General features: G+C 40.9%; 1 protein-coding gene across 2 annotated transcripts; it reads right to left on the bottom strand.

Annotated features, from left to right (window-relative positions):
• Positions 1 to 2,681: 2,681 nt before the first annotated feature.
• jakmip2 (janus kinase and microtubule interacting protein 2) lies at positions 2,682 to 102,965 on the bottom strand. Of its 2 annotated transcripts, XM_026941104.3 has the most exons (23): positions 102,811 to 102,964; positions 92,604 to 92,717; positions 90,746 to 90,990; positions 89,680 to 90,177; positions 63,894 to 64,103; positions 62,349 to 62,447; positions 61,980 to 62,126; positions 60,577 to 60,717; positions 56,988 to 57,041; positions 56,437 to 56,559; positions 54,540 to 54,668; positions 50,918 to 51,001; positions 38,671 to 38,733; positions 33,565 to 33,663; positions 26,750 to 26,848; positions 26,603 to 26,656; positions 26,447 to 26,512; positions 26,219 to 26,287; positions 25,882 to 25,959; positions 18,524 to 18,727; positions 6,648 to 6,713; positions 5,472 to 5,545; positions 2,682 to 5,072 (listed from the first exon to the last, which is right to left on the bottom strand). In XM_026941104.3, the coding sequence occupies exons 3-22, from the start codon at positions 90,872 to 90,874 to the stop codon at positions 5,495 to 5,497; spliced, it is 2,463 nt and encodes an 820-aa protein (XP_026796905.1). In that variant the 5' UTR covers positions 90,875 to 90,990; positions 92,604 to 92,717; positions 102,811 to 102,964; the 3' UTR covers positions 2,682 to 5,072; positions 5,472 to 5,494. The 2 variants fall into 2 exon arrangements, with proteins under 2 accessions (XP_026796905.1, XP_034167064.1); XM_034311173.2 differs by lacking the exons at positions 2,682 to 5,072; positions 5,472 to 5,545; positions 6,648 to 6,713; positions 18,524 to 18,727 and adding an exon at positions 18,737 to 24,409 and having other exon boundaries at positions 102,811 to 102,965.
• Positions 102,966 to 117,509: the final 14,544 nt, after the last annotated feature.

Genomic DNA, 117,509 nt, shown 5'->3' with positions numbered 1-117,509 from the left:
CAATCTTATTGTCTTAATGTCCATCAATGCATTGTTTGGAAGGGTCACAAAGAATCCATACTCTCCCATGGTTTAATGATCATAGATTTCAGTTCATTCTGTTCAGTTTCAGATTTGTTCATGATGATCCTTTTTAAGATCTAATGTTATGTTAACTACTTCTTCGGCCAGAACCCAGGAATTAAATTTATCGGCCACCCCACCCGTTTCACCAGATAAACTTTTTTTTCCAGATTTGGGTCTTTTCAGACAAGATTTTCTCTATTTTGAATGCCTTGTCCTTCTCAATAATAATCTTTTGTACCTCAGGTTCATAAAATGTTCCCTCAATTTTTTCACCGTCATAATTTTGCAATTTATATATCGGGGATCTCTTGGTATCTGCTCAGAAATTGGAATTCCAGATTTCCAGCTAAATTTTGGGGGAAACTACAAAACTGGTATATTACTCACACTGGAAATTTTTACAATTGAATTTTTTTAAAATGTTTTGTTGGGGGATTTGAAGGATCAATGCCAAGTTCTGTCCAACACAATGATTCTTCTGAGAAAAAAAAATTCAATATTTTTTCAATATTTGTGTACATTAAATTTCAATGGTTTTCTCTCTTTTACGTTTGTAAATTGGAAGAAATCACTGCAAAAAGAAAAGACAAATATGATAAGCATTTGGGGAAGTGGGGGTGTTACAATCTTTACCATAAAAGCTACCTTGCCTGTAGTTTTAATCTAGTTGTCAGTCATACTGTGAGTATACAAAACTTGTAAATATTTACAGGTTATGATTTATTTATGCAAAATCTTTTTATTTGTCATGCAATAACATTTTGTATTTACGTTGTTCTTGTCTGAAAAAAAAACCAAAACTATTGGACGCCACCTTCATAACAAGCTGTCCCACACTGCACTAAAGGAGTCCCCATAAATTAATGTACCCAAACAGAATGTTTGGCAAAAAGGTGACTGCAGAAATCACCTGATATCCACTGTAAAATATGGTGGTAGATTATTAATGCTTTGGACCTATTTTGTGTCTACCTGTCTGCCTGTACAAAGATTGAGAGCATCATGATTTCCACAAAGTGCCTGGATATTTGAGGACAAAACTTGATTTCTATCTGCCAAGAGGTTCAGTCTTAAGTGTTGATCGAGCTTTCAGCAATATAACTAATTTTGAACCCAAAGGTTTGCAGAAAATCGTGAAATAATTAGAAAATTATAAATCTGTACAAAATCTCTATACACTCCTGAACAAAATCTTAAGACCAGGGAAATCGTAACCAGGTTGTAAGTACTTCTTCAAAATGCCAAAAGAAGAAACAAGAGCAAGAGACAAAAAAATAGAGAGTAGGCAATTTATTGAAAACTGCATTTAAACTCAAACAGGCTGGTCATCAGCTGATCAAAAGTCAAAAGACCATAGCCTTTAAAAGTTAAAATCTGTGCAAAAAGATGGCTTTAATGTCATTGTCCTTCAGACAGTCACACTGTCATGATCTCCTGATGGCAAAAGCAAAAAGGCTTTCTGTTTTTGAACGTGGCAGGATTGTTGAGCTGCACAAGCAAGGGCTCTTGCAACGCACCATTGCTGCCGAGGTTGGACGCAGTAAGACAGCCATTTTAAATTTCTTAAAAGATCCTGAGAGGTATGGGACAAAAAAAATCAAGTGGTACACCCAAAAAAATTTCACCTGCACTGAGCCGGAGGATCCAACGGGCTGTCCGTGAAGACACAGGCTGATCCTCGACCCAAATTAAGGCCCTTACTGATGCTGACTGCAGCCCAATAACCATAAGACGGCATCTGCAAGAGAAGGGCCACGTCTCCTCCCACGCCACAAACTTGCCCGTTTGCAATTTGCAAGGGAGCACCAAACATGGGACGTTGAAAGATGGAGGAAAGTTTTATTCTCGGACGAGAAAAAATTTAACCTGGATGGTCTTGATGGCTTCCAACGATACTGGCATGACAAGGAGATCCCACTGGAGATGTTTTCTACGCAGCACAGTGGAGGAGGCTCCATCATGATCTGGGGTGCTTTTTCCTTCAATGGGAAAATGGAGCTTCAGGTTGTGCAGGGGCGTCAAACGGCGGCTGGCTATGTGGACATGTTGCAGCAGGCATCCCTTTTGACTGACGGCCCTCTTCTGTGTGGTAATGACTGGGTCTTTCAACAGGACAACGCTGCAGTTCACAACGCCCACCTGACGAAGGACTTCTTCCAGGACAATAACATTGCACTTCTGGACCATCCTGCGTGTTCTCCTGATCTAAATCCCCTTGAGAATGTTTGGGGATGGATGGCAAGGGAAGTTTACAAAAACGGACGTCAGTTCCAGACTATGGATGCCCTTCGTGAAGCCATCTTCACCACATGGAGCAATGTTCCCACCAGCCTCCTGGAAACAGTTGCATCAAGCATGCCGAAATGAGTGTTTGAAGTTATCACCAAGAATACTTGGAATGTTTCCCCCGGTCTGAAGATTTTGTTCAGGAGTGTATATATATTTGGCTTTTTGCTTTGATTAAACATGTTGAAATTTGTATCTAGCCTGACTGTTGCTTATATGCCCATCCTGTGTAGAAAGTGTTAAATATTATATTTAAAGATGAAAGGACACAATACAGTTGCACCCTCAGAAAGCCAAAAGTCAAGGAAAAAGTTTAACAGGCTCAGAAGTTTAACATGTCTTTTTCTTAATGTACAACCTTGTTACACACATGATATGGTACATCATTCTTCCTGATACATCTGATTCATTCCTTTAATCATTTGCAGTCAGAGAAAACTGTCACCAGTTGGACCAGAGGTTTTATGTGAATGTGTTGAGTGGGGACAAATTTGGACAAGCTGGAATTTTCCTCCTAAATGTAAGCATTTGTTTAGAAGAGTTAGAAAGTCACATTGTGTTGCATGGCACTCTTTTGGAAGTTAGCATTCTTTGACACCTAAGACTGCATCACTGAATTCTGACAACTGGTTAATGATTTACGAGCACTTTTAACACTTTAGAGTAGAATTTGCCTAGAATTTGACTCTCCATTCTTCCAACATCTGCCTCACTTGTTTCATTGGTGTCATTTTCAATAAAGGTATCTGCTAAATAATAATGTAAATATAATTTAACTTGTATACATTATACAAGTGAGATTTTTGCATAATTTTTATTTATAATTTAAAGTGATTGGCCAGTTGCTTTTTTCCTGGAAATGAAAAAATCTGCACAGGGTAAAAGAGCCTCAGCCAATAAATTCAATGACTTTCCTACATTTACACAATTTCTCTGTAAAAGAGCTGGGGATTAAATTTGTTTATGTTGAAGACACAACCTTACATGGGATAAAATTCACTAAACTCATTTTGCTCATTAATGCTCAGTATTATTTCCTGTAAGACAGTCTGCAGCATATTATTAATTGATTCATTTAAATTGGTAAATTAGCAGACACGTTCAAATTCATTTAATCTGGGAAATTAGCAGACATGTTCAATGTTCAAGGCAATTCTCCTAAATTACCAAGATGAGGGGTGTTCCAAAAGACATCATGGGCATGTTAAACTATGTTTGATGAAAATGTTAACATATCAAAAGATTTTGGCAAAATGACTGAGAGGCCACAATTATTGCAAAATGAAGACGCATTTAACAGAATGCAACCTTATTCCATGGCACATAAAGGGCCTAAGAAGTATATTATAACATGATGCATATCTTAATGTCAAGAGCAAAAGAATTGCTGATAGTTTTGCATTATAAATGGCCTCTATCTTGAGTCTTTAGGCAGACTTATTAGTGTTTTAGAGACAAAGTTCTATTATTCTAATTTAAAAAGGGAACCGAAAAAGGAAAAGAGATGCTGCATCACTGCTGAAGAGGTATTTAGATTTTAATTAATCCCAGTACAGGTGTCCAATGGTCAGAAACATATTTACAAGCACATCAGAATTAACTTCAATGGTAGCTGAAACAGGTCATTCCATACAAATCAGAAATAGAAGCTTCTGCCTGTAGGCTAATGTTATTCCCCTCTAAAAGAGTAAAAAAAAGATGGCTTCCCATTACAGGTGGGGAGGAAGAAAAACCTCTGCCGAGGTAGCAGATCTAGGAAAAATTAAGCGAAGTGAAATGTCTTTGCATTTCATTTGCAGCTGTCATTACAACAATCAATTGATAATTTATAAATTGCTGAGAGATGCTACGGCTCAAGCTGTAGAGAAAGGGGTGTATTCATAGTGGGAGGGAGGAGAGTTTCTCTCCTTAGAAGAAGTTATTCTAACATAACATGTACATATCAACAAATTATACCAAGTGATAAATAATGATAATTTTTTAATAATACATCTTTGATTATTGACAGGGAAATAGTGATATATATGGGCTTGTGGGCACAATAAACATACAGTATTCTTAGTTGTAATTTCACTCAGTTTCGCCAATATTTTGAAGTGAACTAGTTTCTAAGGAACTGGACTGTTTGGACTATGTACTATGCTTGCAGTGAATGCAGTTTTTGATCTCTTTCTTTTTGCCATTCCCTTTTCAGGCAGCGTGAGACAAATCTGTTCTTAGGAGTCCAGACAACAAAGACCTCAGTCAGGTGTCATAACTCCTGGGTGTGCATGAGTGTAAATAACAGTGTCCATTGCACGTTAGGCTGTCTTACCTATGTTTGTGTGGGTGAGAAGAAAAAAGTACATGAAAGAGTTGACAGGTTCTAACTGAGAGTCTGATGAAGGATGGCATTTCTAGTGTGAAAGATGCAATACGCAGGTGGAATGGCAAATCCCCTGCATGGCAGAGATAAACAGTATAACCCTCCTCTTCTTGGTTTGGTTTACCTGCAATTTGTTGACACAGTGTTTGTGTTATTTCAGGTTTTGTTATTTTGCCATGTAATCCAAAGCTTCCTTACTTTGGAGGGCAAGTCCACTGCAGCTAGTATAAACAAGCAAACTACATTTCCAACACCCACCCACCCACAACAACAATAAAGAAAAATGGCCAGTAGTACAGTTCTTGTCTTCACAAGTGGAAAACTGCAGTTGCAGATTTCTAGGTTGCCGCAGTTCCTGCAAAAAAACAATAACCAAAAAAAAAAAAGCAGAAATTGAGACTACTGACATATTTGTAGGAAACAGTTAATTTACTGCAATAGAACATGCAGTACTGTCTACCAACAATACATCTCTATGTTAAACTGACAGCTGAGACAAAACCATTAAACAGATGAACATTTGATGATGTGTGGTATGTGGTGTACAAACACTCTTATTAAAGTAAATGAAATTCTAATATATACTGTATTTTTTTTAAGTTTTCACAGTACATACACAGCTACAGCATCTTCTCTAATTTTAACTTAATTTGACTAAAATGCTGAAAAGAACTAGGGAACTCTGAGTAATAATTGCAAAGAGTATCATATGCTGGGGGAGACCTCAGAGGAAAAGCTGTGTGCTTCAACTCACCTCTGCAGCAGATGTCATAGACACTATGGCCAAAGAATAAAGGCAAGAGAAAAGAAAAGAAACAGAAATAAAAACTGCAGAGGACCAACAGAACAGAATGGAACAGGGAGAGAAACAAGACACAGAAAGACTATTAGTCAACTTGAGAAGATCTGTTTAAAAGTGTAACTGCAAGCTCACAAACAAACAACTCATGGGTTTTAGTTTAACTACAACATCTATTCTGACAACTTTTCAAATTTCAGACTTACTTATTCAGAACATGACAATCACACAATTTAAACTACTGACTGGCAAATATTATTCACGTTTCTCTTAATATTGCAACCTATTCTTTAAAAAATTTCTGGATTTCAGGTTTCGTCTTGCAGTAAATTGAATTCTCAGAGTAGGTGTGAAGTCAAACTCTAGACAGCTTCTATGATCATTTCTTTAAGCATCACTTAGTTTATCACTTGCATGAACTGTCTGCCACATGTAGGCTTTTAAACAGGAGGGAATATTAAGGCCTCAAATAATCCTTACCAACCTCTTCAATGACGATACTGCTATGATACTCTATAGGAGGGTGAGCAACACAAGTCAGATACCTTGGCGCTGATACATCTAGTCTAGTCAAATGGTATTAAATGTAACCTAAAATGTCATTCCTTACCCATACATTTATGAAATTAAATTTATTGTCAAAAAAGTTATTTTTTTGTCTATGTTTCTTCCATTAATTAGCATGTTAATTATGGGTTCGTCCATTGTAATGTGGGAGCATGAAGAGCCACTGGCAGTTTTGCTTAAGTAACACAAGCTCCTTAGCTGCTGTTATTGTTATGATATAGTTTCACATACATACATGTAAGACTGGTCACACACAGCTACATTAGTTGTAACTTTCCACTCCTCAGCCATACTGAAAATTAGCCCATACTATTCCTATTCTTCAGTGGCTACATTGGCTTCTACATACAGTTTAAAATGGAAATTTTCATTAATAAATATTCCATGGTCTTGCACTTATGTACTTGACTCAATAATACTGCCACCACTAACATAATCTCACCAGCATATAGGTAACAGACAACTTCTAGTTTTCATTAATTACTGGCAATGTTAGAATTGATAGGTGAAGTATTCCTTTAACCAGTGGTACTGGACACATGTATTCTTTGTATATCATATTACCTTTTCCTCCAGATCCTTAATTTGCCTTCTCTGAATATCTGTCTTATCCTCCAAGTCTCTGATTCTCTGTGATGAGAGAAAAAATGAAAAACAAATCATATTTTACTGGTAGAAGTGACATGTATACAATTTATACAATTTAAAGGTCTTTACCTGCATTGTGATGTCAGTGATGCTTCATATTTAAGAATAGGCAAACATTAATAGGCAAACAGTAATGCATGACAAGTCAACTAGAGCAACATTATTTTTTTCAATTATCTCAATTTCAAAACTAAACTGGTCAGCTCAGAGCGAAAAATAAACCACAGGAGGTAAAACAGTAGTGACACGGAGAAAAGGAGAGTGTGAGATAGCCAGCTACATGGTTCAACAACCGACCTTGACTCGGAGAGGAACTAAAGAGAGAAAAAGTGAGTGTGAGATGGCCAGCTACTCTGTCTACCAACTGATCTTGACTCAGAAAGGAATTTCTCTTCCCACCCCATTTACCGGCTTCATCTAATCAGAAGACTCAGCGTGTGAGTGCAGATGTGTAGTTGTTTGTGCAATATATGCTGTGCTACATCAGGCTAAGGTAGTGGGTGTTGTGCAAACAAGTCCAAGCTCTAGTCCTATGTGTTGTCCTTGTTGAGGGCCCAAATAGCCTGTGGGAAGAAGCTCCTCCTCATTCTCTCTGTGTTGGCCTTCAGGGAGCAGAAGCACTTCCCTGACTGCAACAGAGAGAAGAGTCCATTGTTCAGATGGCTGAACCCTAGGTCCTTCATTAACTTCCTGGCCTTGGTCCAGCACTGCTTGCTGTAGACAGACTGCAGGTCAGGGAGCTCAGTGTGGATATTATGCTGATTGCTGATTGCACCACACACTGGAGAGCCTGCCTATCCTGCTTGGTGCTGATCCCAAACCAGGCTGTGATGCTTGCCTAGTTACTGACATTTTCTTCACTCATGTCTACATACTGTACCTTTCCTCTTAGTTTCCTGGAGTCTCTGAATGATTAGTGGATACAAAGACTTTTAGTGGATTAGGCTTTAAGGTAATAAAGATTTTGTTTCACTCAACTCAGAAGTCTAAGGACCCTAAGGACTAAGACTTCTTTGTTATTATAAATAAACTAGCTGAGCACAGTATAACCCTTATGGTTTTACACCTATGTCATGCACTATGGCTCAGAATGTTGGCATCATATTTGAAAGTGACTTATTTAAACCCAGTACTAGTATTATTGCTATAACATCATCCATCTTATTCCATCTCCTGAATACTGCCAAATTTAGAAAAATGCTTTCCACATATGACATTGAATTTTTTTAATTTCTAAAATCTAGGTTACATTACAGTAAGGCATTTCTAGCTAGATACCCTGTTGTATCCATCAACAAGCTCCAGTTAGTCCAAAATGTAACAGCCCGTGTTCTTATAAGAACATTGAAAATTGAAGATGATCATCAGATTATTACTACCACAGGCTGTGCCTCTGTCAGCACTAGATGACAATTTCATAGATTTGCTGTCAGTGTGGCCTTCCAGAGCTTGCCCAGGATGTGCTTGAGATGGTGGAGGTGGTTTGACCAGGTGGCGGAGTGGATTATGACATCGTCCAGGTAGGTTGTGGCACACTGCTGGTGGGGCCACACAACGATGTCCATGAGTCACTGGAATGTTGCAGGGGCACCATGGAGCCTGAAAGGGAGAACCTTTTACTGCCAGTGGCTGCTGGCCATGCTGAACACTGTTTTGGGCTTTGCATTGGGAGCTAGGGCTACCTGGCAGTATCCCTTTGTGAGGTCCAGGGTGGAAATGAAGCGTGCCCTTCCCAGACGCTCTACGAGGTTGTCCACTCAGAGAAGGGGATAGCTGTCAAAGTTCTACACCTGGTTGAGTTTCCAGAAGTTGTTACAAAGCCTGAGGCTCCCGTCGGGCTTCGGGGCCACCACAATGGGGCTGGACTAGGGGCTGGTGAATTCCTCAATGATGCCATCCCTTAGCATCTGGCTAACTTTCTCTTCAATTGCTTTGCAGAGGGTCTCAGGGACATGGTGGGGCCGCTGTCAGATCATGACTCCTGGTGGGGTTTCTATCTCATGCTGGACTAGGTGGGTCATGCTTGGGGTCGCCAAGAACATATCAGCGAACTGATCTACAAGCTCTGACAGGTCTTGAGGTCACTGAAAGGGAGTCAGCTCTTCTCCCTTCTGGACCAAGGTATGCTCCGGTGGCTCTGGGGACACAGCAGCATAGGCATACAGCACTGGGACAGGTTCTATCCATCTCTTTAGCAGATTATCATGGTACAGCCGAGTGTCTAGGCACTTACTGGGCTGTTGCAGGTGGTAGTTCACCGGGCACACCCTCTTGAGGACTGAATACACAGATCAGGCATAACATTATGACCACCTGCCTAATATTGTGTTGGTCCCACTTTTGCTGCCAAAACAGCCCAGACCCATCGAGGCATGGACTCCACTAGATCCCTGAAGGTGTGCTGTGGTATCTGGCACAAAGATGTTAACAGCAGATCCTTTAAGTCCTGTAAATTGCGGGGTGGGGCCTCCATGGACTTGATGGCCAGCACACCCCACAGATGTTCTACTGGATTGAGATCTTGGGAATTTGGAGGCCAAGTCAACACCTTGAACTCTTTGTCATGTTCCTCGAACCATTCCTGAACAATTTTTACAGTGTGGCAGGGCGCATTATCCCGCCAAAAGAGGTCACTTCCATTAGGGAATACCGTTGCCATGAAGGGGTGTACCTTGTCTGCAACAATGTTAAGGTAGGTGGTATGTGTCAAAATAGCATCCACATGAATGCCAGGACCCAGAACATTGCCCAGAGCATCACACTGCCTCCGCCAGCTTGCATTCTTCCCATAGTGCATGCTGGTGCCATCTCTTCCCCAGGTAAATGCACATGCACCCGGCCTTCCTAATATACAGTCAGGTACATAAATATTGGGACAGTGACACAGTTTTAGTAATTTTGCCTCTGTACACCACCACAGTGGATTTGAAATGAAGCAGTCAAGATGTGACTTAAGTGTAGACTTTCAGCTTTAATTCAAGGGGTTTAACAAAAATATTGCATTAACCGTTTAGGAATTACAGCCATTTTTTACAGAGTTCCTCCATTTTCACAGGCTCAAAAGTAATGGGACAAACTAATATAATCATAAATATTAGTATTATTTTTATTACTTGGAGGTAAATCCTTTGCAGTCAAAGACTACCTGAAGTCTGGACCCCATGGACATCACCAAATGCTGAGTTTCCTCCCTTGAGATGATTTGCCAGGTCTTTACTGCAGCCATCTTCAGTTGCTGCTTGTTTGTGGGGCATTCTGCCTTCAGATTTGTCTTCAGTAAGTGAAAAGCAGCTCAGTTGGGTTGAGGTCAGGTGACTGACTCAGAACATTTAATTTCCAAGCTCTTGGGCTGCTTTCACAGTATGTTTTGGGTTGTTATCCATCTGTACTGTGAAGTGCTGTCCTATCAGTTTTGCAGCATTTGACTGAATCTGAGCAGAAAGTATAGCTCTGTACACTTCAGAATTCATCCTGCTACTTCTATCAACAGTCACATTATCAATAAACCCCAGTGACCCAGTTCCATTGGCAGCCAAACATGCCCATGCCATAACACTGCCTCCACATGTTTGACGGATGATGTGGTATGCTTTGGATCATGAGCCCTTCCTTTCCTTCTCCATACTTTTCTCTTCCCATCATTCTGGTACAAGTTAATCTTGCATCAGAACTGGTCAGGCTTTTTTTAGAGTTTTTTTTTAGCGAAGTCTAATCTGGCCTTTGTGTTCTTGAGTGTTACCAGCGGTTTGCATCTTGAGGTAAACCGTCTGTATTTACATTCATGAAGGTGGCTCTTGATTGTAGACTTTGACAATGATAGGCCTACCTCCTCCAGAGTGTTCCTGACTTGGCTAGATGTTGTGAAGGGGTTGTTCTTCAATAAGAAAAGAATTCTGCAATCATCCACTTTAGTTGTTTTCTGTGGTCTCCCAGGCCTTTTGGTGTTGCTGAGCTCACCAGTACATTCCTTCTTTTTAAGAATGTACCAAATTGTTGATTTGGCCCTCCTAAAGTTTCTGCTATCTCTCTGATAGGTCTGTTTTGGTTTTTCAGCCTAATGATGGCCTCCTTCACTTGCATCAACACCTCTTTGGACGGCATATTGAGAGTTCCCATGAACAGCTACCAAATGCAAATTCAACACTTGGAATCACCTCCAGACCTTTTATCTCCTTAATTTATCATGATATAAGGAGGAAACAGGCCACAGCTGGCTATGAAACTGCATCAGTCAATTGTCCCATTACTTTCAAGCCTGTGAAAATGGAGGAACTGGCTGTGATAATGGCTGTAATTCCTAAACAGTTAATGCAGTATTTTTTGTTAAACCCCTTGAATTAAAGCTGAAAGTCTACGCTTCAGTCACATCTTGACTGCTTCATTTCAAATCCACTGTGGTGGCGTACAGAGGCAAAATTACCAAAACTGTGTCACTGTCCCAATATTTATGGACCTGACTGTATCTCAACCCTTGACAGGTGCTATTGTAATGAGATAATCAATATTATTCACTTCACCTGTCAGTGGTCATAATGCTATGGCTGATCGGTGTATGGGCCCTGCCAGAGGGCCAGGAACTTGCAGGTGGTCGATGGAAGCAGGAGGAACACTCGATCACCAGGCTAGAACCCCCGTGGTTGAGCTGGGCAGTTGTAAACCCTGACCTGCTTGGCCTGTGCTTCCTCCATGTGTTTTTGGACAATGGGAGTCATGCAGTTGATCTGTTCCTGCATTTCATTTACATTTACATTTATGGCATTTGGCAGACACTCTTATCCAGAGCAACTTACAAAAGTGCTTTGAAGACTCTATAAATAAATACATTCTGATACTGGTTCACTAGGTCACAAACTAAAAATAATATCAGTCCAAAAACTCTGAGGTAATACAGGAACAAGTGCTCAGACAATACAAATTTTTTTTTCATGCTAATTTAAGTACTTTAGGAAGAGATAAGTCTTTACATGTCATTTGAAGACTGACAGTGACTCAGCTGTTTGGACATCTTGGGGAAGTTCATTCCACCACCTAGGTGCCAGAACAGAGAAGAGTCTCAATGCATGCCTTCCTTGTACCCTGGGAGATGGTAGGACAAGTCAAGCAGTGCTAGAAGATTGGAGGGAGCATGGTGCAGTGTGGGATGTGATAAGTCCTTTAAGATAAGTGGGTGCTGGTCCATTTTTGGCTTTGTTGGCAAGCATCAATTTAAATCTGATGCGGGCAGTTACAGGAAGCCAGTGGAGGCAGCGTAGCAATAGGGTGGTGTGGGAGAACTTAGGAAGGTTGGAAACCAGTCATGCAGCTGCATTCTGGATCAGTTGCAGAGGTCGAATGGCGCTCAGAGGCAGATCTGCCAGGAGCGAGTTACAGTAGTCCAGTCTCAAAATGGCAAGGGACTGAACAAGCACCTGAGTGGCCTGTATGGGATGAAATGGACGAATCCTTCTAATGTTATAAAGGAGAAATTGGCATGAGCGTGTCAGATTAGCAATGTGAGAGGAAAAGGATTGTCCATGTTTACCCCAAGGTTGCGTGCAGTAATCAAAGGCAAGATCAGAGAGTTGTCCAGGGAGATAGCAAGATCCTGACATGGGGATGAACCACGTGGGATAAACAGCAGGTCAGTTTTGCTGCTAATACGTTTCAGCTGATGAGCTGCCATCCATGATGAGATGTCTGCCAGACATGCTGAGATCTGAGCAGAAACATGAGTGTCTGAGGGAGGGAAGGACAGGATGAGTTGAGTGTCATCCGCATAGCAGTGGTATGAAAAACCATGTGAGTATATGACCGGACCAAGAGATCGAGTATAGAGGGAGGACAGAAGAGGACCAGGTACTGAGCCTTGTGGGACACCAGTGGAGAGTCTGCGGGGAGTGGATGTGGATCCATTCCATGTCACCTGATATGACTGACCTTCCAGATAGGACGCAAACATTCCTGGACATAGGTGAGAGTATGGTACGGGGAGGGCTGTTCTTCCCAGGCTTCTTTTGCCACATCAGGCAGTCTTTAAGGCCTCCAACCAAAGAGGAGCTCGAACAGGGTAAAGCCTGTGGATGCCTGAAATGTCTCAGATGGTGAAAAGGACATAAGGTAAGAGCAGGTCCCAGTTTCTACTTTCCTCATCCTTGACCCACTGTAGCATCTTCTTGTGCATCTGTTTAAGATGCTCCACCAGACTATAACTGGTCCTTGAGCGCCTAAGGGGTTTGAGTAGGCCACGTGCATTAGTATGTTGATCTTGGAGCGGGGGTCTACTAGGAAGTTGCAGGTAGTAGAGGAGGCCACCTTGGATCAGGAAGTAGGATGTTGGCAGTGTCAGATCAGGCAGATGGTTTTCCCACTCTACCAGAAGCACCTGGCTCCAGCAACGTTTCAGGCGTTTGTCCTCCTTCTGCTTGTGCCCGAAGGTGCCCTCACAAATTACTTCCCACATCGGGATCATCCTATTTATGGGTGAGGTAAGCAGCCCGGGCCAGGGGAGTCATCGTCCCCGACAGCTGGGCCTGGTTGTTCAGGGGTGCATGAGTGGGACTGCTTGAAACAATGGCCAGTCCCTCCCCAAGAGAAGAGGCATGGGGAGTTCTGGCACAACCCCTACCCCTACCCGGGTCAGTCGGCATGGGCTTGTCCCGGTGAGGTGTGGGGGGGCGGCGCTTGGGAGTGGGGAGTCGCAGAAAGTCGTACTGTTGTTGACTGGTGAAAGGTTCCCTCCTCTCACCTTGGCCAATTGTCAATGTGGCCAGGGCATAACATTAAGTGAAGTGACGCTGTTCCTTCAGTACCTCGGCTGCAGTCACACAAGGAGCTTGCAGCATTTTGTATTCTAGGGCTAGAGGCCCACTGCCACACTGCCACACTATGAAGACATTTGGATTTGAGATCAAAAGACAAATATGACACGATAGATCAGAATTTCGGCTTTAATTTCTTGATATTTACATCGAGATGTGTTAAACAACTTAGAACATGGTGGCAGAACAACTTTCAGAGCAACCTTTGGTGGCAGAACACTCAATTTTTAGGTGAGCAACAGTATTAGAACAGATAGTCAAAGTAAATAACACTTAATATTTGGTTGCATATCCCTTGCTTGCAATAACTGCAGCAAGCCAGTGACCCACTGACATCAGCATTTGGCTCTTCCAAGCTTGTGCTGCAGCTTATTTAAGTTGTTTGTTCTGGGGGGTTTCTCCCTTCCATCTCTTCTTCAGGAGGTGAAATGCATGCTCAATTGGGTTAAGGTTTGGTGATTGACTTATAAAGTTGTTTGGCGAGCAATTCCCCTATATTTCTCCTAATCTTGGGTATATCCTTCTTACCAATATTTGGAAATCTGACAGACTGTCTCAGTGTATGTCTAGATAAAGCCTTACCTGTTCAGGCAAACCCACAGTTTACAGGATTTTACAGGATTACAGGTAGTGAATAATGGTTATAGATGTTTGTGAAGAGTTGTTGGTCTCTCAGGCATTTTTCAGGCAGACTGCTTAAGGCTGCTAGAGCACTAATAATGGTGCACTCAGATAATTTTAATAAAGTTATTTAATAAAGTTAAGTTGTATGCATATATCACTTCATTATACTAAACATTTTCTTCTCTCCCGGTCACAGAGTGCTTGAGTCTACAAGCTCCTTGCCCTGCCATCCTCAAGAATGCACTATTTGGGTCTCAGCCATTTTGTAGTGTTGTCTGAATTCTCAGTGGGCAATTTTTTTCCCAGGATAATTCTACTCTATTCTATTTTTCAACACATAGGTGATACTTTGGTGATGCAAAAGGGAAGAGGAAGGGAAGAGCTGCAGCAATGTAAATTAATGAGAGAGTTAATTACCCTGAGAGTTTGACTGCTAGTTAGTAAATGCCAAACTGTGCTGCATCTGCATTATTAGTCAGCTTGTCTAAATTCATGGTATAGCTAAGCTATCAGAGGATAATATTCACATAATTATTTTATATGCATTTATGGATATATAGGAGCAGGGGCAGATCTAGGATCAGACCTTTAAGGGTGCTCAGCCGCTAATGAGTGTAGCGTAATCATGCAAAGCATTAGCTGGTTTTCCTTACAGTATTTGATTGATTTCTTTTACTTTCCCCAAAACTGATTTTTAAAATTAACAAACCAACAAATAAACAAAAAATGAGTTTTAAAATGAGTATGTAAGTGCCACAGTACCATGGACAAAGTTTGTCTCTTTTTTCTTTTACCTATTTGGTTTGCAAATCATGGTCTTTTCAAATTTACTGATAAATGTTGTGTTTGTGTTTGTTTGTGTGTGTGTGTGTAAAAGTCATGCATTTCATGCTATAAACCAACAAAAGAAATCATTTTAATTAACTGTTGTCAAAGTTTTCAGGGACTCTCTGTTGACCTTTTTAGCATTGTAAATAAAATCTTGATTCCCCTTATATGTCAAGTATTCAATTTTTTGTCTAGAAATACACCCAAATTCTGTGAAAACATGTTACTGTGAAAGCCATTACTTGGTTGACAAAGTTATTATGCAAAATAATTTTAATACATGAAAAATAAAAATGACACTCTTCATGAACTACACATATCAAATTACGTTTCACTTCGGTGTTTAAATTTTGGTTGAACTTACCCCCATCCCCCTTCTTACAAGCAATGATTTCACCAAAAATATGACAGAGAAAAAACAAACAAAACCAGACCTCATGTATGACAACTTCCAGTTTGCTTCCACACTTGCTTTTAAATGTAGTACAGTAACCGAAGTACTGTGTGCTCTTGTTGCTATTTGTTATGATGATGCTGTTATTATTATTATTATTATTATTATTATTGTAAATGTTTTTTCTGTTAAGGAGTCTTCTGTGAGGGAAGGCATGAACAGCTAACTCATGTCTGCAGTCACTCAAGTTTCCTTAATAAAACTGTTCATCAAATGCAATAACTCATAGTATTTTAAAATTTGATAGCTAAGGACATTTCCTCATAGTTTTCACTGGAGCACTGGAGCCCAAACACTTCTCTTGATACAAATGTTCCTCCACAGGGCTTCTTTCCACAAAGTAAAAAGAACAAATGTAAAATTGGTGGTTTCTTTAGATTCAAAGCTTTTAACCAAAGCGGAAGAGCTTCTTCATGTTTACAAGGCAGATGGAGATCCTATGGCCTCTCACATCCACATTCAGCTCTGGTGCACACTTTGTCAAAACACAACCGCACTAAGAAAACCTTTTGTTCATGCCAGTTGTTATGGCAACCCCTAACTGCACATACAATACCAATTTTCTGCGAATCCATAATTATTAACATTAAGGAGACGTTATATGGCAATGTCGAAAGATGCTGTAATGAATAGAAGCTAGCCAGCTAAAATAACTGGAAACTGCCAACCGGAAGTCTTAGAAAAAACCTATGAACACACCCATCTGACTTGGTGTGCTCATTGGACACTTCTGTGTTAACGTGTATTTGCATCTTTGCATCACAAAGAGGGAGATTGAAGTGGCATGCAGGGATGTGCTAGGATGCAGTCCTCCCACAAGGGAGCTTATCCTTGGTCATCTTATCCTTCAAACCAAGGACATGTTTTCTTTGCATCGAATTAACCAAAACTTTGGAATTATTTTATTAATTCAACAATTCAAAATGGCTAAGTTAAAAGCATGATAAATCAGCCTACATCCTGTGAACACATTACAATTTCATTACCTTGATTTAGTATCTTATGGCTTTATTAAGTTGTGTGCACAATGAATTGTTGGCAAAAGACAATATGCTAAATATTAGGATGTGCTGGAGCAAGTGCTATTTTATACTTACTATACTACTACATCATACTATTTTTACACTTCCAAATAATAAGGGTGGAAGCTCTAATTAATGTGATGATCAGTACTAGAACTATTCATGCAGCAATATATTGGCAATTTACTAGAATCCTATTAGACATTCATATATAAAAATTTGCCATCTGCTCATTGTAGTAGTCTTTTTTCTTTTTCTTTTTTAATTTGGCTCTTGCTTTCATGTTAGATTGTGTCACATTTGCAAAAAAAAAAAAAAAAAAATCACACTATTTCCACTATTTCCTAAACATTATTTCCTTTTTCAGTCCACATTTCCTGTTCCTGATTTTTTGGGGCTTAAAAACAAGTGCTTTTTAAAGGTGGTGGTCTAGACAACATTGTAAACAAAGTTAGTTTATTATTAATTGTTCATTGATTAACAATTGTTTATTTTTGTTTTCACCATCATCAGTGACATTTAAATGTCTGTCTACAGTGGTAACCTCTGGAAAGCTCCAGGATTACTTCAAACTTTCTCAAAATATTAGCCAGCACAAATGTGAAAACTAAATGTTATTCATAGTTTAGCTAATTAGGTTGGAATTGTGCTGACTGAATTGAAACTAGATTCCATTTCAAATATAAACATATATTATATTATATTATATTATAGTATAGTATAGTATAGTATAGTATAGTATAGTATAGTATAGGATAGTACATGAGTTTCTTTCTTCTCTGCCCAGTAAAAGTGAAGCACATCTGGCTGTCGTGTTCTCAAATTTGCTCCACTTAAGCTGTATTCTGATCTGACTAAAATCAAAGGGAAGCATTCATAAACCGTTCCAGACAGTTTTTGTTGCATAATGCAGGGTGCAAAACTCCTGCCATATCATACTATGAAGAATATACCAAATTTCCTGAGAGATAAAATACACATGAAACATTTCTCATATTAAGTAGCTAAAATCAGGTTATCTTGCAAATAAAGACTAAAGACCCTTATCTTCATACTTATTGTAAAATTAAAAAACAGGGAAGAATATTGTGTTTTTTCCCTAGACAGTGACATGGTTTCTTTAAATGGGCTGTGAATGGGGATTTAAGATTGAATATGCTTGTACATGGTGAGAGTACAGATTACTTGAAACAACCCACCAAAACCCAGGAATTCAAGCCCAGGAATTCAAGTAAACTCTTATTTTAATAGTTGTGCAGGATGACCAATAAGATAAGCACCAGCATTTTAAGATCACCCAGAGGTCCCAAATAAATCATCAACCTGTATGCTGGTAATGCAGTGTATGCAGATAATTCTGTTACACTAAAAGTATAAAAATTAGAGTCAGATATTTACTTAACGAAATTAACACAGATATTTAACCTTTGCTTGAGCTGATTTCCATTTTTTAAGGTTAGGTTTAGGTTTTAGTTAAACACAGGGGGAAACATAATTTGTATAACAGCAAAGCCTATATGGCCAATGTGAAATGAATGAGTCAGTGGATCCAATTAAAGTCTCTGGATCCATTTCTTAATTTTCATTGTTTGGCACTGAACTTTGTTTGACATTAAATGTATTTTAAAGAGTTTTACTCAATATTCAATGCTGAAACATACTTCGGGGTTGTCCACACCACATTCAGGAAAACAAAATAAAGCTATAGAAAACTATGAAAGAAAAAAAAAATTAATAAAAGCAGCCTTAAGGTGTGCATGTGCACACCTTAAGTTATATCTTAAGACAAATGAATCAGTTGCCTTTGTTTTGTTTTTTACTACCATGAAAAGGATCCCAAAATCTCCGGTGTTTCTATGGTTTCTCATTTATAGCCTACTGATAAGTCAGTAAGCCTCCTGCCACTACCTGACCAAAAAAACTTTGTGAATGAAATCCCTAGAAACTGGATGAGCTGACCTAATGGACCTTCACTTATGTTAAAGGCCAACCCCTACTATCTATGTTTTTGTTACATTTTTCATGAAATTCACTGGAGTTTAATTCTTTAATATAGTGGCAGATTACCTGGTGGGCTTGATGGAGGAGCTCCATTCTCTCCTGCAGCACCTGGCAGTCATACTCGCGGCTCTTTCTCAGCATCTGGCGTCGTAACTTCTCCACCGCTGTGCGCAGCTCATCCCTCTGCAGCTCACTCAGTGGCTCACCGTATTTGATCACCTTATCTTGTTGCAGTGCATTATATAGGGTTGCCTCCAGCTCCTGGATTTGCTGTTTAGAAATACCCACACATGTTCATGCCAACAACTATGCATGAAGTCCAGTGAGAGCTGGTTGTGACATTGCTAAAAATTGTACTACCTATTATTAAATCGCCATTACTATTATGAAGCCATAGGTTGCCTTTTTAGCACATGGTCTCATAGTCACAAAACTATTAATATAAAGGAACACACACACACGCATTGAAAAACAGGTACCACGATTCTTGCTTCCTATTTTTTAAAGCTACTGTGAGTAGGATTTGTTAAAAAAAAACATGGTTATTAAGTCTAGTAACCTCTGCATGATATGTGCTGTTTACTATTCTTCAGAATGTCACTGTTGAATGGATACTGCTGCTTGATCAGGCCATCACAGTAAGGGCTAGCTGGCTGACAAGAACAAAAGACAAGCTTTCATCTGATACTCGGTGACAGTAACACTGATATCCATGAAGTTATTTTATTCTGTAATTTAAGATTGAATGTTTTTGTATAACAGAATGGCTTGCACAGTAGTTCTAGCTCCAACATGAGCGATAGGTTTATATTAATGCGCTCTTTCTACTATGTCATTGTTTCTGTAGTAACAGATCATACACAGGGACTTGTATGACAGATGCTCCACATAATCTAAGACTAAAATGTGTCATTGTTTAACAAAGTAAAACATATAAACATTGATGTGTTTTTTTTTTTTTTGTTATGAGACATTGTGATCTTGGTCACCTGGTTGATTTGGATGGTTTCCTTTTTCAGGTTAATGAGGGAGGTGTGCCATTTACTGGCATTTCCTGGAAATGGGTTACACTGCCATGCAGACGTGCCCTATTAGCAGTATTTTAGAAGTGTTTAAGAGGGAGAAATCTCTGTCTGTCTGTCTCCACTCATTCAGTCACTCACTCGCATGCTGGGAGCTGGTGGGTGAGAGTGGTGCTTGGAGTGAGAGCTGTGTGAGACTGTACACACTCTTTTCTCTTTAGATTCATATGACTTGAGTTATTTGTACTGTTTAAAGTGTTTTCATAAGGTGTGGGAGAGATGGCATCTCTCCCAGATGTCTTTGTCGCTCCATCATGGGTCTAGGTGTGTACCTGAAGAGACTGTTACGGTGGAGGCTGTCCTCCTGAAAGTCAGTGAAAAAGTTAAATATGAACTGAATGAATAAAGCAGTAATGGTCTTCCTGGAAGAATAAAACCTTGCTAATCAATTGATAGAAACTGGAATTGTTATGAATGACACGCTAGTAAGTGTTTCACCATTGTTTGCCCCTTCAGTAAGGATAATCATTTCAAACTATGCACCTTTTTGCCAAAAGAAGCATTAGAGCACGAACTTCTAGGGTTTGGACAAATCGCTAGCTCTTTTAAAATGGTTTCACTAGGCTGCAAACAACTGTCACTAAAGCATTTCATGTCTTTTAGGAGACATATTTTTATGTTTCTTGACTCACTCGAAAATACATTTGATATCTCTTTTCACGTGAAACATGAAGAGAGAACATACATGGTTTATGCAAGCCTGAGCACGTGCTTTGAATGTGGTGACATCAGTCACATGCGGCTCACATGACCGCATAGGAGGCAGGAGGAATGAGATGCCAATGGCGGTTTGGCGGAATGAGATGCCAATGGCAGTTTAACCAACATTGACTTTGGAAGAGGCATTTTTGATGATGTAGCTGGCTGTCAAGAAAATACCAATGAAAATAATACTGAAATGTCACAGGAGCAGCCCTGTTTCTTAGGGCGCTTCTCAGGTAGATCAAACCGTGAACACCGACTTTTGGTAAACAAGTTAAAGATTTCTTTCTGGATGAAGAAATGTTTGAAAGGTCTGTTGCAATGTTTCAGAAAAAAAGTAGGATTTGACTTGCTGAGTGAAAAGAAGCACTTTCATTTAAGTAAGCAGGCTTCCTTAATTGGCTTGAGTGCATTGCTTTTTTTCCACCAAACTGAGCAGAGATTTAAGGCAGTGTAGAAATGATGATTGTGTTGTTATTGGTGGGGACTGAACCTGCACAGCGGACTTACTGTAGGTCACACCACTAAGGAGCCACACTTGCATTCCTCCATATGTGGAGAGTTAAGAATCCTACAGAAAGACAGTACACCTGGGTCAATGTTTCTGACAATAGAATTAGTGCTGCTTGGCTACACCAAATTTATCTGTCCAAACACTTTAACAACAGAATTATGGAAAGTTTGATCTCTCCAGTTGGGTTTTCTGACCATCATTTGGTTTTCTTTGCAGTAAACATGTCTCAGTTTTCTAGCAGATCCTCATATTGGTATTTTTATGTTAAACTATTGCGGGATACAGAATTTTGGCTGATGTTTTATGCAAAAAAAAATAACTTTGTGAACTTCGAGTAATGGGAAAAAGAAAGTACACCCTCATTCAATTCTATGTTCTTAGATATTCAATTCTAAATATCCCTCAAACCTAAATAACCCTGTGTGGTCCTCACCAACATCTGTAAATAAGCAAATAACTTCAGATGACACCAAAAACACAACAGATTACAATATATAGTCATTTTTTTCAGAAAAAGTAAACCAACATTCAGAAACCAGGTGAGAAAAAATAAGTAAACCTTTCCTACTTACACAATCATTAAGAGAGGAATTAGCAGCCAGGTGTTACTAATGAAATGCACAAGATTAGTTAATCATCAAGAAGTATGAATACCCCTATATAAGCAGAACCTTTGGACGTTTGGTGTTATGGAGCACTCAGATATGTGTCTATATCATGCCAAGAAGACAGGACATCAACCATGATATCCGAGACGCAATTGCTTCTGCTCATCAATCTGGAAAGGGTTATAAGGGTTATATAAGGGTCTCCAAACTATTTCAGATTCATCATCCATTCTACAGTGAGAAGGATTGTTTACAAATGGAATCCCTTCAAGACAGTTGCAAGATTCTCAGGAGTGGGCATCCCAGCAAATTCCCAGGCCTCTGTAAGCACATTAAATGTTTATGTTCATGCAAGCACAATCATAAAAAGACTGAACAAGTATGGCATTCATGGAAGGGTGGCTAGGAGAAAGCCCCCTCCCTCAAAAAAGAATATTGCAGCATGAACTAGGTTTCTAGCTGTCAAGCATGGTGGTGATGGGGTGATGCTTATTTTGCAGCCACGGGACTTGGGAAACCTGCAGTCATTGCAATTATGAACTCCACTTTATACCAGAGTATTCTTGAGACAAATATGAGGCCATCTGTCCAGCAGTTTAAGCTGGGCTGAAATTGGGTCATGCAACAGGACAATGATCCCAAGCACACCAGCAAATTGACATCTGAATGGCTAAAGAAAAAAAAATAAATCAAGGTTTTGGAATGGCCAAGTCAAAGTCCAAACCTCAACTCCAATGAGATGCTGTGGTGGGATCAAAAGAGATCTGTGCATAAACAAATGTCCTTAAACATCAATGAACTGAAGCAAGGTAGTAAAGAAGAGTGGGCCAAAATTTCCCCAAAATGATGTGAGAGACTGATAAACACCTACAGATTATGTTTACTTCAAGTTATTGTTGCTAAATGTGGTTTTACATGTTACTGAATTATAGGGTGTACTTATGTTTTCCCACCTGGTTCTGCATGTTGGTTTACATTTTGGGGGGAAAAATGACTACATATTGAAATCTGTTGTTTTCTTATGTGTCACTTGAGGTTATTTGTTTGTAAATAGAAGTCGGTGATGACCACAGAATTGTTATTTAGGCCCTGATAAATAAAAATATACAGTAGAATTGAAGGATGCTGTACCTTCTTTTTCCCATGATGTAAGACAGTGGTGGGATGTTGGGAAGGTTCCAATAAGAATGTTTTGTCAACAGTACACTGCAAATTTGAGTGTAAAAACTAATTTTTCAAGTCTTGGAAAAAGACATAAATGGCATTGAGATGCAGCTGATTAAGAAACATGACCCTGTGTTGTCAAAGGCCTTGCAAATGAAAAAGAGGGGCTTGGGTCCTATATGAATGAAAGAGCAAAGGAGCCCTAGTGAGATCCCAATTTGCATTAAGTCAGAACACTGCAATTCAGTTTGTATTGAGCTAATTTTTCCTGAACTTTGTCAGCTGGAATCTAAAACTGGAGCTGCTCTGGACTCAAAGATAACCCCAGAGGAACTTGAGGATGCTTGTCAAGCATTGATGGCCTGCCATCGGACTTCTATAAGCATTTCTGGTGTCATGTAGGGGGTGATTTCTATGGTGTTCTTTTGTAAAAAAAAAAAAAAAAAAACAGAGATAGCCTCCTACCACTATCATGTGAACGTGCAATGTTGTCCTTGTTACCCATAAAGGGGGATTTGTCACTGTTAAAGAATTGGAGATCAGTTGTTCTTCTGACTACTAATTATAAAATTATCTCTAAAAGTTTAGATAATAGGCTTAAAAACTAAAAATACCTGACACCTGCTGGGATGTGGCTACTAGAGGAACCTTTATTTTTTAAGTCTCCTATCATCAAAGCTTCTGCTGTTGGCCAGCCTGCGTTCCTGTCTTTTGATCGTGGGATACACAAAGATGGGCCACCTTGTTAAAACTGGCATGTCGGCTGTGGGTGAAAGGACTGGGATCAGGTCAGAGCATTTTCTAAACCAGCTTCTAAACCAGACCATTAAGCTTTCATAAAGGACCCATCTATCTGTGCAAAGTGGACAGATTGAAACTCTTATGACTTTCCTGCTCTGAATGTCACTGCTGCCGTGAGAGAATGGAATGAGTTTGAGTTCTACCTACTGGGCTTTACTACTCCAGAACTGGGTCCTGCGTGAAGGTGGGCACACCTTTTGAAGGAAGTTCCATCAACCAGGTGGCTTGAGTTTTTTTGGGACTGAATCTTCCCCAAAAGGCTGCTAGCAGTCCCTGTATATGCAGCTTATTGACAAACTGACAGCTGACCTCCAGTGGAGAACAGTACACAGGGCAATAGCCACAAGCAGACATCAAGCAGTCTTTTTGTCCCAAAATGGAGTCCTTGTTTCTTTTTTTTGTGCAATGTCGTCAGTTACATAACCTGCATCTAACGTTAGACAGATGGTTTTCATCTTTAGATGAGGTCTTCTCCATTCCGTTGTTCATCTTTGGACCAAAGTATTCAGAAAAAGTAATTTGGTCTTTTTGAATTTCTTATCTGGAATAGCAAAACTAGCTACATGAAAAACATTGAAGAACCAAATGTTAGGGCAGCAGATGTAGGAGTCACACTCAAGAGTTTAGAGGTGGCAGCTCTCAGAGTTGAAGATGCATACTACACTTTGGTGGGGAAGCTACCAGTGTTTATGGGCATTTGGGGGATGAATGGACTGCTCTGTAAGGTCAATGAGGAAAAAGATGACTTACTTTTGAATTTCCAATTGTTATACTTTTTTATAAGTTTGTTAAGGATTTTTCTTTTTGTATTTTTCTCTTCTTTCCGCTTTTGACATGCAATTGGTTAATTTGGTTGGTTAAATTGGTTTATTTTTATTTTAAACTCCAAAAACAATGTGGGCTTTATTGATAACTGGAGTAGTTTTGAGAGCAAAGTGCTGCTCTCATTTCTTGCAGCATAGCCGACAGTCTTAGAACAGGCCTAGTTAATCAGTGACAATCCAGCACCAAGGATTGTCTGCTGGATGCCTTGAGTCGTCACTCAGGTTCCACCGTGTTGAGACTGTGTCTGTTCCCTGAGCTAAACAAAAATACAAAAACACTCAAAAAAAATTTATAATGATATTCTAGGCATCAAACAAAAACAAGGACAGGAATTTGACTAATTTTAAGTTCTGTACACTAAAATAACATATGTAACCACAAAAAACAAGTCAACCCATTTAATTCCACTAATTATTATTTACAAACCCCCAGGGCCATATTCTGAATTTTTTGTGAATTTTCTGATTTTATCTCAATCCTGCTTGACTTTAATATTCATTTCGATAATCCACAAGACCCTCTGAGAACAGCGTTTGTGTCCATTCTAATTTCAGTAGGGGTTAATCAGAATGTAACAGGACCCACTCATAATGGTGGTCACACTATTGATTTAATACTAACATTCAGATTAATTATAGAAAATATAGTCACGCTTCCACAGTCTGATGCTATCTGAGATCATTACCTCATCTCATTTAAAAGGTGTCTTACTCATAATATATGCACTTCGCTACAGTACCACATCAAACATACACTAACATAAACTATTACACACAGTTTAATCAATAATTTTCCAGAGTTATCAACTATGACTGGATCATCATCTGACCCCACAGAACTTGACTCGGCAACTGAATACTTCTGCTACACTATAGATAATCTAGCTCCATTTAAAAGAAAAATAATTAGAGAGAAAAAACTAGCACCCTGGTATAACGATCACTCACACACACACACACACACACACACCGGTTTCAATATGATCCCAGTTAGTAGCCAGTTGTTTGCTAAGGAAACTCAGTTGGATGCTAGGGTGTTGCTAGGCGGCTGTTATGGGGTCCCAGGTGGTTGCTGTGCTGTTTCTAGGAGGTGACTACTTATTACCATTACAATTACTATTATTATTATTATTATTATTATTCCCCAAAATGAGATGGGCAGCCCAAACCATAAGTCTTAGAAACACTAAACTTTGTCACACGGTGCAGAATTCCGACCCCTAAAGGGACAAGCATCGCCCTGATGGTGGCATTTTGTATATTTTGTCCTATATCTCAAGACTTCACCCACTTATCTGCCATGATGAATTTTTTTTGCTAATGTATAATTTGCAAAGACATGAAAGACATGTTAAGGACCAGGTTCTGAGGATGTCTGTAAAGGCTGGGGCTTGGTCTTTGAAAGGGGGTTGAGTTAGGTTCAATTAGCTGTTTCTCAAAAACCAAAGGTCCTTTAGAACTAAAATTTGGTGTGCTGCATATTTCTGCTAATCTCTAACTGAATTTTTAATCATCACTTAATTACTTCAAAAACATGGCCACTTCAGCCAATAAGATTTCAGCAGGCACTTCACACAACTAGCACTGAGCTATCATCACAAAACTTGATAAGTATGTTAATCTGTGGTCTCTTTATTGTTCTTTATCTTCCCCACAGATTATGATTATTATCATGGTTGTTGTTGTTGTTGTTGTTATTATTATTATTACTATTACTATTATAACCTACCATATAAGCCTGATCAAGGGCCTGCTTTCTGTAGTCAAGCTCCTCCTCCAGATAGCCTTTTTGCTTGCAGAACATCTCCTATAAGATGACAGCATTTTCTAAACTATACCTTTAATGCACAACAAAATGGTTTTAAAAATTCAAAGTATAGAACACAACCTTCTCAAATGATTCACAAGTATGTCCATGATTAACTAAAATACCAACACATATTTCAGCATATAAGTACTGCAAACCCAAAGAATTATCTGAATCATAAGTTCTAATTTCAGGTATAAGAACAAAATATATGAGGCATTTATGATATTGACTCTAAGGAATATCAGGTTGACCATACCATCTCCAGCTCTAAGTCCATCATCTTCTGATGGAGTGCTGCCTCTGTGCCCTCAATCTGCTGGATCCACTAAGGAGTGCATACACACAGACAATAATCTCATTTTTAAACAATCTATCTAAATATGCTGAATAATTATGGTTTTAGTCTCCTAAAGATTGTGCTGTAGTTTGTATCACTTTATGAAGTATAAAGTTCAAACATAAAATAGTGATTGATTATATTAACCTTCTCAGCCAGAGACAGGACAGTACTTGCTTGGATAATGGCCACTTGTTCTTCATTCCTTAAATTCTGTTGAAAGTGTGGAAAGCAACTGGATTAGATATATTCCACATTCAGATACTATATCAAAGAAAAGCAAATATTAAAAGTCAAGCTCACCCCATTATCTCCTAGAATATCTAACAATTTGATGAGATCAGGTATACACACATCCTGTGGGGGAGAAATTAGAAGTACTTACAATGCCATGCATAATCAATCAAGTAATCCACATATCCCATATTATGGCCCCAATTGTTTGCTTACCTTTACTCCTTCCTTTATACAGTAGATCTGAAGGGCACTTACTCCCTCCGAGAAGGGGTGAATTGAAAGAGTGAAGGGTGGGGATCTCCTCTCTCTCTCCTATTAAATAAATTAAAAAAACAGTCAATCACACCAACCAAAACATTACTTTAATTAGGTGCTTTTTACTATTATACATGGACACTCAGAGCATAGGCTTATAATTGATAACACCTCTGAAAACAGTGACTGTGTTGCCCCAATAGATAGTTATCCCAATAGATAGAGCCTGCCATGTATTCCTTCTTTGTTCTGGTACAAAGAGGATGATTAATTAACATTTTCGCTCATAAAATTAGATCATTTCAAATGCGAAGCTAGCCCTCCCAGATGCAGTTATAAACAATGCTTTAATCTAAATGGCAGAGGAGGAGTTGTCACAATTATTTATAATAATACTCTAGGTGTTACACATAAATCTGGATATGAATTTAACTCATTTGAAGTACTTTTTACTAAAAAATAACAAACACAGCCAAAAAAATAAGTCTACTCTTTCGTTTCCACTAATTAGTATTTACAGGCTACCAGGGCTGTTTTCTGAATTTCTACAGGAATTTGCAGACTTTATCTCGATCACTATCTCATTTCATTTGTATGTGCCTTAGTCATAACTTCACCAATATACAATTACCTCAGCTACTGCATAGTGTTATTGAAAGTTTACTGCTCTAAATGAGTTTTTTTTTTAATGTAAAAACCTTATTTACATATTTCCTTCAGTGAGAGTGTTGCAAGGTGAAACCCACTGCTAACCAAGCAGAAATACATTGATACCCCTAGGCCTTTTAGGATTATGGTCTGTGGACTGATGAGTCAAAAGTTGAACCTATTGGAAGACATGGGTCCCAATAGATCAGGTGTAATGCTAACACAGCATTTGACAATCATCAGACCAAGAGTCAAACATGGTGATGGTAGTTTAATGGTGTAGAGATGCCTTGCTGCTTCAAGGCCTGGGCAACTTGTCATAACTTGACAAAATCCATCTACAGCAATGTCAAAGACATTATCCTCCAGTTATCGGAGGAGTTTGCTTGCAGTTGCTGCTGCTAAAGCTGGTACAACCAGTTATTATGTTTAGGGGGCAATTATGTTTTCACATGGTGTTGGTGTTGCATAATATTTTCCTTCAATAAATACAATGATCTCTTAAAAACAGTGTGTTCCCTCATGCTCTCCTTGTTTCCTCGTTTCTCCTTGAAACCATTTAGTGTGACAAATATGCAAAAATAGAGGAAATCAGGAGGGAGCAAATACTTTTTCATAGCACTTAACAAATTCTTTGCCAGGAGAAATCATCTTTGTAGATTATGATATTAAATGAAGTACACAGCATATATAGTACCTATATAGTGTGTATAAAGTGTGTATTTTGTGATTTTCTATGAAGTTTACACTTCACTCCCAAGTGAAAAAACAACCCTGATGAGTAAAATGAGGGCAGCACTTTGGCTGCCCTCAGTGTGGATTGAAACGCTTTTTAAAATGGAATTGAATGAGGTCTTTACACTACACGTTTGGTGTGAATTGGCCTTTAGTATTAATCAATTAGGGACATCCCAGAACATTTTATTTAGCTCTGTTTCCGTTTCCCCTGTTTACACAGTAGTCATGAAAAGTGTACATGCACATAGGCTACTAGGCTTGTTCTTTATAAAATGGTAGCTAGATCAAGTAGGGTTGCAGTGGAGTAGACTGGATTTTTTTTCACTTCAGAAAAGCCTTTGTACAGCTGTAAAGTAGGTTTCTGTTTTCAGTGCGATGAAATCACTCTTTGATAGTGATTGATCATCAGGATCAATATACTGGGTAAGAGCTATTATTTTCATTTACCTAGCATTGTAGATATTTTTTCTCACCTAGCCACCATTTGCTGTTGGTTGCTGCTGTGTGCTGCTAGCAACAAAGTTCTCATGCTGAGTTTTATGTTTTATAGGATTACCTGTATTGTAGGAAGATGCTGTAGTTTCTCCTGATATTTTCATGGAGCAAAGTTTGCCGTTTACTTGGCTTTTTTGCCATCATTAATCTTGAAATACGTCCCGATCTCTGTCATTCTGTGTTATCAGGATCAGTATGTGGTTATCAGTGGTGTCAGTCAAAACACTGACATTGAATTAATCCAAAGAGTGTTTTTTTTTTCCTATACATTGAAACTCTTGAAATTCATTCAATTCTCAAGCTACAACCACCTAAATTCACATGCTCAAACCTGGGTACACCAAATTACAGACATATTGCACTCATCCTTCTCTTTTATCTATCCTTCTTTCTTCCCCCATTCATTTTAATGGGGGAAAGCCAGAGTGGGTGATGTTATTGCTATTCTGGCTTTGAGAGTAAATTGTCTGAAACCACTGTTTCAACACAACATTTTCATCTAAAATACTTATACTTTCATCTAGAAAGTCCATTCAAGGTTTAAATTGTTAAGGTACTTCCTCTATCACAAACCTATAAATTACGTGGGATCTCCTGAGTCGTGCAACAGAAAAGCCTTCGCCCAGAGAACATGAGTTCGAATCCTGATGATCCATCAGTAGCAAAATTGACAGAAAGAGAGCAAAAGAGAGCAAAATTGACCATGCTCTCAGGACGCTGTGCAATCACAGTGACACTAGCCAATCATGGGTGCCTGTGAGCTCATGTATGTGGGAGTGGCCGGATAGCGCTTTCCTCCGAATGTGTGTTATGCCATTGATGTTGCAGAGGGGCAGCATAAAGAAAAGATGCAGTCACAAGATAGGGGAGAGGTGCCTGATGGGTGGGAATTGGCCATGACTAGATAGGGGAGAAAACTGGAGAAGAATAATTTTACAAAACCCTCTAAATATTTAATTGTTTCAAAATATATTTTTGAAGGTATGAGTATTTGTCACTTGGACAAGTCAATTCTCTCATTACCTCCCAGTCAAAATTTGGCACCATCAGCTTTTGGTTTTACTAAATTTTCATGTCTCTTTAAAAAGTCAAACATGGCATCAACCTCATGAGCAAAGCCTTCTGAACCGAACCATGTCATTAGCTAAGCAATTTCTTGAAGATTTTCAGAGTTTGAGCATTTGTTTGAGGCCAACAAACTCAGCTTGCTGTTCAAATTTTGTAACAGAAACTCATTAATAGTACACAAACAGACTGTTTGTCAGTTAAGAGTTACGGAATGTCACAAAGGGCCAGTCTCACACACACCACTCAGGTGTGTGGGCCTGCACTTTGACACAGACATCCATTTGAAGTCCATAAATTCAGCAGGTTTTCCTTCCTGTTAGTCCTGATGAGCATTTTTTCCCTCTCACAGGAAATATTATTATTATATAATGCTAATAATAAAGTTTGAACAAGAAATTGGTAGAATTGAGAGTGTAGAGGAGCATATGTGAATTTCATTTTTTCAACTCTATTATTGTAGCATTATTATTATGTAGCACTTGGGGAATCTAGCAATATCTTAGCAACCAACTGGAATGTCATAGTAACCACCTAGCAGCACTCTACCAACCAAGTGGGTTAGCCTAGCAACCACTTAGCAACCCCCTAGCAGCCAACTGTGTCTAGCAAAAGCCTGGCAACCAACTGGGTTAGCCTAGCAACCACTTAGCAACCCCCTAGCAGCCAACTGTGTCTAGCAAAACCCTGGCAACCAACTGGGTTAGCCGAGCAACCAGTTAGCAACACCCTAGCAACAAACTGGGTTAGCATAGCAACAACCTGCCAACCAACTTGAATACACTAACATTTTAATGTTTTAACGTAGTATGGTGGAGGGGTGTGGTCGAGCGTCAGCTGCGGACGGAGAGGAGTCAGGTTGAACGCGGCAGGTAAAGAGTGATGATTCTCAGCTGTGCCTTATTACCGCAGTCTACTTGTGTGTTTCTTTGTGCTTTCAGTGATTGCTGTACTTGAAGGAGAGAAAGCCACGAGCTAGTGACGGCTCCTTTTCTGTTGGTTTGTCTTTTTTGATTGCATTTTTGAAAGTTGAAAAAGCAAGGTGCAAATAAACACGACCCTGGAGCTCTGCTAAAAATTCTGCTTGCTTCCCGAGTCTTCCTCCGCACCCTTACACACTGGGTTCTATAGCCTTTAGCCTTTTAACCTTCACATGCTTAACTATTCACAGTAACCAAGTAGCAACACCCTAGCAACCAACTCGGTTATCATAACAGCCACCTAGAAACACTACCAACCATCTAGAATATCAGCATTTTGACATTTACAGTGAGTATAGAAAGAATCACATTTTGTTGCTTTGCAGCCTGAAATGAAGACGGACACAATTTTTGTTTTATCCAGCTGTATTTACTCAGTGCAACTTATAAAATCCAAGAGAAAGATATAACAGCAACAGGTCAGAAAAAAAAAATAATAAAAAAACAGAATCACCGAGTTGGATAAAGGATCACCCCCCTCCTAAAATGACTTATAAACTTAATCAGGTGTAGCTAAATGGCCGTCTCAATGGCACACCAAGCCATTTGACTTCTACCTGTGGTCAACTGTGGTCATTTTCATCAGCTCAGCATAAAAGAGCTATTCCTGGAGCATTTCGGTCCTTGGTAGTGAAACTGAAGCAAACAATCAACTTTGGGTGGCAAGGCACTGTCAAAAGATCTCCAGGATAAAGTTGTAGACAGGCACAAGTCAAGAGATGGATACAAAATAATTTCAAAGGCTTTATCAATCCCTAGAAGCACAGTGAAGTCTATTATTAAGAAGTGGAAGGTGTTTAGTACAACTGAGACCCTCCCTGGATCAGGACATCGCTCCAAACTGGATGGAAGAGCAAGGAGGCAACTGGTCAGAGAGGCTACCAAGAGGCCTACAGCCACTTTGAAACAGTTGCAGGAATTTATGACAAAGAGTGGTCATTGTGTGCATGTGACAACAATATCACAAATTCTCCACAAATATGGCTTATATAGCAGGGTTGCAAGAAAAAAGCCACTCCTCAAGAAAGGCCACATGCAGTCATGACTGAGCTTTACCAAAACGCACCTTGAAGATTCTGAGGCCACATGGAAAAGGGTGTTATGGTCAGATGAGACTAAAATCTAATTATTTGGCCTCAACACCAAAAGATATGTCTGGCGGAAAGCCAATACAGCTCACCATCCAAATAACACCATTCCTACAGTAAAGCAGGAGGTGGTAATGCCCTGTTGTGGCGGTGTTTCTCTGCAGCAGGGACTTCGTCAAATTCTTGAGGAAAACCTGTTGCCTTCTGCCAGAAAGTTGTCAATGGGAAGAAGGTTCACCTTCCAACATGACAATGACCCAAAGAACACAGCAAAATTGACCACGCAGTGGTTGAAGGAGAAAAAGGTGAATGTCCTTGCATGGCCTAGTCAGAGCCCAGACTTAAACCCCACTGAAAATCTGTGGAATGACTTGAAGACTGCAGTCTACCAACGGTCAACAAAAAGTTGGTAGAGATGTATCCCAAGTTGGTAGAGATGTATCCCAGCAGACTAAAGGCTGTAATTAAAGCAAAAGGTGGTTCATCAAAATATTGACACAAGGGGGTGATCCTTTATCCAACTCAGTGATTCTATTTTTTTTTTTTTTTTTACTTTTTTTCTGACCTGTTGCTGTTATATCTTTCACTTGGATGTTATAAGTTGCACTGAGTAAATACGGCTGGATAAAACAAAAATTGTGTCTGTCTTCATTTCAGGCTGGGTGATTCTTTTGTATACCCACTGTATACCCTTGAAACATGTTTCAGCATTTTTAAACATTTTACCCTTTACATATAAAGTTTTAGCATTTAACCTTTACATGCTTAGCTGTTCAATGACAACAAAACACTGTAATATCATTTTACTCCTTTAGCATGTTAAGTGGGCTCTTTCAAGCCAACATTAAAGTTCATTCACAAACTTTAGCCTTCTAGTTATGATTCTTGTTACTACTTTGTTTGTGTTTCATTCAGTAAATCACCTGCACTTGCTCCACCTCTGTTTCCCGGCGGGCAAATTATAATTCCGTGAATTTGATTGTTGTGAGCACAATTAACTTTCATCACACAATATAAATAAAAAATAAAATGTAAAATAACAGGATGTGCTAGAAAAAGTCCTGTGTTACAAGCTGTCTGCTTAATGAGTATGAAACCAACACGGTTAAAGTAAACCAAATTTGCAGTGATTAAATGGGATAATTACAACTAGGACTATTATTCTTCACATTTATATACCATTGTATCAGTCTTTTTTATTTTTTATTTTAAATTGTCTTTTGGTTTTATATCATATTACATTTAACAGCAAAGAAAACAGTCTTTGCTCTGCTTCTCCTTTCACATTTTCTAGCAAACAATTTTTTTCTGGCTTTTTTCCCTTGATTTTTTTCTGGCTTAAAGGCAAGTTCTTGTATTTAATTGTGGTGGTCTAGATGATATTGATTTAAAAAAAAAAAAAAAAAAAAAAGTCTCAGATACCTCTACTCAACCTCTACCTAAGAAAAATCTGGCAACTTCAGAGGTGTGAACTACATGCAGGTGATTTCAGTAATCTGAATGGGCTTACAAGAAAATGAACTTAAGCAGCTCCATAAGCCAGCACTGAATACAAGTAAATATTAATATAACTTTTGAACTTAAGTCACCATCTCTGAATATGGCCTTATGCGCTCAAGCATAAAAACCCTCTAGGTACGACCTTGCTGCCCACTCTAAGGTGACTTAAGGTGCTATAACAATAAAATCATAGAATCAGTCTTGGAGTCTTGTAAGCAGTAAAATTTCTTTAGGAATTGGAGGAGCAAATGGACACCACCTCTAGTTCAAGTATGCGAAACTCGAGCAGCTCGTTCTGGTCTTTAGAGTCCTGGAGCTCTTGCTGCAGTCGGGCATTTTCATTATCCATCTTTTCCATCTGGCAAAGAGCAACATTAAATGGTAGAGAACAGTGAACTAAAATATTTAAAACATCCTTGTAAGCTTCACTCTGATATGAGTTAACTTGAGCCAAAACATTATGACCTCCTGCCTAATATGCTTTTGGTCCTTCACATGATAACAAAACAGCTCAGACTCACCCGGGAATGGACTCTACAAGACCTCCGAAAGTGCCATGAGGTATCTTGCACCAAGATGTTAGCAGCTGATCCTTTAAGATGAACAATGGGCCTCATTCATGTGTGTAAATGTTTGTGCAAGCCAAACCAAACTGAAAAGTTTATGCCAGATATAAAGTTTCGTAAAGTCATTAGTTTCATAAACTGATTTTCTGTCTGAAACATGCTGGCTTAGTGGTCAGCACTGTTGCCTTGCACATCCAGGGCTGGGGGTTTGATTCTCGCCTCCGCCCTGTGTGTGTGGAGTTTCCATACTTTCCCTGTGCTTCAGAAACTGCTCCTGGGATTTTCACACACAACAGTCTCTTAAGTTTACACAGAATGGTGTGAAAAACAAAAAACATCCTGTGAGCAGAGGATCTGCAAGCTGAAACACCTTGCTGATCAGAGAGGATGACCAGACTGGTCTGAGCTGACAAGAAGTCTATAGTAACTCAAATAAGCATTCTTTACAACCAATCTGGCCATTTTCACCTGACTTCTCAAGGCGTTTCAACTGTCACCCACTCACACATTTTCTTCATTCTGTTGTTTGATGTGAACGCTACCCAAAGCTCTTGACCTGTATCTGCATGATTTTTGTACTGCACTGCTGCCACATGATTGGTCGATTACATACAGTCAGGTCCATAAATATTGGGACAGTGACACAGTTTTGGTAATTTTGCCTCTGTACACCACCACAATGGATTTGAAATGAAGCAATCAAGATGTGACTAAAGTGTAGACTTTCAGCTTTAATTCAATGGCTTCAAGAAAAATACTGCATTAGCCGTTTAGGATTTACAGCCATTTTTTACAGAGTTCCTCCATTTTCACAGGCTCAAAAGTAATGGGACAATTGACTGATAAGCAGTTTCATGGCCAGCTGTGGCCTGTTTCCTCCTTATATCATGATAAATTAAGGAGATAAAAGGTCTGGAGGTGATTCCAAGTGTTGAATTTGCATTTGGTAGCTGTTCATGGGAACTCTCAATATGCCGTCCAAAGAGGTGTTGATGCAAGTGAAGGAGGCCATCATCAGGCTGAAAAACCAAAACAGACATATCAGAGAGATAGCAGAAACTTTAGGAGGGCCAAATCAACAATTTGTTTCATTCTTAAAAAGAAGGAATGCACTGGCGAGCTCAGCAACACCAAAAGGCCTGGGAGACCACAGAAAACAACTAAAGTGGATGATTGCAGAATTCTTTTCTTATTGAAGAACAACCCCTTCACAACATCTAGCCAAGTCAGGAACACTCTGGAGGAGGTAGGCCTATCATTGTCAAAGTCTACAATCAAGAGCCACCTTCATAAATGTAAATACAGACGGTTTACCTCAAGATGCAAACCTCTGGTAACACTCAAGAACACAAAGGCCAGATTAGACTTTGCTAAAAAAACTCCAAAAAAAGCCTGACCAGTTCTGATGCAAGATTAACTTGTACCAGAATGATGGGAAGAGAAAAGTATGGAGAAGGAAAGGAAGGGCTCATGATCCAAAGCATACCACATCATCCGTCAAACATGTGGAGGCAGTGTTATGGCATGGGCATGTTTGGCTGCCAATGGAACTGGGTCACTGGGGTTTATTGATAATGTGACTGTTGATAGAAGTAGCAGGATAAATTCTGAAGTGTACAGAGCTATACTTTCTGCTCAGATTCAGTCAAATGCTGCAAAACTGATAGGACAGCACTTCACAGTACAGATGGATAACAACCCAAAACATACTGTGAAAGCAGCCCAAGAGCTTGGAAATTAAATGTTCTTAAATGGCCGAGTCAGTCACTTGACCTCAACCCAACTGAGCTGCTTTTCACTTACTGAAGACAAATCTGAAGGCAGAATGACCCACAAACAAGCAGCAACTGAAGATGGCTGCAGTAAAGACCTGGCAAATCATCTCAAGAGAGGAAACTCAGCATTTGGTGATGTCCATGGGGTCCAGACTTCAGGTAGTCATTGACTGCAAAGGATTTACCTCCAAGTAATAAAAATAATACTAATATTTATGATTATATTAGTTTGTCCCATTACTTTTGAGCCTGTGAAAATGGAGGAACTCTGTAAAAAATGGCTGTAATTCCTAAACGGTTAATGCAATATTTTTGTTAAACCCTTTGAATTAAAGCTGAAAGTCTACGCTTAAGTCACATCTTGACTGCTTCATTTCAAATCCACTGTGGTGGTGTACAATGGCAAAATTACCAAAACTGTGTCACTGTCCCAATATTTATGGACCTGACTGTATATATATATATATATATATATATATATATATACATATATATATATATATGTATGTATGTATGTATGTATACACACACACACACACACACACATACACCGATCAGCCATAACATTAAAATCACCTGCCTAATATTGTGTAGGTCCCACTTGTGCCACCAAAACAGCCCTGACCCATCGAGGCATGGACTCCACAAGACCTCTGAAGGTGTGCTGTTGTATCTGGCACCAGGATGATAGCAGCAGGTCCTTTAAATCCTATATGGTGCGAGATGTGGCCTCCATGGATCGGACTTGTTTGTAGTGTGGCAGGGCGTATTATTCTGCTGAAAGAGGCCAACGCCATTAGGGAATACCGTTGCCATGAAGAGGTGTACTTGGTCTGAAACAATGTTTAGGTAGGTGGTACATGTCAAAGTAACATCCACATGAATGCCAGGACCCAAGGTATCCCAGCAGATCATTGCCCAGAGCATCCCACTTCCTCTTCTGGCTTGCCTTCTTCCCATAGTGCATCCTGGTCCCATCTCTTTCCCAGGTAAGTGATGCACACGCACCTGGCTATCCAAATGATGCAAAAGAAAATGTGATTCATCAGACCAGACCACCTTCTTCCATTGCCATGGTCCAGTTCTGATGCTCATGTGCCCATTGTAGGTGCTTTCGGCAGTGGACAGGGGTCAGCAAGGGCACTCTGTCCGGTCTGTGGCTGCAATGCACCGTGTGTTCTGACACCTTTCTATCATAGCCAGCTCCTTTCTATCATAACCAACTTTTTCAGCAATTTATACTACAGTAGCTGTTCTATGGGATTGGCACAGACGGGCTAGCCTTTGCTCCCCATGTGCATCAACGAGTCTTGGGTGCCCATGACCCTGTCGCCGGTTCACCATTGTGAACCATGGTTCAAACATTTATGTTCATATTAAAATTCCAACTTGGATAGTAAAGGGACAAAAAGTGGAAAGGAATGGAATGGAAAGAGTTTTTTTTGTAATCTTGTATTGAACATATGAGCTGGAAAAGAACAATTTATAACAAATTACCATGTGTGCAAACAAGTGAGCACTACAGGCACTAAAAACGCTATAGAGAGAGTTTCACGGTGCCAGGAGCTTTGGACCACTTTGGTAGGTACTAACCACTGCATACTGGGAACACCCCACAAGACCTGCTGTTTTGGAGATGCTCTGACCCAGTCGTCTAGCCATCACAATTTGGCCCTTGTCAAAGTTGCTCAGAACCTTACAATTGCCCATATTTCCTGCGTCCAACACATCAAGTTCTAGAACTGACTGTTCACTTGCTGCCTAATTTATCTCACTGTATGTGCCATTGTAATGAGATAATCAATGTTATTCACGTCACCTGTCAGTGGTTTTAATGTTATGGCTGATCAGTGTATACACACACACACACACATACACACGTTATACGTGTATTTATATATATATATATATATATATATATATATATATATATATATATATATATATATATATATATACATATATAATATATATATATTTTATATATATGTATGTACATACATAGATAGAGTAGGAAACATAAAGCACCTTTTAGGCCTATATGAAACATTGGGTCTGTATTTAAAATAAATAAGCAATTTGAACTTGACAGTGTAATCTGTATATAAGAATGCAGTAATCACCACATATAATGTATAATGCATAAATTTATGCAAGTATAATGCATAAATTTACACACATTCAGGAGCAGGGGTAGGATACAAAGGTTTTTCCGAATTTATGGGATTTCAATGAATACCAAATTTCTTGTGTTAACACTCATATGAATAATTAACAAATAAATTCATTTGTATCCAGCTTGATAAGCAACACCCAATGTGTACAGTGTGGCAGGGTGCACTGTCCTGCTTAAAGAGGCCACTGCCATCGGGGAATACCATTGCCATGAAGGGAGGTACCTGGTCCACAACAATGTTTAGGTAGGTGTCATGTCAAATTGATGTCCATGTGATGCCGATGGGGTTACCACAGGCAATCTGACTGGTATGCGGTTACGCAGCCCCATCCACGCCTTGGTGCAATGCACTGTATGTTGTGACATTATAATTTTCTCTGCCACAGTCAGTTCAGACCAGAGGGGATAGCTTTTGCTACCCTCACTCATCGATGAGCCTTGGGTGCCCAACACCATTTTGCCGGTTTGTGGTTTTTCCCTCCCCAGACCACTGTCAGAAGGTTGTCACCACTGCTGACTGGGAACACCCCACAAGTCTTGCCGTTTCGGAGATATGCTGACCCAGTCATTTGGCGATAGCGATTTGGCCCCTGGCAAAGTCCCTCAGGTCTTCAATCCTGCCCATTTCTCCTGCATCCAACATGTCGATTAAGAGAACCAACAGTTCGCTTACCATCTAATATATGCCAGACCCTAATATGCGTCAATGTTATGAGATAATCAACATTATTTGGTCATAATGTTTTGACTCATCTGTGTATATAGAATACTAGCCAGCATTCAAATAAAACAATATAACTGGCCCTCTAGCACTTTGGGAACTTGCTAAAACAGTGTGCATGTCAAACCTTCTCCAGGAACTCTTGATTGCGCCTGAGGAACAGCTGTTTCTCCTCTACCCATCTGGAATCCTAAAACCAGTGAAAGCATGAATTAGGTGCTGTAACCATTTTGCCATGCTTCACAACCAAATGTTATTACAGATTCATGATAGTAAGTACAATTTCAGCACACATCAATGAGATTTGTTTGATAACATGATGTATATGTGGCCACAGGCCTACTTTAAACAGTTTATAGAACTGTAAATAATGTAATGTGGAAAAATGGTAAATGCACCATTGTGTAGATAGGGTTTATTGAAGGAGAAATGCATTTGGTTAAAAATGAATAAATGTGACTAAATTTCAAGTAAGTCTATATAATATTTGCATTTGGATATCCCCAATCCCCTTGTTAAACCAACTTTAATACTGATTTTGTCTATTAGATGAATTTCACACTTACAAAAATATACAGAATGCAAAATATTGGTGTGTATTATTTAATGGCTAAACCTTTTAGTATTTTATGATTAGATACATGCATTTTTCAGTACTGAGGTAATTTTCAAAACTCTTCACACAGTTCTCTTTACCAACATGTAGCTCATTACAGTAGTAAACCTCACATCAAAAATGTACTAAAAGACTAGTTACACACAGTTGAGGCCAAAAATATCCATACATATAGGCTAAATATACTCAAACAAACAGGATGCACTTTCCACTGCGTCCATCTCCATCTATCCGGTGCGCTTCACAAAAATGAACTGAAACTCAGCGTATAATTATCACAGAGACATGAGAAATATGTCTATAGAAACTTTGAAATGTCTAAATGAACCAATTCAAATCCAAAACAAATATTATTTGATTATGTAATGTTCATGAAACTAATGATATGTACAGTTTTTCTGTCTCAGCTTATTAGCGCTGATCTAGACACACCCACCTGCAGCGCGCGTTATTCATACGGTAATGACCTGGGCGAGTCATACAAACATGATAAACGCCCCCCAGCAATGTGATAAACATGGCATCAAACCTCATCAGATTCATTGACTTTTCATCGCTTTTGGATGATGGTACCCTACACACGTGAGGAAGCTCTCCAGATGGTCCTGGACAGTGAGGAAGAGTTCACCTTTTCCTCAGAAGAAGAGCACAACTCTGATAAGGACCAGTTGCATTTTGAAGAGTGAGTTGATCCAGCAGATCATAATTTGTGATGAGTAAGTCATTTATTCTTGCTTACTTTAGTTAATATGTTATTTTTAGACATGTACATATTTTACTAGTTGGGCTATTTCCCAACTATATTGCCAGATCGAAAAATCGGGCAGTATTTCGAGTGAAATATGTTGTAATGTATATGTATGGCACTACAAAAATCGTGTTGTTTTTTGTTATGAGTGGGCAATATTAGTGAGAGTGATTAGTGATAATATAGTCTCTTTGATCCTATTAATTTATAATTATATATATATATATATATATATATATATATATATATATATATATATATATATATATATATAAAACCAGGAACTGTTCCCAGGAATGGCACAAAGGTGTGTGAGGTGTGTGCTCGTAAATGTGCCTTTGACCCTCATTTTATATATTTTGATTTTATTGCGCACTATGTTGTAAATAAACTACAAACAAAAACATTCTTTCTTTCAGTCTCCTCAAATTCTTTCTTTTAGTTTCCACAGTGGCATTCCACCTTGATAGACTCATTAGGGAGTGGGTCATTATCTCCCCAGGTGTGAAAGACATCAATATTCATGGCCATTGACACTCCCTTGCATATAGTCCTTCTAAAACAAAAAGTGTCACACAATTTAAATCAATGCATTGTTTTATGTGAATAAGTATACAGGATGGTTTTCACAACATACTAAAACAAAGACTCTGGTCTACATAATCCAGTACTCAAAAGTCTTGTGCAAATATATTTAGTATGCGTTTCATGGTCCTATCTCTGTGTCCTTTTTTTTTTTTTTTTTTACTAACCAGGTTTAAACTTGATTTTCTCAAAAGTACAAACATGTACATACATGTTGCTCACACATTATTGTAACAGAAATTCTGCTGAATATAGTGTAATGAGAGTTTTGCCATTAATATTCTATAAGTAACTGAAATAAGAACAAATGTCAGGGCATGTCAAAACATCTCCAGGGTCCAAAAAAATGCCTCAGACTCCTAAGGGTTAAAGACAACAAAGTGAAGGTATTAGAGAAGCCATCACAAAGCCATGATCTGAATCCCATAGAAAATTTGCGGACTGAACTGAGAAAGTATGTCTGAGCTGGGGCAGTCGTGGCCTAATGGATAGAGAGTCGGACTTGCAACCCAAAGGTGAACCTGAAGGTTGTGGGTTTGAGTCTCATGTCCGGCAGGGATTGTGGGTGGGGGGGTAGGGCGCTCTCTCCCACCCTCAATACCACGACTGAGGTGAGACCCTTGAGCAAGGCACCGAACCCCCAACTGCTCCCCAGGCGCCGCAGCAAAAAAGGCTGCCCACTGCTGTGTGTGTGTGTGTGTGTGTGTGTGTACAAATTCCTAGTATGGGTCACCATACTTGGCCACAAGTCACTTCACTTCACTTTAGCAAGGCCCACAAACCTGACTGAGTTACACCAGTCGTTCATGGCATAAATTTCAGCAAAGTATTGACTGGGTCTAGCCAAGGGCCCACAAAGAAAAGGACTATTGCCTTTCTCTAAGAGCGGTGAAATGGCAGCCTAAAGGAGGTCAAGCCAGTGAGTCCACCCATGAGGGGTCCAGCTTGAAATAAGGGACTACTGCCATTCCTGGAAGGAGTGTTTTTAAATGCGCTTTACTGTGACTTGCTGTGAGCTACTGTGACTTTAACCAGAATCATCAACTTAACCTGAACTGACAGTAATAAACTGCAATGGGAGGAAAGTCTAGCAAAGCAAGTCCCTTTGTGGTGATAATTGGAAAGACTCCTTGCATGCTAACTCACCTGAACTTAATAAGAGCAAACATAGTAGATCTACAAAACAAACACCCAGCAAATCCAGCTTATGCAGCTGTAAAGTTGTGGGCTTGTAAACAGATAAACCTACCTGTGATATATTACATTGTATATTGCTAGAAGGAGGACGCAGCCTAGGTAAACATGTGAGGGTGTGTCTGCTACTGCAGTCTTGCCCTTTTATTCAAAATTAACTACCCTACCCTCTACACCTTCCGCATAAATTTTATATATTTTAAATAATTTTTGTATTATTATAAATTATATATAGCCACTCCTGTGAGCCTGCTTTCCAAAATCCAAACAGATGTCCAAAATCTGATAACACAATAATTTGCTCAGACATTAACAAAGGTCAATCTGTCTGTTGCCTCTGCATTGTTAACTCATGAAATGCTGTATTGGTTACACTGTACTCTTTCTTATGTTTCACTTCCACTTGATTCTGTGTATGAGCAAAAAACTAGAGTTGAAACTACATGTACTGCTTAGACAGCACATCACTGACATTTACATTGCCCTGGAAGGCTGCACTTTTAAAGTTAATTAAAAGTGCAGGTGAGCTCAGGGAAATTTTTGAGGATGAAAACTCAAACCTACCTGTCTCTCTCTTTGAAACCCGGATGTTGTGGGCAAAGTTGGGGTCCTATGATTTTGGCAATGACAAATGAAAAGTTAATCTAAGTTTGTAGCTAATATAGGCATAGTGAGAGACACTTCTTATTGCATTTGAGACAACCGCCGCCCCCTGTCAAACTCAGTATAACCTCCCCTACCTGATATTGACATTTCCCTGCCATCTGCACTATCTGTGGTTAATTCTAACTTTTTAGCAAAACACAAGAAACATATGGGCCTTGATTCATCTGCCAAACCACATGCTGTCAAACTTAAGCCTCGAGTCCCACTGCCATGTAAGAAGTGATGCCTTGCCCCAGAAGCTGTTGAAAGTGATACAGCCAGTTATTTCTTTACTATTACAACAAAGTGTTATAATTGAGACAAAATGTCCATGTAATCACACTATTAGTCAAGCGGTCATTCCCGTTACACTCTTCGTGCCAGACTCTAACATGATCTTAATATCCATTCCAGTAACGTGCTAGACTCTAACATGATCTTAATATCCATTCCAGTAATGCTACGCATTTTATAGTAGTAGTTTGTGTTCTGCCTTTTTCTCAATTCGATTGCATCCAGATAGTCAGTACCTGTTTGCTTTTACATATGATAGTAATTAATACACATGGGCAAGACTGCCACAGGGCTATACAGAGAGTCCAGGCATTTATGCAGCCACTGTAAAAAAGGGACTTGGAGGACTTGGACATGTCTGAAGCAATAATTCTGATCCAGTTTGTAGATAACCTACCTTGAGCAGCTACAAGCAACAATGCATGTGTCTCAGACTCATTGAAACTCTGTTCCACATTAGCTGACAAAGGTCATTACACCTCTTTGGCCAAGCTGCAGTTGAGGAACAGCCTCAGGTGCAATACTTATTCCACATCCTGTCAAAGGGTTAGAGATCAATCCCCTCAGAGTGAAAAGAGGCACTACAAAGACTTACTGTGCCCAAAACCAAGAAAGACATGATGTCTTTTCTGGGTATGGCAAATTACTGCCGTCACTGGATTCCTGATCCGTTGCTGTCCATGATCATGCTCTGAATCCAAACACTCAAAGACCAAGCTGCAGTGGACAGATGCTATGCACCTTCACATCTATGAACAATAAGCCTGTCCCACAGAGGCTCTCACTCAGAAACATGGCACTCACATGATACCCATAGCTTACTACTTTCTGAAACTAAGCCTCACTATGCAGGGTATTCTGTGTTGTTCTGTGTTCTGTGTTGTTCTGTGTTTCTTATGTAGCACCTTGGTCCTGGAGAAACGTCGTTTCATTTCACTACGTACTTGTATATGGCTGAAATGACAATAAACTTCACTTGACTTGACTTGTATGCCTTCCTGTCTCCGTGTTATTGCTGCTGTCTCTAATTTAATTGGCAAATTTTCTAGGTTACCCCTAGGTTATCACTGTACAGCATATACTACACATGCAGTGGTAGCGCTTCTAAAACACATGGCAACACAGCACGTCTATTCAGAGACATACTTGATATGAGGTGAAAATTCTTTCTTCTCCTTATATTACTCAATCTTGCAAATCTCTTCCAATTCTGATGGAGATGACTCACTATGGAATGACTGTTTGACTGAATGTCTTCATATGGCCGGACTTCAACAAACCTTTGGGTAATCTGGATTTGATTTTTTTTATGCTATATTGACAGATCATGATCTTGTTTAAATCTATGGATTACCACAAGGCATTTCATTAGCTAAGAAGCTGATCTCTTTGCTCTCACATGTGCAGGTATTCTGGCAGCGAAACAAACTATTAACATTTATACAGACTCTTGCTACGTTTTATGTGTAGTACATAATTTTGGTTAAATTTGGAAGCAGTGTGTCTTTCTCACTTCAGCTGACAAAGTCATCTTGCATGGACAGCTGATCTCCAGCTGATAGGTTGGATGGCTGGACAGCTGATTGGCCCAACAGCTTCTGGTTGCAAACCTGCTGGAGTATCCGGACTCTGCGAAAGAGTCATCGTCATTGTGGTACTGGAGTAGTTCATCGCCTGACTACCAGAGGGGATGGTGGAATGGGTCCAGTGCCACCAACCGGTGTCGCTGGGTGACGAGGTCCAGCTGGCTGAGGACTACCTGGCAGCGTATCCGGGGGCAGACGAGCCCCTCCCTTCTCCTTCTCCCTTTCTCTCGCTCTCGCGCACCCTCCCCTCCCCCTGTCTCTGCACTACGAAAATGGGGGCCAATTTCCCCAAAACCAGTACCCTGATCCTGTGTTTTCCCACCCCCTCTCTCTCCTTCTGTGTCTGTCTTTTCTTCCGCTCAGGTTGGTGACCCAGGACACTCACACACAGGAAGAAACGACCCAACTGTTGGTCCCGAAGAGCTGTTGAGAAATGTTATTTCAGACGGCTCACCATAATCCGATGGCGGGGCACTTAGGACAGGAAAAAACACTAAACCATCTCACGGCCCATTTCAATTGGCCGGAAAGAGATTCTGACTGACCAAGGCACTATGTTTATGTCACAGACACTAAGCAAACTTTACGAATTTTTGGGGATTAAATTGATTCGCACCAGTGTTTACCATCCGCAGACAGATGGGCTGGTTGAGTGGTTTAATCAAAGACTTAAAAATATGATTCGTAAGTTTGTTCACGATGATGCGGGGAATTGGGATAACTGGCTCAAGCCCCTGATTTTTGCAATATGAGAGTTCCCGCAAGCCTCCATGTGGTTTTCCCCATTCAAATTGTTGTACAGGCACAAGCTTGGCTTCTTAGACATCAGTAGGGAAAATTGGGAGGAGGGACCTTCTAACAGCAAAAATAAAAATCAATATGTTCTTGACCTGAGAGCAAAACTCCACACCTTAAGTCACATAACTCAGGAGAATTTGCGTCAGATGGAAGAACATCATTACCGGCTGTATAACAGGGGTACTTGCTATGGGAGTTTGCACCAGGAGATCAAGTGCTACCCATTTTACTACCCATGTCGAGCTCTAAATTACTCGCCAAGTGGCAAAGGCCCTTTGAGGTCACACGGCAAGTTGGGGACATCGACTATGAGGTAAGGTAAATGAATAGAGACAGAGTGTGGCAGATATACCACCTCAATCGTGGCAGATATACCACCTCAAACCATGGAGACAGGGTGGTCCCTGTGGCTTTGGCGAAAGTTGTTCCTGAGAGATCCCCTTGAGTCTAATATCTGGTGAAAAAACAAGATGGAACCATGCCAGCAGGCTTTCACTAAGGTAAAAGCTGAACTCTGTGGTGGACCACTTTTACATTCTCCTGAGTTCTCTCTCCCTTTTGTCTTGCAGACGGATGAGTCGGGCAGAAGGTTGGGGGCCGTGTTTTCCCAGGTGGCGGAGGCGGAGGAGCATGCGTGCTGTACATCAGCCACAAGTACAGCACAATTGAGAAGGAGTGTCTGGCCATCAAATGGGCGGTTTTCATCCTTTGTTACTATCTGTTGGGATGAGCCTTCACCCTCTGTTTGGACCATGCCCTGCTCCAGTTGGTCCACCACATGAAAGATGCCAATGCGTGGATCACTCGTTGGTATCTGGCACTTCAGCCGTTTGAGCTCGAGCTGGTCCACAGGCTGGGCGCATAGATGGTTGTGGCAGATTTCCTCTCCCAGCCAGGCATGGGTTGGAATGGCAGGTTGAGTCGGCGGTAGGTAGTAGGAGTCAGGCAGTGATGTAGGTGTGGTCGAGCCCTGGTATGACCCCAACTGTATGGTGTAAGTGAAATACCTCAGTGTGATTACTGACACAAGTCTCCCATTTGCAGCTCATGTAATCATGGTAATATTATTTGGATAGCCTTTTTTACACCTCAGAAATATCAAAAAGAAATATTGTCACTATCTGATGTAGAACAAATAGTTCATGATTTTGTTACTTCTAGGTGGGGTTATTATAACACCAGTAGGTGCATAAACAAGCTCCATTTAGTCCAGAATGCAGCAGACAAAGTCCTTACTCAAACTAGCAAGTTTGATCATATCACCAATATCTTATCCAGTAAAATTTCACACTGATTTTAAAATATTACCAAAAGTCTACAAATCACTGAATGATCTTGCCACACATTACCAGAGGGAACTTTTAGTCTTTTATGATCTGTCACACTTGGTTCGATCAAAATGTGCTGGCTCTTTATTACTAATGAAGACTACAGGAGGGGACAGAGATTTTTCCTAAAAAAGGCTAAGAAACAGCCTTCCATTAAATTTCAGGACTCAATCTTTAAGTCTAGGTTGAAAACCTGTTTGTTTAAACATAGCTTTTTTCTTAGGTAAAGTAATCTGGGAGTTCAGTGGTGTATATATATATATATATATATATATGTATATATATATATATATATATATATATATATATATATATATATATATAGAGAGAGAGAGAGAGAGAGAGAGAGAGTTTTGGTAAACTGGGGTGTTTTGATGCTGTCTCCACCTTAACCTGATCACAGTGCACAACCTTTTAAACCACTACAGGATAAGAGCATACCTAATATTCTGTTCTCTCTTGCTCTCTCCCACTCTCTCTCTCTGTTGAGCTACACATTACTCCTGCTGCCTGATTGTGATGCTGGTGCCTGACCCTGTCTCCCTCTGCCCTCTCCAGAACTGCACGTTGAGGGTAACCACTTTAATCACTTTGCAGCACACTGGGTCCAATTGACAAGGCAACTGATGACAGTTTCCACATGAAAGGCCCTCAGATTAGATTTCTACAATTCAGCAACATTTCTCCACCATCTACCCACTGTTCTAAGCCACCAAACCCATGGGTGCTGTTATCTTGGGCAGGGGTGCCATCTCTCCATTCATCTGTGACAATAAGTCTGCCCTAAGCATCCCAGCCACTAGAATGAGCAACAGTGGAAACAATGGTGTAAGGTTAAAAGAACACTTTGCTGGTCATTTCGAAGACCTCAAGGAGAACTCTGTGGGTTGTGGTTGCTGAATTCTATGATGTGTGAACAGAATCCATGAAGGAAGTAGGAGCATATACAGTAGACTACAAAGTCAGTCAAGAGCTAACTGTATCTTGTCCCAGAGGGCTGTTCAGCTCCCCTAGGTAGACCCATATTTGACAGTGGCTTCGGCAAAGAGGTTCATTTGTGCCTGGCCAAATTTCTCAGATCTGCTGCACCACCTCTGCTTTAATGGGCAGACGCCAGGTGTATGTGCTGCAGTGTCTCCAAACAGGTATGAAGAACCTGAGGGCCAGGCAGGCCCCTCAATTCTAACAGGTTGATGTTCCTTTTTCTAGAGAAAAGCCTTGTGCCTCCAGAGCTGGAGCTTATTCAATTCAATTAAATTTTATTTGTATAGCACTTTTAACAATGGACATTTTCACAAAGCTGCTTTATAGAAATAAATACATTCCAATTAATTTAAATCAAAATAAATTGTAAATATGTGAATTTATCGCTAATGAGCAAGCCAGAGGCAACAGTGGGACATACTTTCACTGAGCTTTATCAGAACGATGGTCAATGAAAAGGAAAATGGCTCAGTGGAGAAAAAATAGGAATTGAAGAGAGCTCGGCTCCAATCTCAGTCCGCTGCTAGTAATGCGGCTGATGAACTGGGTGAGCTATGAGTAGCTTAGGCATAGACCCAAAACAAGACAGGGAACCAGGTAGAAACACCCAACTTTGACCCTTGTATGTCCCCACTAACTTCACAAGCTCAGCCGTGTGAGCGCAGCATGGCGAGAGAAAGCCACTCAACCATGTTAGCAACAGGTATCATGTCAAGTCAAATGCTGAACTGAAGTCTATGAACAGCATTCGAACGTACGAGCCCTTTTTGTCCAGATGGGTGAGGGCCAGATGGAGGGTGTTGGTGATGGCGTCATCTGTTGAGCGGATGGAACGATATGCCAATGGCAGTGAGGGTGGGCGCAGGGTCTTGATGTGCCTCATGACAAGCCTCTCGAAGCACTGCATGATAATGGGTGTGAGTGCAACAGGATGGCAGTCGTTGAGGCAGGACACTGAAGATTTCTTCAGCGCGGGGACGATGGTGGTGGCCTTGAAGCACGTTGGAATGATGGCGCTGCTCAGGGAGATGTTGAAGATGTCAGTGAGAATATCCGCCAGCTGGTCTGCACATCCTCTGAGCACTCTGCCAAGAATGTTGTCTGGTCCAGCAGCCTTCCGTGGGTTAACTCTGTGTAGAGTTTTGTTCACATCAGCCATGGTTAGACACAGCACCCAGTCATTGGGAGGAAGGGTGGTCTTCCATACCCATTACGCCATTCTGTGCCTCAAACCGAGCATAGAAGTTGTTCAGTGCATCTGGAAGGGAGGCATCATTATCATAGGCAGATAATGTTGTCCTGTAGTTGGTGATGGCCTGGATGCCCTGCCACATGTGCCACATGCACTGTTCTTGAAGCGGCTGTGGATACTCTGGGCATATGCGTGCTTTGTCTCTCTGATGGCCTGGGACAGTTTGGCCCTCGCTGTTCTTAGGGCCGTCTTGTCACCTGCTCTGAAGGCGGATTCTTCAGTAGCACACACACCTCTGCGGTCATCCAGGGCTTCTGGTTGGAGTGTGTGGTGATGGTCTTGGAGACAGTGACGTCATCAATGCACTTACTGATGTAGCTGGTCACTGATGCCGTGTATTCCTCCAAGTTGGTGAACTCACCATTGGTTGTAGCTTCCCTGAACACATGCCAGTCAGTGTGCTGGGATTAACATAACAGAGATGTGGTCTGAGAAGCCAAGGTGGGGGTGGGGCTCCATCCGGTACGCGCCGGGGATGTTTGTGTAAACAAGATCCAGCGTGTTCTCCCCTCTAATTGCAAAGTCCACATGGGAGCACTGACTTGAGATTTGCATGGTTGAAATCTCTGGCAACAATAAACAGTCCGTCAGGGTGTGCATTCTGGTAATTTAAATGGTCTGCATCTAACAGTCACAAACTCCACCAGCGATGAGCAGTAACTAGAAACTAGCTTTGAGTTCTTGCACTATTCTGTGTTGATGTAAACACACAAGCCACCACCGCAAGCCTTACCGCACAGAGCTGCATATCTGTTGGCACGAAACGAAGTGAGCCTGTCTAGCTGAATGGTGGTCTCTGGAACTCTGTCTCTGAGCCACACCTCCATGAAAACAAAGATGTAGCAGTCTCTAAACTCATGCCACGTAGTTTGCTGGAGTCAGATGTAGTCCAATTTATTGTCCAGGGAGCAGACATTGGAAAGCAGGATGGAAGGGAGAACCAGCCGGCTAGGGTTTGTTTTTAGCCTAGCACAGACCCCTACCCTCTTGCCGCTCTTCCGATTCCATGCACACCGCTTATGATGACCCCTCCCCCAGCCACCAGCTTCGGGTTATGCCGAGGGCTTGAGGCCTGTTCCCCGCAGCAAACTGAGTTTGTGTAGCTTCTCCAACAGATCATCATGCAGGTAGGTTGTTGCATGATTTCTGTACTTTAGTAGTGTCTGGCGATGGGAGACACAAACACCGGTTGCTCCAATGTTCATGTACCATCAAAAAGTTGGGCTAAGAACAAAAATAGCACCATTTTCAATCCGGAGTGGCCGCTGTGTGCTATTGCCACCCCACCATCTTGGATCACAAGCCAACTGTTTGTCAGATGGTGGGAGATGCAAAGATAAACTCAGGTGAGTGCAACACAAAGCCACAAAACAGTTCATATTTAAATTAAAGAAAAAGACAAATTGATAGGAGTGTATCTCAAGCTTTGGAGGATAGGTTACCTGGTGCTCTGACTGCAGACACTAGCTGTTATGCAGATGCCTCCAAGATATACAAAAAGGTCTGGCCTGGGTACGTGCACAAGAAGCCAACCAGGTGTTAAAGACTACGTGATGGAGGTTAGAAATTCTGAAACAGTATGGAAACGTGAAAAATATGCGGTAGATGAACAGTTTAGCTGGAGGTTATGTTTGCGTAAGACAAAATGAAAACTGATCCACAGTTCAGTCCACATAGACCTGTGTTGTGTTAACTGTGTGAACAATTCTGGAAAAAGTGAATTCATAAAAAATTTACAAAAGCATGTAACTTAAGGATTTTTTAAACTACAAAAAACCTTTACTATGTAACACAGTATTCATTTTGATAATTAATTTGTGCTTGCAACAAATATAGTACATATATATGTACAGTGTATGTGTCAAACAAGAAGCCACCAAGAATAAGAAAAACCAAATATCAAATCTGAAACAGAATGGCTCTAATAAATCATTGGGGAATAAATATCAGCTCTAGATCATGTCTGTCCAAGCTCCACTTGCAATAATTGTGAGCTAATAAACCTAACATCTCAACCACAGAGACAAAACAGTCACAGAAACCTTTTTCATGTTTGATTGAGATATTGTGTGTGTGGTGGTGGTGGTGGTGGTGTGTGTGTGTGTGTGTGTGTGTTTCCTTTTGGTTACTGAAGTTAAGGTTAGGTTTAGATGTTGGCATAGCATTAATTAACTGCATTAATAATATTCAGTGGTAGGTTCTCACAAGGATAGTAAAACAAATATGTGTATGTGTGTGTGTGTGTGTGTGTGTGTGTAAATTGAACAACATGCACAATGTGAATTAATTAATTAGTCAATTATTAGTTGACTAGTAAAGTTGGTAGTAGACAAACTTTACTCACTTGTCCTTTGGAAGAGAGCTCTTTCTCTAGGTCTTCAATTTTTGCTTTATACCTCTGCACATCAGCTTGGAGCTGCTCATGAGCCTGTAAAAATACATAAATTCTTCTTCATAAAAAAAATCCTCTAAACGTTTTCAGCTGACCCAGCCTCATAGAGTTGTTCTGAATGCAACGTCTGAGACTTCCAACAGTGGTCACAGTAATTGCTGAATATGGCGCTTAAAATAAGGTGCAGACAGGAGACAGAGATAAAATGTTAAGTGAAATCATATAAAAGGCACAAAAAATTGACTGGGAGGATATAGACAATGGCTAACCTTGCTTTGCTTGCAAAGATATGGCACACACAGCTTTGTGCAAGGAACATGTTTTAAGGACCACAACACTCAAATCCTTTCTACTCTAGGGTTATCCATAGGCACATTTCAGTGAGTAATTGGAGACAAGTCTGGCATTTCCCAACCAACTATGAGCCAAATAATGGAATGTCTTGCATGCATTCTTATTTTTCATGTGGTAATATTCCAAATACAGCAGCAGAAAAGGCAACAATTTTCACGCCATCACAGATTGTACAAATGTAATTGGAGCAATGGATTTCACACAGGCATAAAATCATCCTTTAAAGGGAAGTTGCCATACATATGGAAATTTGGAGACATTTCTTTGTGTAAATGTGTGAGGCCATGCATGAGCAAAACACTCCGATAAACAAAATCTGTAGACTTGCATTCTTCACCAGTGTCCATTGCGCTTGAGTTTTGCTCCAGCAATCTTGCGGTGATATCACATTTGAATTTGAATTGAGCATTTATTTACATGTCTGTCTGTGGCAGAGGGTGTGTGGTCAAACGCCAGCTGCGGACACAGAGGGGGTGGGTTGGACCGGCAGTTAACGCATGATGATTCTCATCTCTGTCTTATTACCGCCAATCTACTGTACTTATTTGTGTTTCTCTGTGCTTTCAGTGCACTGCTGTAACCAGAGAAAAAGTGAGCTATCTAGCTGGCAGAGTTGATTGAATGGTTTAATGCTTAAAAATATAATTTGTAAGTTTGTTCACGATGACACTCAGAATTGAGATACATGCCTCGAACCTTTGTTGTTAGCAGTATGAGAGGTCCCACAAGCATCCAAGGGGTTTTCTTATTCGAGTTATTGTAAGGGTGCAAGTCTCGTGTCATCTTAAAGGTCATTAGTGAAAACTGGGAGGAGGGACCTTCTAACAGCAAAAACAAAATTCAATACGTCCTGTAGTCACCTAATACAGGAGAATTTGCATCAGGCCCAAGAACGGCAATCCCGAATATACGCCAGGGGTACTCAGCTACAGGAATTTGCACTGGGAGATAAGGTACTCTTTTTACACGTCAAGCTCTAAATTACTCACAAAGTGGCAAGAGGCCTTTGAGGTCACTGCGAGTGGGAGAAGTCAATAATGAGGTCAGATGAATGAACAGAAGTGATGCACATCAAAAATACCACCTCAATCTCCTGATACCACGGAGAGAGGCAGTTCCTGTGGCTCTGGTGACGATGGTTCCCGAAAGGGAGGAGTTGGGACTGGTGGTAAGCCTAAAAAGTGTGGCCCTTTTGAAGACACAGAGAGCACAGGTTGCCAGGTTGCAAGGTGAATTTTCCGATTTGTTTTTGCCTGAACCTGGTCACACGGACCTCATAGAACACCACATCGAGACTCCTCCAGGTGTGGCTGTATACAGCCGCCCATACCGGTTACCTGAACACAAAAAAAATGTGGTTTGGGATGAACTCAAGTTTATGCTAGACATGGGAGAAATTGAGGAGTTCCACAGTGATTGGAGCAGACTTTAAAAAAGTCAACGCAGTGTCTAAATTTGATGCATACCCAACGAACTGCTCAAGTGGTTAGGCGCGGCTCTCTTTTATTTGATGCTGGACTTAACCAAGGGGTATTGGCAGATTCTCTTGATTCCAATGTTTCGAAAAAACTGCCTTTTCCACTCTGTTCGGGTTACACCAATTTGTCACCCTTCTGTTTGGTTTGTTTGGAGCCCCAGTAACATTCAACGTCTCACAGACAGAATACTTAGATGACATTATCATGTACAGTAATGACTTGCAGTGGCATTTACAACATCTGAAAGCTGTCCTGAGATCCTTGAGTTGGGTGGGATACACAGCAAATCCAAAAAATTGTGCAATTGGATGGACGGAAGTACAGTATCTGGGATTCCACTTGGGCCATGGGCAGGTGCATCCGCAAATTGATAAGATACCAGCGACTGCGGCCTGCCTGAGACCCAAGACCAAAAAGGGGGTAAGGCAGTTCCTGGAGCTTGATGTTTGTTCCTAATTTTTTTGGATGTCACCAGCCCGCTGACTGACCTCACTAAAAAGGAAGTGCCAGATCTGGTCCAGTGGATGGGGCTGTGAGAAGGGGCTTTTTGCCAGGTAAAAGCGGTTTTGTGTGGGGGCCTGCTGTTGCATTCTCCTGACTTTTCTCTCCCTTTTGTTCTGCAGACTGATGCGTTAGGTGGATGTTTTGTCACAGATAGTGGAAGGGGAGGGTAACTCCCCATGCTATATATCAGTTGCAAGCTCTCGGTAAGAGAGAGTAAGTAAAGCAAGATCAAAAAGGAGTGCCTGGCCATCAAGTGGATGGTCCTCACCCTCTGATTTTACCTACTGGGGCATCCTTTTACCCTGTGCAAGGGTCCAATGGTTCCACTGTATGAAGCATACCAACATGCAGATCACTCGTTGGTATCTGGCACTTCAGCCATTTAAATCTGAGGTGGTCCACAGGCCTTGGATGCAGATGGTGGTGGCAAATGATCTCTCTGTCCACTGTTATGGGTGGGAGGGGATGAGTCAGCTCCCTGGCCTGAGTCAGGTGGTGGGGGTATGTGGAAGAGGGGGCATGGTTGAGTGTCAGCTGCGGAAGGAGAGGAGGTGGGTTGAACCAGCAGGTAACGTGTGATGATTCTCAGCCTTTTCTATTGATTTGTCCCTTTTTGTTGAGTGCGCCAAAAAGCGTGGTGTAAATAAATACGAGCCCAGCACTCGGATAAAATCTCGCCTGCCTCCTGACTCTGCCGCCGCACCCTTATACACCGGGTTCTACACTGTATTCTGGATTAACCCTTGTCTGTCGTCTGGTATTGCCTATAGTGGTGTGTGCAACAACTGCCCAACCCATTGCACGTTCACTGGTTTTTAACACTGCCCTCTAGCTCTTTTTGCCAGGTATTTTTTAATGAAGCAGTCTGCATTTGCATCCTTCTGTCTGTGCACATAATGGATGAGTACTACAAATTTCTACCATTCATACAATGCACAGTGAACTCACTTCTTCCTCAGAACTAGTCAGCCTTTAGTTGTGTAACCTGATAAATGTGATAAAACCCAAATAACTGTAAGGTTTATTAGCACAATGTTTATTGTCACTGGCTCTGCCCCTAGTCTATACCAAATACCACTGTGTAGATACTAATCTTTTGTGTCCAGTAAGTAAGTTTTTACTGAAGAGACAACTTGGGAACAAATTGTATTATGTTAATTAATCAATGATTGTTAGAGCATCTTTCTACTATGCACTTGTGAGGTGGTAAAGTGTTCATCTATTAAGATAAAGATTACCTTGGCTTCCATCTCAGCATCAAAAACTCCACCTTTCTGCTCCTGCAGCAGGGCATAGGCTCTCTGAAGGGCCTGGTACTCCCGTGTCAGCTGCCTGAAGCGCAGCTCAGACTCCTCAGTGGCCAGACCCTGCAAAAAACACTAATTCAGTCAAGGAGACTTGGGGGTTTGTGAAGTAACAATGTAAAGGCAGAATGAAATGGTGTCATTTTAACAGTATAATGACAGAATGTCATTTTAAAGAAAAAATAAAGGCATAGCACAAAACATACATGAACAATGAGAAACAGAAATTTAGAATAAGAGCAAAGACAGTGAAAAAGTAAAATTGATAGGTTTACTATTTCAGTAAGAATTGAGAAGAGCTGAGAAGAAAGAAAATGTACCACAATGTGCACAGGAAATGTATAGTAGTACTACACTCACTGTCCACTTCATTAGGAGCACCTGTACAACTGCACATTCTGGCAGTTATCTAATCAGCCAATCATGTGGCAACAGCATAATGTAAAAAATCATGCAGATGCAGATCAAGAGCTTCAGTTAATGTTCACAGCAAACATCAGAATGAAGAAAGATTGTGATCTCTCTGACTTTGATCGTGGCATGGATGCTGGTACCAGAAGGGCTGGTTTGAGTATTTCAGAAACTGTCAATCTCCTAGGATTTTCACACACAATAGTCCCTAGAGTTTACACAGAATGGTGTGAAAAACATGGAGTGAGTGAGAGTTTTGTGGCAAAAACGCCTTGTTGACAAGAGAGATCAGAAGAAAATGGCCAGATTGGTTCAAGCTGCCAGGAAGGACATAGTATAATCATAGAAGGACATAGAAAACTCATATAATCACTCTTTACAATCGTGGTGAGCTGAAAAGCATCTCAGCATGCACAGAACATCGAACAGTGAGGTGGATGGGCTACAACAGCAGAAGACCACACTGGGTTCCATTCCTGTCAGCCAAGAACAGGAATCTGAGGCTATCATTGGCACAGGCTCACCCAAACTAGACAGTTGAAGATTTGAAAAAAAATCACCTGGTCTTTTTCCAGTCTACAACTATCCAGTTTCGGTGAGTCTGTGCCCATAATAGCCTCAGACACTTGTTCTTGGCTGATGTGGACTTCTGCTGTTGTAGCCCATCCACCTCAAGGTTTGATGTGTTGTGTGTTCTGAGTTCTATGTGTGTTCTATGTTTTTCTGCTCACCACAGTTGTAAAGAGTTCTTATTTGAATTACAAGATTTCCTTAGATCGGTCTGGTAATTCTCCTGTGATCTCTCTCATCAACAAGGTGTTTCAGCCTGCAGACCGTCTGCACACCGGATATTTTTTGTTTTTCACACCATTCTGTGTAAACCCTAGAGACTGTTGTGTGTGAAAATCCCAGGAGATCAGCAGTTTCTGAAATACTCAAACCAGCCCATCTGGCACCAACAACCATGCCACGGTTAAAGTCACAGAGATCACATTTCTTCTTCATTCTAATGTTTGATGTGAACATTAACTGAAGGTCTTGATCTGTATCTGCATGAATTTTTGCATTTCAGTGCTGCCATATAACTGATTAGATAACTGTGTTAACATGTGTTCCTAATTAAGTGGACGGTGAGTGTATGTCAACGCAACTACTGTGGTAGTAACTGTGGTCTTTAAGACATTCTACCATTCATCTGAGCGGCTACATCAGTTCAGTTGATGATAATCTCAAATCTAATGCAGCTCTTTGGATGAGTGGTGATATATCTATCACAACTACAGTCATTTTGGCTTACAAGACATTTCAAACTGATCTGGATGAATCAAAGTCTCCATGAGAGAGCATTTCTATGGAACATCTAATGCCATACTGTTACTTATCTAAAATAATGTTAAAGCATACATTGTTTTATTCTCACCTCATCCAGTTCTTCATCTGGTGTGGCTGGAGTACGATCCATACGTAAAGAGGCCACAGAGGAGGTCTCGGAGTCTACTGACTCTTCGTCATAGCCATAGAATGTGTCCACAACAATATGCCTCTGAACAGGAGGCACACATTTTTAGTAAACATGGAGAGGTCAATCTTTATTATCTCAGTTACTTATGGAGTAAGTTATACAAATGGAAACAGACAAATTAAACCCGTTCCCATGCGTGTACATCCTTATGATTGCGTTGGTGTCAGTGCAATAAGAAATGAAGTGTATCTATTTCCTCTCTATAAAGATCAGTCATTTTAGACACTTTCATTTTGTCAGGTGGAAATATAGTTTCCAGAACATAATGTCTATATTATTCTGTCTATAATGTCTTTAACAAATTCTGCTATTCATTAGAGAAATTAAGCTAGATATTACGTTTTTGAAAAAATACTTTTAGTATTGCTCTATTTTTAGTAAAAAATTAAATTTACCATTATGACACAACCAGAAAAACAGTTACAAAAACAAACATGATGTCATCATACCTTAATAGGCCTGCTTCGTTTATGCCGCTTCTTCCTAAGAAGTTTTTCTCTATCCTAAAACAAGGACAGTTAGTCACACCAGTTACACAAACAAAGGAGTAAAGTATTTTATAAAAACAAAGGTGGCAACATCGTTAACATAAAATCCTAGCAGGTAGATAGAGAAAACAGAATGTACCACAAAAACACTAGCTTAAGTTGGTGGACAGGACAGCTCGGTGATAACAGCATAATTGATAAACCATGGTTTAAATGATATTTAACTGCAATCACAGAAATGTTTGGATTTATAAGCACTTAGGTGAGTGTATAAACTTGTGTAATAAATTTGTGCACTTGTTACAAAATGAATATCCAGTAATATAGTAAAATATATGTATGGTTTATTAACCAACTTTTTTTGTAGATCTGGGCATCAGACTAAAAAACATTGACTAAAAAACACATTTTGTACTAATATGAAAGGAAAACATCAAACAAATCAAATTGTCTGTCCAAATGGGAACACAAACATTCACGCAGCTCACCAATTAGAGTGATGTTTCAGCACTGTTTCAGCACCCAAATGGCTAACTGCCATTTTTTTCTAAACTGGAAAGTTTGCGATATTTTGATGAGTGATTGTTCTTCTTTAATAAAGTACCATTACTTTACATTTTATAAAATATATTATAAAATATATTGTATTTGTTAGCCTAAATCAGCAAAGCACTACAAATGCATTGACAAAAACAGTAAGTATACCCACATTATCACTGTGCCCTGTTGTGACAGCGCTTATTTCCATTAATCCTGATCATCTTCGACAAAACACTTCACTACATACACACAGCTGTGAGTTAAACACACGTCTCACCATTCATGCAACATTTCACAGAAGCATTTAAGTGGTTACTGTAGATTAATTAATGAGTAATGGCATTACCGACATCTACAAAAAAAGAAAGAGAAAATGATTCACAGTTCTCAACAGTTCAAGTCAGCTCTCATCACTCACTTAATTCATTCACAAAAGATAAATCATTTCAAAGTAATAAATGAAGGATGTTTGCGTCCTTTCTCCATCTGTGAACTCCTTTTACTACTGGGTAATGGGTGGGAATTCTCCAACATTCCCCTTTTTGCCTCTACCTGGTCACATGGACCTCATAGAGCACCACACTGAGACTCCTCCAGGTGTGGTGGTATGCAGCCACCCCTTCATGTGGTTCAGGATGAATTCAAAGCTATGCTCTACATGTCAGTAATCGAGAAGTCCCACAGTGATTGGAGCAGTCCGGTGGTTTTGGTGCCCAAGGCCAACGGGTTGGTCCGTTTTTGTGTGGACTTTAATAAAGTCAATGTGGTGTCTAAATTTGACGCATACCCAATGCCACGCATTGATGAACTAATTGAATAGTTAGGCGTGGCTGGCTTTTATTCGATACTGGATTTGACCAAGGGGTATTGCCAAATATCCCAAGAAAAAAAATGGCTTTTAACCTCCATTTGGGTTACACCAATATTGTCACCCTTCTGTTTGGATTGTTTGGGGCCCCAGCGATGTTTCAATGTCTCATTGACAGAATATTCTGCCCACACAATGCATATGCTGCTGCTTCAGATGATCATTTACAGCAGTGATTGGCAGCAGCATTTACGACATCTAAGGGCTGTTCTGAGATCCTTGAGATGGGCGAGACTCACAGTGAACCCAAAACCCAAAGAAATATGCAATTGGGTGGGTGGAAGTATGGTATCTGGGATTCCACTTGGGCCACAGGCAGGTGCAACCCCAAATTGATAAGACAGCAGTGATTGGAGCCTGCCCGAGTCCCAAGACCAAAAAGTGGGTAAGGCAGTTCCTGGGACTGGCTGGCTATTATTGTTTTGGGGTTTTTTTGCCTAATTTTTTGGACATCACCAGACCTCACTAAAAAGGGAGCACCAGATCCGGTCCAGTGGACGGAGCCATGCGAGTGGGTGCCAGGTAAAAGCTCCAGGCTGGACAGCTCCCCGGCCTGAGTCCGGCGGTAGGGGTATGTGGCAGCGGGGGTGCGGTTAAGCGTCAGCTGTGGACGGAGATGAGGCGAGTTGAACCGGCAGGTAACGCGTGATGATTCTCATCTGTGTCTTCTTCTTCTTATTATTATTGTTATGTGTGTTTCTTTGTGCTTTCAGTAACTGCCATAACCAGACAGAGAGTGGCATAGCTGGCAAAGCAGGCAACACACAAACACCCACACGAAGATCGTGAACTTGATCTTTGAATTTGAACGTGGCAGAAGCTGCGAGCTAGTGATGGCCGCTTTTCTGCTGGTTTATATTCTTTGCTTTAGTTTTGAAAGTGCACTAGATTATTGGTGTTAACTGATAAAGTATATTAAATTAGGTTAAAAAATAATAGCCTCAGATTATGGCCCTTTGGGGTCTCAGAAAATTATTAAAAGTCATAATATTATGTTCATGTAAAGAATTTCATTTGTTTAGGCCTAGTACTACATATTTGAAGGAGCCAAGCGACACACCACAAGAGCACAATGTGGGTTACCTGGTATGCATAATATTTCACAGCACAAAATGCTTCAACAGACCCCTCTTAGCACCTCTAATGGCCAACACTGCCCCGCAAAAATCAACTCTATGGTCAAGTGACAATGCAGTTGTATCCTGGTCTGGAGGACCGTGCTGTTATTTGAGTTAGGGGGCCCTAACAGACAAATCAGGGAGGGAAAAACTTGAGGGTTCCACATGAATCACTCCCTTAGGTAACTACCACATTTATTTTTGTTTATTGTTTTATCTCTTCACAGATTTGCAAAGTCCATACTGAATGCATCGATAACAGAGTGTTCAACTCCCAATGTCCTACAGAAAACTAAAGTGATAAACACTTACTTCGTAATGATGGTTTCTTTCTTGGTACATATTCAAAGTTACTGTGTAGGCTATTTCTTCATCTTTCCACAGCCAAATACAGCCCGCTGCCATTTTTGCAAAAAATGATATTGAACCAGCCAGTAGCACCTACTACTCAACATTTTCACATTATTTAGAATTCATTCTAGACCCATAGCACCACTGCATTCCACACCTGCAACTGTATACTGCACATCTTACAGGGCTGAAATGCTGGTTAAAATCAACTCTTATCTGCTGTGTTTGAAGCAAACCTGACCCAAGTGTAAAAATGCATTGGGTGTTGGATAATGTGTGATTCACTGATTTAATTACTCCAAATCCTGAAATGTATCACCCAGTGTATCGGCCTTTGTGTATTTATATACACACTATTGAGAGCATTTAAAGGGCCAAAAACTAAAGCTATTACATTTTAACACTTTACTGTCCACTGTCTTCTATCAATTAACACTAGTCTCGGAAAGTAGAGTAGAATGAGTCTAGGAAGAAGAAGGACTAACCGAAACTATTTGACTGTATGCATTCTTAGGTGATGTGATGTATAAAAGAAGTATAAAAAAGCCACAGTATTCGTGACAACATAAAGGTAGATCTTTCAAGCATGTGAATGCCTTTTTCAGCATACATCACACACATGACCTGCATGTGAAATAAAATTACCAACAATCTGATACAGTTTCTCACTCACTCTAGTCAGCTCATCGATCATGCTCTGCTGCTCAAGAACCTGCAACTTAAGGAATTCAATCTCTTGTTCATCCTGAGCCTGGTCCAAGTCGTTCAAAGATTTCAGCTTCTTTAGTGGTGGATGAGAAGTAATTTTCTCTCTCTGAACAAAAAGATAAAGTAAATTAGATTTAACTATCACAGTAAAAAATATTAACATTTAATTTTATTCAGTCATTTATTACATGTCCACATTTATAATTAAATAGGACCATAACATCACAGTATCCCTACCTATGCTGTGTAACAAAAAAATTGCTGCTTCAATAAACTTTATAATTGCCTTGGACCAAATAGGTTGCAAGCCAACATCAAACAGAAGATGGCTGTTGACCTGAACAAGACCAGAAACTGATATAATACATACTGTATATAAAGTACAATAAAAATTTATTTGTAAAAAAACAAAATGCCAGGAAGAGGAAGCATAAGCAATATTTTGCATGGAATGTAAGTGCATAATGGCTGTCACACAAACCTAATTTCTCACTGCAGTTTTTAATTTATTTATGAATTTTTCCTGGTCAGATAATGAAAGCTGCACGCTAGGGCATTATTCTGCTAATGTACTCATTCATTATCTATGCTATTTTTATTAATTATTATATTATAAAAAAAATTAAGTATTATATATTGTTAATAATATTCAACACAGTCTCTATTTTTGTGACTTTTTGGCTTTGGTCCAATAAAGGGTTTGCAAATATTTATTTTAATTGATGTATAGGGATATATGTGTAAACTTTAAATGGGCTGTGTGCAGCATCCATACATCCCTAACACCAATCAAGTTTCAGGCCATGTGAAGTGATTCTAACATGTCTGACTTTGCTCCCTATTCACCGCACTGTTTGGGGGGAAGCCATTTTGTAACATTGTCTGAAATCTCAGTGGACAAATTATATTCAGTGGATAGTGAACTATTAAGACCCAATTAACTGTCTTTAGTCTTTTTTCCCATTATACGATGTCTCCCTTTAAAGTGTTCTATACAGTAGTGGAGTGACTTTAGACAGTATTTAGTATTGTATGCTGGTCAAAAACAGGATATGTCCTGTCTATAGGCAATGAATAATAAGAATGTGGAAAAAGGAAGTAGGTAAGTAAATAGATAAATGAAAATAGTAGACAGGCTTCGTTCTATTTGCTTATGTCAGCACACAACAATCACATTTGACCAGACTAATTAAAATTGTCTTTAAAGGGCTTATATGGCTTTATTAGACAAATTAGACTAGTCAAACAACTCACTGACTAGTGGACTTTGAAATTGTGTACTTTCACGCATCCTTAATATGGAATGCGAAAGTCGTTCATCTGTGTATGCAGATCTATACAGACTTGTGAGTGTGTGAAGGAATGTACCATCTCCAGATTCTCTTTAGTCAAGCTCTTAAGCTTCTCTTCCATGTGCTGGAGAGACTGAGTCAGTTCATCGTTCTTCTTACTCAATAGTTTGTTCTTATCCAGCAGCGGCTTACATTGTTTCTCTGCTTCCCGCACTCGCTTTAGCTGAAAGAGAGTGAGCAAAAAACAAAGTACAGCAAAGCGTAAAAGTTGAAAGATGGATAAAAAAAACCAAATTAAATAATAAATCCCACCTTTAAACTTAAAAAAAAAGTTTTCTTTAATCTTATTTATTGTCTTCATATTTCTAATTCTAATTAATTACCCATTTTTTGGTTAATGCCTTGCGTCCTTGTTCACAAAATATTTTTTAGGAATTTGACATACTAGCTCATTTCTTTCATCCACTAGAAGTGTGTTACGGTCCTCCAGTTTTCGGATAGTAGAGTTCAGCTCAGCAACACGTCTTTGATTCCTCCTCATTTCCTATGCATACAAGACAGCAAACATACAGTAAAATAATTACATAAAGTCATAAAATAAAATAATACATAAAATACATAAATACATAAAATAATTAAAAAGTCCACAAAAACTGTCAACAAAAGTTATTTTTAAAAATGTGCTATATAAATAAATTTGATTGACTTTACGTGTAACGTGTTTGCCCAAAAATGAGATTTGTCTTAGTTATCAACTATTCTTAGATGCTTGTTTTGTGCAATGTCTACTTTGTATTCCACTGCCACCATCTGGAATTTGGTTGTATTCACAATATGTCATGCTCAAGTCTTTATGCATTGTGGAATGGCATTTAAGGTCATAATACAAATTAAGCTATGAAATAAATATTCACATAAGTACACATATTTGTAATTTAAAAACATTTGTGCAATACTTCAATATTTAATAAAATATCAGAATAAAAATTCTGACTATATAACAGTATAATTCATTTAAAATCGACAATCAAAGCTAATATGTGCTTATGAGTCTTAACGGCTCTACAAGTCAAGAATATGATTGTCTCTACATTTGAAAAAGCTGCACTGCCCTAAATTTGTTTACTGATTAAGTCACTTCATTAAGTGACTAGGAATCGGGCATAAATGAACCTGTCCACCAGCAGCTCATTCAAAATGTGTCCAGCCTCTCATATTCTGTTTTACTTCAGTAAAAGGATGCTTACATAAGAGGGAAAACTGTTTTCAGACCTTGAATGCATGTGCCTCTAATGCATCTTCAGTGTGTAAACAGATTTTGATTTGACAAACAAACAATCCCTGATCTGTGACAGATACAGAATTACAAAAATCAACATCTCCTATTTGTTCTCTGTGCTCTACCAAGTAATTCAGCTTGGCATTCTGGAATCTGACTCATTTCCAGGGAGTCTGGGACTATTCTCAGTCTTTTAAAAGGTATCAGTGCCCCAGTGCTTTAGTGCCTTCATTCATGCAATGCAATAACAAGACACACAGAAGTCTTCATTATGCTCCCTACCATGAAGATTGATCTCAAATTGCTACATTAAGACAAATTGCAGAGATAGCAAAATATCATGAGCATCATGACTAGATCTATTCATGACAAATAGCCTCCACTTACCAATGTATCAGTCCACATTTTCTATTTCTCAGCTTGTTTTTTATAGGTGTGGCCTAGACTCCAAGTGAAAAACTGAAGCAAATGCTCTACACAAGAAAAGTCAGATTTTTTTCTGATTTGATTGGGGCACATAGAAAATCCAGTTACACACTTTTTCTATGTATCTATCTCATGAAAATTGCTTTTGAGAACACAAAACCAAAATCTTTCTTTTTTTACGATATCAGATTATTCATTATTATGTGTTTTATCAGTTACCATTTTTATTCACTGGGGATCCTATAGCTTGTAAAATTTATTAGAAGAGGGTGAGCATTTCCTTACCGGGCTCCCACAGTGCTCTGCTCCATCGCCAGCCCTTCCAGGGATCTCTCTTTTTGGACTTCCAAGGTTACATTCTGCTTCCTTTACAAGGAAAAGCTGCTCATCCAGTGCATCTTTCTGAAGCTGCAACTTCTGCAGGAAACATGTAGTGGTCTCCAGCTCTTTCTCCAAAGAGAAGATTGTTCTGTCTTTCGCTTTGATTTCATCTACCTGGAAGATTGCACACAGTTCACTCTGAGCCCTTTATTTAATTGAAGTCATTTATATACATACAAGGGTGGCACAGAGGGTAACATTTCCTCCCACTGAGGGGCACAGTTTTGGGGGGGGGGGGAGAAGCGCTGCCCAGTAGACTATTTTGCATTTATGGTCAGAGAGAAACAGTAAAAAAAAAAAAAAAAAAAAAAAATGAAGGGGGCATAATAATATGGTGTAATCTACTTAACAACATTCCACATATGTTGTACCTAGCAAGCTAATTCAATGCGATTTAGCCATAACTATCAATATACCAAATTAGCAAAAAACAGCCTTGTGTTATGTTAGCTAAAATTTATTTTAATAGTTCTCATTATTAGCAACAACAAGGTTGTTCACACTGGACGGTGCGTCGCACCGTTTTCTGTTGACAGATGGCCCAGTTTTATTTTAGATTGTTCTGTTGTCGGGTATCTGAACATTCGGAGGTGACGTGAAGCTTCGATGGAATCAACGCATCCAATGTGAACATCCTCAAATCGATGCTAGGCAACTCGCCCCCCTACATTTCCATTCTTTTTACTTAGTTTCCACCTTTTTTTAGGGGTCCAAACATGAAGTGCTGGAACCCTATTGTATTTGTACTGGTTTTCATCTTCTTCTTATTATTATTCTTTTTCTCCCCTGAGGGTCAGAGACTATAAGTTGTAGAGACACCAAATTTTGTGGGATGGTCAGAAATCCCACCCACTACTCAGGCACATTGACTTTTGCATTTTTTTTAGTTCATAACTCTGGAACCTTGAGTCATGCCCTACAAAATGTATGTATCTCCATCATGAAAATTTTTCCACCATTTTGAATTTTTTTTGAAAAAAGGAGTTCTTTTTCAAACTCCTCTTAGGCCATTCATCCAATTTGCATGAAACTTGATTTGCACCTTGACCCTTGTGACAAAAAGTTATTAAAAGAATTTTGATTTGTCAAAGCAGGCAACTGCCACTTTTAATGAATTGACCTGTATCTGATGAACGCAATGTCCAAACTTAATGAAGCCACTGGAAGCTGGACACAAAGCGTCTTGGCTTTGTGTCCAGCTTCCAGTAGCTTCATTAACACACCAAGTTTTAGCAAATTCCACCCATGGGGGGTGCTACAATTGAAAAATCACTGTACCTCCACAACTGTATGATCGATGAAAATTGGTATGCATCTTCTTTGGTGGACATCCTAACATATCCTCTAATATGACTCAGAAACAAAAAAACATGGCTGCCAGCACCCAATTAAATTTCAGCAGCTAATAACATCAAATCTGAATGGTTTATTGTTACAAAAATGGATATCTTGATTGGACAAATCAACAAACACGGCCACCAGCAACCAACCAGCAGCTAATAAAGTCAAATCACAATGTCCGACTGTTACGAAAATTGACATGTTCGTACAGTGTCTAAACGAGGCTGTGTACCAAATCTATTGACAATCGGCCCCAAGGTGCCACTATAATAAGCAAATTTGCATTTTTGCTATTAACTCTGCATCCATGCATGCTAGAATATAATTGTTGCTTCTTATGAATCCTTGCATCAGGCACTACAAAATGTGTATCTCATTTTTATTTTTAAATATATATAATGTATTTGAAATTCTAATTTTCCTAAAAACCTACTTTTTTTAACTCATCGTAGGCTGTTTGTCTGATTCACACAAAATTAGGTATGCACCATCTCAAGATAGTCCAGAGAGAAAGTTACAATGTTTGTGGAGACATAGGCCCATATATTTCTGGGTGTGGCAAATAATAACTAATTGGTTTATCTTGTGAACGCAATGTCCAAACTTCATGAAACTTGGTACACATGGACAACAGGACAGTCCGAGAAAACACACCAACAGCAAATTCTAAATGAGCAGCCATTTATCGCAATGTGACAGATGATGGCTGTAATACTTATGTTGCCCACAAGAGGGAGGCACAGGATAATAAAGCTTTTTAAGTCTAATCTTTTTCCATCAGTTTCCATCAATTTGAAAGGCAGAATAGCTCAAAATGCAATTAAAAAGCAATTAAAAAAATACATAAAATTATATTAAATGCATAGAATCATGGCACCCTAACAATATCTCCTTAATCCTAATCCTCAAAGATGATTAAATGTTATCTTAATTTTTATATTTATTATTATTCTGCTTCTTCTGCTGGCAATTTCTTAAGCCATTCCACATATTCATTAAAAAGTACAGACTAAAAACAGTGATACATTTCCAACACAGACATTAATGATTAATATGATGATGGCACCAGGATGCACTATGTGAAGAAGGCAAGCCAGCAGAGGCAGTGTTATACTCTGGGCAATACTCGGCCGGGAATCCTTGGCTCCTGGTATTCATGTGGATGGTATGCTACGTTGACGTTACTTCATGGCAACAGTATTCCCTAATGGCAGTGGCCTCTTTCAGCAGGATAATGTGCCCTGTGACACTGCAAAAATTGTTCAGGAATGGTTTGAGTAACGTGACTTGGCCTCCAAATTCCCCAGATCTCCATCCTATCGAGCATCTGTGTGACGTGCTGGACAAACAAGTCCAATCCATGGAGGCCCCACCTCGCAACTTACAGAACTTAAAGGATCTGCCTTGGTGTCAGATACCACAGCACACCTTCAGAGGTCAGGTGGAATCCACGCCTCGACGGTTCAGTGTTGTTTTTGTGGCACAAAGGGGACTTACACAATATTAGGTAGGTGATTTTAATGTTATGGCTGATCAGTGTATACGTTAAAGTGAACAACAGGGTGACGATAGCAACAAGGCAGCCATTTTAGATGAGCAGGTAAGAATTAAACATCCCCTTCAAACCTTCCCTTTAACTCCAAGATCTTAGAAAATCTTGTAGCACAGCAGCTATACTCACACATACAGTCAGGTCCATAAATATTGGGACAGTGACACAGTTTTAGTAATTTTGCCTCTGTACACCACCACAGTGGATTTGAAATGAAGCAGTCAAGATGTGACTGAAGCGTAGACTTTCAGCTTTAATTCAAAGGGTTTAACAAAAATATTGCATTAACCGTTTAGGAATTACAGCCATTTTTTTACAGAGTTCCTCCATTTTCACAGGCTCAAAAGTAATGGGACAAACTAATATAATCATAAATATTAGTATTATTTTTATTACTTGGAGGTAAATCCTTTGCAGTCAAAGACTACCTGAAGTCTGGACCCCATGGACATCACCAAATGCTGAGTTTCCTCCCTTGAGATGATTTGCCAGGTCTTTACTGCAGCCATCTTCAGTTGCTGCTTGTTTGTGGGTCATTCTGCCTTCAGATTTGTCTTCAGTAAGTGAAAAGCAGCTCAGTTGGGTTGAGGTCAGGTGACTGACTCGGAACATTTAATTTCCAAGCTCTTGGGCTGCTTTCACAGTATGTTTTGGGTTGTTATCCATCTGTACTGTGAAGCGCTGTCCTATCAGTTTTGCAGCATTTGACTGAATCTGAGCAGAAAGTATAGCTCTGTACACTTCAGAATTCATCCTGCTACTTCTATCAACAGTCACATTATCAATAAACCCCAGTGACCCAGTTCCATTGGCAGCCAAACATGCCCATGCCATAACACTGCCTCCACATGTTTGACGGATGATGTGGTATGCTTTGGATCATGAGCCCTTCCTTTCCTTCTCCATACTTTTCTCTTCCCATCATTCTGGTACAAGTTAATCTTGCATCAGAACTGGTCAGGCTTTTTTTAGAGTTTTTTTTTTTAGCAAAGTCTAATCTGGCCTTTGTGTTCTTGAGTGTTACCAGCGGTTTGCATCTTGAGGTAAACCGTCTGTATTTACATTCATGAAGGTGGCTCTTGATTGTAGACTTTGACAATGATAGGCCTACCTCCTCCAGAGTGTTCCTGACTTGGCTAGATGTTGTGAAGGGGTTGTTCTTCAATAAGAAAAGAATTCTGCAATCATCCACTTTAGTTGTTTTCTGCGGTCTCCCAGGCCTTTTGGTGTTGCTGAGCTCGCCAGTGCATTCCTTCTTTTTTAAGAATGTACCAAATTGTTGATTTGGTCCTCCTAAAGTTTCTGCTATCTCTCTGATAGGTCTGTTTTGGTTTTTCAGCCTAATGATGGCCTCCTTCACTTGCATCAACACCTCTTTGGACGGCATATTGAGAGTTCCCATGAACAGCTACCAAATGCAAATTCAACACTTGGAATCACCTCCAGACCTTTTATCTCCTTAATTTATCATGATATAAGGAGGAAACAGGCCACAGCTGGCTATGAAACTGCTTATCAGTCAATTGTCCCATTACTTTTGAGCCTGTGAAAATGGAGGAACTGGCTGTAATAATGGCTGTAATTCCTAAACGGTTAATGCAGTATTTTTTGTTAAACCCCTTGAATTAAAGCTGAAAGTCTACGCTTCAGTCACATCTTGACTGCTTCATTTCAAATCCACTGTGGTGCTGTACAGAGGCAAAATTACCAAAACTGTGTCACTGTCCCAATATTTATGGACCTGACTGTATATAGGAATAACATTCATGAAATGTATCAGTCAGTATTTAGGCCTCATCATAGCACAGAGACAGCACTGGTTAAATGACCTACTACTAGCCTCTGATCAGGGTTGTGTCTCCTTCTTGTGCTACCTGACCTTAGTGCAGTTTTTGATACCACTAATCATGCTATTCTCCTTGATAGACTAGAAAATGCTGCTGGCATTATGGGAACAGCCCTCACCTGGCTCAGGTCTTACTTGACTGATCATTATCAGTTTGTAGATGTAAATGGTCACTTCTCTATTCATGGTATTAGCTTCCACTGTTATGCTACATAGTTGTATGTTTCAGCAAAGCCAGATGACAGACACCAGCTTAAAAAAAGCTGAGGAATGTGTAAAGGACATTAGACACTAGACGCTTATTAACCTCCTTTTACTTAATTCTGACAAGATAGAAATACTTGTACTAGGACCTGCTAGAAGTAAGCTTTCTGATTACATAGTAAATGGCCTTTCTGTTTCATCATGTGCATCAGTAAAAGATCTTGGGGTGATTATTGACTCCAGTCTTTCACATGAAGCTCATTTAGATAATATTACTAGGATAGCCTTCTTTCATCTCAGAAATAATTCTAAGATAAGAAATATAATGTCATACAATGCAGAAGAATAGATTAATCTTTTTGTTACTTCTAGTTTGGATTATTGCAATGCCTTACTGTCTGGCTGTTCCAGTAGGAGCATTAACAAGCTCCATTAGTCCAGAATGCAGCTGCAAGAGTCCTTACTAGAACCAGAAGATATGACCACATCACTCCACACTGCATTGGCTCCCAATCAAATTTCGCATTGATTATAAAATATTACTACTGACCTATAAAGCATTGAATGGTCTCGTGCCACAGGACCTGAGCGAACTTTTGGTCTTTTATGATCCACCATGCCTACTTCGATCAAAAGGTGCAGGCTATTTGTTGGTACCTCAAATAGTGAAGGCTAAAGCAGAGGGTAGAGCTTTCTCTTACAAAGTGAGTGTTCCAATTAGTGCTCAGTGTTTAAGTCTAGGCGGAACACTTATTTATTTAGTCAAGCGTTTTGTGAATAGTTTTTTCTTAGGTAAAGGAGCAGATCTGGAGGGTTCATGGGCATTCAGTGTTGTAGTGAACTGAGATGTTTGGATGCTGGCCACAGTGTGATAAACAGTAAACAAAGTGAATTTTTTTATTTTTAATTATTTAGTAGGTAACAGTATTTCTTGTTATGTCAGTTTCAGGGTGAACCTAATGTTAGGGACTAGCTGAGCTCAGGTGACAGGGACAGAGAAGGATATAATGATTCAGAAACCACCACCTGTTTAAAGCCTGCACATCCTGATCCCAAGTTTATAGCAATACAGACTAGAGCTCACTATGCTTTATACTTTCAGCAAAAATGGCTTTAAATGTTCCCCTGGCTGCACTACAGTGCCACTTTAAAAGGAGTTTTATGCTTTTATTGCGTGAAAGTCCTCTCAAAGAAAACGTCTCCAGGTTACGTATGCACACACGCTCGCACTGGACACGTACAATTGAGCTTCCGATGGTCAGGCTCCCTGAAGGGAGGAGGACAGAAAGCCTGCAGCACAACTGGCCGTGGAGCCGAGGAGGGGACTTTCGGTACGTACCCCGCTCGGGGGTACAAGAATGCTTTGGCCAAACCAGGCGCAAAATCTAAATAGGAAGGGGCCACAGAGAGGGCCTGAAGATCCCCCACTCTCCTAAGAGAGGAAATTGCCAAGAGAAAGGCAGTTTTTATCGTCAGAAGACGGTCCGAAATCTCCTCTATGGGCTCGAAGGGGGGTTTGCAGAGAGCCTCTAAAACCACGGCCAGGTCCCACAAGGGGACCCGAAATCGAGCTGGAGGTCTGATCCTCAGCGTCTAGGAGGGAAATCAGGTCCGAGAACCATACTCGGCCCGGCCAGAACGGGGCTACTAACAGTAGACGAATTCTGTCCCGGCGCACTCTCTCCAGAACTCCTGGGAGCAGAGCGACCGGAGGAAAAGCATACAGACGCAGCCTCGGCCACGGCTGTACCATGGCATCCAGTCCAAGAGGAGCTGGATGAGTCAGAGAGAACCAAAGGGGACAGTGCGACGTCTCCTGTGTCGCAAACAGATCCACCTGGGCTCTGCCGAACCTCGGGGTGGAGTCTCCATTCCCCGGGTACCAGCCCCTGCCTCGACAGGGCGTCCGCTCCCACGTTGAGATGACCAGGGATGTAGGCCGCTCTCAATGAGAGGAGGTTCCCTTGGGACCACACAAGGATCTGGAGCGCCAGCCTGTAAAGGGCGCGCGAACGCAGACCTCCCTGGCGGTTGATGTAAGAGACCACCGTCGTGTTGTCAGTGCGCACCAACACGTGGCGGCCTCTTAGGTCTGGGAGAAAGTGTTTCAGAGCTAGAAACACGGCCAGCATCTCCAGGCGGTTGATGTGCCAAGTGAGATGGCGGCCGCTCCACAGACCACGGGCAGGATGGCCACTCATGACCGCTCCCCACCCGGTGAGGGACGCATCCGTCGCTAGCACTACGCAGCGACCAGGAGCTCTCAGGACCGGGCCCTGAGACAAGAACCCAGGTTCTCTCCACACAGCTAAGGCACGCGTGACCTTGATCATGCGGAGCGGGTTTCCTCTGTTTCGGAAAAAACCCCTGGTCTTGAGCCACCACTGTAGGGGTCTCATGTGCAGCAGGCCAAACGGTATCACGTTGGACGCAGCTGCCAATAGGCCCAGCAGTCTCTGAAACTGCTTTACAGTGAGAGACCGGCCTACTTTCACTCTCGCGACCGCTGTGAGGACTGACTCGATCCGAGCAGGAGACAAACGTGCCTGCATCGTGGTCAAATCCCACACGACGCCTAGATAAGCGGTTCTCTGAGCTGGAGAAAGCACGCTTTTCTCGTCGTTTAGTCTTAACCCCAGTTCCTTCATATGGGCGAGAACGACATCTCAATGCCGAGCCGCCATCTGCTCTGAATGAGCTAAAATCAACCAGTCGTCGATATAATTCAGTATGCAGATGCCCTGTAGTCGCATAGGAGCCAGGGCAGCATCCACACACTTCGTGAAGGTGCGGGGTGAGAGTGCTAGGCCGAAGGGAAGAACCCAATACTGGTAAGCTTCGCCCCCAAAAGCGAACCTCAGGAACTTCCTGTGTGGGGGAAGGATGGAGATGTGGAAATATGCATCTTTTAGGTCGATCGTGACGAACCAGTCCTCGGACCTGATCTGAGACACGACCTGAGTGACCGTAAGCATCCTGAACTTCAGTCATGCGACTGAGAGGTTTAATTGCCGCAAGTCCAAAATGGGACGCAGCCCTCCCCCCTTCTTGGGAACAATGAAGTACCGGCTGTAGAACCCAGACTATCTGGCGTGAGGAGGGACCACCTCGATGGCCTCCTTCCTCAGGAGAGTGTGTATTTCCTGCTCCAATACCAGAGCCTGCTCGGGACCCACCACAGTGGGAAGAACCCCAGAAAAACGAGGCGGAGGCGAGCCAAACTGAATTCGATAGCCTCTCTCTACAGTACGCAGGACCCAATGAGACACATTCGGCAGAAGTTTCCACGCTGCCAGAAAGCTCACTAAGGGAATCAGTCTCTCGAGACTGACCTCTGGTGTAATAGAAGCGGTCAGCTGGGTGCCCTGAGGCGGCGAACCGACATGGGGAAATAAGCTAACCGCTGCGAAGGCCTCAGAAGAGGCCGCGAGCCTCCCAGACCCGCTACGTTGCTGGGCGAGAACTGGGAGAGGCGCTCGCTGGAGACCGCTATGCCCTGAAGCACCATAGGTGGCAGGGTTGGCAGACCGACCTCCTGAGGGCACTGGGGGGACCGCCGCCGCCTGAGATGGGGCCTGCTCGTATCTCTCGACGACGGGGTCTACAGCGTCGCCAAACAGGCCCGAGGGAGTAAGCGGGGCGTCCATGAGCACGACCCTGTCCTTCTCTTTCATATCAGACAGGGTCAGCCAGAGATGCCTCTCCGCTGCCACCAGGACTGCCATAGACCGACCGATAGCACGGGTGGTCTCCTTGGTGGCACGGAGGGACAGATCAGCGGCCCGCCTGAGCTCCGCTACCTGCTCAGACGTCCTCTCCCCCTGCTCATCCAGCTCTTTAAGCAGGTCGGCCTGGTACGCCTGTAACACTGCCATGGTGTGCAGACACGCACCGGCCTGACCTGCTGCCGTGTACGCCTTGCCTACCAGCACTGAGGTGGTCCGCAGCGGCTTGGTAGGCAACGCCGGAGCCTTCAGGGACAATGCAGCAGCAGGGGACAGATAGCTGGCTAGCGTCTGTTCAACCCTGGGCATCGCCCTGTAACCGGAATAGTCCAGCCCCGCCACATTAGCGTGGGGCTGAACAACCGGGCTGAAAATGGCCTATTCCAGGACCTCGACACCTCAGTGTGGAGGTCCGGAAAAAAGGGCAGGCTCCAGGGCGGAGGTGGCGGCGGAGAAAACGCTCATCCAGTCTAGAGCCCTGAGGCTCAGGCCGTGACTCAGCGGGCCAGTCAATGTTGAGCTTGGCGACTGCCTGCGTAACCACCTCGAGCAGCTCCCCGTATTGAGGACGATAGGTGGAGCGCCAAGTCCGCTCCCCGGGGGGAAGAAACCGCAGAGCGTGCTTCCGAACCCAGGGAGGGGACAGTGGACCTGGAGGGTGAGGAAGGAGAAAGGGAGGCACGCTAGTGAGGGCTCCATCCTCAAAGAGAGCCCAGCGGGAGCGGAGAGTGCGCAGCGGTAAACGCTCGCAATGTGCGCAGCCGGCTCCCTCGAGAGCCGACTGAGCGTGCTCCGCTCCCAAACAGGCAACGCACAGACGCTCTCGCCCTTAGTTTTATCTTTGGCCTTTGGCATGCCGCCGATAAAACACAAAATAGATGGAACAAAGACAGACAATAAACATAGAGCGCTTGCTGAAAACAGGAAGCTAACGCGGGGCTCGCCGCTCGGGCTTTTATGTTTCCGGGTCGCTACGTCACCCCGCCCATGACATCTCGCCCATCCATTGGACGGATTAGACACGTGATTCAGAGCGCGGTCACGCGGGGGCGTTCCCATAGCGTTGCGTGACGCAGCTCGAGTTCCTGAAGGGGAACAACGTTTGCTTCTAAGTTAGATCCTGTCTTTTTGAGTACTGGCTTCAGGAATTGGAAAAAGGCAGTCGAGAAGTTCACAGCCCATGCTAAATCTCACTCGCCATGCAGCAACTGTGTATGCTCAAGAAAAAACAGCATAGCTTCACAACTGTACTCAGTTGTTTCTAGACAACAGGAGGAAGCAAGAAATGCATTGCTAAAGATTTAAGGGTGTATTCCGAATTTGGCTCGCCAAGGTGTTGCATTGAGAGGTCATACTGAAGAGAGGGAAATTTTTTCCAACTTCTAAAATGCAAGGCAGCAGATGATCCAATTCTTCACAAGTGGCTAGGACAAAAGCATAATTACTCAAATCCTCAAATTCAAAACAACATACTCGGCATAATAAGCCATGACATCATCAGAGAAATAGCTGATACCATTTGATGCTTTCCTGTCACTCAGTTTGCCTTAATTGTTGATGGAACACAAGCTGTCTCAGGCACAAAGCAAATGTCTGTTTGTCTTCGGTATGTTGACCATGACTTGATTCCTCATGAGGAATTCATTGGCTTTTACTCAGTGACAAAAACTACAGGAGAGTGTCTTGCAAACATGGCAACAGTTGTACTCTCTGGATTATATTTGCCATTACCTGCATTGCATGGCCAGACTTATGATGGTGCAGCCAATATATCTGTTAAATACTCTGGAGCACAGGCTATAATTAGAAAGAAACAGCCTTCATCTTTATATTTGCACTGTGGAGCAAATTGTGTGAACCTAGTTACTCAAAACACATGCACAGCTTCAAAACTGCTGAGAGATTCTCTTGACTGGGTACATCAGTTATGAAATCTGTGTAGCCTGTCTGTTAAATTCAAATAAACATTTAGGCAGATTGATACAGCAGATCATGGTATCTCAAGCATTCTAAAGCTTCTCTGCCAAATGCAACGGGCAGTACGACACCAACAAATAACACCTGTTCTCAAGCAGTATGATTCTGTACTCACTTCCTTAGAGGAAATGGCAAACAGCAATGCTCCTAGTGCAGCCACCACCAATGGCCTGCACCAACGGTTTCTCAATGGCAAGACTGTGCTGGGTCTTGTGTTGGCAGGGTCTGTAATTGGAGAGTTGGAATATCTGAATATTTCCCTCTAAAGAAAAATACAAATTATCTCTGGCATGAAAGCTGCTGTTTCTTGCATTCAGTCTGTTTTGAAAGAGAAAAGAAATGAAAATGCCTTTCAAACTCTTTTTGAGCAGGTAACTGTGATTGTGAATTCTCTAATCTTAGAGCCCATCAAAGTTCCAGAACTAAGACAACTGCCTAAGCGTTTTAGTGGAGAAGCAAGCACATGCCATGATCAAAGTCACAGAGATCACACTTCTCTTCATTCTGATGTTTGATGTGAACATTAACCAAAGCTCTTGAAAGCAATTTTTTGCATTGCGCTGCTGCCACATGATTGGCTGATTAAAAAACAGCATGAATGTGCAGGTCTACATGTGTTCCCAATAACATGGACATGGAGTGTATATAAAAAAAGACAGAAAGTCAACCCAAATCATTTTATGGTAAATAAGGCTAGATGTTCAATTAAGCAGAAATGCAAGCAGGCTGGACTGGTCTGTGCATATGGTAGCCATAAGCAGAGGTGGTGAAAATAGCAGAATTGATATTATTGTAAGAGTTACCACTTGATGCCCTTAGGAAGCAACAGATATTTAGAGACCCATATGATTTTCTTTTAGAGGATGAAAGCTGACTTATAAATTGGTTATGTTTGCCAAATTTAAAAAGCTGTTATGGTTTGACCTCCCTGGGTAGCAGAGAAACACTGCTGCCGATTAGCAGTAATACTTTTTTTTTTTTAAACTCAGATTTGCGTCAAACCGTTTTCTTTTGACCTTAGAAAATGGTGCTTGATGAACAACACCGAACTCACCTCCATAATTTCTCTCCATATTTTGGTCTTTTCAGGTGCTGTGACTCCACTGGATATTCTAAATAATATTTTTTTTATTCTTGTACTTCCACTCCCTCAGATAAATTGTTCTTTTTGTGCTTTCCGCTTTGTGAATTTGGCCTTTTTATGGAGTCTTCTGGGCATATACAAATACCAAATGCAAATCACCTGTGGCATGCATGCGCCCCATAATTTATGGATGATTGGTATTGATCAACATACAGATACAAATACAATGAAAATCAGTATTTACAAAACTTTAGTAAATCCACCATACCTTTTTATTTCAGTTTGGCTTGCGCAAACGTTTGTACACAAATTTAAGATTGATGAATGAAGCACACTGTTTGATAAGACAAATATTTTAGCTGTGAAAAGAATGAAGAATGAATGTTCTCAGGAGCCAGGGATTGATGAAAGCAATGTTTTCAACACTTGGCCCACAGCCTATTCGAGGATTTCCAGGAAATATGAAAAGTCTTTAACAAATGTAGGTAACGCCAGAACTAGAAAATATCATCCAGAAACTGTATGTTTCTCCTGAAATTGTACTAGTAATAGCAAACTGTAACTGGGGAGTGATTGTGTATCCAGCTGTAATCAGAAAGTTGTCTCTCTGCTTCTTTAATGTAAAGGTCTTTTCTCCAAACAACAACTGCTCCATGTTTACCAGCTGGCTTAGTGACAATGTCATTTCATTTGCTGAGATCTTTCAGTGCTGCGTATTCCTCCTTTGTTCGATTATGGCTTTTGGTGGGTTTCTTGAACTTTTTTTTTTTTTTTATTTCTCTTTGACATAAATAAGCAGATTGAACTTGACAGCAAAGTCTCCTCATCGCAAATTATATGCACATTCAGGAGCATGCATGGAATAGAATTTACACAAATACTTTTCAGAATTTATGGGTGTGGCAGTGGGGGTGTGGTCAAGCGTCAGCTGGGGACAGAGAGGAGGCGGGTCAAACCGGCAGGTGATGATTCTCACTTGTGTCTTATTACTGCCAGTTTACATATTTGTGACTATCTGTGCTTTCAGTAACCCATGTAACCCGCACAAGAGAGAGACAGAGTGTGATACCACTCAGTAGAGCCTGCAAGACACACAGTCCACGCACACGCACGCCAGGAAGCATGAACTTGAACCTGATGGAGCGAAAGCTGTGAGTCCAGAATGGACCCACTTCCTGTTGTTGCATTGTTCTTCATTGAATTTTGAAAGTGCACTGAAAAGCGCAGACTGAATAAACGCGAGATCAGAGCTTCTTCCACACCCTCACGTGCTGGGATTCTATGACAGGATTTTCATGAATACATTTTTTTTTTGTGTAAACGCTCATACGAATGATTTACGCATAAATCCATTCATATTCATCTTGATTAATGAGTAACATTGTTGGCAATAAAGATTTCTGTACATTTCCTTAAAAGGTAAAGTTTAACTTGCAGTTTATAGAGGTAACATGTCAGGACACCTATATAGAGAGATCCAATGAGAGCTTGTCCATAACATGTTTATCTCTCTAATTTCCAAGAAATGCAAAAGCAGAAGGATCGGTATGAAATGTCATGTACAAATTCTTCTAAACATGTCTGTTTTCACAATACCCATCTTCTTCTGACAGGTGAAGTGAATAACACTGATTATCTCATTACAATGGCACATGTCAAGGGGTGGGCTATATTAAGCAGCAAGTGAACAGTCAGTCCTCGAAGTTGATGTGTTGGAAGCAGGAAAAATCAGCAAGCATAAAGATCTGAGCAACTTTGACAAGGGCCAAATTGTGATCGCTAGAATATAGAGTTAGTTCATCTCCAAAACAGCAGGTCTTGTGGGGTGTGCATTACATTACTGCATACCAAGTACATTACTGCATACCAAGTACACCCCTTCATGGCAACGGTCTCTTTCAGCAGGATAATGATAAGATAAGATAATCCTTTATTCGTCCCCCAATGGAGAAATTTGCATTGTTACAGCAGCAGATATAAAGATTTATTAAAAAAATATATATATATATAAGTATAAAAATATAAAAGAGAGACACACCTAGAATGCACAAAAACATTATTAAACACACAACAGTATTAAAGTGACCAAACTGCATTATTGCACTGTTCCCATGAGATGGGTGTTACCAAAGATTTATTGTCCAATTTAGTACCAAAGATTTATTGTCCAGTTATGTGGTGGGGTCTGCTGGAAGCAGTGCTGGTTGTACAGTCTCACAGCAGCAGGGAGGAAGGACCTGTGATACCACTCCTTCACACACTTGGGGTGGAGCAGCCTGTCATTAAAGGAGCTGCCCAGTGCCACCAGAGTCTCATGCATGAGGTGGGAGTCGTTCTCCAGCATACGTGATAGCTTGTTGATAGCATCCTCCTGTCTGCAGTAGAGATGCCACTGCCCCAACAGACAACCCCATAAAAGATAGCAGATGCCACCACAGAGTAAAAAAAAAAGTCTTGAGAAGTGCTCCCTGCACTAAGACCTAAGTCTCCTCAGCAGGTACAGTCTGCTCTGTCCTTTGTTGTACAATGCAGTGGAGTTGTCCATCCAGTCCATTTTAGTGTTGAGGTGAATACCAGGTACTTATATGAGTCCACTATCTCAATGTCCATTCCCTGGATGTTCACCGGTGTCGGGGGGAAGTGTCTGTGTCTGCGAAAATCGACCACCAGCTCTTTGGTCTTTGGGCTGCCATTGATCTGGAGGCAGTTCTGCTGGCACCAGACAACAAAGTCCTGGATCAGTTGTCTGTACTCTGCGTCATCCTCCCCAGTGATGAGGCCAACGATTGCAGAGTCATCAGAGAACTTCTGCAGGTGACAGCCCACTGTGTTGTATCTGAAGTCTGCAGTATAGAGTGTGAAGCTGTATGGAGCCAGGACTGTTCCATGAGGGGCCCCTGCACTGCAGACTACCATGGCAGACACACAGTTCTGAGTCCTCACATACTGTGGACGGTTGGTAAGGTAGTCCAGGATCCTGGATGCAAGGTGCTGGTCCACCCCTCTGTGTTCCAGCTTGTCTCTCAGAAGCACAGGCTGTATAGTGTTGAAAGTACTGGAAAAATAAAAAAAAATCATTCTCACAGTGCTACCTGGCTTGTCCAGGTGAGAGCAAGCCCTATGCAGGAGGAAGATGGCTGCATCGTCCACTCCAATGCCAGGCTGGTATGCAAACTTGAGTGGGTCCATCGATGGGCTCACCAGATGGCGGAGAAAGACCAGCCTCTCCAGAGTCTTCATCAGGTGGGATGTCAGAGCCACTGGCCTGTAGCTGTTGAATTCCTTGGGGTGTGGTGTCTTCGAGACTGGAACCACGCAGGATGTTTTCCACAGCTGTGGCACTCTCCCTAGTTTCAGGCTCATAATGAAGATGAACTCCACTATCCCACATAGCTGGTCTGCATAGGACTTGAGGAGCCTAGCACTGATGCCATCAGGACCAGCAGCCTTCCTTGCCTTTATTTTCCTTAGTGCAGCTCTCATCTGGTCTGTAGTGAGGGACATGCTAGAGCAGGGGGACTGTGTGCTGGAGAATGTGGGTGTGGGGGTCATACCTGTCAACCCTCCCGTTTTTCCTGGGATTCTCCCGTATTTTACCATTCTATCCCGCTATCATCCCATTTAAATATTTTCCCGTATTTCTCCCATATTTTTAATCTTTCTATAAAAAAAAAATCCCATTGGGTGTAATTGATATGTTTGCTACATTCACCTTCGGTAAAGCAGGTGACAGTATACAGAACATTAGCTGTAACAGCTACAGAACTCACTCAAACGGCACCTGCCAATAAAACAAGTAGAAGAAGAATAGCGGTCAAAGAAGAAGAATGGAGGAACATGAGAGAGATGGCGTTGGAGTACCTGCAAAAAAGGCGAAAACTTTGCGCAAGTATCTTGATGTGTGTGGAAAATAAGGGAAATTTTCCCTTATTTTCCACACACATCAAGATACTTGCGCAAAGTTTTCGCCTTTTTTGCAGGTACTCCAATTTTCAAATCCCTTATTTTCAAATCCCAATGTTGACAGGTATGGTGGGGGTGGAGTTTTGACAGAAGGTGTGGAGGATGGGGTTATGGTGGAAGTGACTGAGGGAGGTGGCTGTGAGCTAGAAGTCCGGGAGAGGCTAGGGGTGGGGGTGGGGCAGACTGCTGGGAGTACAGAGACGGTGGGGCACAGCTGAGATGGCTGGGTGGGGGGGAGCATATGACTGGTCAAACCTATTGAAGAGAAGGTTAAGATCATTCACCCACTTCCTATCCCTCATGCCCTGGGAGTCAGTTTTCTTGTGGCCTGAGATAGTTTTCAGTCCTTTCCAGACTCCGCTGACATTATTCAGTTGCAGCTTATCCTCCATCTTCCTCCTGTAGCAGTCTTTGCCCTCCCTGATCTTACTCCTCAGTTCCTTCTGTACAGCCCTCAGTTCTTCTTTGTTTCCTGCTTTAAAGGCCCTGTTTTTCTCCTTGAGTAGTGTCTTTACAGCAGGAGTAATCCAGGGTTTGTTATTGGAGAAACACCGTACAGTCCTGGTGGGTACAGTGTTCTCCACACAGAAATTTATATAGTCTGTTATACAGTGTGTAAGACTGTCAATGTCCTCCCCATAAGGGTCACAAAGTACTTCCCATACAGTAGATTCATTTGTATACAGGCAGGAGATGAACCAGGTTGTGATCCGATCTTCCAAGAGGGGGGAGGGGTGAAGAGTTGTATGCCTCATTGGTGTTGGCATATAATAAGTCCAGTATTTTATTGTCTCTGGTAGGGCAGGTGACATACTGACTAAAAGTGGGCAGCATGTGGGAAGGAGAGGCATGATTGAAGTCCCCAGAGATAAGAAAGAGGGCCTGTGGGTGCTGTGTCTGTAGCCTGCTTATGACAGAGTGGAGGACATCACTGGACACATCAGCATTAGGAGAGGGGGGAAAATACGCAGCCACTGCGATAACATGCGAGAATTCCCTCGGTAGATAGTATGGCCTCAAGCTAACGGCTAACAGCTCAATGTCCTTACAGCAGATTTGTTCTTTCACAGTGATCTGCCTAGCATTACACCATTGGACATTTACAAATACTGCCAGCCCTCCTCCTTTCCTCTTACCGCTTTCCTTCGTCCTGTCTGCCCTCACCAGGTGGAATCCATCCAAAGTTGCATTCGTGTCCGGAGTTAGCTTGGTTAGCCACGTCTCCGTAAACAGCATGATGCTACACTGCCGGTATTCCCTTTGGTCCCGGGACGCCGCTAACTCGTCCATCTTATTGGGGAGAGATCTTACAACCCCATAATGATCGACGGGAGGACGGGTCTGTATCGTCTCCTCTTGGCTCCAGCTCAGCTTCCCCCTTTTCCTCCTCCTCAGCTCATGAGGGATGTCCGGTCTCTCCTGGGGCAACGCCGCTTGGTTACGGAGTGCTAGCAGCTAATGCTTACTGTAAACAATGGAGCCGTGACTGCACGATGATACAGTTCCAAACAGTGCAAAAAAATATAAGTATTACCAAGATAGACAACACTACCTTCGTCCCCATAGTGCAAAGTTACATAAAAGAGAAGATAAAAAGTGACAAAAAAAGATAAACTCAAGAGAGAAACTCAAGAATATATGAAAAAAACTCAAGTAAGTGGGAGCCCCTGTAACAGGCAGCCACTCGTGCGGCGCCACCAGAAGATGCATGATCCCACACGGTAAAAATTGTTCAGGAATGGTTTGAGGAATATGACAAAGAGCCTAAGGTGTTGACTAGGCCTCCAAATTCCCCAAATCTCAATCCAATCGAGCATCTGTGGGATGTGCTGGACAAAAAATCCGGTCCATGGAGGCCCCAACTCATAACTTACAGGACTTAAAGGATCTGCCGCTACCGTCTTGGTGCCAGACACCACAGCACACCTTCAGAGGTCTTGTGGAGTCCATGCCTCAACAGGTCAGAGCTGTTTTGGCAGTTCAAGGGGGATCTACACAATATTAGATAGGTGGTTTTAATGTTATGGCTGATCAGTGTATATACGTACATACATACACGGTATATATGGTCTGCACCCCTGTTGTAGATGGCCAGGATGCATGTGGATATGAGGCTGAGCATGCTGATGCAGCACAGCTAGGAAGAACTAATCATCACAACTGCTTTCTCTCTCTGATTCACTCCACATTGTGCACAGAGATGCGAGCAGTTGTTGGTGTGCCTCCAACTGTGCATCTCTGTCTTTTTTTCATCAGACAATGATGACGATGTCTCCACTCACCGCCGCCTCCCAAACCTGCACCATCCTCACTTTCAGCCTACCACTTCTCACTCCTTTCCCCCCCTCCTGTTTAATGACTAAAAATAAAGGCCCCCTAAGGGGATTCTGTTCACCCGATCTAGGTGTCAGCGTGTCTGTGTTCTGTCCTTTCTGCCTTGAGTATCTTACAATATACATACAGTATCTTACAATATACACACAGTCCCCTCCAAAAGTATTGTAACAGCAAGGCCAATTCTTTTGTTTTTGCTATACACTGAAAACATTTGGTTTGAGATTTAAAGATGAATATGAGACAATACATCACAATTTCAGCTTTCCTGATATTTACTGCCCGATGTCTTAAATAACCTAGAACATGGCACCCTTGGTGGCAGACCACCCAATTTTTTGGTGTAGTGGAACAGATAGTCTTAAAGTAAATTAAAATAAATAATGCTGAATATTTGGTTGCATATCCCTTGCTTGCAATTACTACATCAAGCTGGTGACCCACTGACATCACCAAACTGTTGCATTTTTCTTTTGTGATGCGTTTAAAGGCTTGTGCTGCAGCCGTTCTTTCAGTTGCTGTTTGTTTTGGGGGTTTCTCCCCTCAGTCTCCTCTTCACAAGGTGAAATGCATGCTCAATTGGGTTTATGTCTGGTGACTGACTTGGCCAGTCTGAATGGTAAAGCAATTCACTACGGCTCTTTGGGACAACTGGGTCACCTCCTCTTACATTTGAGTGTCCTGTCACTCAACATCTATCGTTAATAATCAAAAATAGGGATAGGAACATTGTAACATTGGGCTGAACCTGTTGACCATCAATTACTTTCACTTGGTGGTAGGTGTGTCTTAGGGTTTCGTCTCAGGACTGCTCCAAGGGGAAATCTCTGAAGAAAATTCCCCTGAAGGGTGAGGGGGTGGGGCCCCATGTCTTCCTAACATGGAGCTGACGTCGACAACTCAGGCAACGCCTCCCCCACCAACACTGCACACATCCCACACCGTGTTGCGCTACTGCAGGACCCATACACACCTTGCCCTTAACAATGCCTGAAATGCTGGCCAATTTGTTCCCAAAATTAGTGAATGGGTGAGGTGAGGACTAACCACTGCCTCTGTTGGTGGATATTCATGCACATCCCCATGCACACACCTCACCTTCATCAAACGTGCTGTATCCAGTATCTCACTCTGAACCAGGCTTTGGTGAACTGAGGTTTGATTACAGCCCGAATCCACTAATGCATGGCGTATATACTCCTTTGAATACTCAGAGGTACGTGGTATGTCCCAGCTTGATCGAGGGAAGTCTGTGGTGCATCAGGGACCTGGACCAATTCCCCCACCTCAATCACGTGGCATTGGTCCAGGAAATGCCCGGGCTCCCCGCAACGCCAGCACACTTGCCCAGGTCTTACGCCCACACCTGTGGCTCCACAGGCACCGACCTGAGGACGGGGAGAGACAGAAACAGAAGTGGAAGGGGTAGAGAAAAACCGGGTTTGGGGAATTGGTCTCGGGGGAACAGGGGCCTGTTTCTGAACCTCCAGGACAGGGGTTAGTGGAACGTGAGGAGGAGGGGACAGAAAGAGAGAGAGGGAGAATGCGAGTGGCTGCCTGTTCCCAGATCCGCCACCAAGTGCTCAGTGAACTGCTCCAGTACCACTTGGTTGACTATGTTCTCTGTGCCACGCTCCTCTGCCAGAAATCAGCTTCAACAGGTGTCTCGAATCTGTTTGGCAAATGCGAATGGTCGGCCGAGCTCATTGAGCATCAGCAAGCTGTGTTCGGGGGAGTTCGGTGTTCGGGGGAGTGGCATACTTGTTGCAATTTAGCCTGCTTTGGGTCCAGGTACTCCAGCAGGCTCGTTACTGGAAGCTGCTGGGCTGTGAGCTGGGCTTCCCCCAACAGCAGCAGCAGCAGGCGAACTGTCCGCTGTGTCTCTGGCCATCCCCACGTGTCCGTGGCATGTTCGAATAGCTCCACGAATGCTTCCGGGTCATCCTGCAGTCCCATCTTGTGGAGCGTGATGAGGGACATGGCCGTAGCCACCGCGGCCGCTGCACCTGCCAGCTGGACCAGACTCTGCAGCACCTGCCAGTCCTCTGCCTGGGCTTGGAGAAGGGCATGGAAGTACTGCTCCTGCTCCGTGTGCAGCTCGAGGAGGGCCTGATGTTGTGTCTGGTGGGTGCCGGTGAGAGTCTTGATGATCTCAGCGAGGGGAGAGGGCTCCATGATGATCTTCCTCACTCCTAGGTTTCTGCACCAGTGTAACACTCCCTATGTTACCAGAAGAATGAGGACATGGGTGACAGGCATGCCACAACTCTTCTTTAATGTAACAGTAGATTGCTTTTCTACCTTCTTTATCAAAATCACACACATGCACATAGTTCTGAATGTCTCATCCTCTCTCGTGGCTCCTCTCTCTCCCCACTTTATCTCCTCACTGCTGCTCACTGAAACAGAGAAAAGTCATTAGAAGAATCACACACAGGTGCAGCCTCAACGTTACCACTCACTATCCCGACTCCGCCTTCCATTTACAAACTGCTGCCACAACTCTATTTCTGGTGAAAGCTTCTTTTGATTGTACACTTTGACACAGATACGTCTACCTCCTGGAGGGTGTTCTTAATCTGGCCAACATGATGTCTCTGATGATTTGTTTCACTGGCAGTGACAGCCTTTTGGACTTCATGAGAGTTATATAGACAGCAACAGATTCCAAATGCAAATGCCACACTTGAAATGTAGACCTTTTATCTCTTTCTTGTAAGTTACATAATTAAGGACTCACATCTGGCCATGGAAAAGCTGAGCAGCCGATTGTCCAATTACTTTTGGTCCCTTAAAAATGGGGTGGGGGGGGTGGGGGGGTGGGGGGGGTTAACAATAACACTGTTAATGTCCAAATATTTATGGACTCAAATGTAAGTACAGTAGCTATAAAATGTCTACATGCCCCCTTTTAAAATCGCAGGTTATTGTGATGTACAAAATGAAAACAAGATAAATCATGCCAGATTGTTTTCCACCTTTAATGTAATATAGCCACCAAAAAAATTAAGTGAAAAACAAATAACATTTTAAGGGAAAAAAGAAAAACAATTTTTACAATAAATTGCAAGTATGCACACCCTTTTATAATGTGGCATGTGGTCATGTGTACTGTGCTCAGAATTAACCTATCACAAAATCATGTTCAAAAGTAATTATTATATATTTGTCATCAATGAATTGATTCTGATTAACCACAAATAAATAGCTTTTTCTGTAAGATGTCTTCTTGGGTTGATCTGATTGCAGAAGCCATGGTCTGCAAAGAGCTGACAAAGTATGTACAGGATCTCAATGTCAAAAGTTATCAACCAAGAGAGGGGTACAAAAGAATTTCCAAAACATTAGATGTACCATTGAACACTGTGAAGGTGATCATCAATAAGGTGAGAAAATGGGGTATCACAGTCACATTAGGAACAAGATGTTCCTCTTAAAAAGTGAAAAAAGGATAAGCCAAAATCTTATCAGCCAGGCTGCCAAGAGACCTACAGCAACATGAAAGGAACTATAGAAATATCTGGCAAGTACTAGTCACTCCATGCATGTGACAACAATCTCTCATTCTTTACATATCTGAGCTATTGAGTAGGGTGAAAACAAATCATCCAATCTCACCTATATTTTTGCCAAAACATACAATCATCCCAAACCATGTGGCAAATTGTGTTATACTCTGATGAGACCAAAGTAGAAAGTTTTGGGCATAATTCTAAAAGATTTACAAAGCCCTGACTTCAACCCCAATAAACCTCTGAAATGATGGGAATGGAAACTGAGCTCCAGGCCTTTCACCTTCCAGCAGGACAATGACCCAAAGCACAAATCCAAGTCAACAAAGGAACTTCAGAAGAAGTTGTTCAACATTCTGTAGTAGGGACTGCACTTCAGTCAACATAGCCAATTGGCGTGGGTCGTGTACCTTTGTGGAGCAGATCCCTACATTTTTTGGTGGTCAATGATAAAATTGTAACATTTATTGTAACATTTATTTATAGTTATATTTATACATTTATATTTAGGGCATTTGGCAGACATCCTTATCCAGAGCGACTTTGAAGTGATTCTTTGATGTGACTTTGAATAGATTCCATCATTCCTACATCTATGTAAACACTAAAATTACTGTCACCCAAGGTGCATGCCAAAGCACACTCATTTTACATTGTAAATTCAATAATAAGAAAATGAGCAAGAAACCAAAGATTTGTAGGCTGTAGATTTTCATAGGTTGAAAATGTGGAGTCACTGTCATGAGGTGACAACTTTGCTATTAGCACTTGGGAGGAGAAAAAAGCAAACAGGAAAATTCCACTCATTCCACCCTGAAGAGGAAACTGGCTTGGTGGCTTAGAATGAAAGGAAATTGAAAAACCTTGTTGTAAGTTGTTAAATGCTCAAATGTACTCTGACCAGACATGAGTTTCAGATGAGAGCTGAGATTGCATTTTAATCACATGCTGCACCTGATAAATAATGGTCTGGTGGGCTACCATTAAGCAATATGGTGTTTGTTTGTTTTTTTAAATAATATACACATTAACCTCATTTAATTGCCCTACACAGGTTCCCCCTCAGGAACTCGAGCTGCATCACGAAACGCTATGGGAACGCCCCCACGTGACCGCGCTCTGAATCACGTGTCTAATCTGTCCAATGGATGGGCGAGACGTCACGGGCGGGGTGATGTAGCGACCCGGAAGCATAAAAGCCCGAGCGGCGAGCCCCGCGTTAGCTTCCTGTTTTCAGCAAGCACTCTATGTCTATCGTTTGTCTATTGTCTGTCTATTTTGTGTTTTGTCGGCGGCATGCCAAAAGCCAAAAACAAGTCTAAGGGCGAGAGCGGGCAGCGCTTCAGGCTGTCTGTGCGTTGCCTGTTTGGGAACGGAGCACGCTCAGTCGGCTCTCGAGGGAGCCAGCTGCGCACATTGTGAGCGTTTACCGCTGCGTACTCTCCGCTCCCGTTGGGCTCTTTTTGAGGAGGGAGCCCTCACTAGCGTGCCTCGCGGTGCCGGCCCCACTTCTGCCGAGGCAGAGCGGCGGTTGCGCTCGTGGGGCTCACAGATGGACCTGGCGGAGGGAATGGAGACGGGCCCGTCCCTTTCTCCTTCCTCACCCTCCAGGTCAGTCCACTGTCCCCTCCCTGGGTTCGGAAGCACGCTCTGCTCCACACTGAGGTGTCGAGGTCCTGGAATAGGCCATTTTCAGCCCGGTTGTTCAGCCCCACTTCCTCCCATTATGCTAATGTGGTGGGGCTGGACTACTCCGGTTACAGAGCGATGCCCAGGGTTGAACAGACACTAGCCAGCTATCTGTCCCCTGCTGCTGCATCGTCCCTGAAGGCTCCAGCGTTGCCTACCAAGCCGCTGCAGGCCACCTCAGCACTGGTAGGCAAGGCGTACACGGCAGCAGGTCAGGCTGGTGCGTGTCTGCACACCATGGCAGTGTTACAGGCGTACCAGGCCGACCTGCTTAAAGAGCTGGATGAGCACGGGGAGATGACGTCTGAGCAGGTAGCGGAGCTCAGGCGGGCCGCTGATCTGTCCCTCCGCGCCACCAAGGAGACCGCCCGTGCTATCGGTCGGTCTATGGCAGTCCTGGTGGCAGCGGAGAGGCATCTCTGGCTGACCCTGTCCGATATGAAAGAGAAGGACAGGGTCGTGGTCATGGACGCCCCGCTTACTCCCTCAGGCCTGTTTGGCGACGCTGTAGACCCCGTCGTCGAGAGATACGAGCAGGCCCCAGCTCAGGCGGCGGCGTTCCAGCGGTTCCTCCCCCGTCGCTCTCTAGCTCGTGGGGCTGCTGGGCGGGGGCAGCCCCCTCCGTGTACGGCCCCCTCCTACAGGGAGGCCCAAAAACAGAGCGTCACCTCCCGTGCTCCCCCGAGGCGGGAGCAGGAGTTGCGACGACGCTCTGGGCCCGGCCCTTCAGGCGCTAAGGCGGATCTGGGGACCGTCCTCATGTCCAGAAGGGCCGCAGCTAAGAAGCCCTGACGGTTTTGGCCCCTGGACGCGTACGTCCACAGAACTGCCCTGTGGAGAAAGGCGGACCAATTGCTTGTGTGCTTTGGTCCCCCTAAGAGGGGTTTTCCTGCTTCTAAGCAGACCCTGAGCCAGTGGATTGTAGAATCCATTTCTCTGGCTTTCGAGTCCTCTGGTCTCCCCAGTCCCCTGGGGGTCAAGGCTCACTCTACCCGAACGGGGGCAGCCTCTAAGGCCTTTCTGGCAGGTGTGTCCTTACAGGACATCTGCAATGCGGCGGGATGGTCCACGCCCCTGACCTTTGCCAGGTTTTATGACCTGGATACGCGAGCCACTCCCGGCTCCTCTGTCCTTGTGCCTTAGGCTTGCCTCCTCCTGGAGGCAGGGACTTGTAAGTCTGGCGGCGTGGGTATACTCGTTCCCATAGCGTTCCGGGTCGCTACGTCACCCCGCCCGTGACGTCTCGCCCATCCATTGGACGGATTAGACACGTGATTCAGAGCGCGGTCACGCGGGGGCGTTCCCATAGCGTTTCGTGACGCAGCGTCTCGTTCCCTCGGGGAACCATGGTTACATACGTAACCTGGAGACGTTCTCAACCCCAAGTAGGTTGCCCAATATGCAAAAGGGGTTGCAGGAGTACTTCTATGCATATAAACTTAATATGATTAATGGAATATTTAATAATAATTAAAGATTATTATTAGTCAAATTTCTTTGGCCTTCATTGAATTTGGGGGTCCTCTTAAGCTCTTTTTTTTTTTACAGGTGTTGAGCTACAGTATCTTTTTCCATGCACCACCTGGTGGATATTGTGTGAAGCACAACAAATGAATTTTTAATTCTAAGAAACATGCCTGCAGGGTGCGAAAACCACAGGAAAAAACATGCATTCTTAAAGGCCACAACTGTACAATTTCTGGATAGCCCATCTTTCCTTCATCTTCAGGCTACTTTCAGTTTAGTGTTTAGTAATTTTAGTGTCAATTTTTAAAGCATTTCTGGGAGATCTATTTGTTAGTTTCAAAATTATGTGGCCATCTAAGTGTGAAAAATAGTTGATATTTTTGTAGTCTCTGAGAAGCGCTATTCATATTTGCAATACTAGTGGACTACTGTGTATGTTTAACAATACAGTAGCAAATTTCAAGACAGTTCGGCTGAAAGAAAATAGGGTGGAATTAAAGTAAGAGTGCCGGTTTAAGCATAAAAATTTAACTCGGAATTGTCTATATTTTTGATATTGTGTTCATTTAAAATTAGCTATAGCCTTTAATATTTATTTTAGGTCTGTTAATTTTTTTGTTTGCATATATTTATTTAATTTATGTTGTAGTTGGTGCCTGCTATGAAATAATCTTTGAAAATAGTCAAAAGAGTTTAAACTCTGGATTTTGTCAATTTGGACATCCCAAGTGTGTGTGTGCCACTCAGATGACTTCCCCGGGCTGAAAAACAGTCCCACTCCAGCCCAGACTGGCTGTAGTGGCGCTGAATCCATCATGCTGTCATGGTAATCAAAATGGCCTTTACATCACACATTATTTTCTGTTGTTGCTCATGAGTTATTACTAAAATATATTTTAAAATGTATATAACCATTATAATGAAACCTCCACTATGATGGGACCTTTGTCATGTTTGCAAAAAAGAATGTAATAAATAAATTAAATGGCCACTCACCAACCGCCGAATGTCACGCTCGCAGTCCCACTTGATCTTAGTGATCTGTTCCTGATGTGCCTGGTGCTCAGAGCGCAGGTCAACCGCCTTTGTCTTATCAGCCTGGATGGCAGCATTGAGCGCCTCATCTGTGTGACGCTTTGCAGCCTTCAGTTCAGCGATCTCGCCTAGCAACTTTGCACGTTCCTGCTCAAAGAAACGCCGTGCCTCATCACGTGCCTCCAGTGCCAGTGCTGTGCGAACCTTCTCACCAGTTCCATCACGCAATGCGGCCAGTGCAGACCTTAGCCTCTGGATCTCACCATCCTTGATCTTGGCAGTTCTTCCTAGCTCCTGTTCATGCTGTCGTGTCAGTGACTCACGCAGTGCTGCCAGCTCCTTCAGCTTCTCCTCATGCCAGCGTGCCCGCTGTTCAGTAAGAGCTGCAGTGTGCCGGTGCTGCTCCTGCTCACGGATGCGCTTGGCCTCCTGTGTCTTATCACGTTCCAACTTGCTGACCTGTTGGAGATAGCAATGCATTTGGGTGGAAGACCATGTGTGATTTATGTTTTGTACTTCCAGTTTCATTTTAGTCATTCACTTACTCACTTACATACAATGCTTACTCATATGATTGTACTTGCCAGCTTTATATAATCGTACCCTTGTATCTCATGGTAAACCTGATAAAACCTGATCCTGTTCCAGTCCATGTCTCATTCCCTGTCCCTATCTCAGCAGTCTCATTCCATGTATAAAGTGCCTTACACAGACTGTATACCATATACCGTACAGCCAAACCTCACGACCATTGTTTCTAGTTTGTCTCATCTATATCTTACTCTTAAATACGAGCTGACCTTTGTTTGACCTATGTTAAAATCTTTCCAAAGTGTTGCATGTCTTAAAGACACATTACATGGCTCATGTGTGATACACAACTTAAAAAATTATGAACAGGTGAGTACATGGATCTACAAATACAAATGTAAAAATCTGAAGACCAGAATTATGAAAAAACAAAAGTTTAATATATAAGTGCAAATTTGCGAATATTAAAATGGCATTTATTTTATTGTACACCTACCTTGCATTTTTCTTGGTGCAGTTCAATTTGAATGTCAGTTAGTTTGGACCTGAGATCTTCATTGGCTGCCTGTAAGGCAGCGATGATGGCTTCAGGTTTTTCACCCTTGGAACGCCCTTTTTTTGCCATTGAGTCAGATCTTACTACACGTTCGCAAACTCAACTCTCAATTATCCAGTGCATAAACAGACGAAACTGAGGTTTCCAATGCCGTCTCTTCCTCATTATTCTGGCAGACAGAATACCTGTGGGAGAGCGTTGATAAGAGGAATTTACATACAAGGGAATATACAAAAACCCAGCAACTTCTCTTCCACTTTCCTAGCATCTACTCTTAGCTACTTCAGACCCACATGTTGCTTTTGTGGATCAAAATAGTAATGCCTTGAATGCTATTTAATATGGCTAATGATTTTGACTAATGATTTGACTAAATTTGGCCTTTTTACAAAAAATAACTTTATTGCATTGACTAGACCTCTAGAAATCTTAAATAGACTTAGAATTAAATAGACGTATTCAATTAATTAGATGACTTCCGATTTGTCTTTTGAATATTTATACAATCACAACTTTCAACTTTTTCCAAGTGTTTTCCAAATATACTCTGGAAGGTCTAAAACATTTGCTCAGAGGTTAGAGAGTACACACACAAAAGCTGTGTGAGTAGCATGACTGAATTTGGTTTTCACTGCCCTGTAGTGTTGCCAGTTTATTTGTTTTTAACATTACACAAATTACAGTTGCTTCTTCACAGTCACAGTTGAACCTCTTGTTTGTAAATGGGCCCATCTATGTTGAACACAGTCCTAACAGAGCTGTGTCATTGGCAAATTGGCAAGTACACTGTAACAGTGAGGTAATTCAGGGATTGATTAAATATGTGTGCAAACTAGGCAGTTCTGCACAGTGTTTCGTTAGGAAAGAGACAAGATCTGGGCTAGCAGCTTTTCTTGCCATTTTGCTTCTTGAAGCAAGTTACCTTGCCAAATCTAATGAGTTACTTGCTAGTTTCTTTTCAATTTCAGGGTCATCATTGGTAATCCTAGAATAAAAAAACAGATAGTGGAATATCATTTAAAAGTTCTCCTTATAGGAGAGAACTGGTTGGTGTGTGGGAATTGGCAGGTGACCAAATCGGGGAAAAAAAGGATTTGTATAAACTATTACATTAAATTATAAAGCTTCCTGAACAACACAGCCTCCCAAATGGAATGTAGGGCCTAGTAAAGATGTTGTGTCCATAATAACAAAAGTTTGCAAAGGTTACATCAGGCATCCTCCAGCTTGTGCATTTGTATTTGTTTGCCTCTATAAACTTACAAAATCTCATTATGTGCATAGCTGTTCCTAAAGAAGCTAGAGACAACTGTTGTTCATGAGTGTTCTTGTTTATGCAAAAATAAAACCTTTTATAAAGCTTTGGCTTTATAAAATAAAGTTCAAATACATTTAAATGGCCCCTACTTTAGACCCCTGTAAAGAAGCACCCTTCAGAGTTCTCTTTGTGAAGGGTGTCACCTTCATAGGTAGTATGGCATATGATCCTTTCAGAATGGACCTCACTGAACATAGCCCACTTAAATTCTTTTCCTCTAGAGTCCCCTAGTGTTTAAATAACGTATTATAAAGTGTCATGAGTATAATACACTATAAAATTCTATAAAATGCCATGAATTTATTGTACATTAAAAACTTTAAATTTCAGCTTTTAATGTTGTCCTGACACCTACTGCAATACCCAGAATCCTTGTCTACTCCCAGCCAATCAGAAATGAGGAGAACCAACCAGTCATCACAGTCTTCATGAATACAGTTATGTTCAAAATACAGACACTTCTGAGGCTGTGTAACCTACCAGAGTTTTTGGGGTAGAGGAGTACATCAGGACTGGGCTCCAGCAAGACCCAACAAAAATGTACTGTAGAGGGGTCGGGCAGTATTTACTTTCATGCAAGCAGGAGCAGACCAACTATTAAGGCAGGACAAAGAAAAGTCACACTGATTAACATTGGGACAATGCATTGGTTGCTTGTGTGATGCTACAGGACACATTTACTGTTCATTCATTCATTTTCAGCAAATGCTTTTCCTAGTCAAGGTTGCAGTGATTTAAATTACTTGTTTGGGGTTTTTTTTGGATACAGAACCAGCTAAATTTATACAAAAAAAAACTGCTGGCGCAGGCAAGACTGGTCAAACTTTTGTGGGCAGGATTGAGTGTCTGTGGGAGCAGGTGGGATTGGTCAAAGTTTCTGTGACCAGTCCATTGCATGGCACCATGCTCACATATGGGTGATTTGGAGTAGACAATAAACCTATTGGCATATTTTTGTATTTTGTATTTTGAACAAACCAGTGAACTCAGTGGAAACTCACACAGACACAGGAAGAACATGCAAAACTATACACAATCAGTACTTGGAGCTTTATTATTATTATTATTATTATTATTATTACTATTATTATTGTTGTTGTTGTTGTTGTCACATTTCTAAAAGCTGCAGCTACAGAGGATACATTCTTCAAGAAATGAAGACCCATGAATAACCATAGCAATATTTAAAGGTAGGTAGCTTTTAGTTTTTGCTAAAGAGTGACAGCATTAGGTGTCACGTATTTTCTGTTGAATTAATGCGATTACTGGGATTAAAGTAACTTTTTCAATGGAGATACCTCAGGTATGATTTACCCATGTCATATTCAAACTTTTTCCCCATGAGCCCCATTTCCCAGCTTTTTGAGAATACACCAACCCCATACACCCCACCCCCCCACTCCCTCCCTCCCCTCAACCAAAAAAATACCCTTGTCAAATAACTGTCTATTATTAACTGGAAAATAAGATTCAATAAAACAAAACTGCAGTCTTATATTACAGCAGAAGAGAGTGGTAAACGCATTGAACAGTAAGAAATGTAATAGTACATTTTCAATATAATCCTCTTACAAATCATTCTCTAATATCCCTCCTGAAACCTGAATGGTCCCTTGACTGTTGCAGGAGAGCAAAACAAACAAAGAGCATTTTAAATTACCGTCCAATTATAATTACCATCAAAATAATTTATAAAGTGTTAGATTTGACACTTCCTTGTAGGCCAGTTTCATGTTTTTTTCCTTGTCAAAATTTTCAGCCTTGTGTCTGTTTCTGCTAAAAACCGAAAGTGCCATTTTGGGCTGAAATATTCCAGTGGCATCTAAAATAAATACTACACTGGTCCTATATACTAGTTTAATAATAGTTAAGTTGGCCACACACTGACAGACTTTATTTCACGTTAATTTGAATTAATTCTATTTACTGTGACAGAAAGTGAGGGTGCCACATCAGCGCATTGTGGATTCACATGTCGACTGCCTGATCTGCAGTTTTTATTAGGGGAAAAAAAGAAGACTACTCTTTTGACATATTTTTGTTGTTAAAATGCAGAGCCCCTACACAAAATGTGTAAAGGTTGGCAGGTCTGAAATGGTTTTTTAGAAATTTATTTTTGATATTTTTGATCTCACCTGTGTCCCACCTGAAGTTCATTCTTGCCCTGCTTGCCCTCACAGTTTGATTGCTAACATCGGCCAACCCCCTAATAGCTAACATCAGCCAATGTGGAACAAGAAACAATAAAGCAGCTGCACAATAAAATGACAAAGTAGTTTCAGTTATAGTTAGGTATTTTTTCTTACTAGTTTGTAATATAGCTAGCTACTTTATCGAAACTATAGCTTGACTGTAGCTTAGCTATTTTAAATTATGAGTAGCTTGAAGCTTGACAATTTACAGCTGCTGTTTACATGAGCCCCATGAGCCCCATTTTATTTAATTATTTAATTTTATTCAGCCACTGAATACATTTTTTGCCATTATAAATGCTCCTATAAAGTGTGATTTATGATGCAAAATATAAGAAAACATGCTGTGCCAACATAGAGATGTGTGACAAAAGGAGAAACCAGTGGCCATGTGATGCTGTGGGAGGCTGGCATGGTTTTGGTCCAGCTGTCCCTAAGGGTCACTGCCAAGAAAGGGTCACTCAAGAAAAATCTGACAACTACTGAGGTGTCAATTACATGCAGGTGATAATTATAATAATTTAAATTACTATAATCTGCCTAGATTTTAATGATTTGGCTGTTTTTAGTAATTTTAATAATTCTGTCTGCCCAAAAAATCAACTTAAGAACCTCTGTAACCTAACTCTTTAATATGAGGAATTTTCCCTGCATATATACACTGATCAGCCGTAACATTAAAACCACCTGCCTAACATTGTGTAGGTCCACCTTGTGCAGCCAAAACAGCTCTGATCTGTCAAGGCATGGACTCCACAAGACCTCTGAAGGTGTGCTGTGGTGTCTGGCACCAAGACGGTAGTGGCAAATCCTTTAAGTCCTGTAAGTTGTGATTGGGGCCTCCATGGATCGGACTTGTTTGTCTAGCACATCCCACAGATGCTTGATCAGATTGAGATCTGGGGAATTTGGAGGCCAAATCAACACCTTGTACACTTTGCCATATTCCTCAAACCATTCCTAAACAATTTTTGCAGTGTAGCGTGGCGCATTATTATTACTGAAAGAGGCCACTGCCATTAGGGAATACTGTTGCCATGAAGGGGTGTACTTGGTCTGCAACAATGTTTAAGTAACTCATACGTGTCAAAGTAACATCCACATGAATGCCAGGACCCAAGGTTTCCCAGCGGAACACTGCCCAGAGCATCACACTGCCTCCGCCGACTTGCCTTCTTCCCATAGTGCATCTTGGTGCCATCTCTCCCCCAGGTAAGTGACGCACACACAACTGGCCATCCACATGATGTAAAAGAAAAAGTGATTCATCAGACCAGGCCACCTTCTTCCATTGCTCCATGATCCAGTTCTCATGCTCACATACCCACAAGACATGTCGTTTTGGAGATGCTCTGAGCCAGTTGTCTAGCCATCACAATTTGGTCCTTTTCAAAGTCACTCAGATCCTTATGCGTGCCAATTTTTCCTGCTTCCAACACATCAACTTCAAGAACTGACTGTTCACTTGCTGCCTAATATATCCCATCCCTTGGCAGATGCCATCGTACCGAGATAGTCAGTGTTAGGCCACGACTGCCCAATGCATAGAGTATACATGGTCCAGAGTTTTGTGTCCTCTAGTGAAGCAGGCGACATTCTGTTGAAACTTTGGCAGTGATTAAAATCCCTAGCGTCAGGGTGCACTGTCTGCAGACAGGCCTAATGGGGGCAGTCGTGGCCTAATGGATAGAGAAACTTGCAACCCGAAGGTGAACCTGAAGGTTGTGGGTTTGAGTCTCAGGTCTGGCAGGGATTGTAGGTGGGGGGAGTGAATGACCAGCGCTCTCTCCCACCCTCAATACCACGACTGAGGTGAAACCCTTGAGCAAGGCACCATACCCCCAAACTGCTCCCCGGGCGCTGCAGCAAAAAAAGGCTGCCCACTGCTCCAGGTGTGTGTGTGTGTGTGTGTGTGTGTGTGTGTGTGTGTGTGTGTGTGTGTGTGTGTGTGTGTGTGTGCGTGCGTGCGCGCGCGCACACTTGGATGGGTTAAATGCAGAGGACAAATTCCGAGCATGGGTCACCATACTTGGCCGCAAGTCACTTCACTTCACTTCAGATTGTTAATAGCAGCACTAAGTCCTTTCATGGCCATATTAGCCTTTGCATCCGGGGGGACATGCTATCACAACAACACATGTAAACTCGTGTGGTAAATAAAAGGGTCTGCACTTAATAATCAAGTATTCAAGATCAGCAGAGTAACAGGAACCAACAGTGATAGAGACAGTGCACCATGTTTTGTTTACACAGATACACAAGCCCCCACCACTGTTTTTACCTGTGGCTGCTGCTTCTCTATCAGCCCTGAAAATAGTGTCAGCTCCAAAATCAGCTCCAGCTCCAGCATGCTGTTCGGGATGCTGTTGTTAAGCCAAGTTTCCGAGAAACCATGATATTACAGTCCGTAATGTGTCTCTGTGTAAGTGTCCAAATTCTGAGCTCGTCCAGTTTGTTCATCAGGGACCGAACATTGGCGAGAAAAACACTCGGAAGCGCTGGTTGGTGTGGATTTAGCCTTAGCTTAGGTCATAGCCCTCCGCGTTTCCCCCATCTTTGTTTACAATCTCTGCGCCGGCGCCAGACTCTTCTGATCGGAACAAGGGGCTCACTGTGTGGTGACTTCCTCACAAGCTCCGGTGGTAACTGGTCAAAGTCGAAAATGTAGTTCGAAACAGAGTTAGTGTATGCATAATTGATGTTAAGTAGCGACTGGCTGTCGTATGTTAAAATCACACAACTGAACGAACATACAGGTGATTAGTAGGTAAATAACCACTAATATGGTAAATCTGGAGAGACGCTGAGCCTCGCGATGTGTACGCGCCACCATCTTGGTCGATGTTTATCAAAAACATTTTGACATATGTAAACAATATGGCCACCATACATCAATCAGCGTTAATTAAGCAGAGACTAATTTACTCAAATAGATGTAACTCATGAGACCCTGTGTAGATTTACATGAAATGTAAAAGATATATACAAGACAAGATTCTGAGGTCATGTGCAAAGTGTGGGCATAGTCATGCAAAGGGGTGGAGCTAAAGTCAGATAGCTGTTTCTTGAATGGTAGTTTTGGGAACAGACCCACTGCTTTGCGATGCAGTCTCACTGAAATTGGCCACTGGGGGCTGCTATTCATGCTATCAAACAATCATGTCTCTTGGAAAATAAGTCCTAAAGTAAACATTCTTTTTTAGTTTAATGTGTTTGCTGCCACTCAGCAAAAAAAAAAAAAAAAAATACTGCCTTTTTGATCCTTTCGCTCTGCCGCACTGAAATTTGTGATAATTTTCATAATATGCGAAACCTACTTCTGCAAACTAGTCCTAGGATTTTTTGGCCCATCTTCGCAACTGTGGTGTCATACTATGCACCAGAGTGTGAACCTCAATACATAAAAACATGCTGACATTTGTAACAATATGGCTGCCATGCAGCAATCAATTCTAAGCCGTCAGAGCTCAAATATCTGTAATTCATGATTGGTGATATGGATTTGAGACAAACTTGTAAGACATGTTCAGTACAATTATCAGTGGAGATAATGAAAGGGGTGGAATTAGCAATGGGATGTCTCAAGAGTCCCTTTCAGCTGAAATTTGGTGTGCCTCAAAATTCTACTAATTCTGCTAATCTGTAACTGAATTTTTTAATCATCACTTAATTACTTTAAAAACATGGCTGCTTTCAGCCAATCAGCTCAGCGGGTATTTCATATAGCTATCATCACAAAACTTGATAAATGTCATGGCCTTGGGCCACCTAGAAGGCACCCTGACCTTCCGTGTAGAGCTTCTTCTTCTGTTATCTGCCTTATTTCCTGTGTTAATCATGCTCACGTGTTTGTTATTTTCTTGATTAATTACAGAGGTGGCCATTAAGAATGCATGTTTTTTCTTATGGTTTCACACGATTCGTCACGTGTGATCACACGGCTCCCTGCAGGCACACATCTTAGAATTTAGATTCATTTGTTGTGTTTCACATAATATCCACCAGGTGGTGCATGGAACAACATATTGTAGCTCAAAACACAGTGGCTCGACGACGTTTAATGTGCTCTGCTGCTTGTTGCAAAATGGTTCTGAGAGATCCACATTCACAGATCCACTGGACAAGCACAAGCAGATCATGGGCTTCAGTACAAGAAACAGCACCATTTGGTTAGAAAAAGAGTATATGCTGTATACAGTATATGTCCTGTTCTGTACACTAACAGAAATCCCCCCCAAATTCAATTTTATTTGTGTAACACTTATAACAATGCACATTGTCACAAAGCAGCTTTATAGAAAAGCAGCAGAACTTTAGAGACAATGCCACCTTGAGAAGCTGCTCACCAGCTGGAGGGACATTTGGGCTAAGTGGGATAGACGGAATGAGGAGATGGCATGAGTCCATTGCACAAGACTCTTCGTTGCCCTCCCACCCCCCTGCCCTCCCACATCACTCTGCCCCCCTGCCCCACTGAAGATGTCCGGACTGCAGTGAAGGCCCGGCAAAGCATCTCCACGAAGGAAACTCAGAATTTGAGGTTTAAGAACATGGGCTCCAGACTTCAGCAATTCATTGACTGCAAAGGATTTTCATCCAAGTATTAAAATTATGGTTATATTTACAATTATGTCACTTTGTCCAAATACCTTTGAGCCCCTGAAAATGGAGGTACTTTGTTGAAAATGGCTGTAATTCTTAGATATATATATATATACTAGCAACCTAGCAAAAACCTAGCCAGCTAGTATAGCACAGTACTCACATAGCAACACCCTAGCAACCAACTAGATTAGCATAGCAACAAACTAGCAACACCCTAAGAACCAGTTTGAATATGCTAGCAACCACCTAGCAATGCCCTAGCAACCAACCGGGTTAGCAACCACTTAGCAACACCCTGGCAGCCAACTTGAATATGCTAGAAACATTTTTACACTTTAACCCAGCCTTTAGCCTTAACCTTTACACGCTTAACTGTTCATAGCACCCAAGCAAGGTCCTAGCAACCAAGTGGGATAGAATAGAAACTACTGTACCTATCAACACTTTAGCAACCACCTGGAATATCATACAGCATTTTAGCATTTTAACACTATAACCTTTAAATATGTTTATATACTTTTAACATTTTAAACTTTCCATATTATAAGCATTTAGCCTTTTAACCTTTACATGTTAAAATCATTTAAAATTTTTAAAATCAATGACAACAAAACATTGTAATATCGCTTAACACTTTCAGCATATTAAGCGGGCTCTGTCATCCATGAACTTTAAGATTCTAGTTTTTCTGGTGATCTCAAGATAACAAAAGTTGTTTTCTCAAGATCATAACTTATTTTTTCTTGTTATCTCACAATAACAAAATTTTCAGAGAAAATCTGCAGAGATCATAGACCAGTAGCATACTACCATTCCATCGTTGTGGCGAGTGGCATACTGTGATATATTGCTGTTATGGTGACTCTGCAGGAATTACATCCTATTAGCATGCATCCAGATAATGTACTTCAAGAAGTCATCACTGCATCCTTGAGCTGCTGTTCCATATGGCTTCAATTTAAATATGAATCCATACGCCATACTTAATTAGGACCACGTACACTATAATGTCATCTCCACACTCTTCTCCCTCTTCTCTCTTGCACTCCTATGGGATCCAGGTTTATCTGTACATCTCCATTTAAGCGGCATCTCTCAAACATCATGAGATAAACATGGAGACATCCCTTGTCACATCACTAGTTGCCACTGAGGGGAAGATGTTGACTAGTAAAGGCAGTGTAAAAAATGGTGAGGCAGATGGTAAGCAGATACAGGCAGACAGTAAAGAAAACTACACAAGACTATGCTGTGAAGAGTCTTTTTTTAGTTTCGTTTGCTTTAATGGATTGTTAACATTTTCATATCACTTTGCATGAAGTAAAGAGTTGTGCGTGTTTTTAATTCAATTTAATCCCATGATAAAGGCACATACCTTTATCATGTGACATATCATGCTTGCTTATCCTATATAAAAAGCATCCTGTGGTCTTAAGAAAACACAAGGGTGGCCGAACTGATTGTGCTGTGCAGTATCAGCGAATGTGGTTATTAGAATTGAGCGAAAAAGTGTGAGTATGTAGTAGTGAAATGAGTGTCCAGAGAAGGTGTTACATCCTGGTCCCTCATGTTGGCTGACAATGAAACTGACCACCCAGTCAGGATCACTATAGTGTCCATGACAGTATAGTTTTAAGATTTCTGAGTCGCCTTACCAAGTGAAAGACACTAATCTGGAAATTGTCTAGTACTGATAAGCATACAGCTGTTTCCGTTTGTGTCAGTCCCTGATTAAAATCCATGATGTACAACATGTATTCCTAATTATCATTGTGACATCATGAGAAAAATAAGTTGTGATCTCAAGAAAACAGCTTTTGCTATGTTGAAATAACAAAAGTTGTTTTCTTAAGATCACAAGAAAAATACATTGGGATATCAAGAAAATGGCACAGAAAAATATAAATAATTCATGGCCTTTCTGGACTTCCATATAGCAAATTATTAAATGTTAACTGTAGCCAGTAATGTTATGTCTGAGGTTAGAATCTGAACTTCAAGACATTTAAGACATGTTGAATATGTTGGAACATTTTTCTGTAAACATTTTTCTATCTTATTAAATGGAAACACATTATTTCCTTCATAAATAACAGCAACCAAGCTGCATTAAGGGGCAGAATTGACTACTGAATTTGAACTTGTAATGCTTCTCTCTACAGCATATAGAGGTACTACACCTCTTTAAGGAGCTTAAAAAGCTCTTATACAGTAGATGTGCAGGGAAAAAGCACACATCTTTCCCAGGCTTTTCTACATTTTGCAAAACAAAATGTTAAAAAGAAACAAACAATAAAAACTAGTGACAAATTAGTGACAGATATCATGATTAGCCTATACATAAAACATCCTATGGTCTTAAGAAAATACAAGGGTGGCAGGTAAGACCACTTTCAGGTTTGTGAGTACCAAGAACCATGGCCTAAGAAAAAGAAAAAAAAAAAAATCTTTTACTATTCTGAACATTTGTTTTTAAAAAGTGTTTTTTCAGAGTTTTTTTTTTTTTTTTTTTTTTTTTAACACCACCACTTTGATCATTTGCTATTATTAGTATATAATAAAAGGTAAAGTAAAAATCAACATAATTATCATCTTCACCCCACTGAAGTCAGTCTCAGGCCTTACCATAGAGGTTACTGGCTTATTTATCAAGTTGTGTAGAAATAAGCACAATGCAAACTGTGTCTAATACATGACACTGTGGTACAATATGAAAATGGGGTGTAACCTGAGCACAGTTGATGCAACAGATTCAGATAAATGGACACAAGCTCCTGCCCAATAGTCCCTTATTTAGGACCCATTCCAGTTTAATGTTATATACATCAAATTTACATAAACAAAGAATAATTTATACAGGTGTTGCAGAAGTGAATAAATAAAAGCAAATCATTCAGAAGACTACAGTTATCCAACATCTGAAGAAATAAACTGAGCAGATAAATATAAATTTCAGTGTAGCTGAAGTTAAAGGTGCTTGTGTCTGTTGCTGCAAATAAAAATATCCATCACGGAAGCCTAAAAAATTTGTGTTAAAGCCCATGCTTTTGGAATTGGCACATATGAGTGTGATGGTCAGGTGTCCACATACCTTTGGCCATATAGTGTATATACAGTTTTTTTCATTCTTTTTTCTTTCTTTTTTTAAATAAAGCTGTTTCAAATCAAAAGTTAAAATCAGGAAAAAACTAAAATGTTTTTTAGCCTCATCCGCAGGAAGTCACACGAAGTCTGAAGTCATATTTAATTAAAGATTCATTTATAAATACAGATTTCCCAAGTTTCCATTCTTAAATTATAAACAACTCTGGGTTCTGCCGTTGGTCATACATAAATCAGGTTAAGACGAAAAACGCACATATTGGCTTAATATGGTACACCAGTGATATTATAATAGCAATACGAATATTGTTACGTAAACTAGACCACAAAATAAATGCCTACGTCCCAAGCCATACAGGCCTGCTACTGTGGAATACTTTGCTGTTTGGCAGAATCGCATGCCATCATGTTACCGCCTGAGGTGGTTTATCATTTGGACACAGGCTATTATTACAGCATCCTGCGGCTTAGGCTGTTTGGCCTTAACAATAACGGCTTATTAGTGACCATCGGTGGTGTCGGCTCGGATGATGAGCATCCTTGAGCAGTTTGCTTTTTAACCGATTAGTCTTAAGGATAATAAAAACATAAAACACTGTGTCATTTCATTAGACAACAAATACAAATTTAATATCCATATCCTGCGTCAGTAATGGCAGCCAAGCGACCACCGTTAGCCTGCGAGCTTCATCTAGCCGTGCTCCTGGCACAACCAAATCAAAAAAAAAAAAAAAGCACGGCAACAATATCATTTCAAAACGACATTAAATATAAAAAAATGTACATACCTAATACAAATCTCGACGAACCAAGGCTTACTTATTATGCTTAGTCTTACAATTTTATCCCTGCATTACCGTTCAGCATCAGCAGCCGTAAAACGCCGTGCGAGAATGATAGGCGCTGCGGCTCAATCCCAAATACGTCCGTACTAGACGTTCAACCCACTGCGTACTCGAAGTCATGCAATTCATAATACATGTAGTGCGCAAATATAGGGAGTACGATGCGATTTGAGATTCAAACTGCAAGAATACACGCACAGGCATTGTTCGGACCCCCTCTATTTACTGTAGCTGATACAGATTTAAATGTAGTATGTTTATGAAATTCTAACATACAATATTATGAGATATATATATATATATATATATATATATATATATCATAATATTGTATATATATATATATATGTATGTGTATATATATATATATATATATATATATATATATATATATACATATATATATATATATATACATATATACGCGCACAGTTAGGTCCGGAAGTATTTGGACAATGACAGAGTTTTTGTGATTTTGCCTTTATACACCACCACAATGGATTTGAAATTAAACAATCAAGTGTAGACTTTCAGCTTTATTTTAAGAGGTTCCACAAAAATATGGCATTTACCATTTAGGAATTACAGCCATTTTAAGCAAAATACTTCCATTTTCAGGGGCTCAAACGTATTTGGACAAAGTGACTGACAAGAAGTTAATTGACCAGGTGTGGTCCATTCCCTCGTTACTTCAAACAAATGAATTAGATAAAAGGTCTGGAGTTGATATCAGGTATTGAGTTGGCATTTGGCTCGACTGTTCGACTGGAGCTACCAATATGAAGTCCAAGGAGATCTCAATGCACTGGCAAGCTCAACAACACCAAAAGGCCTGGAAGACCACTGAAGACAACTAAAGTGGATGATCGCAGAATCCTTTCCTTGGTGAAGAAAAACCCCTTCACAACATCAACAGAAGTCAAGAATACTCTGGAGAAGGTAGGCATATTATTGTCAAAATCTACAATCAAAAGACACCTTCATGAATGTAAATACAGAGGGTTTACAACAAGGTGCAAACCACTGGTAACATTCAAGAACAGGAAAGCCAGATTAGACTTTGCCAGAAAACATCTAAAAAAGCCTCCCATGTTCTGGAATAACATCATTCTTTGGACTGATGAATCCAAGATTAACTTGTACCAGAATGATGGGAAGAGAAAAGTATGGCGAAAGAAAGGAACAGCTCATGATCCAGAGTATAACACATCATGTGTCAAACATGGTGGAGGCAGAGTTACGGCATGGGCATGTATGGCTCCCAATGGAACGGGCTCACTGGTGTTTATTGATGATGTGACTGCTGACAGAAGTAGCAAGATGAATTCTGAGGTGTATAGGGCTATACTCTCTGCTCACATTCAGCCAAATGCTACAAAACTGATAGGACACCGCTTCACAGTGCAGGTGGATAATGACCCTAAACATACTGCGAAAGCAACTCAAGACTTTTTGAAGGCAAAGAAATGGAATATTCTTCAATGGCCAAGTCAGTCGCCTGATCTCAACCCAATAGAGCATGCTTTTCACTTACTGAAAGGCAGAAAGACCCACAAACAAGCAGCAGCTGAAGGTGGCTGCAGTGAAGGCCTGGCAAAGCATCTACAGGGAGGAAACTCAGTGGAAAATTGCACACCCTCTTATAACTGGGGATGTGGCTGTGTTCAGAATTAAGCAATCACATTCAAACTCATGTTAAATAGGAGTCAGTACACACCTGCCATCATTTAAAGTGCCTCTGATTAACCCCAAATAAAGTTCAGCTGTTCTAGTAGGCTTTTCCTGACATTGTCTTAGTCACATCTTACAGCAAAAGCCATGGTCCACAGAGAGCTTCCACAGCATCAGAGGGATCTGATTATTAAAAGGTATCAGTCAGGAGAAAGGTACAAAAGAATTTGCAAGGCATAAGATATACCATGGAACACAGTGAAGACCATCATCATCAAGTGGAGAAAATGTGGCGCAACAGTGACATTACCAAGAACTGGAGGTCCCTCCAAAATTGATGAAAAGACGAGAAGAAAACTGGTCAGGGAGGCTGCCAAGAGGCCTACAGCAACATTAAAGGAGCTGCAGGAATTTCTGGCAAGTACTGGCTGTGTAGTACATGTGACAACAATCTCCCGCATTCTTCATATGTCTGGGCTATGGGGTAGGGTGGCAAGACGGAAGCCCGGCTAAATTTTGCAAAACATATTTGAAGTCTCCCAAAAGCAAACTCGCCCAACCTAAAAGATTTAAAAGATTTCAGTTTGTTTTTCAATTGAGTTGTACAGATTATAGGTCACATTAAAGGTGGGAAAACTTCTGAAATGATTTATCTTGGTCTCATTTTTTTACATCACAGAAGCCTGGCATTTTAACAGGGGTGTGTAGACTTTTTATATCCACTGTATACGTGTGTGTCACACATCAATAAGCCATAACATTAAAACCACCTGCCTAATATTGTGTAGGCCACTTGTGTCACCAAAACAGCTCTGACTCATCGAGGCATGGACTCCATAAGACCTCTAGAGGTGTGCTGAGGTATCTGGCACAAAGATGTTAGCAACAGATCCTTTAAGTCCTGTAAGTTGCAAGGTGGGACCTCCATGGATTGGACTTGTTTGTCCAGTACATCCCACATTTGCTCGATTGGACTGAGATTTGGGGAATTTGGAGGCCAAGTCAACACCTTTGTCATGTTCCTCAAACCATTCCTGATCAATTTTTGCATCATGGCCTGCTGTTCTTCAGAAAAATCCTTCAGGTCCCACAAATTCTTTGGTTTTCCAGCATTTTTGTGTATTTGAACCCTTTCCAACAATGACTGTATGATTTTGAGATCCATCTTTTCACACTGAGGACAACTGAGGGACTCATATGCAACTATTACAGAAGGTTCAAACGCTCACTGATGCTCCAGAAGGAAAAGTCGGGGGGTGAAAACTTTTTGAATTTGAAGATCGGGGTAAATTTAACTTATTTTGTCTTATGGGAAACATGTAACTATTTTCTGTAGCCTCTGAAGGGCAGTACTAAATGAAAAAATATGATATTTAGGCAAAATAAGAAAAATGTACACATCTCCATTCTGTTCAAAGGTTTTCACCCCCTGGCTCTTAATGCATGGTTTTTCCTTCAGGGTTCAAATACACAAAAATGCTGGAAACCAAAGAATTTGTGGGACCTGAAGGATTTTTCTGAAGAACAGCAGGCAGTTTAACTGCTCAAGACAAATAAGGTACTCATGAACAACTATCACTATGCAAAAAAACACAGCTGTGGATCATTCAGGTAACAACACAGTATTAAGAATCAAGTGGATGTAAACTTTTGAACGGGGTCATTTTTATAAATTCAACTATTATTTTCTCTTGTGGACTATATGTAAACATCTTTTATGTGAAATATCTTATTCAGGTAAATAAACAATAACATGCATTTTGTATGATCCCTCTTATTCTGGTAAAATAATTAACATTTTGCAGATTCTGAAAGGGGGATGTAAACTTTTGACCTCAACTGTATGTGTGTGTGTATATGTGTATATATATATATATATATATATATATATATATATATATATATGTGTGTGTGTAGAATTGTTAATTTTTTGTTATAATGATAGCATAACAATTCAGCCAATAGGTGACAATTATAGAATATTTCCTTCCATTTCAGATCTAGAGTACACTTGCTGGACTGGAATACAGCTCCTCAAAGCTCCCTCCTAATGTGATTAAACAATTAATTAAAAATTACACTTTAATCAGTATAATAACTGTTATCTGCTAATACTGCATACAACCCCTGGCAAAAATTATGAAATCACCACTCTTAGAAGATATTTACCCAGCTTTTTTACTTTATAGCAAACAAACAAATCACAGATATGACACAAAAAAGGTTTTGTTCAATAGCTTAACATTCTGGCTTTGTGGAACATACATAAAAAAAATTACAGTCATTTTTTTTTATTAATGGCATGTCTTTTTCCAAATCAAGTAGAGGACAAAAGTATGGAATCACTCAATGTTGAGGAAAAAATTATGGAATCATCAACAAAAAAAACACAATTAATACTTTGTTGCTCCTCCTCTGGCTTTTATTCTTTGAGGCATAGACCTCACTAATGAAAAACAATATTCCCCATCAATCTGGTTCCAACTTTCTCGAATAGCAGTTGACAGATCAGCTTTGCAGGGTGGAGCCTTAACATGGACCAGTTTTTTTACTTTCCACCATAAATTTTCAATAAGATTGAGATCCGGACTGTTTGCTGGCCATGTCATTGAGTTGATATGCCTTTCCTGAAAAAAAGCTTTAAAACTGTTTGCTCTGTGGCAAGATGCATTGTCATCCTGAAAAATTATTTCATCATCACCAAACCTATTTTCTATGGATGGAATGAGAAAATGTCCAAAATTTCACTGTACAACTGTGCATTGACTGCTGAGGTAATGACTGCCATCTCCCCTGGTCCTTTACCTGACATGCAACCCAATATCATAAATGAGTTGGGAAATTTGATTGATTCAGGCAGTCATCTTTATATGTTTTGTTAGAACGGCACAAGACAAAAGTTCCAGCATCAACTCCTTGGCCAATGCAGATTCATGATTCATCAGTGAATTTCACTTTCATCCAATCATCCACACTCCATGATTACTTCTCCTTAGCCCACTGTAACCTTGTTTTCTTCTGTTTTGGTGTTAGTGCTGGTTTTCTTTTGGCTTTTCTATATGTAAATCTCATTTCATTCAGCCGGTTTCTTACAGTTCTGTCACAAACATTGACTCCTGTTTCCGCCCATTTGTTTTTCATTTGTTTTGTTGTGCATTTTCTATTTTCAAGGCATAGTGCTTTGAGTTTTCTATCCTGATGCTTTGACATCTTCCTTAGTCTGCCTGTATATCTACCTTTCATAACCTTCCCATTAAGTTTATACTTGCAACAAATTTTAGACACAGCTGACTGGGAGCAACCAACTTCTTTGGCCACACTCCATGTTGAAATTCCTTGTTGAAGGAGTTTTATAATCCTTTCCATTGTTTCAAATGACAACTCTCATTGGAGCCATGTTTCCTTTCAATTAGCCAAGTCCAACAGCCCATTGAAGTGTTTAAGCACTCCCTTTTAACTGCTGACTTATTAGCATTTTTAGACTTGTCCCAGTATTTGTTTTAGAAATGGAAATTAAAAATTGATTCCATAATTTTTTCCTCAACATTGAGTGATTCCATAATTTTTTCCTCTACTTGATTTGGAAAAAGACATGCCATTAATAAAAAAAAATGTCCTTGAATTTTTTTATGTATGTTCCACAAAGCCAGAATGTTAAGCCAGAATGTTAAGCTTTGTGTCATATCTGTGATTTGTTTGTTTGCTATAAAGTAAAAAAGCTGGGTGAAAGTGTGGTGATTCCATAATTTTTGCCAGGGGTTGTATGCTTAAATAGTTTCTGATGTGGCCTGGGGAGATTTTGAGTTTGACATCCCTGGCTTAGAAAAAAATTTCATCTGGAAGACGTCTTATTTAGGGCGTTTGCTTATCTTCAATACGTCTAATACGTCAATATGGTGGATCTCTAGCTGCACTCTCGGACCATAATTTTTCGGTGGTGTAGAGACTTCAGTCTAGAGTCTTTAGTGATTGTAAACATTAACCAAATCACTGAAACAATTATCATAGCAACGAGATGCTAACGTGAGGTTATCCTTCCTTCAAGTATCTTCTATTGGCTTCTAAAGGTGTCTGATTCGATAGTATGCAGGAAAACGAACATATTTATGAAAACTTTTCCGATTCTCACACCCAACAGCACAACTTAACATTTTTGAAAACAATTTCCGACTTGCTGTCCTCGTTTCTGCAAGTGAACCAGGCTCTTCCTGTTTTAGAAACGTCAGAGTGACGCGTCTTACTCAGAGGTCCGGATTGGTTGATAAAGTAGGGTTTACTGATGGATGAATTACGTATTTGCACAATGCATGGTAGGTATTGTAATTTCTTTGGATCAAAGTGCGGGAAACAGGAAGCGGATAGAAAATCATTCATTCTGTTAAAATGCAGACACTAAGTGATACATATATATATACCCTGTTTTGTCCTGGAATGCTCCTTTAAACAGGAGCGATCAGTATTAGATTATGCATTAACTCTTTATTGATTTTTCAGTTATCATTTTTTAATTATTTAAAGTGAAGTGAAGTGTGGCCAAGTGTGGTGACCCATACTCGGAATTTGTGCTCTGCATTTAACCCATCCAAGTACACACATACATTAGTGAACATACACACCGTCAACACACACCTGGAGCAGTGGGCAGCCTCTTTTGCTGCTGCGCCCAGGGAGCAGTTGGCGGTTTGATGCCTTGCTCAAGGATCTCACCTCAGTAATGGTTACTGAGGTGAGATCATTGAGCAAGGCATCAAACCGCCAACTGCTCCCTGGGCGCAGCAGCAAAAGAGGCTGCCTACTGCTCCAGGTGTGTATGTTCACTAATGTATGTGTGTACTTAGATGGGTTACATCCAAGTACATACCATATTGAGGGTAGAATACCACGCTGGTCATTCACTCTCCCCACCTACAATCCCTGCCAGGCCTGAGACTCGAACCCATGATCTTCAGGTTACAAGGCTGACTGTCTAACCATTAGGCCACGACTGCCCCATCTGCAGTGCATATTGTGCATATTACTGCCCCATGTGCAGTGCTAATAATCCTTTGTCTTCATGTGACATCAGAAACATGTGTGCTTTGCTGCCCACGATTTTGATTGCCCACACGAATGCCACATTTCTCTGTGAAGACCGCCTCACGGTGTAGTAAGTATGACAATTTGGAGTACGTGGATGTTCCAATTGATCGAGTGGAAATAACAAGTTAAAATTCCTCAAGTTTTACAAATTAGGGCCACAAGCATAGAGTTAAAAATTACAGAGAGCACGCTGGTCACATGAGTGCCTTCTTTCACGGAGAGCCTGCACCATTATAAAATTGGGAATCAACTGCCCTTGTAAAGTGACTGATAGCTCCGAATCGCAACACCCAACACACACCATATTAGTAGCTTTCAAATGACACCAGCCCCATGCCTTTACAATCTATGGTGCCTGAGAAAGAGGTGTCGTGGAAAATCTTAGTCCAAAATACAAGAAAAATAACTTTTCAAAGTCAAAGGGTTTGGATGCCAAAAATCCGACTTTATTGAAAAAAAAACAAAAAAACAACAAAGCCTAGATGTTTGTGCAAATCAGCTAATTTACATAGTCGTGGCTCATACTTTTATACAATTCTAAAACAATGATCTCATTAGGTGGAGTTTTCTCATTTTTTCTTTTAATAACGCCCCCAACCTCTCACAGTTATTTCGTTATTTCGTTTTCATTCCAGGCTTGCTCTGTCATTTCTCATTTGCTCTTTCTCTACCAGAGTACCTGAAGTACCTGAGTACCTGAAGTTTCAGGTGAAATATCTTCTCTTTAACTGTGGCGCAAGCTCAGTCAGTTTTTTTTTTTTTAATGTTAACATTCATCACAACCTTAACAATGCACTGTAAGAAATCACAAATGTCAAACTGGTGAAAAAGATACAAACTTCAGGTACTCTGGTAGAGAAAGAGCAAATGAGAAATGACAGAGCAAGCCTGGAATGAAAAGATACAATTTATGAATGAGAACTGTGTGCTTAGTGATTTCCCACAAGCTAGGTCACATATGTTTGTCTTGGTTTTCTTGATTCACATACATAAATATTCTCAAAAAAATTATTTTCTGATTAATTAGAACTATGCTTAAACACTGATTTAACTTAGTCACACTCTCTTCATGATTAAAATGCACTTCAAAGTCATTCTTAGGCCTTTGATGGATTAACACGTTTCACTTTGATTATTTTAACTTTTGACTGGACCTGATGGATTACATCATACTCTGATCAAGAAAATTCTTCTATAGAGGCCACAGAATTTTAGTCATTTTAGACCTTGGAGCTCTATTTTAGGATAAATTGACACCTCAGGTGCTGCTACAGATTTTGATTATTCAATCTATCAAATTTTTTGGAGCACTGGACCACAGGAGCCCGGTTGCGGTTGCCAGCCTGTGACACTGCCACATATGGAGGCCTGTATTTATCTTTAATTGAATGATTAACACTACAATTCATTTGTGCTAGATTAGATACTCACAGAATTTAATGCCCCTTAACTTACTTAACTGAAAAAGGGGGACAAGAATTGGTATCATATCTTTGGTTTCTGTTAAGAAATCAACAGTTACTCTAGTTACTTCCTAGCTTAGACCACTGGGGAACTCTTGTTTTAACATAAACCCCAGACTAGGATAGGAAGGGATGTGGCCATCAATTTGGAGGGAAAACCAAGGTTGGAGAAAGCCAGGATGTTCTGTTTCTTCCCAGGCAACAAGGAATATAATCCTTTTTCTCTGCTACCAACTCTTTACTGTTTTTGATCTTGGATTATTCAAGAAGCTTCGTTAGAGAAACCCCCTTTTTTTTGGTGCTTTGTTGGGCCATTTATTTATTTATTTTTATTTAGTGCTGCTTCTGCTTTTGGTGTTTTTGTTTTATTTTTATTTTATTTATTTATTTGTTTGTTTTGTTTTTGACCAATTCTTTTGTTTTTGCTATACACTGAAGACATTTGGTTTTGAGAGCAAAAGATGAATATGAGACGATTGATACAGATTTCTTAATATCTAGATGTGTTAAACAACTTAGAACATGGCACCTTTAGTGGCAGACCACCAGTTTTCTGGTGAGCAAAAGTATTGGAGCAGAAAGTCTTAAAGTAAATAACATTTAATATTTAGTTGCATATCCCTTGCTTGCAATAACTGCAGCAAACTGATGAAGCATTGACATCAAGAAACTGTTGAATTCTTCTTTTGTGATTTTTTTTCAGGCTTGTACTGCAGCTTCTTTCAGTTGCTATTTGTTCTGGGGGTTTCTCCCTTCAGTCTCCTCTTCAGCAAGTTAAATGCATGCTCAATTAGGGTTAGGTCTGGTGATTGACTTGGCCAGTCTAAAACCTACTTTTTTCCCCCCAATGAAATCCTCTTTTGTGTTGGTAGTCTGTTTTTGGTCATTGTTTTCCTGCATGACCAAGTTCTTCACAATTAAATGCATTTCTCTGTAAATTGGCAGACAGAATGTTTCTGTAGACTTCTGAATTCATTCTGCTGCTACCATCATGAGTTACATGAGTAGTGAGCCCAGAAGCAGCCATGCAAGCCCAAGCCATGACACTACATCCACCATGCTTGACTGATGAGCTTGTATGTTTTGGATCATGAACAGATCCTTTCCTTCTCGACACTTTGGCCTTTCTTTCACTTTGTTAAAGGTTAATCTCGAATCCAGAACTTTTGTGGACCATGTCTGTATTTCTTTGCGAATTCCAATCTGGCCTTCTGATTCTTACTGCTGATGAGTGGTTTCCCTCTATTTCTGCTCTCAAATTGTTCTTCAAAGGGTGGATTGTGATATCTTAACCCCTGCCCTGTGGAGGTTGCTGATATCACTGACTGCAATGGCTCTGACTGATATTCCCTCTTTTCTCATTTTCAAAATGGCTTGCTTTTCTCCCATGGGCAGATCTCTAGTCATGTTGCTTTATCCTTTTTAACAACAAATGCAGTCTTCACAGGTGAAACCCAAGGCTCAAACCAAGAGTAGACATTTAGAGCTATGAATTGTGTAAACAATCAGTCTAACATGGCACACCTGGGCAATAAGAAACACCTACAAGTAATACTCATTCCTATGCAGTAGTTTAAGGAAACAAGATAAGGAGATGGGGTGGTTAATGGTTAAAGTGGCTAGTGCATGATGGGATTGTGTCCATTAATTCTGAGGTAGGTGAGCAGCAGACAGTTTATTATTGAGGATCGTGATAGCTTGTGGGAAGAAGCTGACTTGGACACTTTGGTGTCTTCTGCCAGATGGCAGAGGTGTGAAGAATAGTGCAAGATTGAAGTTTGTTATAATGTACAATATACAGCTATATAGGGCCAAACATTTTTTTTAAAGAAATTTAATGAAATACTTAGAATTTCAGGTAAAAAGGCCTATGTGTATGAAAAGACCAATCCATTAAGTATTTATCTAGGGAATTAAAATGGCTGCATTGTGGGTAACTACATAGATCGCAGTTTTGTCAGTGAAAACAAAGTGATTGCCAAAGTGAGTCAGTGATTTCCAATATTAATGCATTTGCTCTCTGTAACATATGACATTAGCCTAATTGCTAAAGTTACAGACATACTGCAGTTTAAAAAGTCTCAAATAGGCACGTTTCTGTACCTTTAATTATCTTCTTACATAACATAGCCAAGAAGTTTTGGTTGTTTGTTTCCCCAACATGACACAATGACCCAGACGGACAATTTCACAGCAGATGCTTTGATAGGGTGGGTCTCTGAAACCGTTGATAAAATTTGCAGAAGAGCAGTCACATTTCACATTTCATATGTCACAATGTTACCAAGTATAGACAACCAGACACAAACCAACTAATTAGTGTGTTATTTTACTCTTTAATATGCAGATCAACCACAACTTTCTTTTAACTCAAGTGATCTGACAGTCTGGGAAACCCTCTGTGAGATGACATTTCTTTGATTTTTATATTTACATTTGTGCAGAAAGCCCAGATACTATTATAAAATATAGCTGTAAGCTATACTCAAGCACTTTAAGAACTTTAAGTGCATGCATAAAAAGATATGTATTATTTAACAAGTGTGTAGGCACTTCAGTTGGAGAAGAAACAAGACAGTTTCAGCAATTTTCAGGTAATTAATATTAAAATTAATAAATATCTAATAATTATATATATATATATATATATATATATATATATATATATATATATATATATATATATATATATATATATATATATATATATATAAGAAAAATAATAATAAATATAGCAGTTATGGGGGCAAGCAGTAGTGTTGCCAAGATATTGCATAAAACACTATGCGGCACTTATGTCAATCTGTTATATGGAAATGGTTTGAGATAACTTATTGCTGGAATGGACTGCAGATGATCTGATAATTTTAGGGTACCTTCAGGGCATGGTGCCGATGACACATACCGATTTTCATAACGACATGCCAAGGCATTCGTAAAATACATCATTTTATGTCTAATTCAAAATGGCCAGCACACAAAATGGCTGACATGGGAAAATTTGACATCATTCATCTCTGTATGCGACCCAAAATCTAAGGAGACCAGTTTCATGACTTTACAACAAACCATTCAGAAGTTATAAGCAAAAAAATGTTTTTTTCTCACCTTTGAATTTGTTTGCTTGTTATTTGAGAATGGTTTGTCTAATCAACTTGACTTCCAAAAGTTTTTCCAAATGGTCTGAAGATTATGTCATTCAATTTTGGTGAAAATCGGTAGAACGGTCTAGAAGGAGTTCAAAAATGTATGTTTTCCAGAAAATTAAAAATGGCGGAAAATTTAGTTGGCAGAAATTGAAACCATGGTGCAATCATCTTGGCAAGAGCCAAGGAAACAGAGGAAAAAAGAATTTTGTTTCTAGCCCTTACGGTTCAAAAGATATTAGACCTGTTGCCGGTGCTAGAAGGCTTGAAATAGCAACTCCAAATTTGCTATGGTAACATTTTAGACTGTCCTCTACGGGTGCCAGATTTCACAACTTTCTGATGTATGGTTCTATGGGCTGTCATAGACTCAAGAGCCGAAGAAGAAGAAGCAGAATAACAATAATTAAAGCTGCAAGCAGCATTTTTGGGGACTTGCAACCGGTGACGCGGGGAGCCACACATTCACAGACACGCTACAATTGTTGCATAAGCAATCACAGAAAAGCAGAACCATAACTTTAGGCAAAGGGATTCAAGAGTGATTTGTAGTTTCACTCATGATGACATCTAAGCGCATTGCCTTGATCATATATGTCTAACCAAACCGAACCAAGGGAGAAAATGCATCAAGTTCTGAAACAAACGCTCCAAATGAGCCAGGTGTGAAAACGCCCTAAAGCAACCAAGGCCGCTGAATAATCAGTGTCCCTATGTGTAGTGAGCCAGGGTCCTTACCAGTGCCTGAACTCGTGTACACGATATACTGATTCACAACCTAGAGAGCTAGGGAGATAATTGAGATTCTCCCAATGTTAAAAAAATTTAAGTAATCATTTAAGACCTACGACAATGATAACAAGCTGCTTACATTTGTAGACAAAGTTGGCTGAGAGTTTGACTGCCATTTTTTTTTTGAGCTGAGAGGCTTCAGAAAGGGAACATAGTGAACATCGATGCTCCCTGGTTTTTGTGGTGCATTGTGGGATTTTTTTAGGGCGCGAACATTCCAGTGCACATAAAATGGCCAACTCCCTGATCAGGGCCCCTGGCTACTGAATTAGGGAGCTGATTGAGACGCAACCACATCTTGGTCCGTTCGAAGATAATGAACATTATGCAGGGGGTGTTTCTCATTTCGTAAATTGCCTCGTCATTCATTTCATTTCCTTTCTATCCTTCATTACTTCTTATGTCCTCCTTCCAAGGAAGCAAGAAAAAGGTGCAAGAAAAGGAAAAGAGGACAGGAGAAATTGAGAATAAATGTATTTACCAAATGAGATGTCCTAGCTTTCTGAAGTGTCACCTTATAGCAAAGGAATTAAATTATTTATTACATGTTGTATTAAGTGTATAATGGATCTACCTATACAGAACAGTGATTATACTCTAAATTATCCTTAATTAAAATATTATTGCACAAATTCAGATATATTGAAACAGTTATTGAACTTCCAATTTGAATTTAGACTCCTACCCAAAAAGAAAGAATGATAAATAATAAAATCAAATGTATTAGTTTAGGGGTGTGCAAACTTCTGCAACTAAGTTATTTTAAGTTTTTTATTTTTCCTTTTTTTTCCCTAAAAAAAGTTTGTTTTTTTCCACTTTATTTGTATAATTTGCATTTTAACATTAAAGGTGGGATTTAAAGGTGGGGTCACATTAAATAAATTTGACATGATATATCTTAGTTTCATTCTTTTACTTCACAAAAACCTGCCATTTTAACAGGGGTGTGTAGACTTTTTATATCCACTGTACATGCATTCAGTTTATTTGCTTCCTTGCTAAAAACACACCACATAATAAAGACAAAACACTGTTTCCATTATATTTGTTATTCATTTTATTTGTATTCATTTAATTTTACAGCGTAACTTTACGCAGTCAAGAGTTCGGCCAGCGCCAGAGAGCGTGAATTTCAGTACCCCCGATGACATCAACTAACCCCAAACATTATGGGTGGAGAGGAAAAATCCTGTGTGTCTGTTTAAATAATTATACACACCTTTGATTATGTTTTGATAGGTTTCATATACTTTACAATGTTATATTATGTTTATTAGGTCAGTTGTTATGTTAAATGTACTTTTAACATCTTTAGTGTATTGTGTTCTGCACTCTGTATTTGTCGAGGCTGATCAGCTGTCTTAAATGTTGTCTGCATGTCTCACTTGGTTTTATCATTTTATTGTGTTAACATGTTGTTTTGTTTGCTCACTCGTTTGGGGCCTAATGGAGTTACTTTTTACCTTGGTTCTGTTCAGTTGACCTAATTGGGCCCAGAACCTTTGGTCAAGTATCTTTAGGTTTCCTTATTTTTGCATTGTGCTTATTTTTGTACTTTTTTATGTTCTACCTGTGCCTTACTGTCTTGGTCCACTGTCCATCACAAGTGGTTACAGTGGTGGGATCAGCCTGTAGCGGGTGTAGGTTTACCTGAAAATCTTTTTTCTTCTTCTTTCTATTTTTATTATTTTTGCTGGATTTTTTTCTCTCTTTTCTACTCCCTCCCCCATGGCCCTTCGCAAAGGAACAAGGAGAGTAATAGAAGAGGTTAGGGAAGAGGAGGTAATGAGTGGAACAACTATGACTATGGAACAACAGGAGAATGGAGCAGTTGGAGGAGGTCTGTATAACACCACCACTGGGGAGATGCAGGAAACAGGTCCGTAGCCTTCCAGTGGCTGAGAACCAACCTTGTCAGGCATCGTTGAAATCTTTTGAGCACACAAGACATGAGTGGATGCATGGGAGGCGTGGCAGAGTAAGGAGAATTTACAACAGCAGCTTTGCGTTAAGGTGCAAGTCTGCAGCACTCCTACCTCCTGACTCCCTTCCAGCAGACTTGAATGAACATGATGAGGATGAGAATCTGGAACTTGGCCTCAGTAGGGCACCCTCTGAAGCCGCAGCTGTGGACAGAAATCCTCACCTACATAATGTGGGTTCAGGTCAGTCCAGATTAATCTCAGTGCCAAAATTAGACAAACACACACAATCAGATGATAGAGAACCTAACTGTGAGGGCTCTAATGCCAGAGTTAGGGGATTGCTAACTCTGCCTAAGGCATCCAGACTTAGAAAGTACAGAGATCTGAGATTGTCAGAGATCTAACTAATATACACTTAGCACAGATAAAGCTATTACTAAGGAAGAATGACTAAACATCCTGCACTCAACACACTGAACAAGCTGAATGTTCGACATGTTGTTTAACGTACTTTAGTCGAAGATTAGTTTATATTATTTTAGATGGCGTGGATGGCCTCTGCTCGC

This window comes from Pangasianodon hypophthalmus, chromosome 15 (genome assembly GCF_027358585.1).
Source record: "Pangasianodon hypophthalmus isolate fPanHyp1 chromosome 15, fPanHyp1.pri, whole genome shotgun sequence".
Classification (NCBI taxonomy): domain Eukaryota; kingdom Metazoa; phylum Chordata; class Actinopteri; order Siluriformes; family Pangasiidae; genus Pangasianodon; species Pangasianodon hypophthalmus.
Note: the sequence above shows the minus strand (reverse complement) of the source record. Positions and strands in the feature narration are given on the sequence as shown.

What these genes read in the sequence shown, in the direction of transcription:
- jakmip2 (XM_026941104.3), bottom strand. Translation starts at nt 90,874, where the DNA reads ATGGCAAAAAAAGGGCGTTCCAAGGGTGAAAAACCTGAAGCCATCATC. An exon ending in AGCGTGACATTCGGCGGTTG is followed by an intron (nt 64,104 to 89,679) that starts GTGAGTGGCCAT and finishes GCAATCTTCCAG; the next exon opens with GTAGATGAAATCAAAGCGAA. An exon ending in TGGACTTAGAGCTGGAGATG is followed by an intron (nt 25,960 to 26,218) that starts GTATGGTCAACC and finishes GTCATCTTATAG; the next exon opens with GAGATGTTCTGCAAGCAAAA.